The 136,172-nt window shown below is 50.7% G+C and overlaps 1 protein-coding gene across 8 annotated transcripts; it reads right to left on the reverse strand.

Moving 5' to 3' along the window:
• Nucleotides 1–34,628: 34,628 nt before the first annotated feature.
• KCNJ12 (potassium inwardly rectifying channel subfamily J member 12) lies at nt 34,629–117,743 on the reverse strand. Of its 8 annotated transcripts, XM_073234686.1 has the most exons (5): nt 87,879–89,707; nt 87,191–87,324; nt 85,750–85,862; nt 80,370–80,488; nt 71,959–73,780 (listed from the first exon to the last, which is right to left on the reverse strand). In XM_073234686.1, exon 5 carries the CDS (start codon nt 73,722–73,724, stop codon nt 72,435–72,437), a length of 1,290 nt encoding a protein of 429 aa, XP_073090787.1. In that variant the 5' UTR covers nt 73,725–73,780; nt 80,370–80,488; nt 85,750–85,862; nt 87,191–87,324; nt 87,879–89,707; the 3' UTR covers nt 71,959–72,434. The 8 variants fall into 8 exon arrangements, 7 of the variants coding, with proteins under 7 accessions (XP_073090787.1, XP_036883167.1, XP_017508803.1 ...); XM_037027272.2 differs by lacking the exon at nt 87,879–89,707 and having other exon boundaries at nt 87,191–87,776; XM_017653314.3 differs by lacking the exons at nt 85,750–85,862; nt 87,191–87,324; nt 87,879–89,707 and adding an exon at nt 117,122–117,701.
• Nucleotides 117,744–136,172: the final 18,429 nt, after the last annotated feature.

The following is a 136,172-nucleotide window of genomic DNA, read 5'->3' on the forward strand; positions in this document are numbered from 1 at the left end:
TGTCCTCCCATTGACACAGGAGTTCACAAGGCATCCATGCCCTCAATGTTACTGCCATTATCATGTGTCATTCTTGTTATTCTTGTTATAAAACCTTGCATATGGTCTGGGTGGCCAGTCTGAGACTCCCTAAAAGTGAGAGCACTGATTAAGGAGAAAGCATTGCACAGAATTTACTGCTCAGGAGAAAGGACAGGTAGACAAAATTGTCCAGGTGCACTCTGCCCAGCAGGTTGGAAGTCTAAATGATCTTCAGGTGCTCCATCCCCCTGGCTGGCTATGCAGCTCCAAGGCCCCCCACTGTGATACACAGCCTGTTGTGTCTTCCTCCCAGCTAGCCTGTACCTGGCTCAGGCTCGCAAACCGGCAACCACTGCCATGGTGTCAGGCCAGCCAGAATGAAGCCCTTCCTATGGAAGAGAAGAAGAAGAGAAACACAAGGCATAGAGGCTTACACCTGTGTGTTCGGCCCACTGGTTCTGGCAGTGGACACAGGCATAGCAGCTGGGAAGCAGGAAACAGCTCTTTCCTTCCTGCAAGCACCAACACTGCTGCCCTGTGACCCCCGACATTGCTCCAGGGCCTGAGAAGCTCCAGAGAGTAGAGCTTCTGGGAACTAGAGGGCACCAAAGGAACCTGCTTCAAAGCAAAATTATAAATACACCTGAGAAAGATTCAAATGAAATCAACCTCATGAATCTTCCTGAAAGAGATTTCAAAATAAAATCATTAACTTGCTCATGGAGGTACAGAAAAATATTCAAATACCCAGGAACGAATTTAGGATGGACATCCAATCATTAAAGAACACAATGGAGGGTATGAAAAGCAGATCAGAAATAGTGGAGGATACTATAAATGAAATAGAAATTAGGAAAAAGGAACACAAAGAAGCTTAGGTACAGAGAGAAAAAAGGATCTCTAAAAATGAAAGAATACTGACACAACTGTGTGACCAATCCAAATGGAGCAATATTCGTATTATACCGGTACCAGAAGAAGAAGAGATAAAAAGTGTGTCTTTGAGGAAGTAATTGCTGAAAACTTCCCCAATATGGGGAAGGAGATAGTCTCTCAGGCCATGGAGGTGCACAGATCTCCTAAAACAAGGGACACAAGGAGGACAACACCAAGACATATAATAATTAAAATGGCAACAATCAAGGATAAGGCAGACTATTAAAAGCAGCCAGAGAGAGAAATAAGATCACATACAAAGGAAAACCCATCAGGCTATCATCAGATTTCTCAGCAGAAACCTTACAGGCCAGAGGGAGTGGCATCATATATTTAATGCAATGAAGCACAAGGGCCTCAAACCAAGAATACTTTATCCAGCAAGACTATCATTTAAATTTGAAGGAAGGATTAAACAATTCCAGATAAGCAAAATCTGAGGGAATTTGCCTCCCACAAACCACCTATACAGGATATTTTAAAGGGACTACTCTAGAAGGAAGCACTCCTAATACTAAATAGATGTGAACAGAGAAAAAAAAAATCACAGCAAAGAAAGTAAACCAACCAAATACTAACTAAAGGCAAAAAATAAAATCAACTATCCACAAAAGCAGTCAAAGGAAACTCAAAAGAGTACAGAATAAAGCACCTAACATATAAAGAATGGAGGAGGAAGAATAAGAAGGGAGAGAAATAAAGAATCATCAGACTGTGTTTATAATAGCTTAATAAGAGAGTTAAGTTAGACAGTTAGATAGTAAAGAAGATACCCTTGAACCTTTGGTAACCATGAATCCAAAGCCTGCAGTGGCAATAAGTACATACCTTTTGATAATCACCCTGAATGTAAATGGGCTTAATGCACCAATTGAAAGAATAGAATGGATAAAAAAGCACAACCCATCTATATGCTGCTTACAAGAGACTCACCTCAAACCCAAAGACATACACAGACTAAAAGTGAAGAGATGGAAAAAGGTATTTCATGCAACAATAAGGAGAAAAAAGCAGGTGTTGCAGTACTTGTATCAGACAAAATAGACTTCAAAACAAAGAAACAAGAGGTAAAGAAGGACATTACATAATCATAAAGGGGGCAGTCCAACTAGATATAACAATTATAAATATCTATGCACCCAACGCAGGAGCACCAATATATGTGAAACAAATACTAACAGAATTAAAGGAGGAAATATAATTCAATGCATTCATTCCGGGAGACTTCAACACACCATTCACTCCAAAGGAGAGCTCAACCAGATAGAAAATAAGTAAGGACACAGATGCACTGAACACACTAGAACAGATGGACCAAACAGACATCTACAGAACTCTACACCCAAAAGCAGCAGAAAACACATTCTTTTCAAGTATACATGGAATATTTTCAAGAATAGATCACATACTATGAGACAAAAAGAGCCTCAGTAAATTCAAAAAGATTGAAATTCTACCAACCAACTTCTCAGATAACAAAGGTATAAAACTAGAAATAAATTGTACAAAGAAAAAAAAAACACTCACAAACATATGGAGGCTTAACTACATGCTCCTAAATAATCAATTGATCAATAACCAAATTAAAACAGAGATCAAGCAAGACAAATAACAACAACAGCACAAAGCCCCAACTTCTGTGTGACACAGTGACAGCAGTATTAAGAGGAAAGTATATGGCAATCCAGGCATATTTAAAGAAGGAAGAACAATCCCAAGTGAATAGTCTAAAGTCACAATTATTGAAACTGGAAAAAGAAGAACAAATGAGGCCCAAAGTCAGCAGAATGAGGGACATAATAAAGATCAGAGAAGAAATAAATAAAATTGAGAAGAATAAAACATTAGAAAAAAATCAGTGAAATCAAGAGCTGGTACTTTGAGAAAATAAAAAAATAGATAAGCTCCTACCAGACTTATTAAGAGAAAAAGAGAATCTACACACATCAACAGAATCAGAAATGAAAAAGGAAAAATCATGACAGACCCCACAGAAATACAAAGAATTATTAGAGAATACTATGAGAATCTATATGCTAACAAGATGGAACACCTAGAAGAAATGGACAACGTCCTAGAAAAAATACAATCTTTCAAGACTGAGCCAGAAAGAAACAGAAAACCGAAACAGACCAATTACCAGCAAACGAAATTGAAGTTGTAATAAAAAATCTCCACAAGAACAAACCCCCAGGCAAGATGGATTTACCGCCGAATTTTATCAGACATATAGAGAAGACATAATACCCATTCTCCTTAAAGTTTTCCAAAAAATAGAAGAGCAGGGAATACTCCCAAACTCATTCTATGAGGCCAGCATCACTCTAATACCAAAACCAGGCAGACACCACAAGAAAAGAAAATTACAGACCAATATCCCTGATGAACATAGATGCAAAAATACTCAACAAAATATTAGCAAACCAAATTCAAAAATACATCAAGAGGACCATACACCATGATCAACTGGGGTTCATCACAGGCATGCAAGGATGGTACAATATTAGAAAATCCATCAATATTGTTCACCACATCAACAAAAAGAAGGACAAAAACCACATGATTATCTCCATAGATGCTGAAAAAGCATTTGACAAAATTCAACATCCATTCATGATAAAAGCTCTTAACAAAATGGGTATAGAGAGCAAGTACCTCAACATAATAAAGGCCATATATTACAAACCCACAGCAAACATCATACTTAACAGTGAGAAGCTGAAAGCTTTCACCTAAGATCAGGAACAAGACAGGGATGCCCACTCTCCCCATTGTTATTCAACATAATATTGGAGGTACTAGCCACAGCAACCAGACAAAACAAAGAAATACATGGCATCCAGATTTGTAAGGAAGAAGTCAAACTGTCCCTGTTTGCAGATGACATGATATTGTACATAAAAAACCCTTAAGACTCCACTCCAAAACTACTAGAACTAATATCTGAATTCAGCAAAGTTGTGAGATACAAAATTAATACACAGAAGTCTGTGGCATTCCTATACTAATAATGAACTAGCAGAGAGAGAAATCAGGAAAACAATTTCATTCACAATTGCATCAAAACAAAATAAAATACCTAGGAATAAACATAACCAAGGGAATGAAAGACCTATACCCTTAAAACTACAAGACACTCTTAAAAGAAATTAAAGAGGACACTAACAAATGGAAACTCATCCCATGCTCTTGGCTAGGAAAAATTAATATTGTCAAAATGGCCATCCTGCCTTAAGCAATGTACAGATTCAATGCAATCCTTATCAAAATACCAACAGCATTCTTCAACGAACTGGAACAAATAGTTTTAAAATTCATATGGAACAACAAAAGACCCTGAATAGCCAAAGCGATCCTGAGAAGGAAAAATAAAGCAGGAGGATATCACTTGCCTACTTCAAGCTCTACTACAAAGCCACAGTAATCAAGACAATTTGGTACTGGCTCAAGAACAGACCCACAGACCAGTGGAACAGAATAGAGAGTCCAGATATTAACCCAAACATATATGGTAAATTAATATATGGTAAAGATGCCATGGGTATACAATGGGGAAATGATAGCCTCTTCCACAGTTGGTGTTGGCAAAACTGGACAGCAACATGTAAGAGAATGGAACTGGATCACTGTCTATCCCCATACACAAAATTAAACTCAAAATGGATCAAAGACCTGAATGTAAGTTATGAAACCATAAAACTCTTAGAAGAAAACATAGGCAAAAATCTCTTGGACATAAACATGAGCAACTTCTTCATGAACATATCTCCCTGGGCATGGGAAGCAATAGCAAAAATGAATAAGTGGGACTGCATCAAATTAAAAAGCTTCTGTACAGCAAAGGACACCATCAATAGAACAAAAATGCATCCTTCAGTATGGGAGAATATATTTGTAAATGACAGATCCGATAAAGGGTTGACTTCCAAAATATATAAAGAGTTCACATGCCTCAACAAACAAAAAGCAAATAATCCAATTAAAAGATAGGCAGAGGATCTGAACAGACAGTTCTCCAAAGAAAAAATTCAGATGGCCAACAGGCACATGAAAAGATGCTCCACATAGCTAATCATCAGAGAAATGCAAATTAAAACCACAATGAGATGTTACCTCACACTAGTAAGGATTGCCACCATCCAAGAGACAAACAACAACAAATGTTGGCAAGGTTGTGGAAAAAGAGGAACCCTCTAGGCAGCTAAACCAATTGGAAGTACATGCCACCAAGAGGGAGATAGGAAGGAACTAGGGTAAAGGATACTGTTTTTCATTTAAAGTATTACTTGAATTATATTTCATTAGTATTACTTGAATTATAACTATCCATATGTGTTACTTTGATAAAGAATATTCCCACACTGCTGGTGGGAATGTAAATTAATTCAACCATTGTGGAAAGCACTATGGAGGTTCCTAAAAAAACTCAAAATAGACATACCATTTGACCCAGGAATTCCACTCCTAGGAATTTACTCTAAGAATACAGCAGCCCAGTTTAAAAAAGACATATGCACCCCTATGTTTACTGCAGCACTATTTACAATAGCTAACAAATGAATACAACCTAAGTGTCCATCTGTAGATGAATGGATAAAGATGTCATACATATACACAGTGGAATATTATTCAGCCATAAGTAGAAAACAAATTCTACCACTTGCAACAACATGGATGAAGCTAGAGGGTATTATGCTCTGTGAAATAAGGCAGGTGGAAAAAGTATCAAATGATTTCACTCATTTGTGGAGTATAAGAACAAAGGTAAAACTGAAGGAACAAAACAGCAGCAGACTCACAGAACCCAAGAATGGACTAACAGTTACCAAAGTGAAAGGGACTGGGGAAGATAGGTGGGAAGGGAGGGGTAAGGGGGGAAATGGGGCATTACTATTAGCACATATAATGTACGGTGGGTGGGAGGTGGGGGCCAGGGAGGGCTGTACAACAGAGAAGACAAGCAGTAACTCTGTAGCATCTTACTATGCTGATGGAGAGTGACTCTAATGAGGTATGTGGTGGGGATTTGATAATAGGGGGATTCTAGTAACCATAATGTTGTTCAAGAATAATTGTACATTAATGATACCAAAATAAAAAACTTTTAAATTAAAAAAAGAAAGACAGCATAATCCTATTAGAGCATTTGCCTCACAGTGCACAGTTATAATTAGTATTAGTTATAATAGAATTTGATATAATATTATTATTGTAGTGCAAAGGTAGACTAAGGTGATATAACTTTATTGAGAGGGAAGAGATATTTTTAAAAAGCTAAGCCATCCACATCATAAAGTAAATCAATAGTTAATGTGTAAAATGTAGTAAAGATATTATTTTACAATATGGAGAAAAGTATCAAAAAGTATCAAAATTAGCAGCTAAACCAATTGGAAGTGCATGCCACCAAGAGGGAGATAGGAAGGAACTAGGGTAAAGGATACTGTTTTTCATTTAAAGTATTACTTGAATTATATTTCATTAGTATTACTTGAATTATAACTATCCATATGTGTTACTTTGATAAAGAATAAAAATTAATTTAAAATAAAAAAATCCAGATACAGTAAAAAAAGAAGAATGCTGAGTGTACACTCCATGACCAGACAAGCTATACTATGGAGTCTACCAAACCATTAAAGAATTAATGTCAGTCCTTCTCAAAATCTTCCATAAAATTGAGACATAGGGCACACTATAAGTTCATTCTACAAGACTATCACTATCCTGAGATCAATGCAGATGAGGACATTAGGAGAAATGAAGACTCTGAACCAATATCCCTGAGGAAAATAGATGTAAAAAATCACAACAAAATATTAGCAAACCAAATTCAAGAACACACTGAAAGGATTATCTGAGATCCAAGTGTCATTTATCCCCGTGAGGCAAGGAAAGTTGAACACTTGCAAATCAATATATGATATACCATGTTAATAGAATTAAAGATTAAAATAATATGATCATCTCAATAGATCCCAAGAAAGCACTTGAAAAATGCAGTATTATTTCATGGTAACAACCCTCAACAAACTGAGGAAGGAAGAAGCATAACTCAGCAAGATAATACCAATATATGGTCAAACAGACATGAGACCTGTTCTGTGCAGATACAATTTTATACAGATACTATGAAGCTAGGTTCAAAATGACATACAACATCCAGCTGGTTTTCTATACACTGGTAACAAATAATTGGAACATGTAAGAAAAAGACACTATCTAAAGTATAATGTAACAACATCTTTACAGATCTCTGTGGGAAAACATAATAAACACTAAGAAAACAAAGGAAGTGAAAATAAATCCACTGAAATACTGTACTTGCCCATGATCAAACTCATGATATTATGAAAAAGTTGATTCATCTTCAGTCTCAAGATCCAGTCAGTCTCTGTGATAACTGTGGTGGGAAATGGGATAGCTCTATGCCAAAGAGTGAAACTCAATCATGATCCCATGCCACACACAAAAAGAAACTCAAAGTGGACCCATAAAACCCTGATAATAAAATGGAGACAAAGGGGTTAACATTCAAAATATATAAAAAACTCACATACCTCAACGCCCAAACAGCAAATAACCCTATTAAAAAATGGGCGGAGGATATGAACAGACAATTCTCTAAAGAAGAAATTCAGATGTCCATCAGGCACATGAAAAGATGCTCCACATCAGTAATTATCAGGGAAATGCAAATTAAAACCACAATGAGGTATCACCTCACACCAGTTAGGATGGCCACCATCCAAAAGACAAACTGTAAATGTTGGTGAGGATGTGGTGAAAGAGGAACCCTCCTACACTACTGGTGGGAATGTAAATTAGTTCAACCATTGTGGAAAGCAGTATGGAGGTTCCTCAAAAAGTAAAAATAGAAATACCACTTGACCTGGGAATTCCACTCCTAGGAATTTACCCAAAGAAAAAAACTTCTCAGATTCAAAAAGATATGTACACCCCTATGTTTATCACAGCACTATTTACAATAGCCAAGATATGGAAGCAACCTAAGTGTCCATCAGTAGATGAATGGATAAAGAAGATGTGGCAAAATATACACAATGGAATACTATTCAGCCATAAAAAAGGAACCATTTGCAACAACATGGATGGAGCTAGAGGGTATTATGCTCAGTGAAACAAGTCAGGCAGAGAAAGATAAATACCAAATGAAGCAAAACTGAAGGAACAAAATAGCAACAGATTCACAGACTCCAAGAAGAGACTAGGGGTTACCAAAGGGGAGGGGTGGGGTAGGGTGGGTGGGGAGAAGGGGATTGTGGGGTATCATGATTGGTGCTTTTGGTGTGTGTAGGGTCACAGGGAAGACAGTGTAGCTCAGAGAAGACAAATAAGGACTCTGTGACACCTTACTACACTGATGGACAGTGGCTGCAATGAGGTGGAGGGGTACTCGATAATAAGCGTGAATGTAATAACCACATTGTTTTTCTTGTGAAGCCTTCATAAGAGTGTATATCAATGATACCTTAATTTTAAAAAAACAGGCAGTAAACTCTTGAGCATCAACATTAGTCCTTTTCTTTCTGGACATGTGCCCCCAGACGAGGGAAGTAAAATAAGACATGTGGGACTTTATCCAAGCAAGAATCCCTGCCTGGCAAAGGAGACCACCTGCAGAATAAAAGACATCTCCATGAGAGGGGGAGTATGTGGGAGCGATGTATCCAGCAAGGGCCAACATCCAAAATACATAAAGAGGTCATGAAACAACACTTAGAAAAAGCCACAATCTGATGAAAAACCAGGCAGGGCACCCAAATGGATATTTTCCCAAAGAAGACATACCAGGAGCCAACAGACACACAAAAAGGTGCTCAACCTCCCTCATCAGGGAGATGCAATCAAAACGACAGTGTGAGGTCACTTCACACCAGCCCAGAATGGACAGTATCAAAGAAACAAGAAATGACAAGTGTTGGTGAGTATGTGGAGACAAGGAACCCTCCCAAGGAACCCTGTTCCTGGTGCAACCACTATGGAAAGCACTATGGAGGTCTCAAAATGCTAAAAAGAGAAACACCACATGACCCATTAACTCCTCAGAATTAACCCAAAAAGAAAATCCCTAGGCGATTTTGCAAACTGAGCAACTAACTTAGCATGCAGACCCAGCTGTAGATGACATGGTAAAAGGCAAGGAGAATTCCATCTTAAAGATGATTGCACTTTAACACCCAGGAAGTTCAAGAGGCAAGATTCTTTAGCAGGTAGACAATACCTCAGTCCACCTTGGGGGCTGGGCAGGCAGCCTTTTGATGTGCTCCCAGACCAAGGTGCCAGTGTCCCAGAGAGAAATCAAGGCAGGAAATTCCTTACAGTTAATTTAATTTTTAATATTCAGGGACCACTTAACAAGTCCCCACCCCTAAGTTTTTTCATGTTCTCGAAAAATCCTCAACTGCTTATAAAACCCCCTAGACAATGCACCACTAGGGACTCTCTTGTCCCCTCCTGGCGTGAGTCGGGAGCTCTGTCCTTTCACTTTATCTCTAAATAAAAGCCTGTACTTTGCTCTCCTACCTTGACTGTTTGTGAAGCTCATTCTTCGGTTCCACAAACAAAAACCCCGGCATCATCTTTGGGGGCTCATCTGGGATAACTTTAGAGGTGAGTATCAGCATCCAAGCCTGCCTTTTCTTTCACTGTCCTTATAGAAGAAAGCTGTCTATGGCACACAACATCGGGCACTCGTCAGCCACTTAAATGGGACTAGCCCGGCTGCTGATCTCAAAGTTTCGAGTGACAGGTTCCCCTGTGTCTCCCTCAGTGGATCCCCCATCTCCCTTGGGAGCCAGGAAAGTCACCTGAGTGGAGGCCAGGATTCCCCTTCAGAGGCATCTCCCTGTATGCGAGGGACTGAGGAAGGCCATGGGCAACTGTGAGAGTCTAGGCTGAGGCTACACTTCAGCGGCTTCTCAAAGGCCCGCACACATGTCTGGAATCAGACCAAGGCAGCCCAACTGGGTATCCACGAGGAGCATCTCTTTCTGTCTCTCTTTGATTTCCAGCCTGTTTCTTCAGGCCACCCTGGCCTCTGAGTGAAGCAGGAGGTATCCCTAACTCTCTTCTAACTTCATCAATCTCACAAAACCTGATGCTCACCACCGCAAGGTAGGAGACCTACGCTTTGCTCTTATTCCTGACTAAATGCTGTACTTTTTGTCTCATAAAAACGTATCTGGGCACCCATTAGCCACTTAAAAGGCGATTAGCATTGGCTACCCGTCTTAAGTCTCAGGTGAAAAGTTTCCCGGTGTCTGCCGCTCCTTGATCCTCCGCCTCCAGATGGACGGGAATGACGGGGAGTGGCTGAGCTGATTTCCTACTTTCCTATCCTAATCTGCTGACTCCGAGGGAAGACCGGACGAGTAGACAGTGGACCTGAGATCTCGGCTCTGGCTGATTGATCCGATGGCCCTGAGTGAACCTCTGGCTAGGCTGCTGTCTATGTGAGAGTTGCAGATGACCCCCGACCTCTTGTCTCATAGATCAGATTTCTTACAGTGGGTGACTAGCGGGATAATTTCCAGGCAGTGGCAGAAACTAGTGTTTGAGAGTATAAGCCCTCACCCCCATAAATGTCCATGGCAGCCCCTGAATTTTATTTCTGGCCTTAGCAAAAAGTTCCCTTGCTCCCCAAAGCAGTCCTCTTAGGTCTGCACCACTTTCTCCTGTGTAATGTAAATGATGTCTGTAAAGTAATCAAGCTGAAACCTGAGACCAACATGTAAATGGCTCTACTCTGTTGATCTCCTTTCCCTAGAGGCAGTCATCCTGGGGCTAGGCATTTCCCTTTCTGCAGCCCCGGGAAAGCAAAACAGTCTTCTGACTTAGATCAGGGCTCTGACAGCAAGAAGTCACACAGTCCCTGCACTTATCAGACAGGCAGGGGGCACTCAAGGAAAGCTCATGCAGAGAAAACTAGGGAAACTCCCAAAAGGCATAAAGTAGGAGCACACTAGTAAGGTCCCACTAAATCCAGAGCTCCAAGGTGACTCTAGCTTAGTGGGAAGGCAAGAGGGGAATCAAGGCAAGGTGTAGGCCATGCTGGTAAGGAGTGATTAAATCCAGTAGGCCTGGCAGAAGGGGTGATTGACCACTATCACCTAAGCTCCAAGGAGAGGGGATGCCCTCACAAAGAGGCTGATCAAGTGCTGGACACCCGTCTATTTCAGATGGGAGCATCCTCTTCAAAGTTAAAGCCAGACATGCCTCTGGCATGCATTCTGAGGAACTGGGAGCAATTTTGATCCCCAGACCCTGAAAAACAAATGTCTTTTATCTTCTGCACACAAGCCTGGCCTCAATACAGACTCTCTAATGGAGAGGCTTGGCCTCAGAGAAGTATACAATATAATAAGGTTATGCAGCTAAATTTATTTTAATGCAATGAAGGAAAATAGTCAAAAGTCCATAGACTACAATATGGAACTAGTTTTCTAGGTTATTTTGGTGGAAATTGTGAGAAACACACTGGTCCAAATTCAGTAAGTGGACACGGAGACAAAGCGAACAGCAGAGTGATGCTTTAATGATGGTCTTGCAAGATAGGGTGTCTGGTGGTCAGGCACACCTGGGAGTTTGGCGCTAATAATTTATCTCCTAGTGCGCGAGTCCCTCCCCTGGTTCCTCATTGGCTGAGCACTACAGGGTTCGCATTCTTTCCCGGATGTCGCCTAAGCCGGTTATATCTTTGTATCTTTCCTTTACATTTGTCTTATTTTGGTAAGTTTAAAAAACTCAAACAGGTATAGCCAGGTCCTCATCAATTTCCCCACCCCCACTCAGCCCGAGCAGCTTCCACCATGTTGCCCTTTGTTAATACCTTACTGTTAAAATTTTTAAACATCCTAGTGGGAATAAATCACATTTAGGTTTTATACTCTTTCCTAACAGTTCCCCCCTCATTTTATTAAGAATTTCTGATTTTATTCCCAGTAATGTATTTTAATTTATGCTTGGTCCTTTCTCAAATTTCTTTAATCTTGTTTATGGCTGCCTCTATAAGCTTTTGAGTCAAGCCTCTCACACAAGGGGTTATACAGCTTATACGGCAGTTAAAACTCTCACAACTATAACAAGAGATGTTAAAAGAGGCAACCATACCTTTCTATATATATATTTCTTTAACTATCTTTCCAACCAGTCTGTAAAAGGGTCACTGATGCCAGAGTTTTCAGCTAATTCATTAGCTAAAGTGGTGAGTCCCTGTAGGGTTTTCGTAATAGTACCATCAGAGGCAGTATTATTTAGGATAAAAGTACAATATTTTGATCCTAACATAACACAGACTCCTTTTTCTGATAACATATGCTATTCTGTTTTCTCAGGTCATCTGGTTGATGGTGGACGACCAAAATAGTGCTGACTCAAATCTTGGAGCTATTTAATTATAGCTTCAAATTCATCAGGGACTCCCCTGGGGACTCTTATTGAGTCAATGTATACATTTGACTTCTATGAACATTTTTTTCCATTGGGTGTGGAGAGAAATGCCAGGGTAAATGGAATGGCCAATTGGACTAAAGCACAAGTCCTAGTCCAGGTGGGTGGCAATGAGTAGCGCAGGCTCCCCTTGCTACAGTACTAACAAGCATCCACTCGGGGGATGCATAATTTCGAGAAGTTGACCTCTTTAGAGACATTTAGGACATGGGTACAAGTCAGTAGCTCCCCACAGGAGTTTTGAAACCTTCCCATTGCCTAGAAAGCCATGAGGAGTGATTCATCTTCCTTATAGAAAAAGAGGGGATTGCCCTTGGGTCTGACTTCTTTAGTGCATCGAAGAGTAAAGACAAGCCCTTGCAAGTCTCATTTCGCCAAGCGTCCTTGTCCTGGTACAGGGCCAACATGCAGTTCATCCCAGTGGGGTCTGTGTCTCAGCAGAGAGGGAATGGGACCACCTGCGCCTGTGGCCATCCAGCAGCACATGCGTAACAATTGCTTTTATTCAAAGCGAGTACTGAAAATTTAACCCACTCTACCCAGGCATTGGTGTCTCCATGACCTATCTCTACTTCAAGAGTCTGTTTTAGGTCTTTTAGGTCACCACAAGAGAGAACTTGACAAGCATCAAACCTAATGGTTTGGGGCTTGATGTTTTAGTAATATTGATTACCAGTTTGACAGGATAACCAGGAGTTCCTTCCCATTTTAGGACTTCCTGCGACTTGCCTGTGAAATACAGTTAGAAAGATAAAAGTTAACATTTTTAGGTTCTTTTTAGTTTTTTTCAGCCTTAAGGGTTGGTTAGCCACCTGGGACACTTGCCAATTCTGTTTTGTCCCCAGATCCCCCAGTCAGTTTCTTTGGTGTAATGAGTCCAACTTTTCTCAGGCGTCCTCACTGCAGTCTCGGGGATCAGGAGCACTTGGGCGGGGCCTTCCCAGCTGGGCTGGAGTCCATCTTCTTTCCAGGATTTTACTAACACCAGGTCTCTAGTCTGGAAGCAGTGAGTGAAGAACTCAAGTGGGGGAGTCTGGGTGAGGAGTCTTTTCAGCTTAAGAGAAGATAAGTTAGAAGACATAACCAGCACATACTCCATCTTTTACAAGTAAACTTGCTTCATATTTTAAAATTTGAGAATCTATTAGCCAATGCCCAGCCCACTGATTAAGTAAGCATGACCCAAACCTGGTGAGGAGTACTGACTATGAGGGTTCTTCTGAGTTAATTTCCTGCTCTCTTCCACCAGTAAGGCCATGGCTGCAATGGCCTGAATGCATTCAGTCCATCCTCAAGAGAAAGGGTCCAATAGTTCAGACATAAAGGCCACTGGTTGTTTCTTTCCTCTCCAGGCTTGGGTCAAAACCTTACAGAGAACTTTGTTCAACAGTAACAAACCAGTGAAACAGCTTCTCTAAAGATGGGAGTGTCAGGACTGGGGTGGTGACTAAAGATTGCTTTCAATTCCTCTAGAATTTGCAGTTCCACTGGGTCCATTGGAGAGGGTCTGGCTCTCCCTCCAATAATTTGAAATACAAGCTTTTAGCCTCTCTTCTAACACTTTTTGAGCTTCTCTCAGTAATTCTTCTCTAGGTTTTTCATTCCATCCATCTAAATTCTGTAATTTCTTTCATATAGCTGGCCAATTTTTTGTTACAAATTGACTTTTAAAAGATCCTGTCCTACCTGACTTTCTGGGTCAAGTTCTGAATACTTTCTTATTTGGTCCCTGAGTCTCTATGAAAATGCAGTTGGGGTGAAAGGAAGGAGCGACACACAGCAGCAATTCACCAGAGAGTTCCACTTTATTGGGGAAAAGTACTAGGTTATATAGGGAGGGACATAAACTGATTGAGGTGGCACTTCAATTGGCCAGGTGCTGGGATTGGGGGGGGGGGGACGCGAGAGGTGATTGGGCCTCGGGTGGCACCGGCGGGAACTGAAGACCCAGAAGAGAAGCAGGAGGTCCGCCATCTTACAGGTGGGGGCCCTTCATTCCCCCCTTTCTCCTCTATGGGGTTGTGGACTTTGTTTTCTCTCTGACTGCTTCCTGCTGTACAGGGGCAGAGAAGGGAGTGAGGGCTTGAGGATTGGGAGGAAAGGGTTGATAGGACTTCCCACAGTAAGGACTAGTAGATGTGGACCTCTTCAGATTGGAAATTAATGAAGGTTTTCTGTAACCCTAGGTCGAGGACCTGTTGATTCCAATGATGCCAAGAGGACATGGGTGTCAGGAGCCAGGCGTCTACAGCCATTGTTTCCAGAAACAAATTTCAGCAGAGAGAGGGGTCCATCTCAGCGTGTGGTGAGGAGGTCATGTGAGGGTGAGGAATCTTCTGTGGCCAGAAGCTGGTAGTTCCTGAGTAAAAGCTGGTTGAAAGTTTGATTAGAGATATTTCCGACTTGGGATTTGATGAACTTTATTATACAGGGTAAGAAGAGACAGGCGAGAGGAATGATTATTATGGGGCCTGCAATGGGCCAGAGCCAGGTAAGGAGGGGTTTGTTAGTATCAAAGAGAATGGGTTGGAATTGGAAGCAGAGTGGAGGCTGGAGGCATGGTCGGTGAGTTTGGTAATGTCAGTTTCTACAATGCCGGATTCATTGATGTAATAGCAGCACTCTTCCAGAAGGAAGACGCAGGTGCCGCCCTTCTCGGCTGTAAGCAGATCTAAGGCCCACCGGTTTTGAAGGGTGACTTTAGCTAGCGAAGTGACCTGTCTTTGGAGAGAGGACAGGGAATCGGCAATGGATGTCAGGGCTCCCTCAAGTTTGGCGTTGAGATCTTTAATTGCCCATAGAGAGTGACCCAAGGCCCCTCCCGAAAACCCTGCCCCAATGACTGAGGTGGTCAAAGAGATACCGACCATGATGGGAAGGAAAGCAGCCCTTTTTGTGTGCGAGGGCAAGGAAGGTTGGAGGTCAAGAAATTCTGCCATGCTGTAAAGTGTAAACTGTGGGATTAGGGTGACGAGAATGCAGGGTATATTAGAGTTGGGAGGCAGTGAGTTGAAAAGACTGCCATTACACCAAAAGAAGTGTCCTGGTTGTGTAAAAGTTTTAGAGTCGGAGGTGGGGGTGTAGATAGAGAGGCAGTGAAGTGCGCTGGAGGGGGGTGGAGTTGGGCCTACACAGTGGTGGATGGTGAGATTATCTGTGTATTCTGGTTCCCATAGGGGTATGTCTGCCAGGGGGCTGAGGGGTTGTCTTTCTGCATGGAAGGTGTAGTTGGAAATATTAAGGGGCAAGACGGCCAGCAGTGGGCGCTGTAGTGATGCACACAAGAAACAATTAGTGGTGTTGAGGGTGTGGTTGAGAAAGATGGTGTCTTGAATGAGCTGTAACCAAGAGTAGGAGAAATTAGAAGAGGGGCAGGGATAGGAAGATGAAGAGGCTAAATCAAATGTTTGAATAATGACTTTTTCGAAATGTCCGATATCTGATGCAACTTGAAAGATCTGGGAATGAGAAGGAACATACTCTCGAGAGATATGAAGGGTACCTTGGGGGGTCAAGGACCCCCCGTAGTAAACTGAGGCTGTGACTCCGGTGGCCCATCGAGGGTCCCAGGGATCAGGGATTGATAAGGAGAATGAGCTGTTGGGATATTTTATGAAACGGTTGGAGGAGTAATACTGTGGGTACCGAGAGTCACCCATGTAGTGAATGGCGCAAGACCAGTAGGGACATCCCCCATAGGTGTCTGGCCACTGCCTGCATGAGGCTTGTTTTTGGTCATAGAGGAAGCAGAGGTAGGGAGTGAAAAGGGGGCTGCTAGTGAACACTTCGGTGGAGGGAGGAAAGTGAAGGTACAAAGGCTCAGAGCAGCCTTTTAGAGGGCAGTCTGATGTGGTAATGAGGGCAGTGGTTTTTGTTTGATGCTCTGTGTAAGTCTGTCTGACCTTGAATCGCCATACAAAGGAGGCTGAGGTGACAGGGAAGATGATAGAAATGAGGAACGAGAGAGAGAGAGCAGTAAAGGAAGAAAAGGTCATGATTCGGGTATGGATGGCAAAGTGGGTGAACAGGAGATGCGGAGTTTCAAGGGATCAGAGGGATGGAGCATGGAAGAGTAGACAGCGTCTTGGGCTGTATCTGAAGGACTCTGGGTTGGGTCTTGGGTGTCCAGAGGAGGTGGGTCCTGGGTGTTTGGTTTCAACCTGGAGATATGAATCCAAGGGGTGACAGAGTTATCAGGCAGTGAGAGCTTAGCAGCCGAGGGGGTGCAGAGAATGACTGGGTGTAGACCTTCTCATTTTGGGGTGAGAGGGGGCTTATTTTCTGAAGTCTTATAAAATACTAGTTGACCAGGTCGTAAGACAGGAGGGTTTTGGGAAGCGGATGGATCCGGGAGGAGCCAATCCTGATATTTCCATAATTCAGTGCGGAGGAGAAAGAGTAGTGGAAGGGCCATGTTGGGAGGAATTGGTCCTTTGTGGGGAGGGAGCCCTGGGGGTAAAATTGGGTGGCCGTACATGATCTCAAAGGGTGACAAGAAGGAAGGTTTTTTGGGGAGGGCCAGAATGTGGACTAGAGCTAAGGGAAGTAAGCGAACCCAGTCAAGGTGTAATTCCAAAGATAGTTTGGTCAGGATGTCTTTTAGAGTCCTATTGGCTCTTTCTACTTTTCCCGAAGCCTGTGGTCGATAAGGACAGTGTAGATGCCAGGGGAGTGAGAGCAACTTGGAGAGGTTCTGAATGATTTGGGCAGTGAACTCAGGGCCATTATTTGATTGGAGGGAAGTGGGCATCCCGAACCTAGGAAAGATCTGGGTGAGGAGGATAGAGGCAACCGCAGATGCTCATTTGTTAGTGGTGGGGAAAGCTTCGACCCATCCTGAAAATGTATCTACTAACATGAGTAGGTATCTGGTACGCCGTACGGGGGACATGTTAGTGAAGTCTATTTGCCAATCTGCAGCGGGGAAGGGTCGGGCCTTGAGGGGGGTATTAGGGTTAGTGCGTTGGCAGATGGTGCACCTGTGGGTGATTTGGTTAAGTAGAGTTTTGTCTTCAGAGAGAAAAAAAAGGATTGTAAAAAATGGATCAAGGATTGGGGGCTAGGATGGAACAGATCATGTAAGAAGCGGAAGTGGGACTCTTTGTCCTGGGAACAGAGGATGTCTTGTGATAAGGCTAAAACCACAAGGGCAGACGGATCGTTGTCTGGTGCATCTTCTGATAGGGCAACCAACCGGACTACTCTGTCAGCTTTGTTGTTACCCCTTGTAATGGGGGAGTCATCTTTTTTATGTGATTTGCAGTGGACTATGCCCAGTCGGTGTGGGAGTTGTGAAGCCTCTATAAGTTTGGTAATTAAGGCAGAATTACTGCATGGGACAAGAGAATGTGGAATACGTATTTGGAATCAGTGTACAGTGTAAGAGACGTGTCCGGGCTAGAGTGCAAGCTCTGGTGGCCACAATGAGTTCGGCCTGTTGATTGGTTGTACCGGGGGTAAGGTTTGTGCTTCGATGACGTCTTTGACGGAGACTACTGCATATCCTGTGTAGTGGGTGCCCTCATGTTTACAGGAGGACCCATCAGTAAACCAGATGAGGTCGGAGTGTGAGAGGGCTCCTTTGGAGATCGTGGAGTGGCACGGAAGGAAGTTGTGAAGGGCTTCCAGGCAATCATGCGAGGCAGTATGAGGAGAGTAGGGTAGAGGAAGAAGAGCGGCCGGATTCAGGGGTGGAAAGAAATGTCTGGATTTTGGAGGAAAGAGTACAGCAAGGTCAGGAGTCTGGAGGGAGAGAGAGTCTGTAGACTTTTGTAGGTTAAGAGGTCTTTTAGGTGATGTGGGGACAGAATGGTAAGGGGTGCCCCGAATGTCAATTTATGAGCTTACTTCTGGAAAAGCTGTCCAGCGGCTAATGCCCGTAGGCAGGGGGCCCATCCCTGAACTGTGGGGTCTAATTGCTTGGAAAGATAAGCTACTGGGGCAAAGGATGGGCTAAAATATTGGCCTAGGACCCCTAGAGCTTGACTGGACCTCTCATGAATGTATAATGAGAAGGGCTTTGACAAATCAGGGAGATGGAGATCTGGGGCTTCCACAAGGGCTTGACGGAGCTTAATGAAGGAGTGTCGGGGTGAGGAGGGTAATGGTTCTTCAAGGGCGCCCTTGCTGAGGTCGTATAGGGGTCTTGCCAACAGGGAGAAGTTAGGGATCCACGCTCTAAATTACCCAGCCAGGCCTAGAAAGGAAAGGATTTCTGTCTTGATTTTGGGAATGGGCAGGTCAGAGAGGAGTCATTTTCTGTCCAAGGTCATAGGCTTTCATTGTTGCGATAGAAGGAATCTGAGGTAAGCGACAGAAGGGGAAGAGATTTGAGCCTTGACGGGGGATACCCGGTAACCTCTGGAAGCTAGAAGGTTGAGTAGGGAGGCAGTGTCAAGTTGAGACTGTTCCCACGAGGGACTGCAGAGTAGAAGATTGTCCACGTATTGTAATAAGGTGGACTCGGAGTGATCATGATGAAACTGTTTGAGGTCCTGAGCTAGGACCTGTCCAAAAATATGGGGACTATCTCGGAAACCTTGTGGCAAAACTGTCCCAGTGAGTTGTTCAGAATGTCTTGTGTATGGGTCCGTCCAGGTGAAGGCGAAAAAATCTTGGGAGGAGCGGTCCAGAGGGATAGAAAAAAATGCATCCTTGAGATCTAGGACTGAGAAGTGGGAGGCTGAGGCAGGGATCCGCGATAAAAGGGTGTATGGATTTGGAACTAAGGGATGGATAGGGACGATGGACATGTTAATGAGGCGGAGATCTTGGACTAGGCGGAAAGATCCATTGGTTTTTTAAACAGCTAATATGGGGGTATTAAACGGAGAGTGAGTGGGTCTGAGGTAATTTTTGCTTAAAAGGTCCTGAATGATGGGTTGGAGGCCTATGATGGCCAAAGTGGTTAGGGGGTATTGGGCCTGACAGATATACTGAGAGGGGTCCCGTAATTTAATAGAGGCAGGAGGACATAGAGCCATGGAGGGACTTGTAATGTCCCAGACCTTGGGATCTACAGTGTGTATGAGGGCAAAACTGGAGCTTTCATCGGATAAAGGGGGGTCATTGGCTATGAGGGCCATCAGAAAGGGGGTACTGGGAGCTGTGGGAGTGGATATAGTTATGGAAACATGGAGGAGATAAAGGATGTCCCGTCCTAGTAAAGGGATGGGACACTGGGGCATAACCAGGAAGGAGTGGGAAAAAAGTATGGGATTGTCCTGGATTGTGCATAAAAGGGGAGGGGTTTTCAATGGGAAGAACTGTTTTCCTCCTACCCCGACTATAGGAGTAATGGCTGGTGTGGCAGGTGCCCAGTATTCTCGGAAGACCAAGAAGGTGGCTCCTATGTCTAGGAGGAAGGAGATGGCGTGACCATCTACTGTTAAAGTAACCCTGGACTCCTGTTTGGTGATGGAAATGGTCAGGTGAGGAGACCCCGGGCCCCATCAATCCTCCTCCGCCAGTCCCACTACGGCAGGCTTAGGATGGGGGTTGTTTGTCCAGTCTCCCCTTTGGGTGGTTGGGCAATCAGACCCCCAGTGGCCCTTTTTGTGGCATCTGGGGCATGGGGTAGTAGGAGGTCCAGGGGAGAGGCACGCCCTTGACCAATGTCCTTCTTTTCTGCACTTGAAACAAGCTCCTGGGTGGGCTTGTTTGTGGAGCGGTGCCCAGGTTGTGGTTTTATCAGCTGGGCCAACATCTGAAAGTTGGCCTGATCAGCCTTTTGTTTACTGCGTTCGTTCTCCTCCTCACGGTTATGGAAGACTTTAAAGGCCACTGGTAGGATCTCAGTCTGCAGGGTAGCGGGGCCCTGATCTACCTTTTTGAGTTTAGCTTTAATGTCGGGGTAGCTTTGAGCCAGGAAGTATGTCATAAGGACATGTCTTCCGTCCAGCATTTCTGGGTCTAGGCTGGTATACTGTAATAGGGCTTGGGTGAGTCTATCTAGGACTTCGGAGGGAGTTTCTTCCTTTTTTTGAATTATGTCCTGGAGCTTTTGAAAATTGACTATTTTACGAGCTGCCTTTTTCAGACCTGCTATTAAGCAGGAGGTGAAAATATCCCAAGAGCAGAGACCTACAGCAGTGTTATAATCCCAGTGCGGGTCTTGTTTGGGGACAGCAGTGGGGCCAGTGGGTTAGGTGGGGTCAGTCCTGTGGGTTTCCGTAGCGTGTGTTTGGGCGAAGTCCCAAACTCGTCTACGCTCTTCAGGAAGGAGGGTATTGGCTAGGAGCATGAAAATGTCATGATGTGTGAGGCTGTAAGACTGGAGGGTCCATTGAAACTCCCTGATATATGTCATGGGATCAGTGGAAAAGGAACCAAGGTGTTTTTCAAGTTGGGCTAAATCCCCTAAGGAGAAAGGTACATGAACTCACACGATGCCTTCAGATCCCGCCACCTCTCGGAGGGGGGCGATAATTTGGGGAGGCCCCCAGGATCGAGTCTGAGGGGGACTGAAGGGTTCCGGCTCAGTCTGTGGGGGAGAAACAGGTGATGAGGGCAAAGAGGGAGGAGGCCCCTGGGACCTAGTTAAAGGGGGGCTGAAAGGCTCAGGCTCAATCTGCGGGGGAGGGGCAGGTGAGGGGTGCGAAGGCGGAGGAGGTGAGATGGGGGAGGAGATGGTGGGAGAGGAAGGGGAAGGGCTGTTGTAGGAGAAGAAGGGGAAGGGAGTGGGAGGGAGGCCTCTGCGGGGGAGGAGTTGGAGGCGGCGGTGACAGCAGAAGAGGGCAGAGGGGTTGTAGGAGGAGGAGGGGCTGAAGGGGGAAGCCTATATGGCGGAGGCTCGTCAGCTGGGTCAAAGGTAATCGAGGAGTGACTAGGAGTGTGTGGGGGGAGGGAGACGGCCTGCAGGCTAGGAGAACTTGGGGCTGGGAACAGGTAGTGCAGAGGCTGGGATTTTGAGCTAGGAGGCGAAAAGCTTCGATATAGGGAATCTCCTTCCATTTTTTCAGGTGCTGGCTGTAGTTAAAAAGATCACGAGTGATGTTAGGATAAAGAGTTCTCCCTGCAGGCCATTGGTTGTTATTGTCTAGGGGGTATGTCGGCCAATCTTGGGAGCAGTATTTATGGAGAAGTTTTGGTTTTATATCAGGCATCAGGGAAAGGGTAGCCAGATGCTTGAGCAGGCATTCAAGAGGTGAACTTTCAGGGAGGGATGAGGAGGCTCCCATGGCTAAAAGACAGAGAAGGAGACAAACAGGGGAAGACAAAAGGTGATCCTCGGACTGGGAGCAGACCGCAAGGAGACAAAGGGCGTCCCCGATGATCCTTGGTAGTCTGCGGAAACTCGTATACGAGTCGGAGTTTCCTAGGAAGTGTGGGTCCTCACCCAGACTTCTCTAAGAAGGCAGAGTTCCGGAGTCACGAGGAACCTAGTACTAGGAATTTTCGGCAGACAGAACGGATTTCGGTGGACGGAACAGAAGGAGGGGGTGGGGGGAAAGGGAGCGTTCTCATCCGCAAAGGAGTCACCTCGTTTATGGCTGTTGGAGGGGGTCCTGAGGGTCCACCACAGCCGTGAAGGCCTGAGGCAGGGAGAGTTCCCTCCTCATCCCCAAGCGTCAGGGCCTTGCCAGACGATCACAGTCAATGGCGCTGCGATAGCTCTGGGAAGAGTGGCCCACCCTGGGGGAAACTTTACCAGAAGAGTTTTGGCACTAATGAAAGGAAGGGGTGGTGAGTGTGTTTATGACTGTCAGAGGAGGGGCCTGAGGGTCTGCCACAGCCGTGGAGGCCTGAGGCGGGGAGGGTTCCCTCCTCGTCCCCGAGCGTCAGGGCCTTGCCGGACGATCACAGTCAATGGCGCTGCGATAGCTCGGGGAAGAGTGGCCTGCTCCGGGGGGAAACTTAACCAAAGGCCAAATAGGAGTGGTGAGTGTGAGGAGCCAGCGCCGGAAAAAGAGGACCAGGGCAAGCTGCCACTGGTGTTGGGGGAAGATGGGGCCCCGTTGGGGTGTCCCGTCTCCTGGGTTTTGGCACCAAAATGAAAGGAAGGAGCAACACACAGCAGCAATTCACCTGACAGTTCCACTTTATTGGGGAAAAGTACTAGGTTATATAGGGAGGGACATAAGCTGATTGAGGTGCCACTTCAATGGGACTGGTGGCTATTGGCCAGGTGCTGGGATTGCGGGGGTTGAGAGGTGATTGGGCCTTGGGTGGCGCCGGCAGGAACTGAAGACATGGAAGAGAAGCAGTAGGTTCGCCATCTTACGGGTGGGGGCCCTTCAGGGGTCTCTTCCTTTTCCCATTGACCATCAATCACCTTAGAAACATTTTGAAATCTTGGGGCCAATTTCCCAATTCCCTTTATAATTAGCCCTAGAAGATCCTGCATTTTAATTCTGTCCCCTAGATTTTTATCTCACCTAGTGAAAGGAACGGAGCGACACATAGCAGCAATTCACCGGAGAGTTCTGCTTTACTAGGGAAAGGTGCTGGGTTATATAGGAAGGGGCATGAATTGATTGAGGTGTCACTTCTACGGGGCTGGTGGCTGTTGGCTAGGTGCTGGGATTGGGAGGGGGACGAGAGGTGATTGGGCTTCAGGTGGTGCCGGCGGGAACTGAGGACCCCGAAGAGAAGACGGAAGTTTGCCATCTTACTGGTGGGGGCCCTTCATTCCCCCCTTTCTCCTCTATTGGTTTGTGGACGTTGCTTTCTCTCTGGCTGTTTCCCGCTGAACAGAGGCGGAGAATGCAGTGAGGACTTGAGGACTGGGAGGAAAGGGTTGATAGGAATCCCCACAGTAAGGACGAGTAGATGTGGACTTCTTCACATTTGGAAATTAATGAAGGTTCCCTGTAACTATAGGTTGAGGACTTGTTGATTCCAATGGTGCCAAGAGGATATGGGTGTCAGGAGCCAGGCATCTGCGGCCATTGTTTCCAGGAACAGTTTCCAGTGGAGAGAGGGGTCCATCTCAGCGTGTGGTGAGGAGGTCACGTGAGGGTGAGGGATCTTCTGTGGCCAGAAGCTGGTAGTTCCTGAGTAAAAACTGGTTGAAAGCTTGATTAGAGATTTTTCCGACTTGGGATTTGATGAACTTTATTATACAGGGTAAGAAGAGACAGGCAAGAAGAATGATTATTATGGGGCCTGCAATGGGCCAGAGATAGGTGAGGAGGGGGTTTGTTAGTATTGAAGAGAATGGGTTGGAATTGGAAGAAGAGTGGAGACTGGAGGAAAGGTCAGTGAGTTTGGTAATGTCAGTTTCTACAATGCCGGATTCGTTGATGTAATAGCAGCACTCTTCCCAGAGGAAGACGCAGGTGCCACCCTTCTCGGCTGTAAGCAGATCTAGGGCCCGCCGGTTTTGAAGGGTGACTTTAGCTAGCGAAGTGACCTGTCTTTGGAGAGAGGCTAGGGAATCGGCAGTGGATGTCAGGGCTCTCTCAAGTTTGGCGTTGAGATCTCTAACTGCCTATAGAGAGTGACCTAAGGCTTCTCCCGAAAACCCTGCTCCAATGGCTGAGGTGATCAAAGAGCTACTGACCATGATGGGAAGGAAAGCAGCTCTTTTTCTGCGCGAGGGCAAGGGAGGTTGGAGCTCAAGGAATTCTGCCATGCTGTAAAGTGTTAACCGTGGGATTAGGGTGACGAGAATGCAGGGTGTATCGCAGTTGAGAGGCACTGAGTTGAAAAGACTGCCATTACACTAAAAGAAGTGTCCCGGTTGCATAAAAGTCTTAGAGCCAGAGGTAGGGGTGTAGATAGAGAGGCAGTGAAGTGCGCTGGAGGGGGGTGGAGTTGGGCCTACACAGTGGTGGATGGTGAGATTATCTGCGTATTCTGGTTCCCATAGGGGTATGTCTGTCAGGGGACAGAGGGGTTGTCTTTCTGCATGGAAGGAGTAGTTGGAAATATTAAGGGGCAAGGCGGCCAGCAGTGGGCGCTGTAGTGATGCACACAAGAAACAATTGGCTGTGTTAAGGGTGTGGTTGAGAAAGATGGTGGTGTCTTGAATGAGCTGTAATGAAGAGTAGGAGAAATGGGAAGAGGGGTGGGGATAAGAAGATGAAGAGGTGCCGTCAAGAGTTTGGATAATGACTTTTTTGGAATGTCTGCTATCTGATGCAACTTGAGAGATCTGGGAATGAGAGGGAACATACTTTTGAGAGATATGAAGGGTACCATGGGGGGTCGAGGACCCCCCCAATAGTAAACTGAGGCTGTGACTCTGGCAGCTCATCAAGAGTCCCAGGGATCTGGGATTGATAAGGAGAATGAGCCGTTGGGATATTTCATGAAACAGGTGGAGGAGTAATAGTGTGGGTACTGGAAGTTACTCATGTAGTGAATTGCACAAGACCAGTAGGGACATCTCTTGTAGGTGTCTGGCTATCTCCTGCAATAGGCTTGTCTTTGGTCATAGAGGAAGCAGAGGTAGGGAGAATAAGGGTAGCTGCTAGTGAACACTTCGGTGGAGGGAGGAAAGTGGAGGTATAAAGGCTCAGAGCAGCTTTTCAGAGGGCAGTCTGGTGTGGCAATGAGGACAGTAACTTTTGTTTGTTGCTGTGTGTAAGTCTGTCTGACTTTGAATCGCCATACAAAGGAGGCTGGGGTGGCGGGGAAGACAATAAGAATGAGGAAAAAAGCAAGAGAGCAGTAAAGGAGGAAAAAAGTTATGATTCGGGTATGGATGGCAAAGGGGGTGAATGGGATTTTGGAGGAAAGAGGACAGTAAGGTCAGGAGTCTGGAGGGAGGGAGAGTCTGTAAACTTTTGTAGGTTAAGAGATCTTTTAGGTGATGTGGGGACAGAATGGTAAGGGGCGCCCTGAATGTCAGTTTATGAGCTGCCTTCTGCAAGAGCTGTCCAGCGGCTAATGCCTGTAGGCAGGGGGCCCATCCCCGAACTGTGGGGTCTAATTGCTTGGAAAGATAAGCTACTGGGGCAAAGGATGGGCCATAATATTGGCCTAGGACTCTTAGAGCTTGACTGGACCTCTCATGGATGTATAATGAGAAGGGCTTCGACAAATCAGGAAGATGGAGAGCTGGGGCTTCTACAAGGGCTTGACAGAGCTTAATGAAGGAGTGTCGAGGTGAGGAGGATAATGGTTTTTTTCGGGGGGGCTCTTGCTGAGGTCGTATAGGGGTCTTGCCAACAGGGAGCAGGGAGAAGTTAGGGATCTACGTTCTAAAATGTTTAGCCAGGCTTAGAAAGGGCCTAGAAAGGAAAGGATTTCTGTCTTGGTTTTGGGAATGGGCAGGTCAGAGAGGAGCCATTTTCTTTCTAAGGTAATGGGCTTTCTTTGTTGAGATAGAAGGAATCTGAGGTAAGTGACAGGAGGGGAAGAGATTTGAGCTTTGACGGGGGATACTCGGTAACTTCTGGAAGCTAGAAGGTTAAGTAGGGAGGCAGTGTCAAGTTGAGACAGTTCTCACGAGAGACTGCAGAGTAGAAGATTGTCTATGTATTATAATAAGGTGGACTTGGAGTGATCATGATGAAACTGTTTGAGGTCCTGAGCTAGGACCTGTCTAAAAATATGGGGACTATCTCAGAAGCTTTGTGGCAAAACTGTCCAAGTGAGTTGTTCAGAATGTCTTGTGTATGGGTCCGTCCAGGTGAAGATGAAAAAATATTGGGAGCAGGGGTCTAGAGGGATAGAAAAATGGGTCCTTGAGATCCAGGACTGAGAAGTGGGATGCTGAGGTTGTATGGATTTGGAACTAAGGGATGGATAGGGACAATGGCTATGTTGATGAGGCGAAGGTTTTGGACAAGGCGAAAAGATCCGTTGGTTTTTTTAACAGCTAATATGGGGGTATTAAATGGGGAGTGAGTGGGTCTGCTTGAATGATGGGTTGGAGGCCTATGAGGGCTGAAGTGGTTAGGGGGTATTGGGCCTGACAGATATACTGAGAGGGGTCACAGAATTTGATAGAGGCAGGGGGACATAGGGCCACGGAGGGGCTTGTAATGTCCCAAACTTTGGGATTTACAGGGTGTATGAGGGCGGAACCAGAGCTTTCATTGGGTACAGGGTGGTTGTCGGCTATGAGGGCCATCAGAAAGGGAGTACTGGGGGCTGTGGGAGTGGATATAGTTATGGAAACGTGGAGGAGGGAAAGGTTGTCTCGTCTTAGTGAAGGGACACTGGGGCATAACTAGGAAGGAGTGGGAGAAAGATATGGGACTGTCTAGGATTGTGCATAAAAGGGGGGGGTTTTAATGGGAAAATCTGTTTACCTCCTACCCCGACTATAGGAGTAATGGCTGGCGTGGTAGGGCCCTGGTATTCTCGCAAGACTGAGAAGGTGGCTCTTGTATCTAGGAGGAAGGAGATGGGGCGACCGTCTACTGTTAAAGTAACCCTGGACTCCTGTTTGGTGATGGAAATGGTCGTGCGAGAAGCCCCCAAGCCCCGTTAATCTTCTTCTGCCAGCCCCACTATGGCATGCTTAGGATGGGGGTTGTTTGTCCAGCCTCCCCTTTGGGTGGTTGGGCAATCAGAACCCCAGTGGCCCTTTTTGTGGCATCTGGGGCATGGGATGGTAGGAGATCTGGGGGAGGGGCACGCCCTTGATCAATGTCCCTCTTTTCTGCACTTGAAACAAGCTCTTGGTGGGGGCTTGTTTGTAGAGGGGCGCCCAGGTTGTGGTTTTATCAGCTGGGCCAACATCTGGAAATTGGCCTGATCAGCCTTTTGTTTACAGCGTTCTTTCTCCTCCTCTCCTCCCGGTTATGGAAGACTTTAAAGGCCACTGTTAGGATTTCAGTCTGTGGTATAGCGGAGCCCTGTTCTAACTTTTTGAGTTTAGCTTTAATGTCGGGGTAGCTTTGAGCTAGGAAGTATGTCATAAGGACATGTCTTCTTTCAGGTGTTTCTGGGTCCAGGCTGGTATGCTGTATTAGGGCTTGAGTGAGTCTAAGAACTCGGATGGGGTTTCATCTCTCTTTTGAATTATGTCTTGGAGTTTTTGAAAATTGACTACTTTACGAGCTGCCTTTTTTAGACCTGCTATTAAGCAGGAGGCAAAAATATCTCGAGAGTGGAGACCCACGGCAGTGTTATAATCCCAGTGTGGGTCTTGTTCGGGGACAGCGGTGGGGCCAGGGGGACAGGTGGGGTCAGTCCTGTGGGTTTCGGTAGCGTGCGTTTGGGCGAAGTCCCAAGCTCGTCTACGACGCTCTTCAGGGAGGAGAGTATTGGCCAGGAGCATGAAAATGTCATGATGCGTGAGGCTGTAAGACTGAAGGGTCCACTGAAACTCCCTGATGTATGTCGTGGGATCAGTGGAAAAGGAACTTAGGCGTTTCTCTAGTTAGGCTAAATCTCCTAAGGAGAAAGGGATGTGAACGCGCACGATGCCTTCGGATCTTGCTACTTCCCGGAGGGGGGCGATAATTTTGGGAGGCTCTCGGGACTGAGTCTGAGGGGGCCTGAAGGGTTCTGGCTCAGTCTGTGGGGGAGTGACGTGGTCTAGCTGCGCCTATTCAAGCAGGTCCTGAAGTGTGGAAGGGGGGCAAAGAAAATAAGGAAAGATAGAATCAGACTCACGTGTTGCCAGCCTGCAGCCCAGCTGCTTGCCTCTGCTGCTCTAGTTGGGCTTGAATTCATGACTCTGAGGTTAAGAGTCTCATGCTCTACTAATTGAGCTACAGCAGGGCGCTAGTTAATTGCTTATGGAATGCGTTGTTTTCTATTCTTACGACATTGGCAAGTGGAGGAAGGGCATAGCTAGAAGCAGGGGCGGTGTTTCTACACATCTTTAAGGTCTCCCTATTTTCAGAGTGAGGGGTCTTGGCAAGATATGTTTTTGTGGACAGATAACTTCTAAGGACTGCACCAGTTTTTGTTTAGCTTGTGCTTTCCCATGCTGCGTTCAGACATGGGGGGAGGTGCTTTCCCATTCTCTCTGCAAACATGTGAGAAGACAAAGGCGGTCCCTAACAGGGGAGAAACAGGTGATGAGGGCAAAGATGGAGGAGGCCCCTGGGACCTAGTTAAAGGGGGGCTGAAAGGCTCAGGCTTAATCTGCAGGGAATGAAGGTGGAGGAGGTGAGATGGGGGAGGAGATGGTTGGGGAGGAAGGGAGGAGGGCTGTTGTAGGAGAAGAAGGGGAAGGGAGTGAACAGGAGGCTTCTGCGGGGGCGGCGGCTTCCAGGCTAGGAGAACTTGGGAGGGGGCGGGGAGAGGAGGAGGCGGAAAGCTTTGATATAGGGAATCTCCTTCCATTTTTTCAAGCGCTGGCAGTAGTTAAAAAGATCGCGAGTGATGTTAGGATTAAGAGTTCCCCCTGTGGGCCATTGGTTGTTATTGTCTAGGGGGTATGTCAGCCAATCTTGGGAGCAATATTTATGGAGAAGTTTTGGTTTTATATCAGGCATCAGGGAGAGGGTAGCCAGATGCTTAAGCAGGCATTCAAGAGGTGAACTTTCAGGGAGGGATGAGGAGGCTCCCATGGCTGAAGGACAGAGAAGGAGACAAACAGGGGAAGACGAACGGAGATCCTCAGATTGGAAGCAGACCACAAGGAGACAAAGGGCGTCCCCGATGATCCTTGGTGGTCTGCGGAAACTCGTATACGAGTCAGAATTTCTTAGGAAGTGTGGGTCGTAACCCAGACTTCCCTAAGAAGGCAGAGTGCCGGAGTCACGAGGTACCTAGCGCTACGCGTTTTCAGCGGAAGGAGCAGAAGGAGGAGGGGGGGAGAAGGGAGTGTTCTCATCTGCAAAGGAGTCACCTCGTTTATGGCTGTTGGAGGGGGGTGCCTGAGAGTCGGCCGCAGCCGTGAAGGCCTGAGGCAGAGATTTATGGCTGTTGGAGGAGGGACCTGAGGGTCCGCCACAGCTGTGAAGGCCTGAGGCGGGGAGCGTTCCCTCCTCATCCCCGAGCGTCAGGGCCTTGCTGGACGATCACGGTCCATGGCACTGCAATAGCTCGGGGAAGGGTGGCTCACCCCGGGGAAATTTTGCTTAAAAACTTTCAGCACTGATGGAAGGGATGGTGAATGCGTTTATGACTGTCGGAGGAGAGTCCTGAGCGTCCGCCGCAGCCGTGAAGGCCTGAGGCGGGGAGCGTTCCCTCCTCATCCCCGAGCGTCAGGGCCTTGCCAGACGATCACGGTCAATGGCACTGCGATAGCTCGGGGAAGAGTGGCCCACTCCGGGGGGAAAACTTACCTAAAGGCCAGAGAGGAGTGGTGAGTGTGATGAGCCAGCGCCGGAAAAAGAGGATGAGGGCAAGCTGCTGCTGGTGTCGGGGGGGAAGACGGGGCCCAGTTGGGGTGTCCCGTCTCCCGGGTTTCGACACCAATGAAAGGAAAGGAGCGACACATAGCAGCAATTCACCGGAGAGTTCTGCTTTATTAGGGAAAGGTGCTGGTTTATATAGGAAGGGGCATGAATTGATTGAGGTGTCACTTCTACGGGGCTGGTGGCTGTTGGCTTGGTGCTGGGATTGGGAGGGGGGCGAGAGGTGATTGGGCTTCAGGTGGCGCTGGCGGGAACTGAAGACCCCCGAAGAGAAGCCGGAAGTTTGCCATCTTACTGGTGGGGACCCTTCACCTAGGATCTACATTTGGGAACTTTTGTTCCGCTGACTGGACACCCTGGCCCGGTAGGTGTTTTTGTTCTCAAATGGACATGGCAGCTCTCCTGATCACCCCCCCTCACCACCAGGGAATGGGATATTCATGATGGACATCAGTTCAGCCTAAGTATATATATTAGGTCCCAGGAATTGATCTAGTTGTTCCACTAGGCCAAGGGGATCTTCTAGCAATGCATAAAATTTCTCACCTCAGTACCCATGAGGGGAGCTTTAACAAATTTCCCCTTGTCCTAGTGGGACCTCTCTCCATGGAAACGTCTTGGAATTCCTGGTGGACTCCCCAGAAGGCAAGGGAAACTCTAAGTTCTTCTTACATTGTTAAGTCTGGGGAAAGGAAATCCTGGGGCAAAATACCTCTAAAAACTGAAATCAAAGAGAGAAATAAAGTTTAAAATCTATTTACTACTCACAACCTGCAGCCTGGGGCCATTTCTCTTTCAGGCTCCAGCATCAGCCAAAAACCAGCCCTCCCTCTCACCTCTCAGGTACGGATAAGCCCTCTGTTGCCCAGGTAATTACCTATTGATTTATAGATGATTTTCTCTCCACCCCTGAGGAAAGATGCCAATGCACTAAAGCCATACTTCTTTCCACCTCTGAACATCTGTTGATAAGAGATATGAGTGGGGTGGAAAGAGAAAAAGGCCAGGAAAGTCTACTAAAAAGACCCAGAGTTAATTAATTAAAGCTCAAAAAGACAGGAGCAACTTGGCCTGGAATGTTTGAATATTCCTCAGATAAAGGAAAGGGTACCTCAGCAAAGCCTGTCTTTATTATGTTAATCATACAGACCCAGGCTCTTCTTTTCTTTTTTCTTTTTTAACTTTACCTATATGCTATTTTTTTTCTTTCTGACCCCAAATAGTCTGCAACCCAGGCAATCAATTCAGCATGCAGGTGCAGCAGTAAACAACATAGCAAAAGGCAGAAAGGATTCCACCCCAAAGATTACATTTTAATACCCAGGAGGTCAAGAAGCAATACCCTCAACTTACTCATTAGCAAACAGACAATAACTCTGCCCCCCTTGGATGAAGGGCAGCCAGTCCTGATATGCTCCCAAACCAGGAAGCTGCCATTCTGCAAGGGGACTAAAAGCAGTAAATTTCTTGTGTTAAGCTAATTTTGCAGAATTACCCAGAGGACTGATAAGAAATATAATGTCTCATCAAAGATACCTGAGACCACCTAACAAGTCTACACCTCCAGGTCCTGGCCACACTCCTAAAGAATCCTTAAAGAGGGAACCCCCAACCCCTGGGGTGCTCCTCTCTCTGAGGCCACCAGCACCCTGAAAGTGCACAACCTTTTAACTTAAACTTTCTCTCTCCAACCTCCCAGGGCGCACCTCCCTGCCAAGGCCGCCTGCACTTTCTGTCTCCCAGTAACTCCAAACAAAACTCTCACTCTGCCTCACTGCCGTGTCCCCGCCCCTCAAGTCTCCGCTGTGGCTGTGATGGGGAAAGGGACCAAGGAAAACACACAACGCTCTCCCAACACCAGGGCTTGTCCTGGGAGGTCTCTTGTAGTTCCTCCTCCCTAGCTCTCCCTTCCCTGGTGTTGAGGGGAAATAGGGGAAGCGCCCTTGGTAACCAACAGATTCCTCAGGTGAACTGGAGGCTTTATTACCATCAAAAAAATAACTCAAACCTGGCAAAGCCAGTTTTCATCTGATCTAACTTTAATCCAGACAAAACAGCAAAATTTGATCATCTTCTGTTTGTCCTTAACCTGGTAGAGGAGGCGTCCCCCCAGTAAAATAACCTTCACCCCAGCAGGTTATCTGGGGAGAATTTCCAAGGGGGCTCATCTGGTTCCCTTTCTGTGCTTCCCTAGGCCTAGAATTTGTATTTCCCATCCTTCAAGAGGTCCCTCTGTCTGAGTTCCTGTGTACTCAACCCCCCATAATGGAAGTTTCTTGCACACACCCCAAGATTACACAGCTCAGCTGAAAGGAAAGGAGCGACACACAGCAGCAATTCACTGGAGAATTCCGCTTTATTAGGGAAAGGTGCTGGGTTATATAGTAAGGGGCATAGGGTGATTGTGGTGTTACTTCTACGGGGCTGGTGGCTGTTGGCTAGGTGCTGGGATTGGGAGGGGGGCGAGAGGTGATTGGGCTTCAGGTGGCGCCGGCGGGAACCGAGGACCCCGAAGAGAAGCCGGAAGTTTGCCATCTTACTGGTGGGGACCCTTCATTCCCCCCCTTCTCCTCTATGGGGTTCTGGACATTGCTTTCTCTCTGACTGCTTCTTGCTGAACAGGGGCGGAGAAGGGAGTGAGGGCTTGAGGATTGGGAGGAAAGAATTGATAGGATTCCCCACAGTAAGGATGAGTAGATGTGGACTTCTACAGGTTGGAAATCAATGAAGGTTCCCTGTAACCATAGGTCGAGGACCTGTTGATTCCAATTGTGCCAAGAGGATATGGGTGTCAGGAGCCAGGCATCTACAGCCATTGTTTCCAGTAACAGTTTCCAGTGGAGAGAGAGGTCCATCTCAGCGTGTGGTGAGGAGGTCACGTGAGGGTGAGGGATCTTCTGTGGCCAGAAGCTGGTAGTTCCTGAGTAAAAGCTGGTTGAAAGCTTCATTAGAGATTTTTCCGACTTGGGATTTGATGAACTTTATTATACAGGGTAAGAAGAGACAGGCGAGAGGAATGATTATTATGGGGCCTGCAATGGGCCAGAGCCAGGTAAGGAGGGGTTTGTTAGTATTGAAGAAAATGGGTTGGAATTGGAAGCAGAGTGGAGACTGGAGGCAAGGTCGGTAAGTTTGGTGATGTCACTTTCTACAATGCCGGATTCATTAGTTGATGTAATAGCAGCACTCTTCCTGGAGGAAGACGCAGGTGCCGCCCTTCTCGGCTGTAAGCAGATCTAGGGCCCGCCGGTTTTGAAGGGTGACTTTAGCTAGCGAAGTGACCTGTCTTTGGAGAGAGGCTAGGGAATCGGCAGTGGATGTCAGGGCTCCCTCAAGTTTGGCGTCGAGATCTCTAACTGCCCATGGAGAGTGACCCAAGGCTTCTCCCGAAAACCCTGCCCCAATGGCTGAGGTGATCAAAGAGATACCGACCATGATGGGAAGGAAAGCAGCCCTTTTTGTGCACGAGGGCAAGGGAGGTTGGAGCTCAAGGAATTCTGCCATGCTGTAAAGTGTAAGCTGTGGGATTAGGGTGACGAGAATTCAGGGTGTATCGGAGTTGAGAGGCAGTGAGTTGAAAAGTCTGCCATTATACCAAAAGAAGTGTCCCGGTTGTGTAAAAGTCTTAGAGCCGGAGGTAGGGGTGTAGATAGAGAGCAGTGAAGTGCGCTGGAGGGGGGTGGAGTTGGGCCTACACAGTGGTGGATGGTGAGATTATCTGCGTATTCTGGTTCCCATAGGGGTATGTCTGCCAGGGGGCGGAGGGGTTGTCCTTCTGCACGGAAAGAGTAGTTGGAAATATTGAGGGGCATGGCGGCCAGCAGTCGGTGCTGTAGTGATGCGCACAAGAAACAATTGGCGGTGTTGAGGGTGTGGTTGAGAAAGATGGTGGTCTTGACTGAGCTGTAACCAAGAGTAGGAGGAATAAGAAGATGAAGAGGTGCCATCAAGAGTTTGGATAATGACTTTTTTGGAATGTCTGATATCTGATGCAACTTGAGAGATGTGGGAGTGAGAGGGAACATACTCTTGAGAAATATGAAGGGTACCGTGGGGGGTCGAGGACCCCCTGTAGTAAACTGAGGCTGTGACTCCGGCAGCCCATCGAGAGTCCCAGGGATCTGGGATTGATAAGGAGGATGAGGCGTTGGGATATTTCATGAAACAGTTGGAGGAGTAATACTGTGGGTACTGGAAGTCACCCATGTAGTGAATGGTGCAAGACCAGTAGGGACATCCCCCGTAGGTGTCTTGCCATCACTTGCAATAGGCTTGTCTTTGGTCATAGAGGAAGCAGAGGTAGGGAGAATAAAGGTAGCTGTAAGTGAACACTTCGGTGGAGGGAGGAAAGTGGAGGTACAAAGGCTCAGAGCAGCCTTTCAGAGGGCAGTCTGATGTGGCAATGAGGGCAGTAACTGTTGTTTGATGCTGTGTGTAAGTCTGCCTGACTTTGAATCGCCATACAAAGGAGGGTGGGGTGGCCGGGAAGACAATAGGAATGAGAGAAAAAAGTGAGAGAGCAGTAAAGGAGGAAAAAGTCATGATTCGGGTATGGATGGCAAAGGGGGTGCACAGGAGATGCGGAGCTTCAAGGGATCAGAGGGATGAGGCGTGGTAGAGTAGACAGCATCTTGGGCTGTATCTGAAGGACTCTGGATTGTGACTCATGGGTCTTGGGTGTCCAGAGAAGGTGGGTCTTGGGTATTTGGTTTCAACCTGGAAATATGAATCCAAGGGGGGACAGAGTTATCAGGCAGTGAGAGCTTAGCAGCCGAGGGGGTGCAGAGAATGACTGGGTGTGGACCTTCCCATTTCTGGGTGAGAGAGGTGAAAGGAAAGGAGCGACACATAGCAGCAATTCACCGGAGAGTTCCACTTTATTAGGGAAAGGTGCTGGGTTATATAGGAAGGGGCATGAATTGATTGAGGTGTCACTTCTACGGGGCTGGTGGCTGTTGGCTAGGTGCTGGGATTGGGAGGGGGACGAGAGGTGATTGGGCTTCAGGTGGCGCAGGCAGGAACTGAGGACCCCGAAGAGAAGACAGAAATTTGCCATCTTACTGGTGGGGACCCTTCATTCCCCCCTTTCTCCTCTATGGGTTTGTGGACATTGCTTTCTCTCTGGCTGCTTCCTGCTGAACAGGGGCGGAGAAAGGAGTGAGGGCTTGAGGATTGGGAGGAAAGGATTGATAGGACTCCCCACAGTAAGGACGAGTAGATGTGGACTTCTTCAGGTTTGGAAATCAATGAAGGTTCCCTGTAACCACAGGTGGAGGACCTGTTGATTCCAATGGTGCCAAGAGGATATGGGTGTCAGGAGCCAGGCGTCTGTGGCCATTGTTTCCAGGAACAGTTTCCAGTGGAGAGAGGGGTCCATCTCAGCGTGTGGTGAGGAGGTCACGTGAGGGTGAGGGATCTTCTGTGGCCAGAAGCTGGTAGTTCCTGAGTAAAAACTGGTTGAAAGCTTGATTAGAGATTTTTCTGACTTGGGATTTGATTAACTTTATTATACAGGGTAAGAAGAGACAGGCAAGAAGAATGATTATTATGGGGCCTGCAATGGGCCAGAGCTAGGTGAGGAGGGGGTTTGTTAGTATTGACAAGAATGGGTTGGAATTGGAAGCAGAGTGGATACTGGAGGCAAGGTCGGTGAGTTTGGTAATGTCAGTTTCTACAATGCCAGATTCGTTGATGTAATAGCAGCACTCTTCCCAGAGGAAGATGCAGGTGCCGCCCTTCTCGGCTGTAAGCAGATCTAGGGCTCGCCGGTTTTGAAGGGTGACTTTAGCTAGCGAAGTGACCTGTCTTTGGAGAGAGGCTAGGGAATCGGCAGTGGATGTCAGGGCTCCCTCAAGTTTGGCGTTGAGATCTCTAACTGACCATAGAGAGTGACCCAAGGCTTCTCCCGAAAACCCTGCCCCAATGGCTGAGGTGATCAAAGAGCTACTGACCATGATGGGAAGGAAAGCAGCTCTTTTTGTGCACGAGGGCAAGGGAGGTTGGAGCTCAAGGAATTCTGCCATGCAGTAAAGTGTAAGCTGTGGGATTAGGGTGACGAGAATGCAGGGTGTATCGGAGTTGAGAGGCAGTGAGCTGAAAAGACTGCCATTACACCAAAAGAAGTGTCCCGGTTGCGTAAAAGTTTTAGAGCTAGAGGTAGGGGTGTAGATAGAGAGGCAGTGAAGTGCACTGAAGGGGGGGTGGAGTTGGGCCTACACAGTGGTGGATGGTGAGATTATCTGCGTATTCTGGTTCCCATAGGGGTATGTCTCCTAGGGGGCAGAAGGGTTGTCTTTCTGCATGGAAGGAGTAGTTGGAAATATTAAGGGGCACGGCGGCTAGCAGTGGGCGCTGTAGTGATGCACACAAGAAACAATTGGCTGTGTTAAGGGTGTGGTTGAGAAAGATGGTGGTGTCCTGAATGAGCTGTAATGAAGAGTAGGACAAATGGGAAGAGGGGCGGGGATAAGAAGATGAAGAGGTGCCGTCAAGAGTTTGGATAATGACTTTTTTGGAATGTCTGCTATCTGATGCAACTTGAGAGATCTGGGAATGAGAGGGAACATACTTTTGAGAGATATGAAGGGTACTGTGGGGGGTCGAGGACCTCCCGTAGTAAACTGAGGCTGTGACTTGGCAGCCCATCGAGAGTCCCAGGGATCTGGGATTGATAAGGAGAATGAGCCGTTCGGATATTTCATGAAACGGTTGGAGGAGTAATACTGTGGGTACCGGGAGTTACCCATGTAGTGAATGGTGCAAGACCAGTAGGGACATCCCCCGTAGGTGTCTGGCTATCACCTGCAATAGGCTTGTTTTTGGTTATAGAGGAAGCAGAGGTAGGGAGAATAAGGGTAGCTGCTAGTGAACACTTTAGTGGAGGGAGGAAAATGGAGGTATAAAGGCTCAGAGCAGCTTTTCAGAGGGCAGTCTGGTGTGGCAATGAGGACAGTAACTTTTGTTTGATGCTGTGTGTAAGTCTCTCTGACTTTGAATCGCCATACAAAGGAGGCTGGGGTGGTGGGGAAGATAATAGGAATGAGAGAAAAAAAGCGAGAGAGCAGTAAAGGAGGAAAAAGTCATGATTTGGGTATGGATGGCAAAGGGGGTGAACGGGATTTTGGAGGAAAGAGGACAGTAAAGTCAGGAGTCTGGAGGGAGGGAGAGTCTGTAAACTTTTGTAGGTTAAGAGATCTTTTAGGTGATGTGGGGACAGAATGGTAAGGGGTACCCTGAATGTCAGTTTATGAGCTTCTTTCTGCAAGAGCTGTCTAGCGGCTAATGCTCGTAGGCAGGGGGCCCATCCCCGAACTGTGGGGTCTAATTGCTTGGAGATATAAGCTACTGGGGCAAAGGATATTGGCCTAGGACTCCTAGAGCTTAACTGGACCTCTCATGAATGTATAATGAGAAGGGCTTCGACAAATCAGGAAGATGGAGAGCTGGGGCTTCTACAAGGGCTTGATGGAGCTTAATGAAGGAGTGTCGGGGTGAGGAGGATAATGGTTTTTTAGGGGGGCTCTTGCTGAGGTTGTATAGGGGTCTTGCCAACAGGGTGCAGGGAGAAGTTAGGGATCTACGTTCTAAAATATCTAGCTAGGCTTAGAAAGGTCCTAGAAAGGAAAGGATTTTTGTCTTGGTTTTGGGAATGGGCAGGTCAGAGAGGGGCCATTTTCTGTCTAAGGTAATAGACTTTCTTTGTTGAGATAGAAGGAATCTGAGGTAAGTGATAGGAGGGGAAGAGATTTGAGCTTTGACGGGGGATACTCGGTAACTTCTGGAAGCTAGAAGGTTAAGTAGGGAGGCAGTGTCAAGTTGAGACTGCTCCTACGAGAGACTGCAGAGTAGAAGATTGTCTATGTATTATAAGGTGGACTTGGAGTGATCATGATGAAACTGTTTGAGTTCCTGAGCTAAGACATGTCTAAAAATATGGGGACTATCTCAGAAGCTTTGTGGCAAAACTGTCCACGTGAGATGTTTAGAATGTCTTGTGTATGGGTCCGTCCAGGTGAAGATGAAAAAATCTTGGGAGCAGGCGTCTAGAGGGATAGAAAAATGGGTCTTTGAGATCTAGAACTGAGAAGTGGGATGCTGAGGCTGTATGGATTTGGAACTAAGGGATGGATATGGACAATGGCTATGTTGATGAGGCGAAGGTCTTGGACAAGGCAGAAAGATCCGTTGGTTTTTTAACAGCTATTATGGGGGTATTAAATGGGGAGTGAGTGGGTCTGCTTGAATGATGGGTTGGAGGCCTATGAGGGCTGAAGTGGTTAGGGGGTATTGGGCCTGACAGATATACTGAGAGGGGTCACAGAATTTGATAGAGGCAGGGGGACATAGGGCCATGGAGGGGCTCGTAATGTCCCAAACTTTGGGATTTACAGGGTGTATGAGGGCGGAACCGGAGCTTTCATTGGGTAGAGGGGGGTTGTCAGCTATGAGGGCCATCAGAAAGGGAGTACTGGGGGCTGTGGGAGTGGATATAGTTATGGAAACGTGGAGGAGGGAAAGGATGTCTCGTCCTAGTAAAGGGATGGGACACTGGGGCATAACCAGGAAGGAGTGGGAGAAAGGTAAGGGATTGTCTTGGATTGTGCATAAAAGGGTGGGTGGGGGGTTTAATGGGAAAATCTGTTTACCTCCTACTCTGACTATAGGAGTAATGGCTGGCGTGGTAGGGCCCCGGTATTCTCGCAAGACTGAGAAGGTGGCTCCTGTATCTAGGAGGAAGGAGATGGGGTGACCGTCTCCTGTTAAAGTAACCCTGGGCTCCTGTTTGGTAATGGAAATGGTCGGGCGAGAAGCCCCCGGGCCCCATCAGTCTTCTTCTGCCAGCCCCACTATGGCGGGCTTAGGATGGGCTTCGGGTCGTTGGGCAATCAGACCCCCAGTGGCCCTTTTTGTGGCATCTGGTGCATGGGGTGGTAGGAGATCTGGGGGAGGGGCACGCCCTTGACCAATGTCTCTCTTTTCTGCACTTGAAACAAGCTCCTGGGGGGGCTTGTTTGTAGAGGGACGCCCAGGTTGTGGTTTTATCAGCTGGACCAACATCTGGAAATTGGCCTGATCAGCTCTTTGTTTATGGCGTTCTTTCTCCTCCTCCCGGTTATGGAAGACTTTAAAGGCCACTGTTAGGATCTCAGTCTGTGGGGTAGCGGGGCCCCGTTCTAACTTTTTGAGTTTAGCCTTAATGTTGGGGTAGCTTTGAGCTAGGAAGTATGTCATAAGGACCTGTCTTCCTTCAGGCATTTCTGGGTCCAGGCTGGTATACTGTAATAGGGCTTCAGTGAGTCTGTCTAAGAACTCGGAGGGGGTTTCATCTCTCTTTTGAATTATGTCTTGGAGTTTTTGAAAATTGACTACTTTACGAGCTGCCTTTTTTAGACCTGCTATTAAGCAGGAGGCAAAAATATCTCGAGAGTGGAGACCCACGGCAGTGTTATAATCCCAGTGTGGGTCTTGTTCGGGGACAGCGGTGGGGCCAGGGGGACAGGTGGGGTCAGTCCTGTGGGTTTCGGTAGCGTGCGTTTTGGCGAAGTCCCAAGCTCGTCTACGCTCTTCAGGGAGGAGAGTATTGGCCAGGAGCATGAAAATGTCATGATGTGTGAGGCTGTAAGACTGAAGGGTCCACTGAAACTCCCTGATGTATGTCGTGGGATCAGTGGAAAAGGAACTTAGGCGTTTCTCTAGTTGGGCTAAATCTCCTAAATGCCTTTGGATCTTGCTACCTCCAGGAGGGGGGCGATAATTTTGGGAGACTCTCGGGACCAAGTCTGAGGGGGACTGAAGGGTTCTGGCTCAGTCTGTGGGGAAGTGACGTGGTCTAGCTGCGCTTATTCAAGCAGGTCCTGAAGTGCGGAAGGGGGGCAAAGAAAATAAAGAAAGATAGAATCAGACCCACGTGTTGCCAGCCTGCAGCCCAGCTGCTTGCCTCTGCTGCTTTAGTTAGGCTTGAACTCATGACTGCGGTTAAGAGTCCCATGCTCTACTGAGCTACAGCAGGGCTCCAGTTAATTGCTTATGAAATGCGTAAACAGAATGTTCTTTGTTCTCCATTCCTGCCACATCCGCAAGTGGGGGAAGGGCATATTTAGAAGCAGGGGCGGTGTTTCTACACATCTTTAAGGTCTCTCTATTTTCAGAGTGAAGTGTCTTGGCTCATCTTCGAGGACAAGATATGTTTTTGTGGACAGATAACTTCCAAGGACTGCACCGGTTGTTCTCTAGCTTGTGCTTTCCCATGCTGCGTTCATACATGGGGGAAGGTGCTTTCCCATTCTCCCTACAAACATGTGAGAAGATAAAGGCAGTCCCTAACAGGGGAGAAACAGGTGATGAGGGCAAAGACGGAGGAGGCCCCTGGGACCTAGTTAAAGGGGGGCTGAAAGGCTCAGGCTTAATCTGCAGAGAATGAAGGTGGAGGAGGTGAGATGGGGGAGGAGATGGTTGGGGAGGAAGGGAGAAGGGCTGTTGTAGGAGAAGAAGGGGAAGGGAGTGAACAGGAGGCTTCTGCGGGGGCGGCGGCTTCCAGGCTAGGAGAACTTGGGAGGGGGCGGGGAGAGGAGGAGGCGGAAAGCTTCGATATAGGGAATCTCCTTCCATTTTTTCAGGCGCTGGCAGTAGTTAAAAAGATCGCGAGTGATGTTAAGATCAAGAGTTCCCCCTGCAGGCCATTGGTTGTTATTGTCTAGGGGGTATGTCGGCCAATCTTGGGAGCAATATTTATGGAGAAGTTTTGGTTTTATATCAGGCGTCAGGGAGAGGGTAGCCAGATGCTTAAGCAGGCATTCAAGAGGTGAACTTTCAGGGAGGGATGAGGAGGCTCCCATGGCTGAAGGACAGAGAAGGAGACAAACAGGGGAAGATGAACGGAGATCCTCGGACTGGAAGCAGACCACAAGGAGACAAAGGGCTTCCCCGATGATCCTTGGTGGTCTGCGGACACTCGTATATGAGTAGGAATTTCTTAGGAAGTGTGGGTCGTAACCCAGACTTCCCTAAGAAGACAGAGTGCCAGAGTCACGAGGTACCTAGCGCTAGGCGTTTTCAGCGGACTAAGCAGAATGAGGGGGGGAAAAGGGAGCATTCTCATCTACAAAGGGGTCACCTCGTTTATGGCTGTTGGAGGGGGGTGCCTGAGAGTTGGCTGTAGCCGTGAAGGCCTGAGGCGGGGATTTATGGCTTTTGGAGGAGGGGTCTGAGGGTCCGCCGCAGCCGTGAAGGCCTGAGGCGGGGAGCGTTCCCTCCTCATCCCCGAGCGTCAGGGCCTTGCCGGACGATCACGGTCAATGGCACTGCGATAGCTCAGGGAAGAGTGGCCCACTCTGGGGGGAAAACTTACCTAAAGCCCAGAGAGGAGTGGTGAGTGTTATGAGCCAGCGCCGGAAAAAGAGGACGATGGCAAGCTGCTGCTGGTGTTGCGGGGAATACGGGGCCCAGTTGGGGTGTCCCATCTCCTGGTTTTCGGCACCAATGAAAGGAAAGGAGCGACACATAGCAGCAATTCACCGGAGAGTTCCGCTTTATTAGGGAAAGGTGCTGAGTTATATAGGAAGGGGCATGAATTGATTGAGGTGTCACTTCTATGGGGCTGGTGGCTGTTGGCTAGGTGCTGGGATTGGGAGGGGTACGAGAGGTGATTGGGCTTCAGGTGGCGCCGGCGGGAACTGAGGACCCCGAAGAGAAGCCGGAAGTTTGCCATCTTACTGGTGGGGACCGTTCAAGAGGGCCGATCCTCTGGTGGCTTATAAAACAGTAGTTGGCTGTGCTGTAAGACAGGAGGATTTTGGGAGGCAGATGGATCAGGAAAGAGCCAATCCTGATATTTCCACAATTCAGTGCGGAGGAGAGAGAGTAGTGGAAGGGCCATATTGGGAGGAATTGGTCCTTTGTGGGAAGGGAGCCCCGGGGGTAGAATCGGGTGGCTGTACATGATCTCAAAGGGCGACAAGAAGGAAGGTTTCTTTGGGAGGGCTCGAATGCGGAGTAGAGCTACGGGAAGTAAGCGAACCCAGTCAAGGTGTAGTTCTAGAGATAGTTTGGTCAGGATGTCTTTTAGAGTCCTATTGGCTTTTTCTACTTTTCCCGAAGCTTGTGGTCGATAAGGACAATGTAAATGCCAGGGGAGCGAGAGCGACTTGGAGAGGTTCTGGATAACTTGGGCAGTGAACTCAGGGCCATTATCTGATTGGAGGGAAGTGGGCATCCCAAACGTAGGAAAGATCTGGGTGAGGAGGATAGAGGCAACCGCGGACGCTCGTTTGTTAGTGGTGGGGAAAGCTTCGACCCATCCTGAAAATGTATCTACTAACACGAGTAGGTATCTGGTACGCCGTACAGGGGGCATGTTAGTGAAGTCTATTTGCCAATCTGCAGCGGGGACATAACCCCTTGCTTGATGAGCCGGGAAGGGTTGGGCCTTGAGGCGGGTATTAGGGTTAGTGCGTTGGCAGATGGTGTACTTGCAAGTGATTTGGTTAAGTAGGGTTTTGTCTTCAGGAGAGAGAGGAAAAAAAGATTGTAAAAAATGGATCAAGGATTGGGGACTGGGATGGAACATATCATGTAAGAGGCAGAAGAGAGACTCTTTTTCCTGGGAGCAGAGGGTGTCTTGTGATAAGGCTAAAACTGTAAGGGCAGATGGATTGTTGTCTGGTGTGTCTTCTGATAGGGCAACTGACCGGGCTACTCTGTTGGCTCTGTTGTTACCTCTTGCAATGGGGGAGTCATCCTTTTGATGTGATTTGCAGTGGACTATGCCTAGTCGGTGTGGGAGTTATGAAGCCTCTAGAAGTTTAGTAATTAAGGATGAATTAGTTATGGAATTTCCTTTTGTGGTGAGGAGGTCTCTTTCTTTCTATACTGCCGCGTGAGACAAGAGAATGTGGAATACGTACTTGGAGTCAATGTACAATGTGAGAGACGTGTCCCGGGCTAGAGTGCAAGCTCTGGTGGCTGCAATGAGTTCGGCCTGCTGATTGGTTGTACCAGGAGGTAGGGCTCGTGCCTCAGTGACATCTTCGAGGGACACTACTGCATATCCTGAGTAGTGGGTGCCCTCATGTTTAAAGGAGGACCCATCAGTAAACCAGATGAGGTCGGAGTGTGAGAGGGCTCCTTTGGAGATCGTGGAGTGGCACGGAAGGAAGTTGTGAAGGGCTTCCAGGCAATCATGCGAGGGAGTATGAGGAGAGTAGGGTAGAGGAAGAAGAGCGGCCGGATTCAGGGGCTGGCAGGGGAGGAAAACAATGTTTGGATTTCGGAGGAAAGAGGATAGTAAGGTCAGGAGTCTGGAGGGAGGGAGAGTCTGTAAACTTTTGTAGGTTAAGAGATCTTTTAGGTGATGTGGGGACAGAATGGTAAGGGGTGCTCCAAATGTTAGTTTATGAGCTTCTTTCTGCAAGAGCTGTCCAGCGGCCAATGCCTGTAGGCAGGGGGCCCATCCCTGAACTGTGGGGTCTAATTGCTTGGAGAGATAAGCTACTGGGGCAAAGGATGGGCCATAATATTGGCCTAGGACTCCTAGAGCTTGACTGGACCTCTCATGAATGTATAATGAGAAGGGTTTTGACAAATCAGAGATGGAGAGCTGGAGCTTCCACAAGGGCTTGACGGAGCTTAATGAAGGAGTGTCGGGGTGAGGATGATAATGGTTCTTCAAGGGCGCCCTTGCTGAGGTCGTATAGGGGTCTTGCCAACAGGGAGAAGTTAGGGATCCACACTCTAAAATACCCAGCCAGGCCTGGAAAGGAAAGGATTTCTGTCTTGGTTTTGGGAATGGGCAGGTCAGAGAGGAGTCATTTTCTGTCTAAGGTAATGGACTTTCTTTGTTGAGACAGAAAGAATCCAAGGTAAGTGACAGAAGGGGAAGAGATTTGAGCTTTGACGGGGGATACCCGGTAACCTCTGGAAGCTAGATGGTTAAGTAGAGACGCGGTGTTAAGTTGAGACTGTTCCCACGAGGGACTGCAGAGTAGAAGATCATCTACATATTGTAATAAAGTGGACTCAGGTGATCATGATGAAACTGTTAGAGGTCTTGAGCTAGGACTTGTCCAAAAATATGGGGACTATCTCGGAAGCCTTGTGGCAAAACTGTCCAAGTAAGTTGTTCAGAATGTCTGGTGCATGGGTCCGTCCAGGTGGAGGCAAAAAAATCTTGAGAGGAGGGGTCTAGAGGGATAGAAAAAAATGCATCCTTGAGATCTAGGACTGAGAAGTGGGATGCTGAGGCAGCGATCTGCGATAAAAGGGTGTATGGATTTGGAACTAAGGGATGGATAGGGACAACGGCCATGTTGATAAGGTGAAGGTCTTGGACAAGGCGGAAAGATCCGTTGGTTTTTTTAACAGCTAATATGGGGGTATTAAATGGGGAGTGAAGGTGTCTGAGGTAATTTTTGTTTAAGAGATCTTGAATGATGGGTTGGAGGCCTATGAGGGCTGAAGTGATTAGGGGGTATTGGGCCTGACAGATATACTGAGAGGGGTCATGTAATTTGATAGAGGCAGGGGGACATAGGGCCATGGAGGGGCTTGTAATGTCCCAAACTTTGGGATTTACAGGGTGTATGAGGGCAGAACCGGAGCTTTCATTGGGTAGAGGGGGGTCGTCGGCTATGAGGGCCATCAGAAAGGGAGTACTGGGGGCTGTGGGAGTGGATATAGTTATGGAAACATGGAGGGAAAGGATGTCTCATCCTAGTAAAGGGATGGGACACTGGGGCATAACCAGGAAGGAGTGGGAGAAAGGTATGGGATTGTCTTGGATTGTGCATAAAAGGATGGGTGGGGGGTTTAATGGGAAAATCTGTTTACCTCCTACTCTGACTATAGGAGTAATGGCTGGTGTGGTAGGACCCCGGTATTCTCGCAAGACTGAGAAGGTGGCTCCTGTATCTAGGAGGAAGGAGATGGGGTGACCATCTACTGTGAAACTAACCCTGGGCTCCTGTTTGGTGATGGAAATGGTCGGGTGAGAAGCCCCCGGGCCCCGTCAATATTCTTCTGCCAGCCCCACTACGGCGGGCTTAGGATGGTGGTTGTTCATCCAGCCTCCCCTTCGGGTGGTTGGGCAATCAGACCCCCAGTGGCCCTTTTTGTGGCATCTGGTGCATGGGGTGGTAGGAGATCCGGGGGAGGGGCACGTCCTTGACCAATGTCTCTCTTTTCTGCACTTGAAACAAGCTCCTGGGGGGGCTTCTTTGTAGACGGGCGCCCAGGTTGTGGTTTTATCAGCTGGGCCAACATCTGGAAATTGGCCTGATCAGCCTTTTGTTTACAGCGTTCTTTCTCCTCCTCCCGGTTATGGAAGACTTTAAAGGCCACTGTTAGGATCTCAGTCTGTGGGGTAGCGGGGCCCCGTTCTAACTTTTTGAGTTTAGCTTTAATGTCGTGGTAGCTTTGAGCTAGGAAGTATGTCATAAGGACCTGTCTTCCTTCAGGTGTTTCTGGGTCCAGGCTGGTATACTGTAATAGGGCTTCAGTGAGTCTGTCTAGGAACTCGGAGGGGGTTTCATCTCTCTTTTGAATTATGTCTTGGAGTTTTTGAAAATTGACTACTTTATGAGCTGCCTTTTTTAGACCTGCTATTAAGCAGGAGGCAAAAATATCTCGAGAGCAGAGACCCGTGGAGGTGTTATAATCCCAGTGTGGGTCTTGTTCGGTGACAGCAGTGGGGCCAGGGGGACAGGTGGGGTTAGTCCTGTGGGTTTTGGTAGCGTGCGTTTGGGCGAAGTCCCAAACTCGTCTATGCTCTTCAGGGAGGAGAGTATTGGCCAGGAGCATGAAAATGTCATGATGCGTGAGGCTGTAAGACTGGAGGGTCCATTGAAACTCCCTGATGTATGTCGTGGGATCAGTGGAAAAGGAACCTAGGCGTTTCTCTAGTTGGCCTAAATCTCCTAAGGAGAAAGGGACGTGAACGCACACGATACCTTCGGATCCTGCTACTTCCTGGAGGGGGGCGATAATTTTGGGAGGCCCTCAGGACTGGGTCCGACGGGGACTGAAGGGTTCTGGCTCAGTCTGTGCAGGGGAAACAGGTGATCGGGGCAAAGCTGCAATAATTTTGGGAGGCCCTTGGGACCGAGTCTGAGGGGGCAAAGACGGAGGAGGCTCCTGGAACTTAGTTAGAGGGGGGCTGAAAGGCTCAGGCTCCATCTGCGGGAGGGGGGGAGGTGAGGGGTAGGGAGGAGGGGGGGGGGAGGGGGGGGAGGAGATGGTGGTGGAGGGAGGGGAGGAGGGCGAAGGGAGAGGACGGGAGGCTTCTGCGGGGGTGGAGGCAGCAGCGGCGGCAGTGGAGGAGGAAGGGGGAGGAGCTGTTGTAGGAGATGAAGGGAAAGGGAGAGGATGGGCGGCTTCTGCCGCAGGGAAAGAGGCAGCAGTGGCAGCGGTAGAGGAAGGGGGAGGGGCTGTTGTAGGAGAAGAAGGGGAAGGGAAAGGACAGGAGGCTTCCGCCGCAGGGAACGAGGCAAAGAGGAAGCAGCAGCGGCGGAGGGTGGAGGGGTTGTAGGAGGGGGAGGGGCCGAAGCGGGAAGTCTGTATGGCAGAGGCTCATCGGCCGGGTCAAAGGTAATCAAAGAGGGACTGGGAGTGTGTGGAGGGGAGGGAGACGGCTTGCAGGCTAGGAGAACTTGGGGCGGGGAGCAGGTGGTGCAGAGGCTGGAATTTTGAGCTAGGAGGTGAAAAGCTTCGATATAGGGAATCTCCTTCCATTTTTTCAGGCGCTGGCAGTAGTTAAAGAGATTGCGAGTGATGTTAGGATCAAGAGTTCCCCCTGCGGGCCATTGGTTGTTATTGTCTAGGGGGTATGTCAGCCAATCTTGGGAGCAATATTTACGGAGAAGTTTTGGTTTTATATCAGGCATCAGGGAGAGGGTAGCCAGATGCTTAAGCAGGCATTCAAGAGGTGAACTTTCAGGGAGGGATGAGGAGGCTCCCATGGCTAAAGGACAGAGAAGGAGACAAACAGGGGAAGACGAACGGAGATCCTTGGACTGGGAGCAGACCGCAAGGAGACAAAGGGTGTCCCCGATGATCCTTGGTGGTCTGCGGAAACTCGTACACGAGACAGAATTTCTTAGGAAGTGTGGGTCGTCACCCAGACTTCCCTAAGAAGGCAGTTTGCCAGAGTCACAAGGTACCTAGCGCTAGGAGTTTTCGGCAGACAGAACAGATTTCAGCGGATGGAACAGAAGGAGGTGGGGGGGGGGGGAAAGGGAGCTTTCTCATCCGCAAAGGAGTCACCTCGTTTATGGCTGTTTGGAGGGGGGCCTGAGGGTCTGCCGCAGCCATGAAGGCCTGAGGCGGGGATTTATGACTGTCGGAGGAGGGGCCTGAGGGTCCACAGCAGCCGTGAAGACCTGAGGTGGGGAGAGTTCCCTCCTCGTCCCTGAGTGTCAGCGCCTTGCCGGACGATCACGGTCAATGGCACTGCGATAGCTCAGGGAAGAGTGGCCCACTCTGGGGAAATTTTGCTTAAAAAGTTTACAGAGGGGCGGAGCCAGAATGGCGGCGTGAGTAGAGCAGTGGAAATCTCCTCCCAAAAACACATAGAGCTATGAAAATATAACAAAGAAAAATCTTCCTAAAATAGAGACCACAGGACACAGGACAACATCCAGACCACATCCACACCTGCGAGAACCCAGCGCCTTGCGAAGGGGGTAAGATACAAGCCCCGGCCAGGCGGGAACCGAGCAACCCTCCCCCCGGCTCCCGGCGGGTGGAAAGAAACCGGAGCGGTTTTTTTATGGCGAGTGCTTTTTGGAAGCCTTAAAGGGACGCGCCCCCGTTGCTAGGGAGGCAGGGTGGCGGGACCGGTGAGCAGGTGCCTGGGACCAGCGCCTGAGGACAAAGAATATCCCGCGTTTCTCCCTGCGGGACCAGCGGGCGGGTGCCTGAGACCGGCGCCTGAGGACGGAAGAAATCGCGCGTTTTTCCCCTTTTTTTCTCTTTTTGGCGAGCGCTTTTTGGAAGCCTTAAAGGGACAGGGACCCCAGTGCTAGGGAGGCAGGGTGGTGGGACCGGTGAGCAGGTGCCTGGGACTGGCGCCTGAGGACAAAGAATATCCCAAGTTTTTCCCTGCGGGACCGGGGGGCAGGTGCATGAGACCAGCACTTGAGGACAGAGGAAATCGCGCGTTTTTCCTCCCTTTTTTTTCTCTTTTTTGCGAGTGCTTTTTGGAAGCCTAAAAGGGACAGGGACCCCAGTGCTAGGGAGGCAGGGCGGCGGGACTGGTGAGCGGGTGCCTGGGACCGGCGCCTGAGGACAAAGAATATCGTGTGTTTTTCCCTGTGGGACCGGTGGGTGGGTGCTTTTTGGAAGCCTTGAAAGGAAAGGGACCCTGGTGCTAGGGAGACAGGGCAGCAGGAACAGTGAGCGGGTGCCTGGGACCGGCACCTGAGGACAAAGAATATCGAGTGTTCCTTCCCTGCGGGACCGGTGGGTGTGTGCTTTTTGGAAGACTTGAAAGGACAGGGACCCTGGTGCTAGGGAGACAGGGCAGCAGGAACAGTGAGCGGGTGCCTGGGACCGGCACCTGAGGACAAAAAAAAAAAAAAAATCACGTGTTTTTTCCTTTTTTTTTCTTTCTGTTCCCTCTCTCATTGTTGCTGTTGTTGTTTTGGTTTGGAGAGTGCTTTTTGGAAGTCTTAAAGGGGCGGGACAGGTCACTTAGACCAGAAGCAGGGAATCTGGGGATCTCTGGGAACTCTAACCCCCTGGGCAGCAGGGAGCACAGAGGTCCCTTACGGAGATAAATAGCCCCCCGGCCGCTCCCTCTCCAACGGGGCTCCACCATTTTGGAGGAACAGCCCCAGCCAGGCTAAGCCCACAGCAACAGCGGAGATAAACCCCAAAGCAACTGGGCAGGAAGCAGAAGCCCTGTCTACGCACAGCTGCCCAGCACAAGCCACTAGAGGTCGCTATTCTCCCAGGAAAAGGCCACAAACCAACAAGAAGGGAAGCTCTTCCAGCGGTCACTTGTACCAGCTCTGCAAACTATCTCTATCACCATGAAAAGGCAAAACTACAGGCAGACAAAGATCACAGAGACAACACCTGAGAGGGAGACAGACCTAACTAGTCCTCCTGAAAAAGAATTCAAAATAAAAATCATGAACATGTTGACAGAGTTGCAGAGAAAAATGCAAGAGCAATGGGATGAGATGCAGAGAAAAATGCAAGAGCAGTGGGATGAGATGCAGAGAAAAATACAAGAGCAGTGGGATGAAGTCCGGAAGGAGATCACAGAGGTCAGGAAGGAGATCACAGAAGTGAAACAATCCCTGGAAGGATTTATAAGCAGAATGGATAAGATGCAAGAGGCCATTGAAGGAATAGAAGCCAGAGAACAGGAACGTATAGAAGCTGACATAGAGAGAGATAAAAGGATCTCCAGGAATGAAAAAACACTAAGAGAAATATGTGACCAATACAAAAGGAATAATATTCGTATTATAGGGATACCAGAAGAAGAAGAAAGAGGAAAAGGGATAGAAAGTCTCTTTGAAGAAATAATTGCTGAAAACTTCCCCAAACTGGGGGAGGAAATAATCGAACAGACCATGGAATTACACAGAACTCCCAACAGAAAGGATCCAAGGAGGACAACACCAAGACACAAAGTAATTAAAATGGCAAGGATCAAGGACAAGGAAAGAGTTTTAAAGGCAGCTAGAGAGAAAAAGGTCACCTATAAAGGAAAACCCATCAGGCTAACATCAGACTTCTCGACAGAAACCCTACAGGCCAGAAGAGAATGGCATGATATACGTAATGCAATGAAATAGAAGGGCCTTGAACCAAGGATACTGTATCCAGCACGACTATCATTTAAATATGATGGCGGGATTAAACAATTCCCAGACAAGCAAAAGCTGAGGGAATTTGCTTCCCACAAACCACCTCTACAGGGCATCCTACAGGGACTGCTCTAGATGGGAGCACCCCTAAAAAGAGCACAGAACAAAACACACAACATATGAAGAATGGAGGAGGAGGAATAAGAAGGGAGAGAAGAAAAGAATCTCCAGACAGTGTATATAACAGCTCAATAAGCGAGCTAAGTTAGGCAGTAAGATACTAAAGAAGCTAACCTTGAACCTTTGGTACCCACGAATCTAAAGCCTGCAATGGCAATAAGTACATATCTCTCAATAGTCACCCTAAATGTAAATGGACTTAGTGCACCAATCAAAAGACATAGAGTAATAGAATGGATAAAAAAGCAAGACCCATCTATATGCTGCTTACAAGAAACTCACCTTAAACCCAAAGATAAGCATAGACTAAAAGTCAAGGGATGGAAAAACATATTTCAGGCAAACAACAGTGAGAAGAAAGCAGGGGTTGCAGTCCTAATATCAGACAAAATAGACTTCAAAACAAGGAAAGCAACAAGAGATAAAGAAGGATACTACATAATGATAAAGGGCTCAGTCCAACAAGAGGATATAACCATTCTAAATATATATGCCCCCAATACAGGAGCACCAGCATATGTGAAGCAAATACTAACAGAACTAAAGACGGAAATAGACTGCAATGCATTCATTGTAGGAGACTTCAACACACCACTCACCCCAAAGGATAGATCCACCGGGCAGAAAATAAGTAAAGACACACAGGCACTGAACAACACACTAGAACAGATGGACCTAATAGACATCTATAGAACTCTACATCCAAAAGCAACAGGATATACATTCTTCTCAAGTGCACATGGAACATTCTCCAGAATAGACCACATACTAGCTCACAAAAAGAGCCTCAGTAAATTCCAAAATATTGAAATTCTACCAACCAATTTTTCAGACCACAAAGGTATGAAAGTAGAAATAAATTCTACAAAGAAAACAAAAAGGCTCACAAACACATGGAGGCTTAACAACATGCTACTAAATAATCAATGGATCAATGAACAAATCAAAATAGAGATCAAGGAATATATAGAAACAAATGACAACAACAACACTAAGCCCCAACTTCTGTGGGATGCAGCGAAAGCAGTCTTAAGAGGAAAGTATATAGCAATCCAGGCACACTTGAAGAAGGAAGAACAATCCCAAATGAATAGTCTAACATCACAATTATTAAAACTGGAAAAAGAAGAACAAATGAGGCCTAAAGTCAGCAGAAGGAGGGACATAATAAAGATCAGAGAAGAAATAAACAAAATTGAGAAGAATAAAACAATAGCAAAAATCAACGAAACCAAGAGCTGGTTCTTTGAGAAAATAAACAAAATAGATAAGCCTCTAGCCCAACTTATTAAGAGAAAAAGAGAGTCAACACAAATCAAGATAATCAGAAATGAGAATGGAAAAATCACGACAGACTCCACAGAAATACAAAGAATTATTAAAGACTACTATGAAAACCTATATGCCAACAAGCTGGAAAACCTAGAAGAAATGGACAACTTCCTAGAAAAATACAACCTCCCAAGACTGACCAAGGAAGAAACACAAAAGTTAAACAAACCAATTACAAGCAAAGAAATTGAAACAGTAATCAAAAAACTACCCAAGAACAAAACCCCGGGGCCGGACGGATTTACCTCGGAATTTTATCAGACACACAGAGAAGACATAATACCCATTCTCCTTAAAGTGTTCCACAAAATAGAAGAAGAGGGAATACTCCCAAACTCATTCTATGAGGCCAACATCACCCTAACACCAAAACCAGGCAAAGACCCCACCAAAAAAGAAAATTACAGACCAATATCCCTGATGAATGTAGATGCAAAAATACTCAATAAAATATTAGCAAACAGAATTCAACAGTATATCAAAAGGATCATACACCATGACCAAGTGGGGTTCATCCCAGGGATGCAAGGATGGTACAACATTCGAAAATCCATCAACATCATCCACCACATCAACAAAAAGAAAGACAAAAACCACATGATCATCTCCATAGATGCTGAAAAAGCATTTGACAAAATTCAACATCCATTCATGATAAAAACTCTCAGCAAAATGGGAATAGAGGGCAAGTACCTCAACATAATAAAGGCCATATATGATAAACCCACAGCCAGCATTATACTGAACAGCGAGAAGCTGAAAGCATTTCCTCTGAGATCGGGAACCAGACAGGGATGCCCACTCTCCCACTGTTATTTAACATAGTACTGGAGGTCCTAGCCACGGCAATCAGACAAAACAAAGAAATACAAGGAATCCAGATTGGTAAAGAAGAAGTTAAACTGTCACTATTTGCAGATGATATGATACTGTACATTAAAAAACCCTAAAGACTCCACTCCAAAACTACTAGAACTGATATCGGAATACAGCAAAGTTGCAGGATACAAAATTAACACACAGAAATCTGTAGCTTTCCTATACACTAACAACGAATCAATAGAAAGAGAAATCAGGAAAACAATTCCATTCACCATTGCATCAAAAAGAATAAAATACCTAGGAATAAACCTAACCAAAGAAGTGAAAGACTTATACTCTGAAAACTACAAGTCACTCTTAAGAGAAATTAAAGGGGACACTAATAAATGGAAACTCATCCCATGCTCATGGCTAGGAAGAATTAATATCGTCAAAATGGCCATCCTGCCCAAAGCAATATACAGATTTGATGCAATCCCTCTCAAATTACCAGCAACATTCTTCAATGAATTGGAACAAATAATTCAAAAATTCATATGGAAACACCAAAGACCCCGAATAGCCAAAGCAATCCTGAAAAAGAAGAATAAAGTAGGGGGGATTTCACTCCCCAACTTCAAGCTCTACTACAAAGCCATAGTAATCAAGACAATTTGGTACTGGCACAAGAACAGAGCCACAGACCAGTGGAACAGATTAGAGACCCCAGAAATTAACCCTAACAGATATGGTCAATTAATATTTGATAAAGGAGCCATGGACATACAATGGCAAAATGACAGTCTCTTCAACAGATGGTGCTGGCAAAACTGGGCAGCTACATGTAGGAGAATGAAACTGGACCATTGTCTAACCCCATATACAAAGGTAAACTCAAAATGGATCAAAGACCTGAATGTAAGTCATGAAACCATTAAACTCTTGGAAAAAAACATAGGCAAAAACCTCTTAGACATAAACATGAGTGATCTCTTCCTGAACATATCTCCCCGGGCAAGGAAAACAACAGCAAAAATGAGCAAGTGGGACTACATTAAGGTGACAAGCTTCTGTACAACGAAAGACACCATCAATAGAACAAAAAGGAACCCTACAGTATGGGAGAATATATTTGAAAATGACAGATCCGATAAAGGCTTGACGTCCAGAATATATAAAGAGCTCACACGCCTCAACAAACAAAAAACAAATAACCCAATTAAAAAATGGGCAGAGGAACTGAACAGACAGTTCTCCAAAAAAGAAATACAGATGGCCAAGAGACACATGAAAAGATGCTCCACATCGCTAATTATCAGAGAAATGCAAATTAAAACTACAATGAGGTATCACCTCACACCAGTAAGGATAGCTGCCATCCAAAAGACAAACAACAACAAATGTTGGCGAGGCTGTGGAGAAAGGGGAACCCTCCTACACTGCTGGTGGGAATGTAAATTAGTTCAACCATTGTGGAAAGCAGTATGGAGGTGCATCAAAATGCTCAAAACAGGCCTACCATTTGACCCAGGAATTCCACTCCTAGGAATTTACCCTAAGAACACAGCAATCAAGTTTGAGAAAGACAGATGCACCCCTATGTTTATCGCAGCACTATTTACAATAGCCAAGAATTGGAAGCAACCTAAATGTCCATCGGTAGATGAATGGATAAAGATGTGCTACATATACACAATGGAATACTACTCAGCCATAAGAAGTGGAAAAATCCAACCATTTGCAGCAACATGGATGGAGCTGGAGAGTATTATGCTCAGTGAAATAAGCCAAGCGGAGAAAGAGAAATACCAAATGATTTCGCTCATCTGAGGAGTATAGGAACAAAGGAAAATCTGAAGGAACAAAACAGCAGTGGAATTACAGAACCCAAAAATGGACTAACAGGTACCAAAGGGAAAGGAACTGGGGAGGATGGGTGGGCAGGGAGGGATAAGGGGGGGGGAGAAGAAGGGGGGTATTAAGATTAGCATGCCTGGGGGGGAGGGAGAAAGGGGAGGGTGGGCTGCACAACACAGAGAGGACAAGTAGTGACTCTACCACATTTTGCTAAGCTGATGGATAGTAACCGTAATGTGGTTGTTAGGGGGGACCTGATATAGGGGAGAGCATAGTAAACATAGTATTCTTCATGTAAGTGTAGATTAAAAATTAAAAAAAAAAAGAAAGAAAGAAAGAAAGAAAAGGGGGATTACTCCTTAACAGGATAAAACTATTGGTAAATCAAAGATCAACGCATGCTTTAAATATCCTTAATGTTGATCACTTAAAGGGTGTCAGATGATCAGCTATGGAGGTACTCTTTTCTGATAATATTCCTTTCTCTTAATTAAAAAAAAAAAAAAGCAGTTACTGTGTGCTGACCTCCAATGAGTTCTGCACAGTGGTATAGAGGGCATGTCAAAGTGTGGGCAAAGGGTCTGTTTGTTTCTATGCAGAAGATCAAGGCCTAGCTTGGATACCCAGAAAATGAACTTAGATATGATATGAGGAGGAGCTTCCGGCATCAGCACTCTCTGGAGGACTTGTGCCGGGGGATGATCATCAAAAAGCCTCCACAGGGATCCAGACGATGGTGCGGTTGTGGCTGCATCCAGCCCACCGTCTCCTGGACTTGCCATAGGAATGAGGAGGGAGATGTCTAGGCTGGCATGTGCATACAGTGAGACAACGAATTTGACCGGATCTGTACTGTTGGAACTCAACCAGGAGTTGGGAGGGGTGGAAGTTGTAGCACTCCAAAATCTCATGACTATAGACTATCTATGGTTAAAAGAACATATGGGATGTGAACAGATCCCAGAAATGGGCTGCTTTAATTTGTCTGATGGTTCAAGTACAGTTGGACAATATCCATCATATCATAGATAAATTTTCACAAATGCCTAGGGTGCCTAAATGGTTTTCTTGGCTTCACTGGAGATGGATGGTAATTATAGATTTGCTTTGTTTATGTCACTGTATTCCTATTATGTTAATATGTGTGTGCAAATTAGTTAGTAGTTTAAAACCTATACATACTTAAGGTACTATACAAGAAGATATGTCAAAGAAATAATCAATCCTCCCATGTTTCCTTCATATGCTACATCTATAGCTTTTCTTCTTCCTTCCTAATTACAACCCTTAAATAGAATTCATGCCTCATATCGAATTTACCGAGTATCATAATTCCTCCAGGTGGTAAAGATACCTCGAGACAAGTGCTGGGCATAGAAGCCACAGGGCATAAATCTGCAAAGAAGTAAAAAGCTAACCTTTTCAAACAATATGGCTTCTCTCTCACTTACCAACTTTACATCTCCCTGTATGGCCCCGGAAGATGACTGGTTAGCCAGAGACGGGTAAGATTCCTCAAGGGAGGAACAACCTAAGACAGGCACAGTCGCAGGGGGGCCATCAGGTGAGAATTTGGGGATCAACAGAGGTGAGGCTCACCCCCCCTGCTTTGGAAGAAATCTTCTGCATCCGTGGATGTCTTGCTGCCCATGTCTAGCCTGGATTAAAAATTAGTCCATAGGCACACACCTGATCATCTGATCATCTACATTTGCCTTCTTACAGCACTAAACTATGTTTTCTACCTTTATCTTGCATCTACCTACCACTTCAGCGTTTTATTAAAAATAATAATAATAATAATAGGAGAAATGTGGGATCAACATATAAATCAAGTACAAAAATCAAACGAATATTCATATTTGACCTGATTGTTTATAGGTCATAATGCATGATCAAAACCGAAAGTTTCTGTGATGAATGCCCTTGTACTGTTCACCATGTAAGAATTTATTCACTATGTAAGAATTCGTTCACCATGTAAGAACTTGTTCGTTATGCTTCAGAAGATTGGAGACTGACGAGAATTAGGCTTGAGATGGATTAATGATTGTACATTGAGCGTTGACCCCCCTATACTGAATTTTATTGTTGTTAACAACCATTTGATCAATAAATATGAGAGATGCACTCTCAAAAAAAAAAAAAAATTTACGGCGTGAGGCGGGGGTTTATGGCTGTTGAAGGAGGGGCCTGAGGGTCCGCTGCAGCCGTGAAGGCCTGAGGCGGGGAGAGTTCCCTCCTCGTCCCCGAGCATCAGGGCCTTGCCGGACGATCACGGCCAATGGCACTGCGATAGCTCGGGGAAGAGTGGCCCACTCCGGGGGAAAACTTACCTAAAGGCCAGAGAGGAGTGATGAGTGTGATGAGCCAGCGCCAGAAAAAGAGGACGAGGGCAAGCTGCTGCTGGTGTCGGGGGGAAGACGGGGCCCAGTTGGGGTGTCCCGTCTCCTGGGTTTCGGCACCAATGAAAGGAAAGGAGTGACACACAGAAGCAATTCACTGGAGAATTCCGTTTTATTAGGGAAAGGTGCTGGGTTATATAGGAAGGGGCATAGGGTGATTGTGGTGTTACTTCTATGGGACTGGTGGCTGTTGGCTAGGTGCTGGGATTGGGAGGGGGGCGAGAGGTGATTGGGCTTCAGGTGGCGCCGGCGGGAACTGAGGACCCCGAAGAGAAGCTGGAAGTTTGCCATCTTACTGGTGGGGACCCTTCATCAGCCACACACACTCGATCTCTGAAAAATGCCCAACCACCAGGGCAGTACTTATAGCCCAATTTTCCCACCTTGGCTCATGCACAAGGTTGCCTGGTTGCCGCGGTGCCTGCGTTTTCTCCCCTGCATCAGTCACGCTGTCTCCGCACAACAGTCTCGGGTCTCCCCTCGGCTTCCGTGTGAAGGTGAGATGCCCAGACTGAGCGGGCCATCCAAAGCCCGGTGGGACGCGTCTTCCCACTCCACTTGGGCCCCCACCTCACACAGGCAAGAGGATCCTGGAAGAACCCCCAAATTGTGAGAAACACACTCACTGGTCCAAATTCAGTAAGAGGACACAGAGACAAAGAGAACAGCAGAGTGAGGCTTTAATGACGGTCTTGCAAGATCGGGTGTCCGGTGGGCAGGCACACCTGGGGAGTTTGGCGCCAATAATTTATCTCCTAGTGCGCGAGTCCCTCCCCTGGTTCCTCATTGGCTGAGCACTACAGGGTTCACAGTCTTACCCGAATGTCGCCTAAGCCCATTACATCTTTCCTTTACATTTGTTTTATTCTTACTGGTAGGTTTAAAAAACTCAAACAGGTATAGCCAGGCCCTTATCAATTCCCCACCCCCACTCTCAGCCCGAGCAGCTTCCACCATGTGGCCCTTTGTTAATACCTTACTGTTAAAATGTTTAAACATCCTAGTGGGAATAAATCACATTTAGGTTTTATACTCTTTCCTAACAAGGTTTTCTTGGAGAGCATGGAGTCTGCTGGTACAAACTGTCACCTACCTCTTGGATGGGTCTCTTAGGCAGCGTGAGATGGGCAGGGCGTCCCAGCCACGCATGGAGCCACCTTGCTGATGGGGCTGCAGTCCGGGGTCTCTTCTCCTGCAGGAGCCCTTGGCGTAATGCTGGCCTCTCTGGCAGGCGGCGGCGGACTGGCAGGGAGGGGATGGGCTTCCAGGGCTTCACTTACTTCATGGGTCTCCCTTGAGCCTGCTCTAGATGGCACTGCAGGGGGTGGCATCTTCCCAGGATCATGGGGAGCCCAGAAAGCAACCACTTTTCTCCTTAGAGCCATGCTTGGTACACAAATACAACAGATACAGAGTTGAACTTACCTGATTGAAAAAAGGTGGGGCTTAGACCCAGCCTACTGACTTTTGAGACTACTCCAAGGCCCCCAAATTGAATTTCTGACAATATATAGAACTCAGTTTGAAAACATCTGATTGTAGCCCATTACGTATCTCTTCTCTCCATTTTCTTGATGTGATTACTTGTATCACTAAATTTTTCATTCTTTTAACTTTGTACTGGGTCATTCATTGGTAAATCCTGTATCCAGTTAGGGTCTAATAACATTGGACCGTGAAGAAAGTGCATAGAATCTTTGCAAACTTGTAAACTTGACTGAAAAGGCCAGGAATAAAAAAGCACCTAAGGTATGTTTGCATCTATTGAAGGTTCAGAAACCAGGAAAAAAAAACAACGATGGTGATAGAAAATACAAGTCACTAGCTTCAGGACAGGGTGCTCATTAAGAGAGCACAGGGGAGCCTTCCTTTTCCCCCAAGGTCCTATTTTCTGCACATTGTTCCAGCTTTGATCCCTCCTGTTTGTTCTGTAACTCTTGGCATTCATTAATAATCCAACACAATAGCAAATAAGTAGGTGGAAACAGACATGATTGCCTCTTAGCTAATTTTAAAGGGAATGCCTCTGTTTTGTAACTTCCCTGTTTAAAGAGAACCATGCTTAATTTTATTCCTATGGATCAGTCAATTCCTTATTCTGGAGTCTTAAAAATTTAAAGATGCATTTATAATTATCTCATATTATATTTGAGATGCCATCTTAATTTTTTCATGTTAAACACTGGTGGACAGATGTAGGATTGCTGTCTGCAGATAAGTGAGGCACTCTTACTGGCGGCACTCAGTCAACTGTTGTTTAGGCTCAGTTGGATCATTCACCTTATATATGTCATTCTCTGAACAGCCAATGTATTTCTGTGTATGCAGAATTTAGTAAATGATGCAATTTAAAGGAAAAAGAATAAACTCTCCATTTGTGATCTCAGTAATTTTTACTATTCAATCGACCCCATTGGACCGCCTATAAAATTAAATTTTAATGGATTTTTGTTTTTTCACCTGGTTTGAGTAACTAAGCTATGTCCTCTGATATCTCATTGCTGAGAAATATCAGAAAGTCTGAGTGCTGGTGAAAACAGAAGGCTTGGAGTGTTCATTAAGAATGTATGGACCTGCTACAGGTCCCGCAGTTACATTAATTATCCGAATGTGTAAGAACCTGGACTTTGCCAGGGACTAATGTTTTTCTGCCCCCTGCTAGTTCCAGTTGGAATCTCTTGTTTAAACATAGTCCAAGACAAAGGCATCAGGGTAGAATTGTTATGGAAGGTCCCCTTAAATACAAAATAAGCAAAAATAAATAAAAACATGAAACACTTGATATGTACACATAGTCAAATAGTCAAAAAGCAGAAAGTGTTCTGACCCTGTGTAAGATTTCAGATCTACATTGTTTTGCCCATTATGTCATTTGAACATCATGAAAACTCAGCAGTATTTCACCCAGAATGTAAGATCCTCAAATGTTAAAGTCCAATCCTGACCCTTGTGTGGGAGTGGCCACCCCCCGTGGCTGGTCACTGAGCAGCCACAGCCACAGGTCCTAACAGAGTACTGCTCAAAAGGCAGAAAAATCTAACACGGCCCATCCAAATGGAAGCAAGCTGACAAAGGTTTAATATTCCATGGTCTTTTCATATAATCTTGTCCATGTAGGCACTGGGATTTTCCCTGCTGGCACCAGAGAACTCTCGCCTGGTTCAGGCAAAAACAGACACATACAGGGGAACTCACGTAAGAACACACACACACACACACACAGGCTTGCACAGAAGGCTTCTGGACCAGGGAGCCCAGACGCACCCGGGATTCAGTGCAGGGCCTAAACAGAGTCACTCTTTTCCACATGAACAAAACGGCACAGACTCTGAGCTCCCCTCTCTCCAGCCCCTTCTCACCTACGCTGGGCATCTCTCCCAGGTTGGGGCAGCCATAAGCAGACATGCTAGTCATGGGGCCTCAGATCTACCGCTCGCCTTCATCTTCCAAGCACAGCCAAGGCAGTGTGTGCAGATAACAGGCCCTTGCAGGGCGAGGGGAGAGGTGGAGACAGAGGTGAAGAGAGCTGCCCCCGCCCATGACTCATGCTGTGATTTTGTTTAAATGCACATCCCTGCTTCTCTTCTGTAAGAGGGCACCCAGCTCTTTACTGGGCCATCTGGCTGAAGCCCTTGAGCATCAACACGGTTCGTCACTCTGAGTTGGTCAGTCCGGGGCCTGTCACTCAGTTCCGGGAACTGGGCAGGCAGCGGCTGGCAGGAGAGGAGTTACTACTACTGGCAAGTCCACATTATCTAATCCAGGGGTAAAGCTGAATACTCAGAAATCAAAATGTTTCTGAAGTCAGAAGTTACTGTCAGTTAAAATGTTCTTCAATAATTCATTGTGCATTTTAATGAAAATATAGCCAATATGAGCCCTTAATTCATAATCTACACACATTTTCCCCCTCTTCCCAGGCTTGAAAATCACTCTACTTTTCTGTGATCTCCCACTCCACTTCCACATATTCACAGCTACTCCAGAGAAAATTGCAAACGGGACTGGAAAATCTCCTCTATCAAATATTACCATTTGCACAACATGGATGAACCTAGAGGGTATTATGTGCAGTGAAACAAGCCAGGCAGAGAGAGACAAATGCCATATGTTTTCACTAATATGTGGAACCTAAAAAGCAAAACAAAACAAAACACATGAACAAAACAGAAATAGACCCACAGACACTGAGAAGTGACGGGTGGTCACCACGGGGGAGGGGCTGGGGCTGGTGGTGAAACAGGTGAGGGGAATAAAGAGGCACAACATCTCAGTCATAATATAAATCAGTCACAAGGATGAAGGTACAGCTTAGAGAAGAGAGTCAGCAGTTCTGTGACTTCTATGTTGACAGTTGGTAACTGCACTAATTAGGGTGAGCATTTAATGTAGATTAACTGTTGAACTATGTTGTATACTTGAGACCAATATAATATTGTATACCAACTATACTTCAGTTTAAAAAAATCTCTGTATTCACATGCACCCACCCCCTGGGGAGGGCCCTTTCTCCAGCTAGGGGAGAGCACGCTGCAGGCCCTCTGGTAGGGACCCCTCCAAGGCAGTAGGTGCACTGGCCGCCCTGTTCGCTGGATCCATCCGAACGGAGTCGGCCGCTGCTGGCATGGCTGAAGTTCAGTGTGGAGCAGGGTATTGAATTAGAGTGTCCTCATACCAAGAGGGGTAGGAACCCAGACAGGCTGGGTTAGAGTAGATCTTACTCTCTATGTACCTCTGTCTATCTACAGAGCTCTATGACTCCCCGTCTGTCTTGTCATCTGTCTATCTGTCTATCTCTCTGTTTTTCTGTCTGTGGATCTATTTGTCTTTCTGTCAGTCTGCCTTTCTGTCTGTAGGGCTATATGCCTGGCTCTCTCCCTCTGTCTCAATAGAGACATAGGCAGGCATCTGTTTCTGTCCACATGGCTGTGTGTGTCTCTCTCTATTCTATGCCTGTCTGTATGATTCTATGTATATGTGTGTGTTTGCATGCCTACCTATCTGCTTTACTATGTCTGTGTGTCTGTCTCCATAGTTGTCTGTTAATCTACATGTATCTCTTTATTCTTTTTCTTGCCTTTCTTTCTATGTATTGTCCATCTGTCTTTCTGTCTATCTGTTAATGTGTCTGTATTTTATGTGTCTCTGTTGTACAGTTGGGCCACCAAGGCTGGGCCAGAGCCCCAAACTGAGGAGATAAGACCCTCCTCTCCCTGCGTGCTCATGTCCAGTCCCCTGGGGGTGGCCCATGCCCCCTGCAGGGATGTGTGCAGGAGGAGGGGTGAGGCTACGGAGACCCACCCTGCCTGGGCAGGCTTTGCGTGGAATCCTACCCTGCATGGGATCCAGCTGTCTGCCCAGGACTGTCCTTTTTTCACTCTTATGTTCCCATGTAATTATCACTGATCGTGCCTCCCACTTCCATTTGCAAAAGGGTCCTGGCTTGGAGAATAACTTATAGGACACCCTTGGCTTTTAGATGCTTTGAAGTATCCTGGGGTGCTCTGGGGCGGTCTGAAGGGTCCTGGCCCCAGCTGAGGTTACTGGGACCCATTTGCCCCTGAAGTACACCCTCGGGGGTCACGGGAAGAGACTGGTCTCCTCACTTTGGGGTGCCACAGAGAGAGTGTTGTTCTTGTGCCTGCTCCGCAGGAGCCCCAGCCATTCTCTGCCCTCCCACCCTCCCACTCCATCTGCTGCACCATCAGGGCCACTAACACGTCGAGGCCACTCAACGTCATTGGCACCTGGAGGCTTCCCAGTCCCCACCCAGTGACCAGACACGCCAACGCTTCTCTGTGTGAGTTTTGTCAGCAGCTGCTTCCTCTTTCCCTTTATGTTTTTTAAATAAGGTATAAGCCTGCATTCATCCTTTGTTGTGGGTCTGCACGAAATCCAAGCTGTCATTATGACCTGGATCTAGAATGTCTCAGCGCCCCTCTGAAGTCGCCACCCCCCTGCCCCCGGCGACCACTAGCAGGCCCTCTATTCCTGTAGTTCGGGCTTTTCCCGACGTATGAGTGTCACCCTTCTGAGTCTGGCTTCTTCCCCTTGGGGTCATGCCTTTGGGAGGTCTTGTGTTGTGGCACACTGATCAATACCCATTGCTTCTCGTTGTTCAGGAGGATTCCTCTGTGGGGACAGGCCACAAGGTGGTCACCCACTTACATGTGAGGGACACTTGGTTCTCTTCCTGGTTCGGGCAATTACAAATAAAGCTGTTATTAATATCCACTTACAGATTTTGTATGAAAATGAGTTTTCATTTCTCCTGATCAGCATGTAGGAGTAGAATGAATGGCTGGATCTTACAGCAAGAGTATGTTTCATTATAAAAAACTGCCAAACTGACTTCTAAAGTGGCTACAATGTTTATTAGCACCTTCATGTCCAGAGGTGTCATCCCTCTCACCCAAGCCTGCTCCTCTCCATCCACCCAGCGACTCACGCCAAAACCAGCAGGGTCAGTTGAGATGCCTCAGTGGCCCCAGGGAAGCCCTGGGGCTGGCTGCACATGCAGCCTCCTAAACCTGGCCCACTGAACCCCCCACACACACCCTCTTCCCAGCCACTGCACTGTGGTCAGAAGTCCCTGGGCTTTGGCTTTGTGGCTACTTGGAGCACTTGCCTTAGGGCTGGGACCCAGAGGCCCCTTTCCAGGAGGAGCTGGGCTCGCTGACAGTCCCCTAACAAAACAGGGCTGTTCAGCTGTGTTCAAGAACGAGCCTTCAGGTGGCCTCCTGTTTGGACCCCACAGCTGAGCCCAGCTGCTCTTCTGCAGGGACAGGGCAGGTGGGGCCTGTTCTGAGGGGCTGGGGTTGGGTAGGGGCACCTGTTTGTGCTGAGGGGCTCCTGGGAGCAGCAAACAGCATTGGCAGTGTTCCAGAACAGCAAGGGTCTTCAATGTGACATGCCCCTTGCCTGCCACTTGCCTCGGTGAGGGCCCCAGCGCACACCACGTCACTCCGACTCACCCCCCTGATTGCCAGCTTTCCTCCCTCCTCCCCAGTCAGTCCAACCCACCCTGTATACCAGCCTCTCCCCTCTCTGCCTGCCTCTCAGAGGCTCCATCTCCATGCCAGGTAAATCCCTCACCTGCAAACTTCAGCTGGGAAAACCACTCTGCTGGGCAGGACCAGTGAACCTGGGCCTCCCCTGTCAGGCCCTCCCTCAGGATCCAGCCACTGCCTGTTCTTGGAGCCCAGCCCCAGCTCCCTGCTCTGACAGGGAAGCTCTATCCCCCAAGCCTCGGTCACTGGCCCAGCTGCCTCACCACAGATCGCTGTCTGTTCTAGAACCTCATATGGGATTAAGTGACATGCACCCTTTCATGTCTGAATTGTCAACACTGTGGCCTACAGTGGGAGGGCTTCTTGTTCACAGCTGTGTCATGTTCCACTCTGTTTGTGTGTGTGTGTTTGTGTGAATTTTAGGCATGTGTACTTGGGTTTTTGTGTGTGTTGGTAGGAGGCTGTGCTTTCAAACACTGTCTAGCTAGTCAGTGGGTTCACAAAGAAGTTGGTGTCTGTAGAGGCAGCCTACATCTGGGCCCCACCCCTGCTACCCTGTGCTTCATGTCCCACACATGCCCATGGGCAGCTCCTCTCTGGAGGCCATAGGCAGGGCAAGAGAGGCAAGGGGCATCCGAGGTTGCCACTGCTGTGTGTGGCTGTATAAGTTGTAAATGGCATCTTTGGGGTTGTGCAGTACTGTGTGACTGCACTGCTCCACAGCCTGGCCTGGGGCCCTGCCTGGCCCAAAGCTGTGGTCAGTCCCAGAGATCCAGCTCAGCCTCTGTGCCACACCTCAGTAGGGAGTAAGAACAATCCCAGGATCCAGCACTGATCAGGAAGGGAAAGGGAAAGATTTCTAACAGCTGGGCCTGCAGAGCCTGGCCCAGCTCAGGGCACTCAGAGAGCACCATTCCCCACGTGTCAGAGTGTGTACAGGAAGAGTGAGGCCCAGGGAGAGGCTTCAGCTGACAGTCAGGGACGCCAGGTCACTGTTCACTCCTTTCTGTCCAAGGCCTCTGCCTGCAGGAGCAGCCTCCATGCAGTGCCTCAGCCAACCCACCGGAGCGGGAGCCAGGGCTTCCCAAGGCCCATAGTCTGGGGACTCTGAACATCAGGGTGGGCTCTGAAATCACTTCCAGGTGAAGGGACAGTGGGCCTGGGGGCTAGACAGGAGGCACCTGCAGTCGTCCAAGAGAGCAATGCCAGTGGCCTGGGCTGGGCAGTGGTGACGGGACAGAGAAATAAAGTCAGGCTCCAGACAGATTCTGGGGACTACAAAGGGCAGGGTGCTGCCCCAGAATGGGGAGTGAGGGAGAAGAAAAGGGCATCAAAAACGAGGCAGAGAGCTCTGGCTTAACCAGCAGGGCAAGATGCCGGCCCTTCCCTCTGTTGCATGAACCTCAGCTTCCTCCCCTGCACAGTGCTGTCGCGATACCCTGCAAGCACCCTCCTGAGGCCACGGCACTGGCCCTCCTGCGTGCGCTCCGTGCGTGGGTCAGTGAGCTCCTGGCTGCCTTCCTCTGCTTAATTTGTCTCTTGTCAGCCTAATTTGCAGGCACCAGGTAGAGAACCTAAGAGGACAGGGGAAGGAGAATTTTTCCTCTCCTCCCTCACAGAGGGCTACTGCAGTTTGGCACCTCTGAGAGGATGCCAGGCCACCTAACCTTCCACGTGAGGGAGAGGTGAGAGCCAAGACCGGGGTCTTCACCCCCAAACTCAGGAGCTCTGTCCTCCTCCACATTACACTCTCCCTAGACAAAAAGCAGCAGCTCTCGAAGGGGACCCCCACCACAGCGCAGCATTCCCTGGGGACTTGTTAGATGTGTTTTGGGCCTGCACTGGGCCTGCTGAGTTAGAGAGGCCCAGAAATGGGGGTCTGAAGGAGACCTCTGGGTGTCTCTAATGCAGCCCACAGCCCACTGACTGTGTTTGGCCCTCCAGGTAAGACTGTTTTTTGCATTTGTAATGATGAGGGTGGAAATTAAAACGAGAGTAATATTTCATGCCATGTGAAAGTTATATGAAATTCAAATTTCAGTACCCATAAATGAGGTTTTATCTGAACTCAATACCTGATAGCTAACAGGTTTTACTGGAAGCCATCAGCATATGTCCTGTCTACATCTGCTTTCACGCTGCAAGGACAGAGTCAGCAGCTTCCACAGAGACCTCACAGTATGCAGAGACTGAAATATTTGCTATGGGCCCTTTGCAGACAAAGATCACCTGCCTGCCTCACAGCAGCCAGCCAGTCTTCCTGTGACTAGACCTGCAGGATCCCAAGCCCAGCCACACCTCTCAAGGGCCCAGAGATGAAGTGTGGGGCCTCTGCACTTGGATGAGAAGCCTTTACATCTCTGTGTTGCCTCACCTCAAACAGAAGCTCAGCCTTCCCTGCCTTTACTGACGGAGGCCCTGTGCCCGTCACTCTGCCACCCGCAGGATGGGAGGCATTTCCCCCACTCGGCTCTGGGGGCACCTCTCGGCTGGCAACAAGGCAGAGCTCTTCACCAGGAGACAGCAGCCGCGAGCCACCGCAGGGGTCTTGCTTGCCAGTGGTTAGCAAAGAAACGCAGCTGCTAGTATATCACAAATTTATTTGTTCATATTTTGATAACTGCATTTCAGTAAAATGGGTTTCCTTTGCAACCCTATGTATTTTATGTTGTGCATTTCAAAATGTTCTGAGAAGGGAACCACAGTGCAGAACACGTTAAGAGCTCCTGGGTAGCAGCTCCCTGATGCAAGGCTGGGGCTGGCTGTGCAGCCCTCTCCCCAGAACCCCTGCACTGGCTCCCTGGACAGAGGCTCCCTGGCCCCCACCACGAGGTTCACTCCTGCCCCATGCCCACCGGTCCTGCTGCAGGCCCCAGGCCCTCCCAGGACAGGCCCATAAGTCTCCTGACCTCTTACTTAAACAGTTCCTTTACATCCCGGAGGAGCAACTGAAGACTGAGCACCTGCCAGGTGCCAGCCGCTTGCAGTTCTGGTTGCTGGGACACAGCCACAAACGAGAGAAAATAAATATCCCCTTCTGGAGAGGCCGACGTTCTGGGTGGGTGACGAAGCAAGGCCAAGAGGCCTGGGAGAGCCTGAGTGCTGGGAATGGGGGCCAGGCCTTGCGTGGGGCCCTGTGTGGTCTCGCGCTCTGCCCTGACCAGACAGCTCCCTTTTGCTTCCTGCTGTGCTCTCGCCTGCTTGGGGCCTTTGCTTGTGCCCACCCCTCTCCCTGGGAAGCTCCTCCCCATGTACCTGGCCAACACTTGCCCATCTATCAGGAAATGTCACTTCCTTGGGGGACACACCTTGGTTTCTCCAACCAGTCCTCCCTTTGTCAACCCCCCCACCATGGCACCCTGTGTGTGTCCCACTATCAGGGATCCAGCTGGATCGTGGGATGGGGAAGTGGGGGCTGTGGGTTGGTGAGGCTTGCAGACCCCTCTCTGGTTGGGAAGCCCCAGGACCCACCCTCTGCCTGCCCCTCCATCCACATGAAGCACATACTGCCCCCTGCACCTGGCATCCAGCAGTGAAGGGTAGGTGACAGTCCCTTCCCACATGGAGCTCTCTTACACTGGGTCAGGGAAGGCCTAGACTGGAAAGATGCGGAGGCATATCTGAGGGGAAAGTGCTCCAGGCAGAGGGAACAGTTCGTGCAAAGCTCCTGGGGTGGGTAAGGGATGGGGTACTCTCGAGACCCTTGGAGGCAGGGTGCCTGCAGCAGAGGGGCAGGAGTGGGGAGGGCGAGCATGAGTGGCCGGCGAGACGGGTGGGGATGGCTGAGGGCCAGAGGAGCGGCTGGGATTTCACTTGAGTGTGTCAGGAGCCTGGGGGTTTGGAGCCTGGAGAGGCAAGGCCTGATTCTGACATCAAGACCACTCTGCTGCTGGGTGGGTGGCAGCCAGTAGCAGGACAGGGGGTGGCCTTTAAGGCCCCTCCCATCTCTGGGGAGCAAACAGGTGGCTCTGATCTCAGTCCAGCCACTGCGCACTGACAAGGCCCATTTGTGGTTCTCTCCCAGGTCACTGGGGCCCTCCACTGAAGGAGATGGAGTTTTGGGAGAACAAACTGGGGGTGAGTCCAGGGCAGGCCCCCAAGGCCAAGAATCTAGCCCCAGCCCTGGACACTGGCAGGCAGAGCAGAGGCCCTGAGCCATCTGCAGCCTGGCGGGCAGTGGTGGTGTCTGGGTGTTACGATCCCAGCTCAGATAACCAACTCCCTGTGCCCTTGCAAGCCCTTGAATGTCCCTGAGCAGACTCCACTAAAACGGGTAAACCCAGTGCCTCACAGACCTCGCAGGCTGTCAGCAGGCGCTAAACAAGCTCTCATACCGAATCCTCCACCCCACCCAGCTTCTGCCTGTTTTAAAGCACATGCAGACTTGGATGCGTCCCATCCTTGGGGAGGCAGGAAAGTGCAGGGAAAGGCAGGGAGCTGTCCTGGCCACCTTGGGCCAGCCCTGTCCTCCTCCACGTGCCCTGCCCGGCCTCCTGGCCTTGTGGAGAGTGCACAAAGCATTCACTAGGTAAAGATTCTCTCTCTCCTGCTCCTTTAAACAAGTCCGCAAGTGGCCATTATTAGGAACACCCCCTTTCATGGCCAGGGAGGCAGAGACCAGAGGGGAAAAGGAATTCAGTATAGGTCACTGAGCAAGGGAGTGGCGCAGGGTCTGACCCAGGGTCACAGCCAAGACAGGGAGGATCTGTCTTGGTCAAGAGCCCTGAGCTCTGTGCTGCAAGGTTTGAGAGACATGTATTCATCAAGCACCAGTGGGGCCCCAAACCTGCCTGTGGGACTGGCTCTCAGGGCCCTGGATTAGGCCTCAGTGCTCTGGCCCTGGCTGGCTTAGATTCCGGTACAGGGGTCCCAGGGAGGGCTCCAGGACCAGGGGAGGGTCCTCCCTCCAGAGTCCTTCCTCTCTCCAGGTACAGCTCCAGGGAACATCCTCCAAGAAGCCTTTAACCTGCTGCCAGCCCCTCCCGGCCTCCTGCACTTCATTCATTACTGTGGTCGCCACTGTGCAGGTGTCTGGAGTCACAACATCTGATGCCATAGGAATGAGCATCCCTGGGTGTTTCCGGATGCAGAATTCTCCAGTCACAAGTAGTAGTTTAGGCAAAGGAAAGAATTCTCTACCTGTGGGCCTTTGTCCAGGGGCCACTGAAATCCCAGAGCTCTGGGTACAGGTGAAACCCTTTTCCCCAGAATGGCCCATGCCTGATTTCCTCCCTACACATGCCACCCCCCTGCCACAGCCTTCCTGAGCCTGCATGGGGAGGTAAAGATTCTCTCTTTCCTGGTCCTTTAAACAAGTCCGCAAGCGGCCATTCCTTCCCCTAGGCCCCTCCCTCATGGGGAGGGCACCCCACCAGTGCTTCCCTGTCCCCGGCCAGGCTGCAGTAGGGGTCCTGGCTCCTACTCCATCCCCGCATCCTCTCCCGTCAGAGCATATGAGAGCCAGGTTCAGCTGTGGGAGGTTAGGAGGGGGCCTTTGCCATCTGAGTCTCATGTGCTCAGCACATGCCTCTACCTGAATGTGCTCATGAGATCTTAGCAGAAAGTCGGAGGGGTGGGAAGGTGTGGGTCCAGGGAGCTTGAACAGTGGCCCAAGGTCACATGGCTGGGAGCTGTGACATCTGATTTGGGTGGGTGGTCTGGCACACTCAGAGCCCATGTGCAGAGGTGTACAGTCCCAGGGAAATGAGGGCATGTGTGCCGGCTGCCAGGAGGCTGTTCTGTTCCCTCTCCCAGAGCTGCTGCCCTTCCCCCAAACCCCCCGAGACCCCAGGTAGCCCATCACCCAGAATGAAGAGGGCTGAGGGAGCACATAAGCACCAGTGTGCACCGGGCCGGACGGGGCTTTCAAACACACACCTCCACACGCAGCCTTCAAAGAGATCAAATGCATTTAATGTGGTCTAGTCTCTTGGCCTATGTCTTCAGATATCGCTATGTATTGAAAATAACATGAAAATTCTCCAGTTTCACCATTTAAAATAGATTTGACATTCTATGACATCACACAGGGCAGACACCCCTGTGCATGGCCTTCATCCCAGCAGGTCCCCCACCCCCTGCAGCCCTGCTGGGACTCTCGGCAGGGAGAGGCTGGGCTGCACAGCACCAGTGGGGCACGGGGGTGGGGGGCCGCCACCATGTTCTAAGTGGCACACACAGGCAGGCACTCCTCATGGCAGCTGCTGCTCAAACACTCATGCATGCTCATGCTCATGGGGACAAATACACGCAATCCATGCGCACACACTTACTTTGGATCAGTGAACTCACTCACACATGAAGACATCACCTTGAGCTCAGATAGTGCCCATCCACAGATGGCCCCACCCACAGAATGCCCTCAAGGCCATGGAGCAGAGGCCAGTGGGCTCAGCTGTCCCCATGTCCACAGCCAGTGCCCACCTGAGTGCTGTATGCCCAGGCTTACAATCTGGTAATTTAAACCAATGCCCACATATAAAACACACACACACACAGATATACCCGGGGTAAATGTACACACAACTATGTGTGTGTGTATGTACACATGTACATATCATGTGTAGGTGTTCTCAGCCCAGAGTCACACACATACGGAGGTCATCGTGTGCACACATCTGTACAACACCCCCATATGCAATGAATCCATGTACTCATGCACTTACAGAAACATTGCACACGTTTGACTCACACCAGATGAGACGATTCCACTTGTGAACACACACACTTGGTGTGCACATGCTTACACTCACACACACACTTCTGCCAGCTCAGCCCCTTTCCCATGTAAGCACCTCAGTGTCTCAGGGTGGAGGGCACCAGAGGCCATGTCCTTGGCCAACTCCAACCTCCACACCTGTTCAGGCTGTGGAGACACTTCTTGGAAACCCCACTGCCTGGGGAGGCCAGGGTGTGAGAAGGTTGGCACGCACCTGCACAGCACATACACAACATGCCACGTACACACGAATGCACAAGTGCTCCCCACTCACCTGTGCTCAGTGCATGCACTGCACATGGCACATAGCACACTCTATGGCTTCACATGCTCTCCACGCACATGCACACATAGGCACACATAGCCCTTCCCAGCACACACACCCAGGGGCGATGCGACCTCACTCCACACACACACTTCTCCTCCACACACATCCACCCTCCTGTTTCAAGTGCACTAAAAAGGGAGACTATTTTGGTCTTTAGCACAAGCAATAAATAAATAAATAAATAAAGGGGAGGAAAAAAAGAGGGCAGAGAGATTGAAATCACAGCATCCTCTTTTGGCAAGAGATGAAAGGCAGCTCGGCTGCTCTCCCGCAGGGCCTGTGGGCTGAACCATCCTGTGTGGGCCTGGCGGAGGTGCGCCAGGGTCCCAGGCCCTGCTCTGGATGGGGTGAGTGCAGGGCTAGTGCACAGGACCCTAGAAGGACCTCTGGCTGTTGGGCAGAGTGAAGCATGGACCCCTATGCCAGCGCCAGTGACCAGGGCAACCTCATCCTTCCCTGGTTCAGCTTGACAATGTGGGTAGGGATGAGTGGGTAAGTGTCCCCCTATCGACTAAGGCTGAGGAAGCCCTGGCCAGGAAGGACCTGAGGTCCTGAGAGGGAAGAGGCCCCTCCACTGCTTTGGGCTGAGTCTTGTTGGCCAGAAATTAGGGGAGGGGGGGTCTGAGGTTAGGGTAAGAGGCCAGGAGTCGGGCCACCTCGGGGCACAGCCCAGGTGTCTCTGGGGGAAGCTGAGAGCTCATGCCCAGAACCTCCATGGCCCCAAACCTCCAGTCAAGTCTCAGCTGCGGGGCTGAGGAGGAGGGAAGATGCAAAAGGCCCCGCCTCGGGCCCCAGCCCCTCCCTGCCTCCCAAGTCCCACCCTCTCACAGGCCAGCTTTGCGCTCTGCTTGTTTCCCAACTTGAGCCAGAGTCCCTGGTGCCTTCTGGCTGTGAGCTGTCTTGGGGGGCACAGGTTGGCGTGGCCTGTGCAGGCAGGCTAAGGACACAGAGACTTTCTGATTACAGACCTCTCTATGGGCCTGGTCATTTGGAGGACGACATTCTTAGCTGTCCTCGGAAGGACTGCAGCTCCATCCAAGGGTCCAGCCCATCTCTTCTGCCAAGAACAAGCCCAAGTTGGGCAGCTTCTGGTGCACGGGGCTGCTTCTGGGTCAGCAGAGCCAAGCCTCAAACCTCTCCCTGACTAGGGTGCCTGGATATGTGTAATACTCTCAGTCATCTCAGATGGCAATTCCATGCCTTTCCAAGATCATTCCTCTGTCATTCAGCAGCAGGGCACAGCCTGACTGTGACCCACCTGGGCTCACCTGGGCTGCCCCAGGTGCAGGGGCACCCTAGGGTCGGCCCAGCCCCTGCAGACAGAGGGACTGGCAGGTGGAGTCGGAGACATCAGGACAGGCAAGACCCACAGAAACATCTGGAGCCGGACCACCCGGGGTCTCTAAGGCACAACTCATGCTGGGGTTCCCTGGGGATGGCTGATCCTCTTCCTCACAGTCTGGGAACCTGGCCTACTTTCTCATGGAGCCATCACTCCTACATTTACTTTCCCTCACTGTGGAAGGCCTGGAGGCCGCTGGGCAGAAAAGAGAGAGAAGGAAAACAGAATCTGGTGGGTGAGGGAGCAGACCCTGGGCAGGCAGGTCCCACATCTGGCCCTGAGATGCACCTCTAAGGTACAAAGTCAAACTCAAGAAGCTCAAACTAGTTTTTTCCCTGGCCTCTACCCCACCTCTGTGACACTGGAAAGCTTTCAGTATGATCATTGACATGTTCTTGGTTTTTCTATCACAAACGTAATCTGCTCTAGCCATGAGCCAGCACACAGTGAGCCTTCCTGGAGGAGAGGCCCGTCCACCTCAGGGAACCTTCTGGGACCTCTATCCAGCTGCCTGCATCTCAGCAGACCAATGGAATTCTAATTGTCCTTTTATTTTTTAATCCCATGAATTTAAAAAAAATTTTTTCAATCACTTAAATTTTGTTTTTTGTGTTATTTTGGTAAATAGTCTTACTCAAGGTAAGATTGAGAAAGCCAAACCCAGTGTTTCTCCCCAAGTTAAAAACCAGCGAGGTACACTGTGACCTGCCAGCCTTTGCCCACAAGGCTGGGTGGCTGCCGTGCTGTTCCCAGGCAGACTGCAACTCTATCCTGGCGCCCAGAAGGCCACCTCTGTGCACCTACTCCAGCCTCAAAGGCTGGGGGCAGCCCACTCCAGCCCCCAGTCTCTGGCCAACTTTCTGACACCATTCTGAAGAAACACAAAACATCTAAAATGCTACTGAGTCTGCGACCCGGGCGCCTGGCCCGCTCTGCTGAATCGGGGCCCCCTCAGGACACCGGGCCTCGCCCTGGCAGGGTGGATGCCGCACCTTGGCTGACGGTGGCTCAGATCTCTGACTCCCGCCTATAGGGCCGCTGCTCCAGGCCTCCACTGCTGTTGGCCTGGGGCCTGTCAAAGTCATGCCTGGCCTGGGGGCTGCAGCTGTCCTGGTCTCCATCCGCCTCGTCCTCCTCGTCGCGGCTCAGGAAGGCCAGCTCATTCTCATAGCAGAAGGAGTTGGCACTGGGCAGCAGGAACTTGCTCTCCACCAGTTCCTTGGCACTGCAGCGGGGCGTGGACGGTACCTCGTAGGTCTTGTGGAAGTGTGAGTAGTCAATTTTGTACTGGTTCTTCTCCTCAAAGAGGACAGGCTCGAAGCGGTGGCCCCACAGAATCTCGTTGGCCAGGTAGGAGCTGCGGGCCTGGGTGGTCATGGCTGTGGCCTCCACCATGCCCTCCAGGATGACCACGATCTCAAAGTCGTCTGTCTCCAGGTCCTGCTGGCTGATGCCGAAGAGCGGGCTGGCCTCATCGATCTCATGCAGGATGGTGATGGGCGACACCAGGAAGATGCGGTCGAGACCCTTGTCGAAGCCGACGTCGATATCGATCTGGTCCAGCGGGATGTACTCACCCTCCTCCGTGACCCTCGGCTTGATGAGCTGAGCCCGCACATGGGCTTCCACGATGTGGCTCTTGCGCAGGTTGCCCACACGCCACATGAGGCAGAGCTTGCCATCGCGCAGAGCCACCACGGCGTTATGGCTGAACAGCAGCGTCTGCGCCCGCTTCTTGGGCCGGGCCATCTTGGCCATGATGGCGCCAATCATGAAGGAATCGATGATGCAGCCCACGATGGACTGCGCCACCACCATGAACACGGCCACAGGGCACTCCTCCGTCACACAGCGCAGCCCGTAGCCGATGGTGGTCTGTGTCTCGATGGAGAAGAGGAAGGCCGCCATGAAGCCATGCACCTGCATGACACAGGGCGTGCGGCCCCGGCCCTCGGCTGGCTCCAGGTCTCCATGGGCCACGGCGATGACCCAGAAGATGACACCAAACAGTAGCCAGGAGGCCAGGAAGGCCAGCGAAAAGAGCAGCAGCATGTAGCGCCAGCGGATGTCCACACAGGTGGTGAACATGTCGGCCAGGTAGCGCTGTGACTTCTCGTCCATGTTGGCAAACTCGATGTTACACTGGCCATTCTTCTTCACAAAGCGGTTCCGGCACCTGCGCCGTGTATGCACCTTTCCGTTACCAAAGCCGTTGGCACCCGACATGGTGACCAGATGCAGCCCGTCCTCTTCCGACGACACGATGCTGTAGGGGTTGGCCCGGCCGGCTGTGGTCATCCCGGGGACAGGGGGGCCCTGGCTCGTCCCCAGGCCGGCTCCGGAAGGGGCAGCCCCTGGAACAGAACATAGACTGGCTGGGGGACGGTCCGCAGGGCCCCGCCTATGCCCCGCCCACGGCTGGCGAAGAGGCAGGGACCTGCCTTACCCACAGGCCCCTGAGCTTTCTTCCCACTGAAAGCTTCCCCACCCTCCCTCTCAGCCTGGAACACTGACACTCCATCCTACCAGTAGCTATGGCCGAAAACCTTGGATTCTTCCTCAACTCCTAATACTCCCACACCAAGAGCTCTGCTTTCAAAACATATTTAGGACGCAAGCCCTTCTCCCACCCTCACAGCCTGAGTGCCTGTCATCACCCACCTGGACCAGCATGACAGCCATCTCGCCAGCCTGCCCGCTCCCACCCCAGCCCGGGTCCAGCAGCAGCCAGGGAAAGCCGTCTGGCCACCCTCAATGCCAGAGTCCCTGCTGCACTAGCAGGGCCCATGTGGGCGGAGCCCAGGCTCAAATACCCCAGCAGGTCCCCACTGCACCCCCACAGCACCGACCTCTGACCTAGTAGTGGGAGAAGTGACAGCAGTGATGCCACGCTCTGGGCTGCCCTTGCCCCCCCGTCCCTACCTCAAGACCAGGGCCTGAGCACAGGGAATTTGCTGTTTCACCCTCCACTGTCTTACAAGCAGGGCCTGGCCCTGCAGAGCAGCCAGCTGGGCCCCACCACTGTCCTGACGCTCACACATTCTGCCCCAAGCCGCCCACACTCAGCACCAGTCACCCTGTCCTTTGCCTCACCAGCAGTAGCTAGGAGAAAGTCCCTGAATTGGCACACAAAGGGGTCATTGGCTGGCTGGCCTCCTCCTAGGGGCCTTCCCTGCCCCTGCCTCCTCAACTCTAAACAAGAGCACATGGGCAGCACCCAGAAGGGTCACAGTCCTCCGCCCACCAGGGGAGCACCTGGCCAGCCTGCTGTCTGTCCGTCTGCACACTGATGCGCTGGTACGCTATGGCAAGGCCAAACGGCTTTCAGAGTCAGCAGACAACACCCAGAACCCAGACATGCAGGCCAGCAGCTGTGCCTCCCATGCCCTGAGGGCTCTGGACCAGCCTGCTAGTGGCAGGCTGAGGAATCTGTAAGCTGGGAGTCATGGCACTGCCTGGCACCAGGGGCACTGAGGCCATCTGGCCATTAGCATGTGGGTGCTCAGGACCTCAGCCTGGCTCAGTAGGGCTGGACAGGAAGGAGGAGAGATCCCTCAGCCAGCTGGCCTTGCCAGGGCATTGAGGAGTTGGGCCTGTTCCTCCCCACCACTGGAGACCTCACACACCCCCAACCCCCACCTGGCCATACAAAGTCAGAGCTAGATAAAACAGAGAGCCCTCCAGTGCCTGGATGACAAGGAGGCCTCAGGTGAGCAGATCCCAGGGTGGCTAGGCCAGGAGCAGAGAAGCAGGTGGTTGGGTACCCACTGGAGGCTCAAAAACCAGAAACGACATAGGCAGGAGAAGGCAACTATGGGATTCAGTCTTGATTTATATGACCAGGTGCATCCAGAGCATTGGAGAGGCATGATCCCTGACCTCTGCTCCAAATACCTAGGAGACAGGTCAGGGTAAAGCCCAATGACCAGCCAGGCTACAAACCCCTCCTGGGTTCTCCCTCAGTCGTGCATGGGTTAGATCCCCAGAGCTGACACACAGTAGCTCTTACTGCTCAAGAGAACCAGCTCCTCAAACAGCAGCAGGCCAGGCCAGATGCATCAGCAAATGCCCTTAGTGTGTCCTCTCCACAGCCTGAGGAGGGGCCAACAGAGGGTCAGCGTGGGGAAGTGACATTCCCAAGGCCACCAAGCCAACAAGCAGAGAGCTGAGATCCAAACTCCTTTTGCCTGATGTGAGGTCTCTGGGCGTAGGGACCCTAGGCCCTGCAGGGCCACCCTCCCTGTACAGCTGCTCTAGCTGACCACCTCACCATGGGTCTGAGATGCTGGGGCCTGAGGCCATAGTGGCGGGTGCTGCTTCTGCCTGGGCCAGGAGGCAAGGAGCCGGCAGCGGTGGGGACCCCAGGCACTGTACCAGGAAGATGGCACAGTCCCAGATTCCTGGGCCCTCCATGAGGAGGTGGCCAGGGTTAGGGTACTAAGACGCTGGCAGGAGGCCACCAGATTGCAGGGGGCAGGTTTGTGTGGCCCGGAGGCCTTGAGGGATGTCCAGTGGGTCATGGTTGCTACAGCTGGGCTTCAAGCAGCTCGAGGCCTTCAGGGACAGAATTGCAAGAATCAAAGTCCAGAGAGCCCAGCCTGGCACGCTGCTCCCGGCAGCTGGACAGCCTCACACCCAGCCAGCTCCCAGGCAGGTAGGGGTACTGTGGTGACTCCTGGCATCTCTGCCAGGCTGGGCACCTGAGACCCACCCAGACTGTGTCACACAGTCCTGGGAACACCCTCTTCTGTTGACGCTCCTTCTAAACCACACAGAGAAAATCTACAAGATCATGTTCACACCCTCCTCCCCCATTTCTCAGAGCTGAAACTGAAACTCATAGCAAAGTTGCTCGTCCAGAGTCACCCAGGAACTAGGAAACAGGTACAGACGGAGCCCTGGGTATCGTACCCCACTCTGCTGTGCGTGTGTGCATGTGTGCGTGTGTGCACTTGTGCATGGGCGCTAGGGTCACAGGGTCCTGACAGACTCTTGGTGAACACAGCACCACAACGGAAGACCCAGGAAGGGTCCCAGGAGTAGAAACCCCCGCACCACAAGCTTGCCAAACATCCTGAGGACACCCCATGCACACAAACACAGGCGTGGCAAGGTTACCAGCTCTGGAGTCTTTAAGAACTATGGACAGTATCTTCAGTCGGAGACAGACAGGCCTGTCTCTAGACTCTTGCTCAGTGGGCACATATGGTCAGTCATTTAAGAGATGGATTAGATTTGCTTGCTGGAAGAAGCCTTAGCAAGCGAGGAGTCTGGCTCCCTGTTTCATAGATGGGGAACTGGGCTGAGGCTTGTCCCAGGTCATGAAGGAACTGGTGGGTTGGGATGAGATGGAACAATAACAGTTAGGACCATTGTTGGAGTTGCCCAGGTTGGCCAAGGGGACTCCCAGGCACTGCTGGCCGGGGAACGGGAGAGGGGTGCTGGAGCACATACTACCTGAGCCACACAGGCGACTGCAGTGGTGGAGATGGAGCAAGGCAAGCCCAGCGGGCAGAGAGCAGGCAGTGAAGAGTGCAGACCAGGGGCCCCTGAGATATGGAGAAGCTGCCCCAAGCCCTGCTGGCCACAGACTCCTGGCATCCAGCATGCTTGGAGCACTGGCAGGGCCTGGGCTGGGAGCTTTTAGACAGGCAGCCACCACATGACCTGAGGGTGGGGCACGAAAGTCAGCATGAGGTGCCTCCGAATGGGGTAAGACATCCCATGCCCAGTCCCCTGAGGCTATGGGTACCTCAGGTTTCGGTGACATCTGGGGGAGACCAGGGCAAGGCCTGGGCCAACATTCTCAGATGTCAAGGAAGCACTGAGTGGAAGGGCCAACAGGGGGCTTGTGTGTGGGGGGGACTCAAGGTCCCCTGCTCTCAGGGGCCTTTCATCTGGCAGGAACCCCTTCACAGGTATGCACATAGTAATCAATATTTATCGGGAGCTTATCACCTGCCAGGCACTGTTTTAGTAGCTCTAATTATTTCACTTAATCCCACAACAGCATTATGGCTATTATCCCCATTTTCCAGATGAGTAAACTGAAGCTCAGAAAGATTGAGTAACTTGTATAGCATCACACAGCCTTTAAGGAGTGACTTCCCAAGAAATAACAAGTGTTGGTGAGGATGTGGAGAAAAGAGCCCTCATATATTGCTGGTGGGACTGTGAACTAGCATAGCCACTGTGGAAAGCAGTATGGAAGTTTCTCAAAGAACTAAAATTAGAAATACCATACAACCCAGCAATTCCACTTCTGAGAATTCACCCAAAGAAAACTAAATCACTAATTCAAAAAAATATATGCACCCTTATGTTTATTGCCTCATTATTTACAACAGCTAAGATACGGAAGCAGCCCAAGTGTCCCTCAATAGATGAATGGATAAAGAAGAGGTGGTACATTTACACAATGGAATATTATTCAGCCATGAAAATGAAAGAAATCCTGCCATTTGTGACAGCATGGAAGGACCTAGAGGGTATTATGCTCAGTGAAATAAACCAGGCAGAAAAAGACAAATACTGTATGGTTTCACTTATCTGTGGAATCGAAAAAACAAAACAAATGAAAAAACAAACAAAACTGAAATTGACTCAGACACAGAGAACAGACTAGCAGTTGCCATAGTGGGGGTAGTGGGGGACGATGAAATAGATGAAGGGGGAGAATCGTGAGGTGATATCTCCATCTGGGTGATGGCTACATGAGTGTATACACACGTCAGAATTCATTAGGCTGAACACTAGGATATGTTCATTCAATTGCATGTACCTCACTTTTTTTAAATTTAAAAATAAATAAATTTGACAGGCGCACTAAAAAAATTTCATTGTAATTTTCAAAGCTTATGGGACATAATAAACATAATCCCAACTCATATTTTTTTAAGGACTAGTTCCAGCCACACTTGTGCTGATGAACAAGGAGTTCCCAGTCTAGAAGGTAGGAGAAACCAATCCCCAGTGCCCCGAGGCCCCAAGGATAGAGGGCAGGCATGACACTGCATTCTGCCATCAGTCCCTAATACCCTGGCAACCCACACAGTGGAAAGGCATACCAATACCCCTGAATCTCAGCCCTCAAAAGCAGAGGAAAATGCACACCAGCATCCCGACCCACAGCCAGGCAGCCCCTGCTGGGACTGTCCAGAGACAGGGCACTCAGTGTACCTCATGGTCAAGCCACACAATTGGAAGGATTCTTAGGAACCACTTGGTTCAGGGAAAGCTCATGTGCAGCCTATATGCACCTTCTCCCCAGGGTGTGCCTGCGGCAGACATCATTAATCTATCCTAAAACTTTTATTCACTGCATCCTGGGACAGCCTCAGAATCTTCCCTGTCCAGTCCCTGTCCATCAGACTTTGCACAAGAGCTTGAAGACTCCAATCCTTAATTTGCAGCCAGGGAGACTGAGGTTCCGAGACAGTCTCCCTTGCTCAGTTACACAGGGGGTGAGAGCAGGATAACTGGCTTCGGGACAGCCAAGAGTTGGCATGGAAAGGAGACAGAAGGCTGGGAGGGGGGACCATTTCCTGTCTCACAGTAGTGGAAAAGATCTCACGTGCAGAACTTTCCAGGCCAACCCTCTCCCCCAGTGCACAGACAGCAGCTGACCTCAGTGCACACCCATGGTCTGCAAACATCTGGGATCGACACAGCGCCAGCTTTCTGTGCCAGCCCGTGGCAGACTGGGAGAGAGAACGCGACCACATGCTACAATGTGCCAGGGAGGGGTGTTGGCACTTCCCCTGCCCCTCAGATTTCAGGGCCCACCTGCCCAATTTCCAATCACCCACCCTAGTCTTTTTGCCTGAAAGCTTCTTGGCCCCTGGGGCCCAGGCAGAAGGCAGGCAGGGGAATTAACACCCCAGGAGCAGCGTAGGTCAACAGGAGCTCTGGATGGTCTGGGGTCACCATGCTGCCTCCCCACAATTCTCAGCTACAGGTGTCCTGCCAGCAGTGACTTTGTCAACAACACACCCAGAAGGGCTGGTCCCCTTCCTGGTTTCACTTCCTCACTCTCTTCTAGTTATTCCCAGGATGACTCCCCACTAATACCTGCATAGGAACTGTGTCTCCTGGGCCCTTCTCTCCCACCTCCTCTCCTCCTCCCTCCCCTCCCTTGGCTCCTCCTCACTTCTCTCTGCGCCCTTCCTCCTTGCCCTCCTCATGAGTCAGTTCACAGCCTGACTGCTTCCCCGCTCACCTGAGCCAGAAGCTTGGCCTCTCCCTCACCCTCGGCCTCACACCCCATCCCTTACCAGTCCTGTGTATTTTACCTTCTGAATTCTCAAAACCACCCACCTCCTCACCCACAGTCAACCCTCCTGTCCTGTCAGGCACAGCAACAGGCTCTGGTTGGCTTCACTGTGGTGACCCTCCACCCCGTGTGGTACAAACCCCGAATCACAGCACAGGGAATGTGCACAGTCCTCCTGCCTGTCAGCCATCAGCTGGCAGTCACCACCTCCACGAAGCCCTTTTGGACTGTCTGGCCCTGGGCTTCTCTTGTTAAGGCCAGAAGCTACCTTCTACCTTGTGTGAGAGCCAGCTTTGCCCAGGACCCACCTCTGGGGCCCCGGGAGGCTGGTGAAGGCCTGGCACAGGGGACACCTGGGAGGTTCCCACTGACCAGACAGAAGTATGAGGAACAAAGCAGCTGAAAAGATGGTGGGTTGGTGAGTGAGGACTTGGATGTACATACCAGCGGGTAGTTGAGCATATAGATGAGTTAACAAGACTGAAAGATGGGTAGGGGGATGGATGGATCAGATGACCTACATGGGTAGATTACAGAGTGGATGGATAGATGGATGGGTGAGTGGGTGGGCAGATGGACAGAGAGATGAGGAGGTTGGTGGGTACATACGCGAGTGTTCAGTTTGGTGAATAACTAGATGAATAGGAGCATATCAGTGGCCTTGATCTCACCTCTTGAATCCTGTCTTCTAAGTAACGGTGCTGGGAAGGCACGTGGTCCTCAAGGCTGCATTAGCAGCAGCTGCCATTTCTCAGGCACCAGCTGAAGAGGGACCAGTCACCAGAAGGCCCTAAAGTTAACAAAACAATGTGAAATTGCTGTAGATGCTGCTGCTCTCCCCAGAGGGGCACTCAGAGGTCAGAAATTTCCACATGAACCCACATCTGCTTGCCTCCCCAAGCTCTGCTCCATGGGAAGCAGAGGGGACCTCAAGCCCACACCTCTGGTGTCCCACATCTTCTCAGCACACAGGCCTGTCCGTAAGCACCTCTCAGAACCAGGGAGGGGCAGCGCAAGATGAGGCCCCAGAGAAAACAGCAGCTGGTAAGTACCACGTGCCCACAGCACACCAGACACCATGGTAGGTGTCAGCTCATGCAGTCCTCATGAAAACGCCACGAGGTTGGAATTGTAACTGTTCCCATTCTGGAGAAGAAGGTAATGTGGGAATCTCTAACGGTCACAGAGGAACTCAAGCCCCTAGCCTGTATTCTTAGCCACTACCTGCAGAGCCTTCCCAGTGCCAACCACAGGGCCCAGCTGCGGACAGACGGATGGATTATGGATAGGTAAGTGGGGATGTGGATGGATGGATGATGGATGATCGATGCACTACGGATGGATAGGTGGGTGAATGGATGGATGGATGGGAGGGTAGGTAGATGGATGAGTGGGTGGGTAGATGCATAGGTGAATGGATGGATGGATGGATGGATGAATGAGGTAGGTGGGTGGGTAGTATAGACTAACAGATAGATGAGTGGGTGGGGGTATAGGTGACTATATGGGTAGATGCACATCAGTAACTTGTCAGAGCATACTTTGGGCATACACACATCCTAAGTGGTCCCTGCAATTCCTAAGCCTCAGTTTCCCCATCTGTCAAAGGGGTTCCTGCTTTCTTCTCCAGTATCCTGTGAGGATAGGGGGAGTGTGGTGGGAAGAGGCTTCTTTCTCTGGCAAGCTGACTTGCTGCCCTACCCACCTTCCCCCACCTCCCAGTTATGGAGCCCAAGGAACCCCACCTTTTCACAGACAAGCTGGCTGTGAGCCACTGCCGTACTGGCTTTTCTGGCTTGGATTAAGGGAACTGTGGGTGAGTCACCCCCACACCATGGGCAAACTACAGCCATTGGTTTACAGGCACACAGACCTGGATTCAAGTCCCAGTTCTGCCCCTCACTGTGTGACCTTGGGTGAGTCACTTCCTCTCTCTGGACTTCCTCTCTAAAGGACTAGTCTGGCTAGTACCCTCACCCTCCAGGCTCAGCCCCCTGCTTCCCCATCTTCACCATTCCTGAGCAGCTGACATGGGCCCTGCCCTTCGCCTCCCTCAGCCCTTTCACTCTCAAGGCTGGTAGAGGCCTCACTCTGACCACTGTGGACCACACCTGGGGGTGTGCAAGGCAAGGATGTGTGCTGGGTCTCACTGCATGCACCTCCCCTTGAGTGGGCCTGCACTGTGCCAGCCCTGTGTGCTCAGATACTGCTTCAGTTGAGGGGAACATGATCCTCCCACTGGACAGATGGGGGACTGAGGCTAAGAGACACTAAGTCACCTGCCCCTGTCCCCTCAGCTGGAGTGCTGAGCAGGGGGGGAATGTTCAAGGGCAACAGGGAGCCAGAGAAGGTTCAAGAGAAGGGGAGAGGGGGAGAGAGGTGTGGTCAGCCCGCCCCTCCCCACTTCCTATTGGCCACTTGGCCAGCTCCAGGGCCTCTACATCTCAGTCCTGACTCCCTACCTCCTGGAACGGGCTTTCTTCAGGCCCACAAATCTAGTTAAATGTGTTCTCACCTGTGAGGAAGAAAAAATTAGCTCCATTCTACAGGGAAGCCAAGGCTCAGAGCAGGAAAGTGACTTGCCCAAGGTCACAGAGCCACTCAGTGCAGCCTGGGGACGAGAACCCAGGTCTGGATGGCCTGTCCAGTGCTCCCCTGCCACCCCACAGGGGCTGCAGCAGACATCAGCTCAACTGTCTTAAGTTCAACCAGATGCTTTCCTGGGTCATGGTCAAAGTCCTTGATGGGGTAGGCTGGGTAGGAAGGGTCAGATTGGCCCTCAGTCTCCCAGCAAGCGAGGGCACAGCCTGGACCTGACACTGGAGCGTCCCTCCTCCCCCCACCCCACCCTTGCCAACCTGTCAGCCAAGGCTAGGCTGAAACTGCCCCGGAGACAAGGCACCGCCCCTTCCTGACGCCCAGCTTCCTCCTCTGCAAAATGGGCTGATGGTGCCTGCCTGGCCTCCAGTGCGTGTGCCAGGAAATGCAATGTGCCAGAGGGGTTTCACTCTGGACACAGGGCCTGGAGCTGCGAGGCTCCAGAGGCCGGTAGTCAGCCCTCCCTGGAGGCAAGGGCTCAGAGCAGGAAAGGCCTGGCCACCTCTCAGCTGAGGGCCCTTCCGAGGCTCAGCCTCCTCATCTGCAAAATGGGTAGACTCCACTCACCCCAGGACACTAAGGGAGTAAATGAGACCTGTCTCAATGAGTGGCCCGTTCTCCCCGTGGGCTCAGGACATTCTCCTGCTCTGAACACCCACAGGGGCAGCTGAGAGCAGAAATGGGAATTCCTGATCCTCCCACACTGTCCCCTGCGATGGAGAGCACTGCCCAGGCAGTGAGGCAGGTGAGCTCCTGGCCGGGCCTGGCTGCCCTGCTGCTCTGTGCGTGGGCTGGAGCCGGCAGCAGATGGCGCTCGGGAGTGTGGGCTGCGGCAGCCATGCATGACCATGGCCCTCGGGCCCCCACATCTTGTGGGGGCCTGGACACACTGACCCCAGGGGTAGGCTGCACCAAGGGGCTAGGGGCCACCTCAGCCTCAAGGTGAAGCCAGGGCAGGAGGTTCTGGCCCCCAGGATGGACAATGGGTCATGCCAAAACCAAGGAATGTGTCCGGGGGTATTTTTATCTTGAGAACATCCTTTTACAGGGGGCAGGGCAGGAGGGAGACAGGGTGTTCTTGGCCCCAGGCCCCTGGGAGCAGCAGAGGACAGCAGCTCCCGGGCTCTTTCTACCACAGCAGCCATCACAGACACTGCCCCATCCCTGGGCTCCATGGAGTCCCAGAAGGGGGTTTCGTGGGGCTCCTAGCTCTGTTCCAACCCACTCTGTGACCGGGGCAGGTCTCTGTCCCTCTCTGGGCCTCCCTCTTGCACTCAGCTTCTCCTGAGGGCCTGCTCACACTGGGGCTCAGCTGGGGACTAGGGACCTGGAGACGGACCAGCAAGTGCCCGCCTGAGTGGCGGTTCCAGCCGAGCACAGGGGAGGCGGCAGTAAAGTAGCCATCACAGCCAGGCTGGATCAGAGTCCGGGTCAGAGCCCTCAGTGCTCAGGGGAGGCGTCTAACCCAGTCGGGGGCAGAGGGATTGTGGAGGGAGCAGCCAGAGTGAGAGCCCCGGCCAGGCTAAGGCCAGCCGCAGCGCAAGCAAGGGCACTCCGAGTCCCCTGGGTCAGGGCGCACACCCAGCCCCGCTCCCCACGCTAGGCCTTCAGCCAGGCTCTCGCCACCCCTGAGCCTCCCTGTTCCTGTCTGCAACGGAGGAGCTGGCCCTGCCAAACCCGACACTCCAGGATCCTAAAGGATTTGGGGCTGAGGAGGTTGCAGACAGATAGGCGGGGCACACCTTGTCACCCTAATAACAGGAAAGAACATGCATTGAGTGCCTATTTGCATAGGTGCTGGATCTGAAGAAACTGAGGCTCTGAGAGGCCCTGAATGTCCTATTAATGAGCTTGGATATGATCCCAAGGGCAATGGGGTACCAGAGGAGAATCTGGTATGAGCTCTGGGGCAGTGTGGCTCAGGTTCAAATCCTGCCTCTGTCCCTTCCTGTGTGATTTTGGGCAAGTCATATAACCTTTAAGACCCAGTTTTCTCAGCTGCAAAATGGGATTGATAATATCTATCTCATGTAGTGATGAGAGAGTTTCAGCAAGCAAGTTAATATATGGAGGTCACCCAGCTGGAGACTTCCTGCCCTGACCTGCTCCCATCACCACACCTCTGACTGAGTCCCTGACTCACTCCAGGAAGGGGTCACAGGCCCCTGGGGGGCCTCAGTGGACCTCACTCCAGCAGGAAGGGATGTGCACGTGGCCTGGGTGGGAAGGAAGCACAGGTGGAGGGGCCAGTGAGCAACAGCACCTTGGCTTCACTTTTTTAACAGTTGTAATTGTTCAAGCTTAAACTTAATTGAAGTCTCAGCCATCTCCTGAGCACTCAGCATGTGTACAGGAAAGCAAAGACCTGAGATAAAGTGATAAGAAACAGCCTGGGGCAGGAAAGACCATGAAAGAAAAAGCTGGAAAATTTGCCAACATAAAAATATTTATGATGTTGTTCATCAAAACACATCATAAGCAAAATAAAAGGTTAATGATAACTGTTTGTTATAAAAAGATGTATTTAATATATAAAGAGCTCCTATAAATCAATGAGAAAAGGATACAGTAAGAATGGGCAGAGGTCTAGGGTTGGGATCCCCACTAAAGACCATGTTATCCTCAGTGTGCAATGTCCTGGTAATGTCAGCGCCTCGGAGCCTCAGTGTGAGCTGACCCCTCACTGTGGGATGCCTTTGCTCTTCCTTCAGACTCAAAGGATGCCTCTCCTATAAAGCCTTCCAAGTTTCCCCCTGGGTCCCCTGCTGTTCCTTGATGAGTATTCACATGTTTCCTGGGCCCCTGGAACCAAGTCCTGACTTCATTTGGGTGCCGGGCATCTCATCAGTGTTCCAGGTGAGATGGCCCAAGCATCTTTGATAGAGGAGGAAATAAGGTGCAGACAGGAACACTGCCTTGTGCAAGGCTTCCAGTCTGTGGGCCACAGGGCTGAGCTAGCGCCCAGGCACCCTGCCTCTGGTCTCTGTAGGTGCTCTAGCCATCTCCTGCCTAATGAGCCCTCCAGGCCACCTTGCGCCCTGCAGGGAAAAGGCCCCATCTTAGGGCTGCATTTTTTCCTAACGTGCAGGACCCAGTGAGGCCTGTCTAGGTGAAGGCCAGCCAGGATCAGGGCTTGAGCCCCGGCCGCAGTCCCCCAGTGACCCAGACACCCTGTTGGAGGGAACATGGTGACAGTTGTTTCCTCAGTTTCCCTTTTTCTCTCCTCATTTTGTAAATGTGGCATTATTTGGGGAGCAGAAAGTTCACTAGAAGGTCCCAGCAGACTTCTGAGGGCCCTGGGGTTCCCCTTGGCATGGGCAGGAGGTGAAGCTCTGACATCAGGAGTCTAGGAAAATAGGGTGGTCTTTCCAGAGGGCCCATCACTCCACCCTAGGCCCCCCTGCACAGCCCAGGTCCAGAAGTGCTGCCAAGGCCTGGACTCTGCCTGCTCACCAGAATCACAGTCAGCTTCTGCTCACTCGCTCAGCAGATGTCTACTGAGCCTCTATCATGTGTGGACATGGTGCTTGGGGCCAACACACAAGGGGGTCAAGACACACAAATATCTGTTGGGGAGAAAAGAACCCAGGTAATTCTGGAGTCAGAGTGGGTACTATTCTAGAGGTCAGGGAGGATCTTTCTGAGGAGGTGACATTTGACTGAGAACTGAACAAAGTGAGAATGTGAGAACAGTGCTCCTTCTGGTAGGAATAGCAGGGACAAAGGCCCTGAGGCTGGAATGTTGCCTCAGGTATGGGAGGAACTGGAAGGAGGGCAATGGGCCTCAGCCAAATGTGCCAGGGGCAGCACAGAAAGAGAGATGATATGGCTGGGGACACATAGCCAGAGGGGCAGACAGGGACACACCTGGGTCTCCCCTTCCTCACCTGCCGTGGCAGTAATGAGCCATGTCCTGGAAATGAGCTCAGAGGAAGTGCTGCCCACCTCCTTACCTTGCCATGTGCCAGACCCTCTGCCCAATGCCCTTTCTTCCTCATTCTCCCTTTTCAAACTTCTACACATCCTTCGACACTCACTTCCAAGCCCCAAGCCCTGTGCTTCCCTCTGTCTGTGACCAGACCATGCTGGGTGGCAATTACCTATCCCTCTCAGCCTGGAGGGATTCTGGAGTGCCCTGTGAGGCCAGGGTGTGGGTCTAACTGCCCTGAGTGTGGGCCAGTTTCCAGGAGGAGGCTAAGGAGGCCTCTCATGACTCTGCCCTCTGGCCCACGAGCACTCAACTTGTCACCTCCGCCTGCCCGGGGCCTTCACTTCCATCTGTCAAATGAGAGGCTCCTCTTGGTCCTGTTCATTTTGTTGCGGGAAAAGCTGTGGCCTAGGGGACATGGACTCTCTACCTCCTTCCCTTACTAACTGCCCACAGCAGGGCAGGCCTGCAGGGAGCGGACTTGGCTGTCATTCCCAGAGCCCCCTCTGAGCTCTGGGTTAGCCCACAGGGCAAAAAATGTCAGCTTTCTGCCAGTCCACCAGGGAGGCTCCAGGCAAGCCTTGGGGTGTTGTGGGCGGGGTGGGGGTGGGGATCCTCCCACCCCTAATAGGACCCTGCTGGGAAACATCACAATGCCTTCCTCTGGCATTTCACTGGGAACAGCCAGGTGGGTGGGCCTGGGGGAACAACTAACTGACCAGCTTTCCCTGCCAAGGCCAGGAAATGAACCACAACCCACAGCTCGGGATGCCTGTTCTGGGCCCCAGGCCTCTGTGAGGGCTACCCAAGGACACGGGCAGAGTGCAGGAGCCCCGGCGAGGGCGTTGGAGGGCTCTGGTGGGCTGCGCAGGCAGGGCTAGGGCTGTGTGGTCCCTGCTGCAACTCAGCACTCTCCCGGAGGAGCCACCACCCCCAGGGCCCGAGGGAACCCAGGGCTCCGCGAACCTGGTGAGAGGCACTCTGCAAAGCGGGCTCCCTCTGCGGGGGGCCGAGGCAGCGCGGCCGCAGCGGGGCTCCGCCCACGTCGATGCGGAAGGCGTTATTTAGGCAATAGCATGCCGATCGCTGTATCACACGCTCTAAAGTAATGATTTGATAAGTGTTTCATGGTTCTGGTCTCCTCTGTGATCCTATGTGGGATCTCTCAGGCATTCAACTGGTACCGTGAGCAAAAGGACAACAGAGGCAGCCAGGCAGCCGCGCCGGGGCCTCAGGGCAGGGGCGGCGAGAACGGGCGCGGAGCCCCGCCCGCCGGGGTTCCTGCGCGGCAGCAGGGAGACGGCATTTCGGGAGGAAATGAATATATGAAGAAGGTTTGGGCCGCAGGAGGTGCAGTATGAGGTGTGTCTGGCCAGCAGGAGGAAGCCCGGCTGGGCACAGGGAACTGGCTCTGCGGGAGGACCACAAATGCAAAGGGCGCCCTCCAGGCAATGCGCAGTCGGCAGAACTAGGGCCAGCAAGTGGAGAGGGCGGGAGATGAGGGCTGAGAGGGCATGGCCGGGGCCTCGGCCTGGGACGCGCCAGGGAGGTCCCCCGTCAACCCCGAAGTCACCTGGGTGTCCAGGCCATAAACCTGAGGAATTTTTTGGAACACAGGAAAGGGGCTGACAAGCATCACTGTTGCATGCATTACCTTGACTAGTCCTGGTGAGGTGCGCGTGCGCTCTTGCGGGCTCAGTTTCACGAGGAAGAGACTGAAGCTCGGTGTGGGAAGGCACTCACAGCTAGAAGAGACTGACCGTCTGACCCCACAGCCACCTCACCCCACCACGCACGCTCTTCCAGCCCCAACAAACGGGAGCTGTGCACCCCATGCATCAGGCGCGCCAGAACCTGTGACCCATGCTACTGCAGTTCATGTCATCGGTCCTTTTGACAGGCGCAGAAGCTTGAAGCTCACAGAGCCTTGCCAGGTCAACAGCCGGTCCTCAGCAGAGCTGGGATGGGAATCCAGGACTTCCGGGGCATGGGAACAGAGACCCTGGACTTGACCACACATGCCTGCCCCTAATACCTCTCCAGGTGGCTGAGTTCTGTGCATATACACATGTGCACACAGTGTGGCACACACATGCATGAATGCCAGGCAAGGTGCATGTGCCCCACCACAGTTCCTTGCCCAACCCTGGCAGTGGCCATGGAGGAGCAGATGATCATCTTGGCAATGGGGCAGGAGCTGGCTAAGCTGGGACAGCCTTGGCTGAAAAGCAAAATACAAAACCCAAACCACTGAACACACAGTCTAGGGAAAGGGAAGGCAGGGGACAGCTGGAGAGCTGGAGGGGGTGAGGCTTGCTCACAGTGCCCCACCCTGACTGGGGCCAGCCCCACCCCTGCCCCAGCTGACATACACAGGCCCAAGGCCCCCCTGTAACAGGTTCAGCTGGCTGACAACCCTGTGCAGGATCTCTTCAGGATCCTGGGGAGCCGCCTCAAAGGACAGCAAACAGGGACAAGGTGGGCCACCCAGCCCCCAAACGCAAGCTCAGGAAAGGCCCACTCCAGATTCACCGAACCCCAGAAGAGGGCGCCCCAGACACCATGCACTTTGCAACCCAGAAACACTGGCCAGCCCACACAGAGTCACCCTCTCTGGACAATTAGTGCATTAACTGCACACTGCCCCATGGCCAGTCCATTAGGCCAGATCATGCGATGATTTATTCACGAACTCCTCTCTCCTCGTCCCCACTGCCAGCTCATCAGCCTTGTTGCCTCTGCTGGGAGGGCCGACCCATAGACGCTTCCCTACTCTCACTCAAAAACACTGCACGCTATTTATATCTCATCAGACAGAGTGCACAGGAATGAAACCGCTGGTGACCCACTCAGCACCGGCAGCTGGGAGCTGAGCCCCACATGGCTGGCGTCTGGGAAGCAGACTTCGGCTTTCAGGCAAAAGCAGCCTGGGGCTTCTGGCACCCTCTCGGCATGGCCCTTGTCTGAGCCTGTGGTAGAACCTCTGCTCACATTTTCAGGGACTTTACCTTGACCACAGGAAATAGGCTGCTGTTATCCTCATTTGACAGGTGAGGAAACTGAGGTTCAGAGAGGTGCAGTGACTTACCCAAGGCCACACAGCCTGGAAGAGGGAGAACTGGGGGCTAGACCCAGAGCTGGTGCCCTTACTGCACAGCATTTGGCCTCCCTGAGTCCCAGAGCAGCCCTGTGAGGTGAGCACTGCTATGACTCCTGTTTTATGAATAAGGAAACCAAGGCTCAGCGAAGTAAAATGATTTGCCCACAGTCACACAGCCAAGAATGAGAATGTGCTCCAATCTGTACCTAAGATGACTCTGATGTGTCCAGGGAGCAACCCCAGGAGAATGAGAATGGCTCAGTGCTGTCAGTCCCCACTGCTACCTAAAGCTGCAGCCACTTGGGGTCCCCTCACCTGACAAGGGGTGGCCCTGCCTCAATGCCCAGCCCCACCTTCAGATGCCAAGTGGAGGCCCAGGTTGGCCAGCTCTGGTAGCTCCAAGGACCCAGCTGTCAGCACAGTGACAAGTATGAAGGGCCCTCAGTCACAGAGCAGTCCTCTCATTGTCACCCTCACAGAGAAGGGGCCCCTTGCCCAGACAGCAGGCCAGGCCTCATCAATACTGGGCTGGGGAATTCTAGGAACCCCCTGCCCACTCCCAGGGCATCCCACAACCCCTGGCTTCTTCTGAGACCCCTGGTAACAGAGCTGGCTAGAATCCCAAATCCTGCCAGACAGGTGGGCTCCCTCCTGGGGCCTCAGTAAGAGGGTGCTGTAAGATGAGTGCTGACAGCCCCTCCGGGGACATGGTAGCCAGCACAGAGTGGTCCTGGTGAGTGGCCACTGTGGCAGCACACACACTGTCTGCAGAGCCTGAGGCTGTGCAACTGCTTGAACCCAGGCTGCTGTGCTCTGCAGTTAGCGGGTTCTGGGTTCAAATTCTGCCTCTGTGACTGTGTGTGTGTGAGGGGCACCCAGGTGCCCCTCTCTGAGCCTCAGTTTCCCTACCTGTCAGCTGAGGACATCGTTCCTACCCCACAGGGCTGTGGAAACAAAGCAAGTCCAGGTGTATGCAGCACCCACCTACCTCCCAGGAAGCACCTGAGAGCTGACCAGCCCCTCACCCCAACTCTGCCTCCATGGCCAGGGTCGCTAGCACCTCTGAGTGACCCCCAGGCCAATCTGTCTGCCAGGAATCCTGAGTGGCCACTGGGCCAGGACTGGCAGAAACCCAGAGACAGCAGGACTGCAGCCCAGCAGCCCAGAGAGGACCAGCTGTGCTTGAGTCAGGCAGGGCAGCGTGGGCACCCCCAGAACAGCCCTGTCCACTCACCCTGCCTCAGCTGAAGCCAGAACAGCCCGCCCCCTCCCCAGGCCAGAATATTGCCCTGCCTGAGTGCCAACCATGTCCAAAGTATGGTTCTGCCACTCAGATGTGCTGAGACCTTGGGCAGGTCCCCTCACCACCCTGGGCCTCAGTCTCCCCATCTGTAATATGGGGGTAATAAGATATGATTGTTGAGAGGATGCACGAGCTCAGACCTGTGCCCAGCGCAGAGAAATGTTATTGTTGCTACCACCATGATCAGCAGCAGCATTTCTAGGCCAGACACTGGGGTTTGGCAGGAAGTGACCCGGGGGCCCAGCACTGACCACACTGTGCATTGGTGGTCTGTGATGAGGCCTGCCAGCCTCAAGGGTCCTCAAGCACTTCCAGCCACCACGTTTCTGTGGCCCCAGCAGGGCCTGGAAAGAGTTTCTGGGAGGAAAATGAGGTGACATTTGCTGACGGTTTACCTCTGCAGCACTGACTCCCAGCCCTTCCCACCTCTGTGCCTTTACCAGGCTGCACCCCCCATCTTCCCAGCATGCCCAGCTCCTGGCTAACCTCCACTTGTCCTTCAGGCCCCAGGCTAGGTTTGGGGCCTCCCCCAACCCTCTGAAGCCCTGGGTTTCTCTCTGTCACAGTCCTGACCACACTAGGCATGCCCCCACTCCAAGCCTCGAGTTGAGTTTCTTGTCCTGATCTGTTTCTGAAATCACCCAGCACAGGGTCAGGCAGAGAGCAAGGGCTCCATGTCTCTGTTCAGAACAACAACAGTCTATGAGAACTTATGGTCACTGAGCATGTACTGTATGCCAGCCTTTGTTCCCAAGTACTTTGCCTGGATTCTCTCATTTAAGCCTCACAAGAATCCTTTGAGAAAGAGGTTATAATTTTACAGAGGACGAAACTGAGGCACAGGGAGGTGAACTGAGGGCACCAGAGACTCAGAGACTTCATGTGGGCTGAAGCTCAGTCCCAGATGCCCTTGAGCTTTCAGAACAGCCCAAATAAAGGACCCTCTGTGCTCAGTGTGGGGGCGAGACAGAGGATGAATGGGAGCACAGGGTCTGCTTCACACATGTGGGCCACTATGGCCTTGTCTGTAAAGGGGTCACTGAGACATGCCTGGTGCCCAGCTCAGGGTGGGTGCCCAGTGATCAGTTGTGGAAGGAAGGGTGGAAGGGCCTTCACAGGCCATGGCCACTGGCCTCCCTCTGCTCAGGCCTCAACCCATGGTGGCAGGTTGGCCCAGACAGGTGTCCAAGGCCCCTAAAGGGGCATTAAAGGCCCTGGTACCAGATCCAAGGCCCGCAGAAAACTTGGCCCTGTGAGCAAGAAAGAAAAGGCATCTGAGGCTCTGAGCAAAGGCCAGGAGCTGCTCAGGCTCCAGGCACACAGGGAAGGGCAGTGTGGGGCAGGGTGAGTGGGGCCAGCTAGGCGCAACCAGTGACACAAGGACACACTGGACCCTGAAGCTGGTTCTTCTGAGGACTGCCCGGTCAGCCAGAACCTGACCCTAGACTGGGGCTCAGAGGAGCACCCCAGGCCCCAGCCAATCCCATGAATATCTCTGGGCCTCACATCCTCATCTGTAAATGGGGATAATGAGAGCAAAGCTCCTTCCAGCATTATCATGAGAAGGCTGAAGCAGCAGGAGCTTCCAGGACATGTCCTTTCCCGAAGCCAGAAACTGCAGTCTCCCTAGGGCTGGGGGCAACCTGGGAGATGGGGGGGTGCAGGCGGCCCGGTAGAGCAGGGAGCAGTGGCAGAGTAATGTCACAGGAGACAGAGAAAGACACCAGGACTTAAAACTTCAGCCCAGTCCTGTAAGCGCCTCAACCCCTCCCCAGGAGTGGTTGATTGGGCAGGAGGTGCCAGAAGTCACCAGGGTCAGAGCATAGGGGAGGGGGCCCAGCGCACACACACCATCCACACAGACCCGCCTCTGCCACCAGGTCACACCCGTTCCACAGGTCACAGCACACACACCCCTCACAACTGCCTGCAAAGCTAGACATGTGCCCTCTACACAGTACAAGGCCACAGCACACACAGCCAGGGTGCCCCCATCCCCAGTGCCCACACCTACCTCCAGGCCATCCACCTGTCCCACAACCCACTTCTGCCTACACTACCCAAAGCCATACCCTCACTGCGGGCCACAACCCATCCGTGCCATCTGCCATCCCCAGCTACACAGCTGGTCCCAGGCCCCATCATCTGAACCCACTTACCTGGGCCCCCTCCTGAGGATGCTGGACTGTGTGGAGGGGGAACAGAGGAGGGTGGGACCCATGAAGCCTCCCATCCTAACAGCACCAGCACCCCCAGGCCAAGGGCAGCCAGGTGGCCTGGACCCCCTCCAAATCTTGCCTGGTGGGGGGTTCCTGCCAGCTCCTCAGTGCTGACAGGCTGATTAAGGGGTGGGAAGCAGCTGGGCCCAAGCCGCCAGCCTTGAGCAGCTGTAGGCTGGGGGGAAGGAGAGGCAGCGGGAGGGGGCCCTGTTGGGAGGGAGTGTCTGTCCCCTGCCTGCCTTTCCATGCCCACTGTGGTAGGCAGACCCACCTTTTCCTGGGAAGCCCCACCCACTGCATGGGGCACTGCTGAGCACACATACATCCATGCCACAACCCCTAAGTGGGCATATGTGGAACGCCTGCTGTGTGCCAGGCCTGTGGGACCCTGGACACCTGGCCCTGCTAGGACCTCTGTTGGGCAGCTTATTATTCCCATTTTGCACCTGGAGAAGCTGAGGCTCAGAAGGGACTGCTTCCTGCAGAAGGGAGGGGAAAGGGCACCCTTCAGGGAGCCCCACACAGGCCACGCATGTGGCACTCTACACACGCACCTTGGTTCCCAGCAGCCACAGTCCAAGGAGGTGGAAATGAGGACCCATGCCCGTTGCCTGCGGGGAGACAGACCCCTGTGGAGAAGCCAGGAAGTGGCCCTGGCAGGCAGACCCCACAGATAGGCACCCTGCAGGCCAGCCCCTGGCTGGGAAAGTTATTCTAAGCATTCCATGGGGGTCCTTCCCAGCAGGAACAGCCCCACCTCCCCTTGGGGAGAGGCAGAGAGGATACAGAGGCCCCTGGAAAGGCAGGAGCTCAGTTCTGGCCATGGAGAGTCTGAGGTACCCACAAACGCCCTGGGGAGATGCCCTGTGGGAAGGGATCTGCTGAGCCAGGAGGTGGAAGACAGGTCTGTACTAAAGATGGAAATGGCTTGGGGGAGGGGACAGGCTGAGGCCTGTGGGCATGGAGAAGGCACCCAGCAAGCAGACCTGGAGGAGGCACCGGGTGCACAGCAAGGCCAGCCCAGCGGCCAGCAGGGCAAAGATGGGGCAACCATGGAGGGAGGGCACAGGTGGCCCGGCCCTGAGGAGCTTCAGTGGCATCCTAGGGGCGAAGTCCAAGAGGAGAAATTGCGGAGGGCAAGGGGGATGCCTGTGAGGAATTGTGTGGTTGGTAAGAGCAGGGAAATGGGCAGAGGCTGGGAGGGGGTCGAGAGAGTGTTGTTAACGTTGAAGAAACCTTTCAAAGATCCCCAACAATCCAAACAGTCACCGCACGACCCAGCAAGGCCCTTCTGGGATCTGCACCCAGGAGAACTGCAAACTGGCGTTCAAACAAAACCAGGTGACAGACGTTTGAGGCGGCACTATTCTCAACAGCCCAGGGTGGGAAGAGCCCAAAAATCTGAAGAGGCGTGATGTGATCCTCCCGCCCAGGAAGCATCCCTCGGCCGCAGGGAGGAGGCCGTTCAAGGCGCAGGGCAAAGAGCGGGCGTGTTCCCACACGCTCCGCTGGGCGGGAAGCCCGGGCCCCAAGACCGCGTGTGCACCCGACGGGCGGCCGGGGAAGCGAGCCCGCGGGGACAGGGTCCAGGGCAAGGCGCCGGGGAGTGACTGCTTCCTGGGTGTGGGCTTCGTCCTGGACGGCGGACGTGTTTGGGAACTAGAACGCACACCTGAATACACTGAATGCCAGCGAGGCTCACTTTTAAGTGGTTCATTTTATATTACGTGAATTTCAACTCAAAAAAACAGCTTTTTTTGAGGGGACACATGAAAGAGATTTGAACCCAAAGCAACCAGAGATCCAAGCCCAACTCCCTGTCCCCACCCAGCGGAGCCACGAGCACCGAGCAAGGAGTCGGGGAGATATGCTTGTCGCTGTAAGAGACCGCCACCATCAGAAGACTCGCCGCCAGACCGTGTGCGAGGCCACCTCCCTGCCCCGAGCTCCGCCGCCATCCGTACCCTGAGCTGGTCCTGCTTTCCCCGCCCCATCCCTCAGAGTCCATTGAAGGTCTCTGCTCCTGTGTCGCTCCCCTCTCACAAGTTCTATGGCCACTTATTCAGGAGTCTATGCTCAACCACCCACTGACATGTGAGGGCAGGAATTTGAGTTTTTCCCCAAGACTGTCTTTTAGAAAACTCTATGATAGTATCATACAGAATGGCTTTGTTATGCTAAAAATCCTCTGGGCTCTGCCTGTTCATCTCCCCTTCTTCACCGCTGGCAACTACTCATCTTTTTATTGTCCCCGTGGTATTGGCTTCTCCAGAATGTCACAGAGGTGGAATCACACAGTGTGTGACCTTTGCAGACTGCCTTCTCTCACTTAGCATCTGCACTTAAGGTCTCTGAAGTCTTTTCATGGCTTAATGGCTCATGTCTTTCTGGCCCTGGATAACCACAGTTTATCTGTTCACCTTTTGAAGAACATCTTGGTTGCTTCCAAGTTTTGGTAATCATGAATAAAGCTGCTATAAACATACATGTGCAGGACTTTATGTAGATGGTAGTTTTCAACTTCCTTGGGTAAACACAAGGAAGTATGATTGCTGGGTCGTATGGTGAGAGTATGTTTAGTTTTGTAAAAGCCACCAAGCTGTCTCCCCAAGTGGCTGCACCATCTTGACCGCCACCGGCAGTGAATGAGAGCTCCTGTTGTTCCCCATTCTCACCAGCATTAGGTGATGTCAGTGCCCTGGATACTGTCATTCTAATAGGGGTATAGTGGTACCTTATTCTTTTATTTTGCAATCCCTGATGACATATGATGTGGTGTATCTTTTCATCTGTTTACTTGCTATCCATACATCTTCCTTCCTGAGGTCTGTTCAGGTCTTTGGCGCATTTTTTAAATTAGGTTGGTTGTTTTCTTATTGTTGAGTTTTAAGAGTTCTTTGTGTATTTTAGGTAATAGCCCTTTATCACATATGTCTTTTGCACATATTTTCTTCTAATTCTCTTGATGTTGTTTTCTTGACAAACAGAAATTTTTTATTTTAATAAACTCCAGCTTGACAATTATTTCCTCCATGGATTGTGTCTTTGGTGTAACTAAAGTCATAACCAGCACATCAAAAGGATCAGCCATCATGACCAAGTGGAATTTATTCCAGGGATGCAAGGATGGTATGATATTTGTAAATCAATCAACATCACACATCATATCAACAAAAAGAGATGCTGAAGAAGCATTTGACAAAATTCAACATCCATTCATGATCAAAACTCTCAACCAAATGGGTATAGAGGGAACATAACTCAACATAATGAAGGCCACATATGACAAACCCATAGCTGACATCAGACTGAATGGCAAAAAGCTGAAAACTTTCCTTCTAAGATCAGGAACAAGACAAGGATGCTCACTCTCACCACTTTTACTCAACATAGGACTAGAAGTCCTAGTCACAACAATCAGAAGAGATAAGGAGATAAAAGGCATCCAAATTGGTAAGGAAGAAGTTTAACTCTCATTATTTGCAGATGACATTATTACACATAGAAAACCTTAAAGATGCCACAAAAAATCTATTAGAACTAATAAATGGATTCAGCAAAGTTGCAGGATATGAAATAAATACACAGAAATCTGTTGTGATTTCTAACAATGAACTAGCAGAAAGAGAAATCAAGAAAACAATTCCATTTACAACTGCATCAAAAATAAAATACCTAGAAATAAACCTAACCAAGGAGGTGAAAGACCTGTACTCTGAAAACTGTAAGACACTCATGAGAGAAATTAAAGAAGACACAAATAAATGGAAATATATCCCATGCTCATGGATAGGAAGAACTAATATTGTCAAAATGGCCATCCTACCCAAAGAAATGTACAGATTCAATGCAACCTTTATCAAAATACCAATGGCATTTTTCAATGAACTAGAGCAAAGAATTATAAAATTCATATGGAACCACAAAAGACCCCAAATAGCCAAAGCAATCCTGAGAAAGAAGAACAAAGCTTAGGGGATTATGCTCCCCAACTTCAAGCCCTACTACAAAGCCACAGTAATCAAAACAATTTGGTACTGGCACAAGAACAGACTCATAGATCAATGGAACAGAATAAATAGCCCAGATACAAACCCATGCATATATGGCCAATTAACATATGATAAAGAAGCCATGAATATACAATGGGGAAAATACAGTCTTTCCAATAACTTATGTTGGGAAAACTGAGCAGTAACAAGCAAAAGAATGAAACTAGATTACCATCTAACTCCATACATAAAAGTAAAGTTGAAATGGATTAAAGATCTAAATGTAAGACATGAAACCATAAAACTCTTTGCCTAAGAAAACATAGGCAAAAATCTCTTGAATATAAGCATGAGCAATTTTTTCCTGGACACATCTCCTTGGGCAAGGGAAACAAAATAAAAAGTGAACAAGTGAGACTACATCAAACTAAAAAGCTTCTGTACAGCAAAGCACACCATCAACAGCACAAAAAGGCAACCTACAGTATGGAAGAATATATTTGTAAACAATAAATAACTCACACGCCTCAACACCAAAAAACCAAATAATCCATTAAAAAATGGGTGGAGGGAGCGGAGCCAAGATGGCGGCGTGAGTAGAGCAGTGGAAATCTCCTCCCAAAAACACATAGAGCTATGAAAATATAACAAAGAAAAATCTTCCTAAAATAGAGACCACAGGACACAGGACAACATCCAGACCACATCCACACCTGCAAGAACCCAGCGCCTTGTGAAGGGGGGCTCCACCATTTTGGAGGAACAGCCCCAGCCAGGCCAAGCCCACAGCAACAGCGGAGATAAACCCCAAAGCAACTGGGCGGGAAGCAGAAGCCCTGTCTGCACACAGCTGCCCAGCACAAGCCACTAGAGGTCGCTATTCTCCCAGGAAAAGGCTACAAACCAACAAGAAGGGAAGCTCTTCCAGCGGTCACTTGTACCAGCTCTGCAAACTATCTCTATAACCATGAAAAGGCAAAACTACAGGCAGACAAAGATCACAGAGACAACACCTGAGAAGGAGACAGACCTAACTAGTCCTCCTGAAAAAGAATTCAAAATAAAAATCATGAACATGCTGACAGAGATGCAGAGAAAAATGCAAGAGCAATGGGATGAGATGCAGAGAAAAATGCAAGAGCAGTGGGATGAGATGCAGAGAAAAATGCAAGAGCAGTGGGATGAAGTCCGGAAGGAGATCACAGATGTCAGGAAAGAGATCACAGAAGTGAAACAATCCCTGGAAGGATTTATAAGCAGAATGGATAAGATGCAAGAGGCCATTGAAGGAATAGAAGCCAGAGAACAGGAACGTATAGAAGCTGACATAGAGAGAGATAAAAGGATCTCCAGGAATGAAACAACACTAAGAGAAATATGTGACCAATACAAAAGGAAAAACATTCGTATTATAGGGATACCAGAAGAGGAAGAAAGAGGAAAAGGGATAGAAAGTGTCTTTGAAGAAATAATTGCTGAAAACTTCCCCAAACTGGGGGAGGAAATAATCGAACAGACCATGGAATTATACAGAACCCCCAACAGAAAGGATCCAAGGAGGACAACACCAAGACACATAATAATTAAAATGGCAAAGATCAAGGACAAGGAAAGAGTTTTAAAGGCAGCTAGAGAGAAAAAGGTCACCTATAAAGGAAAACCAATCAGGCTAACATCAGACTTCTCAACAGAAACCCTACAGGCCAGAAGAGAATGGCATGATATACTTAATGCAATGAAACAGAAGGGCCTTGAACCAAGGATACTGTATCCAGCACGACTATCATTTAAATATGATGGTGGGATCAAACAATTCCCAGACAAGCAAAAGCTGAGGGAATTTGCTTCCCACAAACCACCTTTACAGGGCATCCTACAGGGACTGCTCTAGATGGGAGCACCCCTAAAAAGAGCACAGAACAAAACACACAACATATGAAGAATGGAGGAGGAGGAATAAGAAGGGAGAGAAGAAAAGAATCTCCAGACAGTGTATATAACAGCTCAATAAGCGAGCTAAGTTAGGCAGTAAGATACTAAAGAAGCTAACCTTGAACCTTTGGTAACCACGAATCTAAAGCCTGCAATGGCAATAAGTACATATCTTTCAATAGTCACCCTAAATGTAAATGGACTTAATGCACCAATCAAAAGACATAGAGTAATAGAATGGATAAAAAAGCAAGACCCATCTATATGCTGCTTACAAGAAACTCACCTTAAACCCAAAGATAAGCATAGACTAAAAGTCAAGGGATGGAAAAACATATTTCAGGCAAACAACAGTGAGAAGAAAGCAGGGGTTGCAGTACTAATATCAGACAAAATAGACTTCAAAACAAAGAAAGTAACAAGAGATAAAGAAGGCCACTACATACTGATAAAGGGCTCAGTCCAACAAGAGGATATAACCATTCTAAATATATATGCACCCAATACAGGAGCACCAGCATATGCGAAGCAAATACTAACAGAACTAAAGAGGGAAATAGACTGCAATGCATTCATTGTAGGAGACTTCAACACACCACTCACCCCAAAGGATAGATCCACCGGGCAGAAAATAAGTAAAGACACACAGGCACTGAACAACACACTAGAACAGATGGACCTAATAGACATCTATAGAACTCTACATCCAAAAGCAACAGGATATACATTCTTCTCAAGTGCACATGGAACATTCTCCAGAATAGACCACATACTAGCTCACAAAAAGAGCCTCAGTAAATTCCACAATATTGAAATTCTACCAACCAATTTTTCAGACCACAAAGGTATGAAAGTAGAAATAAATTCTACAAAGAAAACAAAAAGGCTCACAAACACATGGAGGCTTAACAACATGCTACTAAATAATCAATGGATCAATGAACAAATCAAAATAGAGATCAAGGAATATATAGAAACAAATGACAACAACAACACTAAGCCCCAACTTCTGTGGGATGCAGCGAAAGCAGTCTTAAGAGGAAAGTATATAGCAATCCAGGCACACTTAAAGAAGGAAGAACAATCCCAAATGAATAGTCTAACATCACAATTATTAAAACTGGAAAAAGAAGAACAAATGAGGCCTAAAGTCAGCAGAAGGAGGGACATAATAAAGATCAGAGAAGAAATAAACAAAATTGAGAAGAATAAAACAATAGCAAAAATCAACGAAACCAAGAGCTGGTTCTTTGAGAAAATAAACAAAATAGATAAGCCTCTAGCCCAACTTATTAAGAGAAAAAGAGAGTCAACACAAATCAACATAATCAGAAATGAGAATGGAAAAATCACGACAGACTCCACAGAAATACAAAGAATTATTAAAGACTACTATGAAAACCTATATGCCAACAAGCTGGAAAACCTAGAAGAAATGGACAACTTCCTAGAAAAATACAACCTCCCAAGACTGACCAAGGAAGAAACACAAAAGTTAAACAAACCAATTACAAGCAAAGAAATTGAAACAGTAATCAAAAAACTACCCAAGAACAAAACCCCGGGGCCGGACGGATTTACCTCGGAATTTTATCAGACACACAGAGAAGACATAATACCCATTCTCCTTAAAGTGTTCCACAAAATAGAAGAAGAGGGAATACTCCCAAACTCATTCTATGAAGCCAACATCACCCTAATACCAAAACCAGGAAAAGACCCCACCAAAAAAGAAAATTACAGACCAATATCCCTGATGAATGTAGATGCAAAAATACTCAATAAAATACTAGCAAACAGAATTCAACAGTATATCAAAAGGATCATACACCATGACCAAGTGGGGTTCATCCCAGGGATGCAAGGATGGTACAACATTCGAAAATCCATCAACATCATCCACCACATCAACAAAAAGAAAGACAAAAACCACATGATCATCTCCATAGATGCTGAAAAAGCATTTGACAAAATTCAACATCCATTCATGATAAAAACTCTCAGCAAAATGGGAATAGAGGGCAAGTACCTCAACATAATAAAGGCCATATATGATAAACCCACAGCCAGCATTATACTGAACAGCGAGAAGCTGAAAGCATTTCCACTGAGATCGGGAACCAGACAGGGATGCCCACTCTCCCCACTGTTATTTAACATAGTACTGGAGGTCCTAGCCACGGCAATCAGACAAAACAAAGAAATTCAAGGAATCCAGATTGGTAAAGAAGAACTTAAACTGTCATTATTTGCAGATGACATGATATTGTACATAAAAAACCCTAAAGACTCCACTCCAAAACTACTAGAACTGATATCGGAATACAGCAAAGTTGCAGGATACAAAATCAACACACAGAAATCTGTAGCTTTCCTATACACTAACAACGAATCAATAGAAAGAGAAATCAGGAAAACAATTCCATTCACCATTGCATCAAAAAGAATAAAATACCTAGGAATAAACCTAACCAAGGAAGTGAAAGACTTATACTCTGAAAACTACAAGTCACTCTTAAGAGAAATTAAAGGGGACACTAATAAATGGAAACTCATCCCATGCTCATGGCTAGGAAGAATTAATATCGTCAAAATGGCCATCCTGCCGAAAGCAATATACAAATTTGATGCAATCCCTCTCAAATTACCAGCAACATTCTTCAATGAATTGGAACAAATAATTCAAAAATTCATATGGAAACACCAAAGACCCCGAATAGCCAAAGCAATCCTGAAAAAGAAGAATAAAGTAGGGGGGATCTCACTCCCCAACTTCAAGCTCTACTACAAAGCCATAGTAATCAAGACAATTTGGTACTGGCACAAGAACAGAGCCACAGACCAGTGGAACAGATTAGAGACCCCAGAAATTAACCCAAACATATATGGTCAATTAATATTTGATAAAGGAGCCATGGACATACAATGGCAAAATGACAGTCTCTTCAACAGATGGTGCTGGCAAAACTGGACAGCTACATGTAGGAGAATGAAACTGGACCATTGTCTAACCCCATATACAAAGGTAAACTCAAAATGGATCAAAGACCTGAATGTAAGTCACGAAACCATTAAACTCTTGGAAAAAAACATAGGCAAAAACCTCTTAGACATAAACATGAGTGATCTCTTCTTGAACATATCTCCCCGGGCAAGGAAAACAACAGCAAAAATGAGCAAGTGGGACTACATTAAGCTGAAAAGCTTCTGTACAGCGAAAGACACCATCAATAGAACAAAAAGGAACCCTACAGTATGGGAGAATATATTTGAAAATGACAGATCTGATAAAGGCTTGACGTCCAGAATATATAAAGAGCTCACACGCCTCAACAAACAAAAAACAAATAACCCAATTAAAAAATGGGCAGAGGAACTGAACAGACAGTTCTCCAAAAAAGAAATACAGATGGCCAAGAGACACATGAAAAGATGCTCCACATCGCTAATTATCAGAGAAATGCAAATTAAAACTACAATGAGGTATCACCTCACACCAGTAAGGATAGCTGCCATCCAAAAGACAAACAACAACAAATGTTGGCGAGGCTGTGGAGAAAGGGGAACCCTCCTACACTGCTGGTGGGAATGTAAATTAGTTCAACCATTGTGGAAAGCAGTATGGAGGTGCATCAAAATGCTCAAAACAGACCTACCATTTGACCCAGGAATTCCACTCCTAGGAATTTACCCTAAGAACGCAGCAATCAAGTTTGAGAAAGACAGATGCACTCCTATGTTTATCGCAGCACTATTTACAATAGCCAAGAATTGGAAGCAACCTAAATGTCCATCTGTAGATGAATGGATAAAGAAGATGTGGTACATATACACAATGGAATACTACTCAGCCATAAGAAGTGGAAAAATCCAACCATTTGCAGCAACATGGATGGAGCTGGAGAGTATTATGCTCAGTGAAATAAGCCAAGCGGAGAAAGAGAAATACCAAATGATTTCACTCATCTGAGGAGTATAGGAACAAAGGAAAAACTGAAGGAACAAAACAGCAGCAGAATTACAGAACCCAAAAATGGACTAACAGAAGATCAAGGCCTAGCTTGGATACCCAGAAAATGAACTAAGATACGATATGAGGAGGAGCTTCCGGCATCAGCACTCTCTGGAGGACTCGTGCCGGGGGATGATCATCAAAAAGCCTCCACAGGGATCCGGACGATGCTGCGGTTGTGGCTGCATCCAGCCCACCGTCTCCTGGACTTGCCATAAGAAGGAGGAGGGAGATGTCTAGGCTGGCATGTGCATACAGTGAGACAACGAATTTGACCGGATCTGTACTGTTGGAACTCAACCAGGGGTTGGGAGGGGTGCAAGTTGTAGCACCCCAAAATCTCATGACTATAGACTATCTATGGTTAAAAGAACATATGGGATGTGAACAGATACCAGAAATGGGCTGCTTTAATTTGTCTGATGGTTCAAGTACAGTTGGAAAATATCCATCATATCATAGATAAATTTTCACAAATGCCTAGGGTGCCTAAATGGTTTTCTTGGCTTCACTGGAGATGGCTGGTAATTATAGATTTGCTTTGTTTATGTCACCGTAAAAAAAAAAAAAAAAAAAAAAATGGGTGGAGGACCTGAACAGACATTTCTCCAAAGAAGAAATACAGATGGCCAACAGAAACATGAAAAGATGCTCCACATCGTTAATAACCAGGGAAATGCAAATCAAAACCACAATGAGATATCACCTCACACCAGTTGGAATGGCCACTATCTAAAAGACAAGAAATGACAACTGTTGGTAAGGATCTAGAGAAAAGGGGAACCCTCCTGCCTAGTTGGTGGGAATGTAACCTGTGCAACCACTGCAGAAAGCAGTATGGAGGTTCCTCAAAAAAATAAAAATAGAAATATCATTCAACCCAGTAATTCTACTTCTAAGAATTTACCCAAAGAAAACAAAATCCTTGATTCAAAATGATATGTGCACCCTTATGTTTATTGCCACATTATTTACAACAGCCAAGATATGGAAGCAGCCAAAGTGTCCATCAGTAGATGAATGGGTAAAGAAGATGTGGTACATATGCACAATGGAATATTACTCAGTCATAAAAAAGAAAGAAATCCTGCCATTTACCGCAGCCTGGATGGACCTGGAGGGTATTGTGCTCAGTGAAATAAACCAGGCAGAGAAAGACAAACATCATATGATTTCACTTATTTGTGGAATATAAAAACAAAACAAAAGGAACAAAACCGCAGTAGACTCAGACACTGAGAAGTGACTGGTAGTTACCATGGGGGAGGGTTGGGGTGGGCAGACGGAAGTTTGAGTGGGATAAAGGGGCACAAAAATTTTCAATCACAATATCAGTCAGTCATGGGGCAGGGAACACAGCATGGAGAATATACCCAGTGACTGTGGAGCATCTTCCTGTGTTGACAGACAGCAACTGCAACAGTGGGGGGTGAGGATTTAATAACTGTTGAACCACTGTGTTGTATACTGAAACCAATATAAGATTGTGTATCAGTGATGCCTCAATTTTTAAAAATTCACTATATAAATTAGGCACAGTAAGAAAATAACTAACAATAAAGTAGAACAATTATAACCATATAGTGTAATAAAAGAATTCACTAATGGAATGAAAAAGGCATAACCAGACCCAAGGTCATCCTATTTTACCTACCAGAAATTTAAGTTTCACATTTTATACTTAGGTCTATGACCCAGTTTAATTTTTGTGAGGGTATAAAGCCCGTATCTAGATCATGGGTGGGTTGGCTTGTCCACAGGTGGATGTCCAGTTCCTCCAGGTGTTGGAAAGACTGTCTCTGCACCATTGCATAGTTTCTGCTCCTGTGTCAATGACTGGTTGACTGCATTTATGTGAGTCTATTTCTGGGCTCTGTACTCTATTCCATTGACCTGTTTGTCTGATGTTTTGCTCATACCTCTCTTTACAGTAAGTAAATTGATTCTCTGTAGCTTTACAGTAAGTCTGAAGATAAGTACTATCAGTCCTCCAACTTTGTTTCCTTCAATATTATATTGGATGTTCTGGGTCTCTTGCCTCTCCAGATGAACTATAAGTCAGTTTATCCATAAAATAACTTAGTATTTTGATTGAACCTATAGATCAAGTTGGGAAGAACTGACATCTTGACAATACTGAGCCTTCTTGTCCATGAACATGGAACAGCTCTCCAGTTATTTAAATTTCCTTCATCAGAGTGTTTAAATTTTCCTCTTAGAGATCTTGTTATATATGTTGTTAGACTTTTACCTAAGTATTTTTGGAGGTGCTAATATAAATGGTATTATGTTTTTAAGCCCAATTTCCACCTTCATTGCAGGACAGCAACAGACTCATATTAACTTTGTACCCTGCAATGCTAAGATCACTTATTGTCTCTGGTTTTTTTGTTGATTCTTTTGGACTTTCTATGCAGACCATTGTGTCATCTGTGAACAAAGACAGTTTTATGTCCTCCTTCCCAATTTGTGTACCATTCTTTCCTTTCTTGCCCAACTGCCTCAGGAAAGCCTTCCAGCATGATGAAAAGCCTTGGGGCAAGACCTCTTTGCCTGTTCCTACCTTCACGGGAGAGCTTAGTCTCTCAGCAGTAAATATGCTGTCAGCTGCAGGTTTTCTGCAGACAGCCTTTACCAAGTTGAGAAAGTAGCCCTCTCCTCCTAGTTTACTAAGAATTTTTATCATGAATGGGGTTGTCAGGGCATTGTATTGTCCACTAGAGTATCCTGGTGCTTAGAGAAAGTGCTGGCCCACGGTTTCTTTGGAAGAAAGCTTCAGGGTATAGAAAAGGATCTGACGGAAAGAGAACCACCCCAGTGACAGCCAAGAGGCTGGGAGCCCAGCAGGCAGGAAGGATCACAATCCACCCACAGCGGTGGGGGGAAGGCAAGGTGAGGGGTGCAGGGGCTGGGACAGGGGTGGATGTCCTTTGATTGAGTGAAAGTTCTCTCTGATTTTTTCTCAGTGCAAGAAGGACTATCAGCTAAGAATCAAGGATCTTGGAGTGGAAGGCAGGACCCTAGAACCAGGGGACATGTTCTGGAATGGAGAGAAAGTGGGTGGGCCTGGGACCAGCACCCCAAGCTCAGAAGCAGGACCTGGTGTGACAGGCACCCGTGAGACCAGTTGGCCACCCTGAGCAGCAGAGGGCTGCAGGGGGACTCAGGAGTTCATGTCCTTTAAATCTTTCTCCCTGAATGTCTGGAAGGGCCAGGGTCAGCCCAGGAGGCAGGTGGCAGGGGACCTTTCTGTCCTGGTCCCTGCACAGAGCCCTGGGGTGGCCCTGAAGCACTCTCTAAGGTCTCTGCTGGATGGGCACTCACCCTGGGAGGCACTGGTGCCACAGTGGCCTCCCATGGGGACAGGGACCAGGAGCCCTTCCCTGGGGCATGGTCTCTGCTCTGCAACCTTGGCATCCCCACCCCCTGCAGACTTCTGCTCAGGTGACATAGATTCATTTAACTTTAAGTCCCAAATTAAATGAGTGAGTGAATGAGTAGGTGGCCAACAGCTGCACCGTGTCCCTGGGCACTGAATTGCCCACACGCCCACCCTCCGCATCCACGGAAGCCCAGAAACCAGCCATGGGGTGGATGGGGGCTCCCCATGGGGTGGGGGGACCACAGGGCTTATGGAAAGACCCAAGCCCCATCTCTACCTGAGAAATGAACGAAGCGTGTGAGACCCCCACGTGAGAGCCCAGGCTTCCCCTGAATGAGCCTGCAGCACACAGTAGGTGCTTACCCAGTGACTTTTCTGTCCTAGTCTTGTGGGGTGAGAATAAGGGAGATTGGCCCAGTAGTATGTTCTGCGGTTGAGGTCACAGGGGATGGAGGGCCACAGATCATTTAGTGTTGGAACCAGCTCTGCCAGCTCCCCTTCTTGGGGCCTCAGTTTCTCCACCTGTAAAATGTAAAACTTGGAGGGCCCTCCATCATCCAGAATTCTGAATAGTTCTAACACTTGGCACACACAACCACAGTTTAAACAGGGTGGACATAGCCCCATTCTCAGGCTCAGAGAGGTGAAGCCACTTGCCTCAAGTTACACAGCCAGTAGAGGAGGGCCGCTCATTTAAGTGCAGGCCAACCTGGCCTGTGCTCAGTGCTGCGCTGCACCTCCCAGATGCTCAGCCCAGGACATCTCCGATTCCCCTCAAGAGAGAATGTGGCAGGACCTGTGGCATTCTTAAAGGATTTTATGGTTTTAGAGAGAAACTGAGGCTGACTCATGGGGCTTCTCAGTCTGGGTTCAAATGTGGTCTGGCCACCTGCCTCCATTGGTGGTCTTACCTCTCAAGCTCTGCTCCATGCCTGGCCAGGACATTTTGAAAATTAAATGAGATAATGTTTGGGAAAGCACTGAGTGCCTGACACTAGAAAGCACTGGGTAAACAGTCATTTTCATTATTATTTTTGGGTGCCATATCTCAGCAAAATATTATGCCACTTCCTAAGAAATAAAGGTACCCAGGAACATGATGGCTGCTGAATTCAGCACCAGGGTATGCATTTTGCTAAAGCCCCCAAAATATCCTAATGGCCACCAGGAGCCAAGGGTGGGGCTGAGGACACCCAGGCTCCCCAGGCCACATGGCATCAGGTCAGGGTACAGCAGGTTCATCCGTGCACCAGCCACCTCCAGAGGGACATTGCCTGATGGCCCAGGGAGGGGGCCAGGGCAGCAGGGCTGGCAGGAATGAAACCCAGCCCCTTCCCTCTAGGGACAGCAAGCTTTCAGGGAAGCCCAGACACCTGGGAGCCAGGATGGGCTGGCTGTGTGGCCTCTCTGAGCCTCAGTTTGGGTGTCTCTGAAATGGGACCGCTGCTCTCTGTCCCTGGGGTTGATCCACTAGCATGAAGATCCACTAGGATGAGAAAGGCTCTGCACATGGCAGGGGCATCATGCCTGATTCCCAGACGCCTCAGCCTGGGGAAAGATGCAGGCCAGAGAAACAACCTCCTTGCAGGAGCTGGCAGCTGCCAGAGAAGGAATTGCAGAAAGGTGCTTGGGTGAAAAGCTGCTGCTCCTTGCTCTTAAACAAGAAAAATGAAAATAAAGCATCTGAAGTGGAGGTGCCACTCTTCACAGCCATATCAGGCAGGGTCTGAGTGATGGGTGACATCGTTGGCCACTGGGAGGCCAGGCACACTGAACTCTGCAGAAGTGTGGGGACACAGGGATGACCCAGGAGAGGGCACAACAGTGACACCTTTCAAAGTCACAAAGGCACAGGCCCTCTGACCCAGCAGAGCCACTTCCAGAACTTTCTGCTTGGACAGCCCAGGCACAAGGACCTACATGTCCAAGTATTTGCAGCATTATGTGCACTAATGGCCAGGGCTGGACAGACACCTAGGAGCATATCAGAATGAGGCCGCCTAACTAAAAATACCATTCATGATTAATGTACTTAACAAAAGGTGTTGTCTATCACCCCCGACCCCAGGGCTGCGTGTTACCTCTGATTGCTCCCTACAGCCGACGGGGGAAGGACCACTAGCAACTCCATTTGCAGATGAGCTAAGACACAGAATAGTCAAGTGATTTGCCCAAGAACACACAGCTAGAAGGTAGCAGAGACCAAACATGTAGTTCCGATGCTATACGTCTCCACGAAAAGTTGCTAAAAAGATTTTTTTAAAAAAAAGGTCAAGATACAGAGCAGCACATGCAGGCTGACCATGCATGGTGGGTTGAATGATGTCCCCCCAAAAGATACGTCCATCCAGACCCATGAACATGATCTTATTTAAAGAGTCTTTGCAGATGTAACTAAATTAAGGGTCTGGGAGATGGGTCCTAAATCCAATGACTAGTGTCCTTACAAGAGGTGAGGAGAAGCCAGAGGGAGAAGCAGCCTTCATGCAGAGTCGTGTCTACACGCACCAGGTGGGATGCCAAGCTTGGCCAGCAGCCACAGAAGCCAGCAGAGGCATGGAACAGTTCCCCCTCAGAACCTCAGGGAGGAAGCAACCTTACCAACATCTCGATTTCAGACTTCTGGCCTCAAGAATTGGGAGACAATGAATCTGTGTTGCTGTAAGTCACTCAGTCTGTGGTAAGTTGCTGTGGCTGTGATGGGAAACTGACACAGGGTCCGGTTTGCTCCCCACTGTTCCTGCCTCCGTCTTCTTCTCTGGGCCTGGCTGACTGTCCCCCTGGAATGCTGCCCTAGGACTCCCTCCACACCCCAGACATGATTCCTTCACTCATGTTCCCATTTCAAAGACAGGTAAACTGAGGCCATGGGCTCAGGTCACAGTTCCCAAGGGTGCTGCTCCCCATCTACCTGTGCTTGGTCTGGGGCAGAGTGAGCAGAGGGTCCCTGGGCCCACCCAGCCTGAGAGCAGCCACCTGCTGCAGCTCAGAGCCAGGCCTCACGGGTGCCTCTGAGGGCAAAAGGAAAAGGACAGCCAGGGTCTCCCCAGCTACGCAGTCCCTGGGAGGGGCTGGGCCGCTCCGGCTGCCCCACGGACTTCCGGGGCCACCCCGTCCAGTGGTCCTGAAGTCTCCCAGGGCTCAGGTGGGGAAATCTGGCCGCCCCAGCCAGGCAGGTGCTGCCGACAGCTTGAGGCCCAGCAGGCCAAGGTGACGGGCTGGCTGAGCCTCCGGCCCACATGGCTGAGAGCAGGGGAGCAGGGAGAGAGGAAGCTTCCCTGTCCTGCGTGCAGAGCCAAGGCAGGGAGAGGACAGCAAAACTGATGCCTACCTGGGGGCCTGGTGTCCCGCCCATTTCACAAATGAGGAAACTGAAGGCCGGGGAAGAGCACCAGAGTAATTAACACCTCTCTCAGACTTGGCCTATCAGGTCCTCCCCAACAGGGGCTCCCTGTGGGGGGTGGAGGGGCAAGGCGGGGACTGTCCTTGTGATTCCCTGCAAACCAGGTGACAAGAATGACAGGGCTGGCCAAGCAGGTGGTGGACACCTGAGATGGGGAAGTGCAGCGGCGAATCAGGAGTGACAATTCCCCACACTGAGGCCCGGCCCCATCTGAGGACAAGAAAGGAGAAAGCGGTTGGGGAGGACGCCTTCCCTGCAGTGTCCCAGCTGAGCACTATCCGTGGAGGCTGTGCTGAGTGGGAGCCGGGCTGGCCCAGGGGGATCCAGAGGCCAGAGAGGGCGGGGCCGGTCCCAGGGTTCTGGGGCTGACTCCCCATGGGGGCCAGGCTGGGCGTGCTCTGCTGCGGAGATTGAACAGTGCAAGTTCCCAGGCTCTACCCACCCCAGACCCTCCAAACCAGAATTTCTGGGAATGGAGCCAGGAAATCTGGATTCTCCAAGTGCTCCCAAAGGGTCTGAGGAAGGAGGGACCCCAGCCAGGACTCAGGACCCCACCTGGGGCTAAGATGTGCCAATTCTACAATTCCGGTTCTTAGTCTCAAAGAATCCCAACCCAGGCATTCAGGTGGCCCAGCCCATCCCAAGCCTGCACGGCTGAGAGTTTGTGACTCCCACCCTGTGGCTTGGACCTCGGCCCAAAGCCCAGCCAAGGGGAAAGGATGGCGTCCCTGGGCCCAGTGCACTGCATCACCACACATGGGAGGCCCCCATGGGAAACGAAAACAAAAGAGAAAAGAGAGGAGAAACGGAACAATAGATGTCGGCATGTTCATATACCTCCACTCACATGTTTGCATAAGCTCTCAGACAATCCAGAAAATTCTCATGATGGTCACCTCAAGAACACAGAGCATTGGGATGGGGCGAGAAGACAGTCTGAGAAGGGAAATTCCCTTTATGCCCTTCTGATTGTTTACCACTTTGCCGTGAGCATGTGACACTCCTGTGATTAAAACCTGTAATGATAACAAGACTGTGGCAGGCCTGTGTCTCCTGCATGTTTGTCCACTTGCTTGTTTGACTCCCCTACCCTGCGCATCAGCCCCAAGCCCTGATTACAGGGCAAAGTGCATGGTGCCTGCCCAAGAGCTCATTGTTGAAAGGTGAATGATCCTAACATTTTGACATCCTCAGAGCCAGTGTCACTAATATTCCACGAACAAGACTCCAGAAGGGAAGGGAGGGGCCAGCAAGATGAGGTGTCAGTAGGGGGTCCCCAGGCCCTGTCCCCCCGCTGCTCCCAGAAGGTCATGGCCAAAGTCTCCAGGAAGCCCGATTTCTGAGCCCCCACTGGCCCCAGCACCCTAGCACCCTGCAGAGTCCCAGGAGCCCATCCACCTCTGCCCTCCGTGTGACCCAGCCAGGCCCCTGCTCACCAGGCAGGGCCAAGCCCTCATCTCGTGAAGGGATAGACTAACTCCCCTTGGCCTTCCCCAGTCCCCTTGGGCCCCTCGGGCCTGGAACCAGGAGCCCAGAGGCATGGGGTCGGGGCAGGGGCAGTGCGGCTGCTACCACCCAGAACACCAGCTGCTGGCAGTGATTTATTTTTGTTTTAAGTGCGGGAGAATTGCAGGGCTGCAGCCGACAGCTCAGGGGGATCAGGCTGCAGCTGGAAGAAAAGGGAGGTGGCAGGGGCTAGGGCCACATGGCCCCCTCTGACCTCTCTTGTCCTCAGCCTTTCAGCCTCCACATTACATGCCCCTTGCACATGGCCCCCATCTCCACATGTCCCCTCTTCCCTGCCCCAGCTCTCCTAAATTTCTGAAGAGCTTTGAGGCTTCAGAGACAGAGGGTCTTGACTCCTGCCACTGCACCTTGCTTTGAAGGGGCTAAGCTTGCTCAGACTGGCCCTCCCACACTAGGGCATCACGCTGTGCCCTCCCCCAAGACACCCCCTCACAAGGCAGGGGAGGTCAGAGGCCCAGGACAGCCACAGGCAAGCTGGAGACGCCTGGTTCTCATTGAGGCTTGGTCCCTTCTCTGCCCAGGAGTGAGCCTCTGGGGATGTGCCCTGCCCTGGGCACATCGGGCAAGGGGCCCTGGCCAAGGCCCCAGCCCTGGAACCCATCTGCTGGCAACGGAAGGCCAACAGCAAATTCAAGGGCTGCACTTCACCAACCAGAAGCACGTAGGTCTTTTTATATGGCTGAGGAGCTATTAAAGCTGATGGTGGCAAATTTTTAAAAATAAAAAAAAAGTTTAACCTGTGTGTTGTGTTCAAAAAGGAGACTGGGCAGGGAAGGCGAAACACTCTGACACAAAACACCAATGGCCAGTGGGCAGATGAAAATGCTTAACAGGGCAAGAAATGGAGACACTGACCCCTCGGCTGCCCCAGCCTGCAGCTGCCCACACACCTTCTGAAGGAGGCATAGAGATCCCACCTGGGCAGCCACTCCCTGCACCTCAGGTCTCAGATCTGCAGTGGAAAAGGCTGCTGTCCCTCCCAGGGCTGGGGTGGGCACATCCTAAGCTGGAAGCAGGCTCAGCACCAGGGACACAGCAAAGCTCAGAGCTTGAAGCAGGTGAGGTCACAGACAGAAAGAGCTCAATGCAGAGTAAAGGCCTGAAATAAACGCCAACTCCTTCCCCCTCACACAGAGAGATGGCAAGCCAAGGGTTCAGAGGCAAGGTCTGAATGCCAGCTCTGCCCCTGACAAGCTCCATGAGTCTGAGGAAGTGATGACACCTCTCTGAGCCTCAGTTCTCTCATCTGCAGAAGGGGACAGTTGTGGCTCACCGCTCCTACTGAGCACTATGGGTCAGGGACCATGCATGGAAGAACCAAGCCATTCATTCCCCATGTGTTTACTGAGAACCTACTATACACTGAGTACTGTTGTGGCCACCCAGGATGAGCTGTGAATGAACCAGCCTCAAACCCTTACACTCAAGGACCTTATATTCAGGGGTGGGGGATGGGGCAGGTGATAAACAAGATGAGCAAATAAGGCAGAAAGTGGCAGATGGCATTAAGTTCTACAGTGTAGCAGGCAGGAAATGCAGAGAAAGAGGAGAAAGTGTCATCCAGGAGAGGCCTCAAGGAGGAGGGAGCATTTGGCAAGCCTGACGGTGCTGAGGGAGGAGACTGTGGAGATCTGGGAAGAGGGTCCTGGCAGGGGAAGCAGCAGGTGTAAAGGCCCTGGAGCAGGACTGGGCCTGCTGTGCTGGAGGCACGATAAGGAGGGAGGAGGCAGGTGGTTTCATGGGGTGGGGCGGGGGAGTGAGGACCGTGATGAGAATCAGACAGGGCAGTGCCTTGTAGACCAAGGTAGGAAAGTGGCTTTTATTCTGAGTGAGGGGGAACCCATGGGAGGGTCCTGAGCCCAGGACAGTCCCTTAATTAAAGTACCCAGAGTATGCCAAGTATACAGTAGATGCTTGTGGCCAGGGGTAGCCCTGGAAAAATTCCCCACTCCAGAGGCTTCTCTTTTGTTCCCTGGCGCCTCTACAAGCCTGAGTCCTCTAGTGAGAGGGAGATGGGAGGGGGAGGCTTCAGCTGCCCTTAGACCCTGGGAGAAGGTGGCCCGGCCTGGCCAGGGGCCATGTGCTGCAGGATCCAGAAGGCTGCTCCCACTGACTCTGGGGAGGCATTAATGCACAGCCAGGGCAGGCCTCCTCTTAGGGGCTACTGAGAAAGGGGCTCCTGCTCTGATGTGGCTGTGCAAACAGAACGTGTCTGCATTTACAAAGCTGAAGGACAATCAGGGTGCTGGGCCAGGGGTCCCAAGGCCACTGCAGTCTTGTGCTGCAGCTGCAGCAGCTAGCAGGAGGACCCAAGCTGTGGAACATCACTGGGGGTAGATGGGGAGAGAGCTGGGGAGGGGGCACAGGGACACAGCCGGAGCCAGAGTCCTCCACTTGCCCACCCTGGACTCAGTTTCTCCACATGTCCAAAGGCAGGCAGGACTGGAATAACAGAATCCTAAGGCTCTGGCCACACAAATGCTCACATCCCCATCCTTCAGGGAGCCCCTTTTCCACATCCCCACTTCTACTGAAATCCCCCCAACCCAGAGGCACACACAGAGGTTTACATTTCCACTCTCCCATCCAGGTGTTCTCAGGAGCCTCCCCAGCTGGGGCTCTGATCTCACTTCACAGATGATAAACTGAGGCCCCAAGAGAAGTGACTAAGCCAGGATACCACAGGTCTTACTCACCCTAGCTGTGTGCCCTGAAGTCTCCTCCCAGACATGAGATTTCCCAAGGGTAGGGGCCAGCCCTCCATTTATTCAACACCAGTTTATTAAGCACTTCTGTATGCCAGACACTGCACTGGGCCACAGCTAAGCAGAGGGTGCCAAGGCCTCCATGAGATAGGAGGGAATGTCATATCATTCTGGTGGTCCACGCAGCCAGCCTGGCATACAAATGCACCCTGTGGGATGTCTGTAGAATGAGGAAGGTGCATCTCTGTCCCTGGCAGGGCACCAGGGCTCTGGGTCCAAGGGGCACAAGCTGCAATCTCTCTCAGTGCTTCCTTGGCCTCAAATCTCCTATCTGTACAATGGAACTAATGCCACCCTCTGCGCTCCAGACCATTAGGAAATTAAATCAGCTGGCAGAGCACTGGGCCTCAGCCAGTGCCCAGCAAGGGCTCTAATCCTGCCCACAGCTCCACTTCTCTGCAAAGCCTGCCTGCCTCAGCCCAGCACCTCTACCCACCCCCGGCCCAGAGACCCATGGGGCTCCTCCTGTGAGGGGCCAGCCTTTCCACGATCAGGCCGACTTCTAAAAGCAAGAAGGTGCAGCCGGAGTTGCCCGCCCACTGCAGCCTCCGGCCTCCCTGCCCTACCTGCGGCCCAGTTTCAGGCTGGCTTTCTTTCATCTTAGGCCCTTGCTGTCTCCCAGTCACGCTGCCAGTCTCCTGGTGCAGCTGTCCTTTGGGATGGAGCCCACACCCACCACACCTTCTGAGCGGCCAGCCCAGCCTCCACCCCTCTTGCTGCCCACGAACTGCCTCCCTCCGTGCCAGCCCATGGCAGGGCTCCAGTTGCAGGCCCCAGGGGAGAGGCAGGTGTGCCCATGTGCCACTCACAGCAAAGCCCTGGCAGGAGGAGCTCAGCTCAGCAGCAGACACCAGCTGCACCTGTCAAAGGATGGCCCAACCCAGAGCCAGGCCTGGGAGCAGCAGGACAGAGGGTGGGCATCAGGTGGCTCTGAGGGTCACCAGCAGCCATGGACCTACAGGGATTACTGGGGGTGATGACGCACTTGCTTCCAGCCCAGGTGCATGTAAGGCTTCCAGGTGCTCCTGTGGCCCATGGCAAGGAAGCCTGGATGAGAGGAAACTGCCCACAGGTGGGCCCAGTCAGTACCAGTGCTGAAGGGCACTGCTTTTGCCATTACTGTCATTACTGTTTTCAATGCCATCATTATTATTTCATTGTGGCAAGGCCCCAGTGTTACTTTGTCCTGCTTTAGGCAGACTTGAGGGTAGAGACACCAAGGTCTGAGACAGGAAGCCTGGCAGACACCCTCCAGCCTGGGGAGAACTATGTGGAGGCTTCTACTCAAACCTCTCACTGGCTGAGTGGCTTTGGAGAAGACCCTGCCCCTCTCTGGGCACCTCTTCCTCCCAGCACAGCACAGCTCAGGGAACATCCCTCTGGAGAGGTCCCTTCCTGAACAGCCTAGGGGCCCTATGGGGGGCTGACACAGCAGTTAGAGATGGAGAAGTCCCAGGCTCTGCTCCCCTCCCCAAGATAAGGGCTCTGTTTGGGTCCTCACCTGGAAAGGGGTGTATGAAGAAGGGGCTAGGGATTTGGAGTTCGTGTCTGCCAGGTCTGTGCCAACACGGACATTTGCAGAGGGCCCACTCTATGTGCCCAGCAGTGCACCAACAGAGAAGGCGGAATCTTCCCTGGTGACCAGCACACTGGAGCTCCCTTTCTGGTTCCCAAGGGCGCTCAAGCGGGCCCCCGCCTCTCTGGCCCCTGCTCTCCCTCAGGCTCTCCGCCCCACCTGATGGGAGGACCCCTCTCCCGCCTGCCGACCTCCAGGTCCGCCGGCTGGAGGGGAGGGGCCACCAGAAAGCTGAGAGACAGACCTGCTGCAGCGCCTCTTCGGGGTCCCAGCACAGGCGGGGGTGCTCGTCTCAGGACGGAGGGGGGCGCACTCCACAAGGAGCCCATAAGCCTGCTGCTCCCTGAGCCTCCCTGGCCACATGGCAGCGGTCGGGGGCAGAGACCCGCGAATGAGGCGCAGCGAAAGAGGAACCTAGCTTAAGGTGAGGCAGTCAGGCGGAGTAGCAGCCTGACTCTGGCCTTCCTCTACACCTCACTGAGGGTGTGTGGGGTAGGCCGGAGGCTAACGCCGCCTGGATTCCACCTAAGAGGAGGCGGCAGCTGATTTCAGCGGTGTGTGGGCGCCTCCGCGGTCCCGGAGACAGAGCCTGCGAACCCAGTTTCTGCCCTATGGAGGGCAGAAGGACCCCAGCACTTAATTCCTGGCTCCAGCCTGGGCACAGGGAGCAAGGAGAAGCAGAAATGGTCACAGGCAGCACAGCCCTCCCAGATGGGTACGCCCCTAGGAAACGGGGAGCAGGGTGGTCTCCCAGTTGTCAGTGAGTCCAGGCTATGCAGAGACAGAAGAACCTCCCAGATCAGAAAACCACCTCCAGAAAAACACTTTCCTGTGACCTCCTGTTCTGCACAAAGGTTTTAAAATATTCACGTGGTCCGTGCACACTCCATCAGAACAGGCAGCAGACACACACTTGGGCCTCACCTCCCATCTAAATCCCGCCCAAGGAGCTCCCCACCCCAGTTCACTCCAGGGAGCCCCCTGGCTCCCAACTCCGCTTCCCCACAGGACAGAGCAGACCGTAAGCACAGAGGGAGAACCCCGGCCCAGAGACCCATGGGGCTCCTCCTGTGAGGGGCCAGCCTTTCCGCGATGAGGCCGAATTCTAAAAGCAAGAAGGTGCGGCCGGAGTTGCCCGCCCGCTGCCGGGAGGAGAGCACCCTTTCCAGGTTTTTGCTCCATTAGAGCCCAGGAGCTGGATCTGAGAAACGACTCCAGGGATCCGCAGATTGGGCCTGGGCATTTTCAGGGCTTCTTAGACTGCGCACCCCTCTGTGCGCACACCCTGATCCCAGGGTCTCCGGGAAGGTCACGCGGAGGACTGACGCTGCCCGCCAAAGTGCCTCCCACTCTCCCTCCCGTGCCCCCTCGTACACGTCGGCCAGAGGGGCACCAAGGGTGCCTCAAAGTTTCCCGAGCGCCCCCAGGAAGGTTAGCGAGGAGCAAAGTTCCCCGGTTGCGGCAGCGGGAGGCATGGCTGGAGAAGAAAAGCTCGGAGTCAGCATTCCCTCCGATGGCTCACCAAGGGAGGAGGAAAAAAACAGAAAACCAGAGGAAGAAAAAACGCTCCCGCCCCACCTTCCCTGTTGCAGCACCACCTCGTGCTCGCTCCGGGCCAGGGAGGGGCCTTCCCGGAGCTGGCCGCGGGCCCCCGGGGGGCCGTGCGCCAGGCGGCCGCGCACTTACCTCGGTCGGTGCCACAGGAGCGGCGCGCACCGTGTTCTCCGAGCTCCGAGCGGCCGTTCCTGGCTTCGGCAACCGCCGCGCTGGCTGCATCGCCGCCGCTGCCGCCTCAGGGCAGCCCCCGAGGACGCTCCATGCCGAGGCGCCGATGGCCCCAGCCCAGCCACGGGTCGGGGCCGCGCGCCTGGACGGCGCCCCCGGCCGCGGGGCGCTCACTTGGGCCGGCCGGGCTGGCGTCAGTCCCTCGGTCCGGCTGGGAGCGCGGCCGGCCCGCCCCCTCCCCCGCCCGCTGTTATCTGATCCCGGGCTGGGCCGGGCGCGCTCCCCAACGTCCCGGCGCCCCGCGCCTCCCAGCCCGCTCTGGCCGCTCCAGCCCCTCGCCCCTGGCTACCGTTTCTAGGGAAGCGATGGCAGCGCCGAGGCCCGGGAAAGGCGGGGAGAGAGGAATGGAGAGCGAGGAGGCGGCGGGAGGTTGAGGCTCGGCGCGCACCCAGCTCCGCGCCCCGCTGCCACCAGAACCGAGCTCGGCAACTCCTCTAACTCTGCCGAGAGCACGCCCGCCCCGAGCCGCGCCGCCGCTGCCCCCGCCCACCCGGGCCCGCTCTGGCCCGGCGCACCCCCAGCCCCGGGCCGCCCCCAGCGCACACACCGCCAGCCACTAGCGCAATGGGGCGCGCGCGCACGCGCGCGCGCGCGCACACACGAGGCATGTCCTCCAGGGACACGCACACACAGGTGCATGGCGAGCGCACACACAGCCAAGGGAACCTTGCACACACGCCTGTACACAGCCGGGTACACAAGCTCAGGTGTCCACATCTACACATGCAAAACGCACGCTCTGACACGCATGCTAGTTGCAGGTGCACAGGTGCATACCCACTCACATGTGCACACACAAGGTGGTAGCTGTGCGTGTGCACACATGCACACAGATTCTGGCTTGTACCTTACCACAGAAGGCTTTCTCCTTGCACACCAGGCATGCACACTCATATATACACACATCACTTCCCCTCTTTAACAGTGGATCTCTCCTCTCCATTTTGTGCTGTTTGGCTTCTCCCACCTCCTTCATTCTCCTCTGTGCTTCTCCCCCTGCGCTCTCTCTCTCTCTCTCTCTCTTCCTACCTGACCCCCCGTGTGACCCTCTCTTGCCACCCCTGCCTCTGGAGGCTCAGGCTTTCTTCCCAGACCGTCCCCACTCACCCTGCCCTAGCAGCCTCCTGGGGCCTATTGTCTGGGCCTCAGATCTCTCAGCCTCCCACAGGACCCAGGCCTTTCATCCTGGCAGACAGACCTGCTTGGCTGGGCCTTGGCCCAGGGAGACCCCATTTTATCACCAGTCTGACCCTTGTGCGGCCTTGGGGCCAAGGAACCAGGTCTCTGCCTAGAGAACAAGCCTCAGGGCTTTCTGGCCCCCTTGGCCTCCAGCTTCCCCTTTAATGTGAAATATAATTATGTGTCAGCACAGCAGGGAGACTGGCTGCAGGATTCTAACCAAGGAGGATGGCTCTCTGGCCACTGCCCAGATTGCTGGTGGCTCAGACAGAGCAGTCCGCAAGCCCCACCAGCCACAGGCTCACCGCTCCCAGCCCCGCCCAGGCTTCTGGCACCAGTAGGTGCTGTCACCGAACTCAGGCTTTTCTGAGCAGCTGTGGAGGCAGGTCCCTTCACCTCAAGCCTCACCTTCCACATACTCAAATGGGAATAGTGAGCATTCCTACATTCTGGAGCCGTACTGAGGACTGAACGGCATGTGATCAGCAAGGCTTCTGGCTGGGTCACAGCTGACCCTGACAGAGCACTCAGTGCCAGTGAGCCCTGTGCTAAGGACCTGGATATAATTGTTTTGCTCCCACTATGACAATGGGGTGAATTCTATTTTACCCCATTTTACAGTCCTATTTTACAGGTGCAGTTGCCAAGGCACAGAGAGAGGTCACTTCTCTGTCACTGGGCTGCTGCAGATGAGCGCCCTTGCCCCCTTGCCTTGACAGCTGCTGAGGGCTGCAGGGGAAAGAAGGGGCACCCAGGAGGTCCCATCTCACCCCTCACTGAACATGTTGTCCTGGTTTTCCCCTCATGGGACTCCAGGCCCCCATGGGACCAAAAGTTCTCAGGAAACTTTCCCTCCTTCTCCCTCAAAGTGACTGAGGAGGGAAGTGATTCAGCTCCCCACACTCTCCTGCTCCATTTCCCGGAAGACAGAAACCACAGTTCCACCCCAGGATGAATAGGCTCCAAGACACAGCCCTCCTGTGAGGCCCCACTGTGGGTCTCCGGAGGAGCCAGGGTGCCCGTCAGCTGGGAGACAGTTCCAGCAAATGGTCTTGGCTGGGCAATGGACAGGAACACCTTGGGGCACCTTTCGTCCAGGCTTCTAACAACTCCTGGGACAAGGGGATACAGCTAGGGCATCTTCAATTCTATAACTCCCCCCCCTCAACAGAGCCCCCACCCAAGAGAGCCAGTGTAAGGCAAGCCAGGTCATCTCCCGGGGCCCCAGGCCCCCCGAGAGCCATTGTCAGACTCATTCCACAGAGACAGCAAGTGTCTTACCCAAAGTCACCCAGCAAAGAATATCCTGGCAGAGGTGAATGCTGACCTCCACAAGCCACTGCTCTTTAGGCTCCACATCCTACCCTCCTGACCTACTTCCTGGGTCAGAATTCAGTTGTTAATCACATCTCATGAGCAACTATTATGGGCTCTGGACACACAATTCTTTGCTGGACAGCATGAAGCACCAGTTTCCCTCTGGGGAGCACACCCATGTTTGAGGTGGGGAGTGAGGCCCAGAGGGGCAGAGCCATGTGCGGGTCTCTAACCAGTTCCTGCACCTGCCCCAGGGGTTCCTGTCTGAAGGCAGATTAGCTCACAGCCCTGCCAGGGCACTGCCCACAGCCAGAGAGAGGAGGTGAGAACATTATGACTCCCTCTAGTGTTGAGGAGAGCTGAGCAGGGCCAGGTAGCGAGCCTTGGACATATCCCTTGCTGATGTCCCCTTTCTTTCTTTGTAGGATAACCACCTCTTTGAATGGCCATGGGAGAAGCCAGTGAGATGAATGGGAGTTAGGTGGCCCGTGCACAGCAGTTCTAGCAACATATTTATCTTCCCTAAGTACTTTCAGTGGCTCAGCTTTCCCTTAATTTGAAATGCTCTCCTTCTTCTCCTCTAGAGTGGGGCCCAGTCCCTCCTGGCCCTGGGAGTGGGACATAGTAGCTGTTCAGAAAATATTTCCTGATATGGGCATCCTCAGAGCCATAGGCCTAAGTGCAAAGAGCCCCTTAGCCAATTTGAAATCACCCCTTCATGTGAGGAAAGTGAGTCCCAGAGATGGAAAGTTGCTTCCATGGCCACAAAGCCACGGGGGTGGTGGGGGAGCAAGGGGTCCCCTGAAGGCTGGGGTTTGCCAGTTTGAGTGGGCAGTTCTTGTAATATTCATGTTTTAATATAACAACACTGATGCATCTGTTCAGCATAATTAACCTTTGGTTGAGATGTGAAAAACAGTCCCTCCCAGGGTCTCTGCCTGGCCCACAGGCAGCTGCACCAGTGCTCCCTGGAATCCTCCCAGCTCCACAGCCCCTCCGAGGGCTGCCTCCCAGGAGCCCACCAGGCTTCTCCTGGCACCGTAGACCCCAGCCCAGTCCTGGTCCCTGAGTCAAGAGACCATTGAAACACATAAAGGGCTCAAGTGGGGCCCAGAGTGAACCCTCTCAGGGCAGGCAGGAGAACCAAAGCCCTGAAGTCCCAAGATGTACCCATCCTCATCTTGCCCACTCTTCTTGGCCTCCCTGTCCCAGACATACTGGCCCGCCATCCAGACCCTCGATGCTACCAGCTTAATTTGGTCTCGCTGGGTTTCCTCCCCAAACTGCTCTTCCTTCAGGTGCAGCTTGAGCAGGTACCCTGGCCCACCCCCCACTCACTACCAAACCCCATTCTGGCCCACCCCCCACTCACTACCAAGCCCCATTTTACTTTCTGCCTTTGCTGGCTGCTCTGAGACATGTCACTGCTTACTATTGGTCTCCTCCAAGGGCTGTCAGCTCCGTGAGGGCAGGGACAACACCTGCCTGCATGTTCACAGTCAGGACCCAGGACACTGGCTGTGCAGTAAATGTCTACACAGTGAGAACAAACTGATACCGGATGGAGCACCCCAGGAGAGCACAGGTGGACTCTCAGTAGAAGCCTTGCCTCCTCCTCCAGGCAAGTGCCAGGGTCCAGGGCTTCCCCTGCCTCTTACTCCCACCATCCAGAAGGGATGTTCAGGCTCGGCATTTCTGGTGGGATGCGTGAAGTCCTGGCCAGCAGTAAAAGGCACAAGACTACCTTCCACGAGGACGGAGGGGGAAAGAGAGGCTCCTGACCACTAGGAGAGTGAGCAGCACAGCTGAGCCCTGCCTGGAGGTTCCATCCTCAGCCTAGCCCATTCCCTCAGTGCAATTTTCCCCAAGGCATCATGATAATAATAACAACAACGATGGTAACAGTGGCAGCATGCCTGTGTCACGCGTGGGTGAAATGCCCACCTGCATGACCTTATTATGAAGGACGATGTTGTTATCACCCCAGTTGATAGGCAAATAGATGCTACCCAGTAGGTAGATGAGGAAACAATCCCAGACAGGTCAGAGGAAGGGATCAGAAGGGACTGCCTGGGGAGGAGGTGAGAGCCACCCCCATGCCCACCCCCGCTGTGCGCAGGCCAAGGCCCTTTGCGAGGGGCGCTTTGCCGGGGTAATGGGGCTCGAGAGGCCAGGAAGTGACTGCCGGTGTGCCCGCGGCCACACACGCTGCCCAGTCTCAGGCGCCCGCAGGCCCTGGGCTGACCCTGCGGCCTTAATGTGAGGAGACAGAACTTCAGGAATGGATGGCAGCCTGGAAACAGGACACTGAGTCCCTCCCACCCCATCAGGAGGGAGCATCGATCCACTCAGCCTGGCTGACTTATTCCGCGGCACACAAGCTCTGACACTCACTGCCAACCCTCGCCCCTCCTCCCGGCCTGCCTGCGAGCCGAGGGTGCTGGGAGGAAGGCCTACGGAGCCAGGGGGCAGTGCCTCTGAAGGCCGAGGCTTCCAGTGCTCCCCTCCTCCTCTCCCAGGCAGTGGGCGGGCGCTTTCTGTCCTGGCAGCAGGCCTTGAGCGGCATCTGTGGTCCACGGCTTGCTACCGCTTAGACCCCTTTTCCGGGAACTTTGCTCTTCAGCACCCACCCACCCACGCCCCATACTCTCTACCATGTCCTTCCTGGAGGGCTGGAACCATCTCTAGTGCCCAGGGTGGGCTAGGGGCCCAGGCCCTGACCTGGCTGTGAGCTTTACTGTGATTGGTTGAGGGATGGACATGGGATGGAAGCCAACCAATGAGAACCAGCCCTAGGACTTTGGCTGGATCATCTGGAAAGAAAGGACTCTTTCCCATGGGTGGCCAGGGACTCTTTCGCTCCTGGTGGGTGAGGCCACCTGCAAGGGGGCCCGCAGAGGAGAGCGGCGCTGAGGGGTGGAGAGCAACGAGATTTCAGACATGCTCCGCTGGGGCCCTTAGATCCTGCCCTGGACTTCTGAGTTTTGAATTGTTATTGAAACAATCTCATCTCTAACGTGAGAGATTTTTTTACATGGATTAAAATTTCTGAGCTGGAAGAGGCAGTGGACACAAAAAGGCCAGCAAGGCCTCCAGAATGTCCCTCAAGCTTTCTGAACCTCTTCCCTCCTGATCTGGTGTCCATCGGAGCCTCCTGGCAGAGCTGTGGGGGCATGAATGCCGCGGTGCAGGCCCAGGGCATTCCATCCCTCCCTTCCTCTCCCCTTCCACTTCTCCCTTCCTCTAAAGGGACAGAGCTGCCAGGAAGGCGGGCAAGACCTGCAGGCCCCAGGATGGCAGGAATAAAGGGCAACAGGGAGGAGGAGAAGTCGCATCAGCCTCTCAAAGTTAAAAATAGCTTCCGCCAAGGAGGCCTCCCTGCTGAGTGATCTGGCCGATTCCTGTGTCCCCTCCACCCCGGTGGGCACAGCCTGCCTCCTCCCTGAAGGCCACCCCCATTTCAGTCTCCACGTGGGGCTGTGACTGCACAGTGGGGCCTCTGCCCAGGACCAGCCCCCTCGCCCTCAGCCTCAGGCTCCTCTTCTCCCAGGAGGGCCTGACTTTGAAGCAGGAGGAGGTATATATATCTGAAGGCCCAACAATGGTGTGTAAATTAGCCAAGACACGCTGTCTCCCCTCTCCGAACACCCGCGAAAAGACTCAAGAGTCAGAATAGGGTCTGTTACATGATCCTATTTATGTTAAGAAAAACTATAGATATCTTTGCATTAGCAAAGCAAAAAATCTGGAAGTTTGGAGATGAAACCATTGGTGCTGTGTACTCCTGGGAGAGACCTTTTCCCTTATTCACTGTTGTGTAGGGGCAAACTTCTACACCTGCTGTCTGAATGCCCCAGACTCAGACGACCTCTGCCTCAGGCCGCCCCTGCACCTAAGCAGGAGCACACCTCCCTTATGAGGAATGAGAACAGCCCACACTTCTACACAAGTGGGCTCATCCTCTGACTCCTGGGCTGTTTTGTTTGAATTTTGTACAAAAAGCATTTTGTACAAAAATTTTGTACAAAAATTGCTGCTGCAGCAATTTTTTTGTCAAATTATCTTATCAATTTAATACACCCTGATGGCCCAGAGACGGGGTGGACAAGGCTCCCTGTCCTGAGGTCCAGTCATAGGAATCAGTCAGGCAGAAGCTATTTAAAAAGCACACACAGCCTGGGCTGTTCTCAAAGACAGGGGCAAGGAGAAAGGGGACTGGGTTATCGGAGTCTCTCTCTACGCTCGTTTCTTCAGCTGTAGAATGGGCACACTGCTCCCCAGAACAGTGCCTGGTGCCCAGAGGACCTCAGATTACTCACTGAGTAAGTGAACAGGTGATGCAGACCGTGGAAAGGGCCCAGCACAGCGACAGACACACAACAAGTGCTCAGTAAAAAGACCTCCCTGGATGTCCCAACCCCCTGGCTAGGCCCAACGCCTCCTCTGGGTGCCCACAGCCTCCTGAACTTCCCACCACAGCTCTTGGGGTCATTGTCCCTCTCCATTCCTGCCTCTCCCTCACACTGGGGCTCCTTGAGGGCAGAGGGGCCTTCTCCTCTCCCTCCCCAAGCACGACCCACCTCTGGTCCATATCTCCCTCTCCACCCACCTGTGGAGTACCACCTCCCATCTGGGACTAAACACCAACATTTTAACCACAACCTGGTGACAGCTGGCCAAGTTATGAAGACACACCTCTTTACCCCAGGAATTCCACATCTGGGAGTTCATCCTGCTGACACGCTTGCACACCAGCCCCAGGTGTGTCACTTTGTCTCAGCGACAGCCTTCACTGTTACAGGGAAGGGCCACCTAACACGGCACATTATGTGGCAGATCCATGCCCCGCTGTGGGGCAGCAAGGACCCGGACTCCAAGAGGTCAAGGGCTGGCTTATTTGGCCACATGAGAGCACTTAGTAGGTGCTCAACAAGTATCTGTTGAATGAGTCTAGTGGGGAAAGTTCTTTAAGACAATGAAAAACAAGTGCAGAAAAGAAGGGACTGGATGCCATCACCAGGACTTTTTTTAATGTGGTATACGTGTACACACACACACACACACACATGTGTGTGTGTGTGTGTGTGTGTGTGTGTGTGTGTTTGGTAGAATGTTCTGGAAAGAGGCACCAGAAAGTGGCTACCAAGAGAACTGGGAGGTTCGAGGTTCTGGGAGGGAGACAGAGAGAACAGTAAGCCTGTTGTATCTTTACACCATGTCCAAGCGTTCCCTGTGCCCCCAATACAAATGGCCCAAAGCTAAGGGAAGAGTGAGCCTTCATCCTTCAGGCCTCTGAGGCCCTGGGAGGCTGGTACAGAAAGCTGTCCCCTCCCTTTATTCCTTCCCCTGCAGCTCCTTCCTGCTCTGGACTCCCCATGGAGCTGCCTGGCCCTATCCTGTCTGTGGTGATTAATGAACACTCTGTGATGACCTAAATCTCACAGAAGCTCCTCAGGGACAGCCTCGCCTTGTGCCCATGGGCCAGCAGGACTTCCTGGTGTGAGGGACATGCATAGTCCCTTGGCCGGTGCTGTTGCCCTGGCCTGGTGTGCACGCCCCACTTGCCCCTTGACCTATTTATATCCTCACCATAGGTTAGTGCTGGTCTGTTAAGGAATTTGGTCCCACCTCTGAGGGAAGCTCTCCCCCAGGCTGGCCTGTCCATAGCACAGGGGCAATTATTATTGACTCCATTTAAAATCCATCAACTCACCTAGGGATAAGATGGTAAATATAGAATCAATTTTAAATCCATGGAGCCCAGCCTGGCCCCAGGGAGTGCCCTCCTTGATCACAGAGATTCAGCAACCACCCTTTAAATTAGCCACACAGCTGTAAAACTCCACTTGCGTGCCAAGCATTCTACTGGGGCCATGGATACCAGTACAGACAGAAGTCAGACAGACTTGGATTGCAATCCTGACACCAACACACGAGCCATGTGACCTTGGGCAAGTTGCTTAACTTCTCTGTGCCTCAGTTCATCCCTCTACCCAGTGGGGAGCACACCAGTGCCTGTAGGGCAGGGCTGCAGTGAGAATCGGATGCAGGGAAAGCACATTCATCCAGTACCGGCCCAGTGTAAGACCTCCACACAGCCCAGCTGTCATCACAGGCTGCTGTTACCCACTGAATGAGGTACTGTGGCCACTGCTGCTCTTGCTCTTCCTGGAGGAGTGAGAGGGCAGGTGACATGTTGAGGAGGCTGCTCAGGGTCCGCATATTTGAATGGGGAAAATAGCACTATTTTTACCAACCCCCAACTGACATTTGTCTTTCCTTTGACTGTGAACTGAGGTGTCAAACTCTGGTAATCCACAGCACTTGGGACTTTGTCACCAAGAAAAGTCACAGATGTGTTCCTATCCCACTTCCAGGTTGCAGACCTTTCCAAATGTCATCTACGCTCATCTCTGGCCCAGAATTACGGTTTGGATTAAACCATTCATTCAATCTTATTCTCAATGCATTCATAAAGAAGCACATATTTTACAATATCACAAATGTGTTTTAACTACTGTGATAACTGGCTTCTTTGGAATCCTGTGTGCATGTAAGACTAGGATTCTGAGGAGGGGTCTGAGGCACAGGAAAGGTCCAGAGGCCTCCAGAGGGGTGACACCACAGTGGACCCACTGACTATAGCCCCTGCTGCCCAGAACCCACAGCTCAGTCCTGGACCTGTCCCCACTTGCTGCAGGTTCCCATGCCAGCCAGCCCCCACTCTAGGCTTTGCACATCTATCTGCACAAGCTTCCATGTGTCTATGGCCCTGCAGGAATCAGACTGAGAAGGGGTGCCTGAGCCCTGATTGCGGTTGGACGCTGTGGTTGGGGTGCCCTGGAAGGCCTCTTCAACTCAGCCCTGGAACCTCCATGGCCAGGCCTTCTGTCCCGAGAGCCTTCTCATCACTGGTTGCAGGTCTCAGCGCCCCCCACCCCCGCCCCACCGACAGCATCCTGGACAAGTCTTCTGAGGTCTTTGGCCACTCCAGAGGCCCCTGCAAGTCCTCCATCCCTGCTCCTCAAACTGGCACACCGAGATGGGGCATGGATGGCAAGAGGAGCAGGGTGGAGTGAGCCCCCTTCCAACAGGAGGCTGGGGTGCAGGTGGTGGAAGGTGAGGTGCAGGAGCTACTCACAATAAGTACCTCTCAAATGAGGGATGTGGGCTGCATGTAAAAAGCAGCCCCTCCTCCCATCCCCAAAGCTGGCAGCACCACTGAGCAAGGGGGTCCAGAACCCCCTGCCTCCTGGGGGCACTGAAGACCTCAGGATGTTTCAGCTCATCCCTGGGACCAACGCACTGAATTCCCCAGGATGCCTCTCCACTCACATCTCCATTGCCCCATTTGGAGCATTTTTGCCATTTCACAGATGAAGGAAAACTGAGGCAGAGAGCCAGGAAGTCCATGACCACAGGGCCATGACGGGGCGGCTCTGGACTGGATGTTTATCTCCTCTGCACTGCACACCCTTCACGGAGGAAAGTGGTTCCCGGGGTCAAGTTCCTCCAGTTCTCTGGTGCCTAAAGGTCCAGCAGGGAGGGTGTTCAGGCAGAGAGAACAGGACAGAGGGCTGGCAGGGGAACCAGGGGTGCATGTGGCTAGTGGAACCAGGGCCTCCTGGAGGCCAAAGCTCTTCCTCTTTCTGCACTCTTGCCTGAGAAAACCTTTCCTACCATCCTAACAGCTCAAAGCCAGACACAGATGCCTGCAGGGTAGTGAGCGCCACATCACAAGAGGTGTGCAAGTAGCCAGGACTCCTCCGTCTCTGGGCAGCAGGCCTGGGATGTCTGGGCAGGGGCTCCGGTCAGCTTGCCTTTTGCAGGGTGGGTAGGGGCCCCATGTGCCCAGATCAGCCCGTCCAGGCAAGGCCATGAGGTCAGTGCCCAGCGCCAGGGCACCATTGTCCCAGGATCCCTCCTGGGCCCTCGGCAGAGCTAGGGCTTAGGTGCAGAATGGGTGCAGTGAGGGAAGCAAGATGGGGAATTTGGGGCTTTGTGTCAGCACATAGCTCGTGGGGATGAGTCAGGCACTGCCCCTCCCACCCAGGCCCCCAGCCAGGGCAGGGCCCCCCCTCAGCCTCTCCGGGCTCAGGGGCTCTGAAGGCTGGACAGTGGGAGGGAGAGAAAGGATTTTTGTTTTTGAAACAATTTCATGTCACATTGGGCTGTGCCATGCATGTCCTCAGGGATTTCAGCCTCAGGGAAAGCTTGGACCACACACTGCTTCCAAACAGAAAATGGAGAGTTTCCAAAGGTGACATTGGCTGTGATGGAGCCCAGCACTGAGTTGCACAGCCACCTCCTCGCAAACGCCTTCATGCTCATCCAGTCTCCTTCCTGCATTTGGAGCCGGGAGCCCAGGTTTGGGGTCTCAGGTCCCAGGTGGAAGGCTGCTGGAGGAGCTGTCTCCCAACCTGGGCCCCACGTGCTCCTGGGCTCCTAATGGCAGCCCTTGCCTGGAGCAGCCATCAGCTCCCTGCAGCCTCCACAGGGCTGACCAGGGGTAGGATGGAGTCGAGTCTGGGGGAAGGAGTCTGGGTCCCTAAAGAGCCCAGGAGAGGGGATGCTCCCCTGGGGAGGAATAGTCCCCTCCTGGCATATCACAGTGGGGGAGCCTATTCAAAATCCTTTACTCCAAACCCTCCCCACCTGCCCGCTCAGCCACAGCCTCAAGGGCCCCATCAGCCTCTGATCTTATCTCCTACCTCTCCTTTCTCAGACCTCCTTACTGCCCTCAGACATACCAGGTCCTGCCCACCCCAGGGCATTTGACCATGCTGCCCCTCTGCAGGAATGCCTCCCCTCTCCACCTCTGCAGGCTCGCCTTCTCACCAGCCTCTCTGTTCAAACGTCTCTTCTCAGGGTCATGCCTTACTGGGAACCTTGTTTAAAATTGTACCTCCATCCATTCCATTGTCCTTTTCCCAGTTTTATTTCTCTCTATATCGCTTTCCCACTTAATATGTGTGTAATTTACTTGTTATGTTAATGGTCTCTCCCCCAGGACAGGAGTGTTTGTGTTTTATCCACTGTTATATCTCTAGTGCCTACAAGGTGCCTAGAAAAACAAATCTTTGCTTAAAGTATGGAATCTTCTTAACAAAGCTGTGAGGTAGGCCTCCATGTCCCCATTTTAAAGAGAAGGGGACTGAGGCTAGGAGAGAAGTGAAGTGTTCAGGGCCCCCTCAAGCACACAGCAGTGCTGGTTGGAATCATTATCAATAGCAGCTGAGCACCTACTGTGTGTCAAGCTGTTAGGCAGGAAAATAGGTATGAGCGGAGTGGAAAGAGAAAAAGGCCAGAAAGTCCACTAAAAAGAGCCAAAATTAATCAGGTAGATGCTCAAAAAGCCAAGAGCAACTTGGCTTGGAATGTTTGAATATTCCCCAGATAAAGGAAGGCACCTCAGCATAGCCCGTGTCTTTACTGTGTTAATCATGGAGGCCCAGCTTACTTTCTTTACCTTTACCTGTATGCTGTTTTTTTCTCTTTCCAGCATTAATTAAGTAGTTTGTAACCTAGGCAACTAATTTAGCATGCAGGCCCAGCCCTAAACAACATAGTAAAAGGCAGGAAAGATTCCATCTTAAAAATTGTATTTTAATACTTAGGAAGTTAAAAATATAAAATTCTTAACTTACTCTTTAGCAAACAGTAACTCAGCCCACCTTGGGACTGGGCAGGCAGCCTGTTTGATCTGCGCCCAGACCAGGACACCTGGATCCCAGGGAGAAATCAGAGCAGGAACTTCCTTGTGTTAAGTTAATTCTAAGTATTCAAAGTCCACTTAACAAGTCTGCACCCCCAACCCTTAGTCACGTTCCTAAAGAATCTTAAAAGGGGGAAACCCCAACCTTTTGAGGCGCTCCTCTCTCTGAGGTCACCCACACTTTCTAAGTGTGTAACCTTTTAATCTTGAACTTTCTCTTTCCAAACCTTTCAGGGCGCCTCTCCTTGCTGAGGTTGTCTGCTGCACTTCTCTCTTTAAGTTACTTTAAATAAAACTTTTACTCTGCTTCAATACTGTGTCTCTGCCCTTCAATTCTTTGTCGCAGCAGGGACAAGAATGGAGGAAAATACGCAACGCTCCCCCAACAAAGCCCTTTACATTCATCATCTCACTGTATGTCCCCAGTATCCCCCACAAGCAAGCTGGGGGTTAGGACACACCCAGTTGTACTCATAGGCACCAAGGCTCAGAGCAGTGAGACCTGGGTGTGCAGGGCTGGCTGGAGCACAGGCCCTGGGAATCGTGGGCCAGCCAAAATGGGCTCCTTTGTCTGCAATGAATCATGCCAGCCCGCCTCCCACCTATATGCCCTGCCCCAGAGGGGGGCTGCAGGGTGCCAGTGTAGTGTGGAGGACCGCAGGAAGCTGCTCTTGCTGTCTCACTCCTCTGAGGCCAAATGTAGCTGTAAACATCAGGTTGGAGCCAATAGATCTATAGAGATATCTCCTCCCCCAGAGGCCAGCTGGGAGCTTCAGAGATGCCCAGGTGGGTTGCCTGCCCCCAGGGGTTGCCATTCATATGCTGGGCACCCTGTCCTGCACAGCAAGGCAGCCCTGAAGGCTAAGCTGACCAGGGTAAAAATCTGGCCTCAACCTTTCCTCAGTTGTGAGGCCCTGGGAAATCATGTTGTGTCTCTGAGACTCAATTTTTCCATCTGTAGAATGGAGGCATAATTGCCTCCCTCATAAGGCTGCAAAAGGAATTAAATGAGGCTGATCATGTGGTATTTAGGTGGGGCACGTGAGGACACTCAGTAAATAGAGTTGTTTATCATCATCATTGTCCCAGCCATCTGCCCACCCACCCAACCACCTATCCCTCAACTCATTTGTCCCTCTACTCATCTGTCAGTCTATCCATTTACCTACTTATCCATTCTTCTCTTCATCCATCCACTCACCCACTCACCTATCGATCCATCCATCCATTCATTCATCCATTCACCCATCTGTCCATCTATCCTTTTTTATCCATCCATCAATCCATCAATCCATCCATCTGCCATTCATCCATCTATGCATCCCTCATCCTTGCATCGTCTACCCCCTCATGCACCTATTTATCCAAATGTTTCCTTTCTTCATCATTTATAGCATCAACTTTCTCTCTCATCTCTTACCTCTGGAAATTCTTCTGGCATATGACCCCAACCTTCCCATAAAAATCTCTCTGCCTCCCACAGAGTCTACCAACTCCAAACTTAGCTGGGCCTTCCCTCTCTACAGGAAGCCCAGAGGAGGCGTTAGGGCTCACCTGACAGAAGAGGAGGCAGAGGAGGAGGGAGGGCAACCACCCACCCTCAGCCTTTCATTCTCGTCCCCAGCCAAGCCCAGACTGGTGACCTTGGAGCAGGCAAGGTGCCCTAAAGCAACCAGTCAATCATTCATTCATTCATTCAAGTAATATTTGTTGTTGGGCATGCACTGTCTGCAGGCACTGTACCAGCTGCCAGGGATAGAGGAATCCCTGCCCTTGTGCAGCTGGAGCTCTAAGGCAGGAGACAGGGTATAAACACACCAAGTGAGGAATTAGAAAGTCAGATAGATATTATGGAAAAAAATAAAACAGGATGTGTGTGTGTGCAATTTTATGTTGGGCCACAGAAGTTTTCACTGACAAACACCTGAGGGAGACGAGGGAGGAGCCATGAGGATATCTGGAGACAAAGTGATCCAGGCAGAAAGAACAGCATGTGCAAAGGCCCTGAGGTGGACCTTGTCTAGTAAGCGGCAGGAAAGACGCACATGACTGAACAGAGGGAGCATGGGCAGGAGGTGGGAGCTCAGGTCAGTGGTTATGTGGAAGCTTGAGGCCTCAGGAAGCCTTTGCATCTGTCTCCTGGAGAGGAAAAAGCCCTGGGAAGGTTTTGAGTAGAGGGGTGACGTGAACTCACTTAGCTTTCAAAAGGGAGGCAGGAGAGGCATGTGGAGCAAGTAAGTGACCCTGACCTCAAGGCCTCCTTGGTGGCTCCCTGGAGACCCTCGGGGTGGCTGGCTGCTGCGACTGTGGGTTCTTCGTTCCCAGGAGCTTCTGCCTCCCTCACCTGAGTGGAGGGACCTAGGACAGAACCTGAGTCTGTCCCCTTGTCCCTCACATTCAGCATGAGGTCTGGCACAGAGCAGGAACTGGGGACACATTTGCTGAAATGAAGAAAGAGGGAGGTGGAAGGTATGTGAACTTGGGAGCAAATGAACAAAGTAATGAGTGAGCAAGTGAGTGAATGAGGACAGGAGCTGCTGTTTCTATTCCTCCTCCTTCCTTCCCTGACCTCAGAGGCCCCCACTGCCCATCTGTAAAATGGGACAATGCCCCAGCCAGGACCACAGGCTGCAGGGACCTCGTGGGCCCCAAGTGCTGCCCTCCTCCACACTCCTGCCCCTCCCCTGATGTGCGGATGTGAGCCAGGGACCATGGGTGTAGTCAGAGTAGGGTGAGAGCCTCCCGGAGAAAAAGCAGAGCAAGATAATTACAGTCAGAGCATTCTAACAATGTGCAAAGAAGTCCCTACTGAAACTCTGCGATAAGCATTACGCAAAGTCAGAGTCACACTAATTCTCTAGGGTAAAGATAACAGACTAGCAATATAGACATCTTCAGTGAGATCAGTTAAAACTCAAAAGACTAGAAGCAACTTGGACTGGAATGTTTGAGTGTTCTGCAGATAAAGAAAAGTGTCTCAGCATAACCTGTGACTTCACTGTATCAAATAGATCATGACACTGTAAAATTCCCCTTAGCCTGCTGAAAGGCCCGGCTTATTTTAACCGTACCTATGTGCTGTATTTCCTTCTCTGATCCTAACCAAGTAAACTGCAACCTGGGAAAAAGACTAATTTAGTAAGCAAGCCCAGCCATAAACAGCCCAAGAAGTTAAGAAGGAAGATTCGTAACTTACTTCAGCAAAACAGGCAACAACCCAGCCCACCTTGGGGGCAGGGTAGGCAGTCTTAATTGACATGATCCCAGAGGGAAACTGTTATCCCGAGAAAGAATCAGAGCAGAAAATTTATTCTGTTACTCATCAAGAATGGGCATTCTGGGACCACTCAACAAGTCTGCACCCCTAACCCTTTACCCTCATTCCTGAAAAACCCTCAACCGCACATAAAACACCTAGACAATGAGCCAACCATGGACTCTCGTCCCCTCCTGGCATAAGCCGGGAGCTCTGTCCTTTCACTTTATCTCTAAATAAAAGCCTGTACCTTGCTCTCCTATCTTGAGTGTTTGTGAAGCTCATTCTTCGGCTTCGTGAACAAGAACCCCGGCATCAGAAGGACTCCCAGGAGACCACCCTTGCCTCAGACATGCCAGGCTGTCCTCACACACACAGCCACTCTCCTACCCTGGGCCTCTCTGCATGGAGCTCAGCTCCCTGGAGGCCACGGGACAGTCAGTGTGGCCATTTCACAGGTGGGCAAGTGGAGGTCTGGGGCCAGCTCTTGAGAGCCCCAGTAATGATTCTACACTGGGTTCCTGTTTCCCAGCCTCTGCTCCTTTCCCACACATACTTTTGAAGGTAAACTGTGCTTTTAAAAGTTAGTTTGTAATTTAAATTTTTTAAATGTAAACATTTTATAAAATAAAACATTTTATAAAAAATAACATCTGCTTTACCTCACTCACCCTGGCCACCTGCCAAGGGCCAGGCCCCATCAGGGCAGAGCCCATGGTGGGGTGTCTGATCATCAGCCCCCTGCTGTGGGAACCTTTGGGACCTGTGGCTCCTTTCTTGGTGCTGGAGATCCTGGTCTCCACAGCTTGGGCGTTTCAGAATTCTGAAATTTCAGTCCGATCCCACTGAGGCCCTGGCAGTGGCCAATATACCCAAGGACTTACTGGGGCCTGCCTGCCAGCAGGAAAGACACACAGGGTGGTTTACTGAGGAGCAACAGCTGAAGCAGGCCTTGAAAGATGACCTGAGCTTTTCAGATATGAACAAAATGAGGATGATGGTCCAGGCAGCAGCAGCAGCCTGGTTAGAATGGAGTGGCTCAGGGGCCATGGGGAGGGCCACTGAGGGTCAGCAGGGCAGACCCGGGATGCCCCTCTACCCCTGGTGGCAAGAGCCAAGCCCCTGTCTCCATGCCCCCTCCCCACCAAGCAGTGGCAGGCAGAGAGGTCTGTCAGCTCCCGGATCCTGACCAAAATGTCCCCACAGTGCCTGAGGTTCATGCGAAAGCTCCTCTGGGCAGAGGGATCTGTGTGGCAAGACCGTGCTGGGCCAGCGCTTGCTACCACCACTGCTGGGAGAGAGGAGCCCCCACCACCACCCTGCATCACTCACTGCAGCTTTGCGAATGTTTGCGGCTCCCTCCTCCTGCTGGCGAACTCATTATAAAGTAATTGAGCACTTGTAACAGTTTTTCTCCTCTAGTATCCCAATTAAGACATCACTTTACACTCTTCCTCCCTGGAGGACCGCCTTTGAGTCCCCTGCCATCGCAAAGGAGCCAGGCAGCAGCTAAAAATACTGTGTCAGGCACCGCTGTTCCGCCCCATCTGCCCACCGTCCCCTGCAGCCCAAAGCTGGGCCCTGAGGGGAGGCAAGCTCCATCCCTCACCGAGCCTCAGTTTCTCCCTCTGCGAATGAAGGCAAGTGTCTCATCAGGTCCTCATGAGGGGCAAATAAAGTAATGCTGTGAAGCGCTTAGCATGGGACAGGCTGCCAGGGGTCCTGGGGATGCAGTCGCATGCACCTCAGCTGGCCCTTTATGGCCACCGGCACATCTGGGGCAGGAGAGCTAGTGTTGGGGCAGCTCAGCTCAGCTTGTCAAAGACAGGGGGTGAGGGACAGGCTCAGGCAGAGGCTGGGGTGGGGCCTGGGGCCCCACGAGAGGGACCAGGTCCTTCTGTGCTTCCTGCCAGCTTCCAATGCCAAGATTCTATGAGGCTTCTAATTCCAGTGCTAATTAGGAGTGTAATTCTAAGATTCATGAGGATTCTAATTCCTAGTGACTCACACTGAGTGCCATCCTCGTCCATCCCTCCTCTGATTCTCCCAGCTCACCAGCACCCAGGGAGTAGCCGCTCCTTGGGCCTACCGCTCCTCCCTGGCAGCCCCACTCACAGCCACAAGCAGCCTGGGAAATGTGAGCCAGATCCCGTCCCTGGCCGCCCAAAGCCGCTGTGCCTCCCTAGCCACGACCTCCTCCACCTCCCCACCTCACAGAAGCCTGTGCACCCAGCGCTGTGCTGCCTGGAGCATCCTTCCCCTTCCTCACTCACCATCCAGGGCTCAACCCAGATCTCTCCCAACAGTCCTCAGACTCCAGCGGCCTGCCCTCCTTTCCTCATGTGGCACCTTGTTCCATATCCTGAGTGGCGCCTTCCTTCAGAAATTGCCCTGGTTGTCTCTTCACATGTCATTTTACACCTCCAGGGCTGGGGTATCTCTTTCACAGTGTGTGCAAGGGCCTGGCATACACTGGGTGCTCACTAAATATTTGTTGGTGGGTGAATGTATTCCACAATTAGGAGAGTCTGAGCCTTTGCCCTCCTGCACAAGTTCTGATGCCTTGTTAGCTCGATGGATGTTTGTTGATTGACTGACTGCCCTGACACAGCTCCTCCTGGGTCAAAAGCACTTCAGTATGCTCTGGAGCTGGGCAGGGCTGGGCAGGGGCAGGGGGAGCAAAAAACAGCATACAACTCCTATTTGGCAAAGGGACAGAAGGGACTTGGGGCTAAGCTGCCAGCATCCCTGGGAGAGAGGACCCCACCCGTGCCACCTGCTCAGGGGGTCTCACGTCTGCCAGGCTCTCCTCTCACTTGCCTTTGTCCTCCATAGCCCCGCAGAGACCCACCAGGCCTTGACCATAGCTGGGGCCTGTGAGACCTTCAGGGGTGGATGTGAGGGCCCAGAAACCCTGCCAGGAAGCAAAGGCAGTCCCTGAGTCCAGAGTGGGTGCAGGGAGAGGGGAAGGGGGCTAAAGGGCTGCTAATGGTCTCACAGCTGTGATCTGGTGACCCTTGGTTCCCCAGGGGCTATTAGCAGTGCTAATGGGGACCGAGATGCCCCTCCTGCAGCAGGCCCTGCCCTCCTGGTCCAAGGTCATCAGGACTGTTAAGTGGATAAGTGGCAGGGAGGGAAGGAAAGAACAAGCACCCCCCCAACACACACACACACACACTAAGGCAGCTTAGGAAGTCTCAAAACCAGCTTGGAATGGAGGAGGAGGACACTGCCCTCCTTCCCTTCATTACAGGTGGGGAAACTGAGGCCTGGTGCATAACTTCCCATTCATCTCCTTCCCTCCAGCCCCCAGGGTCATGGCTCAGTTCTCCTCTCTGGGCTGCAGAACTCTAGTCACAGACCCTTCAGAAAAGCTTCCAACCCACTCCAGGAGGGGAAGGCTGGTGACAACTCACCTCCTGGGCACAACAGCCACAGTTCCCAGGTTCCACAGATGTCTAGGATCAGCAGCAGGGACAGTATTA

The sequence above is a fragment of the Manis javanica genome, chromosome 4, assembly GCF_040802235.1.
Source record: "Manis javanica isolate MJ-LG chromosome 4, MJ_LKY, whole genome shotgun sequence".
Classification (NCBI taxonomy): Eukaryota; Metazoa; Chordata; class Mammalia; order Pholidota; family Manidae; genus Manis; species Manis javanica.

Bases quoted from the DNA above. Each gene is read 5' to 3' on its own strand.
- KCNJ12 (XM_073234685.1), bottom strand. From the start codon at position 77,034: ATGCTGGATGCCAGGAGTCTGTGGCCAGCAGGGCTTGGGGCAGCTTCT. The intron at 73,781-76,883 runs GTAGTATGTGCT...GTTCTGTTCCAG, and splicing joins CAGTCGCCTGTGTGGCTCAG to GGGCTGCCCCTTCCGGAGCC.